Source organism: Vigna umbellata, chromosome 2 (assembly GCF_029865625.1).
Source record: "Vigna umbellata cultivar VRB3 chromosome 2, Vumbellata_1.0, whole genome shotgun sequence".
NCBI lineage: Eukaryota > Viridiplantae > Streptophyta > Magnoliopsida > Fabales > Fabaceae > Vigna > Vigna umbellata.
In genome coordinates, this window is record NC_142166.1 from 8,690,234 (window position 1) to 8,826,373 (window position 136,140).

The 136,140-nt window shown below is 32.6% G+C and overlaps 12 protein-coding genes and 2 non-coding genes across 15 annotated transcripts; 6 read left to right on the plus strand and 8 right to left on the minus strand.

The window, feature by feature from the left end:
* Positions 1-30,716: 30,716 nt before the first annotated feature.
* Positions 30,717-34,868, minus strand: LOC124831671 (ATPase 8, plasma membrane-type-like). Its single transcript, XM_047305745.2, has 12 exons — positions 34,629-34,868; positions 34,313-34,531; positions 34,036-34,173; positions 33,636-33,950; positions 33,187-33,513; positions 32,875-32,994; positions 32,659-32,781; positions 32,457-32,561; positions 31,984-32,293; positions 31,376-31,890; positions 31,107-31,280; positions 30,717-31,018 (listed from the first exon to the last, which is right to left on the minus strand). Exons 1-12 carry the CDS (start codon positions 34,674-34,676, stop codon positions 30,830-30,832), a joined length of 2,583 nt encoding a protein of 860 aa, XP_047161701.1. The 5' UTR covers positions 34,677-34,868; the 3' UTR covers positions 30,717-30,829.
* Positions 34,869-38,667: 3,799 nt separating this feature from the next.
* On the minus strand, positions 38,668-39,330 carry LOC124831672 (large ribosomal subunit protein eL39). The gene is made up of 3 exons (XM_047305746.2): positions 39,173-39,330; positions 38,988-39,091; positions 38,668-38,903 (listed from the first exon to the last, which is right to left on the minus strand). Exons 1-3 carry the CDS (start codon positions 39,173-39,175, stop codon positions 38,855-38,857), a joined length of 156 nt encoding a protein of 51 aa, XP_047161702.1. The 5' UTR covers positions 39,176-39,330; the 3' UTR covers positions 38,668-38,854.
* An 882-nt stretch (positions 39,331-40,212) lies between these two features.
* On the minus strand, positions 40,213-41,824 carry LOC124831673 (NAD(P)H-dependent 6'-deoxychalcone synthase-like). Its single transcript, XM_047305747.2, has 4 exons — positions 41,463-41,824; positions 40,983-41,226; positions 40,718-40,897; positions 40,213-40,634 (listed from the first exon to the last, which is right to left on the minus strand). The coding sequence occupies exons 1-4, from the start codon at positions 41,780-41,782 to the stop codon at positions 40,431-40,433; spliced, it is 948 nt and encodes a 315-aa protein (XP_047161703.1). The 5' UTR covers positions 41,783-41,824; the 3' UTR covers positions 40,213-40,430.
* Positions 41,825-47,365: 5,541 nt separating this feature from the next.
* LOC124831675 (NAD(P)H-dependent 6'-deoxychalcone synthase-like) lies at positions 47,366-49,593 on the minus strand. The gene is made up of 4 exons (XM_047305750.2): positions 49,210-49,593; positions 48,759-49,002; positions 48,209-48,388; positions 47,366-47,867 (listed from the first exon to the last, which is right to left on the minus strand). The coding sequence occupies exons 1-4, from the start codon at positions 49,524-49,526 to the stop codon at positions 47,679-47,681; spliced, it is 930 nt and encodes a 309-aa protein (XP_047161706.1). The 5' UTR covers positions 49,527-49,593; the 3' UTR covers positions 47,366-47,678.
* Positions 49,594-51,776: 2,183 nt separating this feature from the next.
* Positions 51,777-54,267, minus strand: LOC124831674 (NAD(P)H-dependent 6'-deoxychalcone synthase-like). The gene is made up of 4 exons (XM_047305749.2): positions 53,934-54,267; positions 53,022-53,265; positions 52,330-52,509; positions 51,777-52,106 (listed from the first exon to the last, which is right to left on the minus strand). The coding sequence occupies exons 1-4, from the start codon at positions 54,251-54,253 to the stop codon at positions 51,918-51,920; spliced, it is 933 nt and encodes a 310-aa protein (XP_047161705.1). The 5' UTR covers positions 54,254-54,267; the 3' UTR covers positions 51,777-51,917.
* Positions 54,268-57,437: 3,170 nt separating this feature from the next.
* Positions 57,438-63,357, plus strand: LOC148203343 (uncharacterized). The gene is given in 3 exon segments (XM_088107585.1): positions 57,438-57,796; positions 61,399-63,257; positions 63,260-63,357. Coding segments are annotated over 3 exon segments (2,316 nt in total).
* Positions 63,358-69,678: 6,321 nt separating this feature from the next.
* On the minus strand, positions 69,679-71,868 carry LOC124819885 (NAD(P)H-dependent 6'-deoxychalcone synthase-like). The gene is made up of 4 exons (XM_047291492.2): positions 71,529-71,868; positions 71,093-71,336; positions 70,393-70,569; positions 69,679-70,011 (listed from the first exon to the last, which is right to left on the minus strand). The coding sequence occupies exons 1-4, from the start codon at positions 71,846-71,848 to the stop codon at positions 69,820-69,822; spliced, it is 933 nt and encodes a 310-aa protein (XP_047147448.1). The 5' UTR covers positions 71,849-71,868; the 3' UTR covers positions 69,679-69,819.
* A 3,084-nt stretch (positions 71,869-74,952) lies between these two features.
* Positions 74,953-80,653, minus strand: LOC124819882 (eukaryotic translation initiation factor-like). The gene is made up of 9 exons (XM_088106000.1): positions 80,321-80,653; positions 79,627-79,698; positions 79,046-79,144; positions 78,577-78,765; positions 77,633-77,730; positions 77,104-77,191; positions 76,687-77,022; positions 76,350-76,595; positions 74,953-76,272 (listed from the first exon to the last, which is right to left on the minus strand). The coding sequence occupies exons 1-9, from the start codon at positions 80,474-80,476 to the stop codon at positions 75,238-75,240; spliced, it is 2,319 nt and encodes a 772-aa protein (XP_087962126.1). The 5' UTR covers positions 80,477-80,653; the 3' UTR covers positions 74,953-75,237.
* LOC124819886 (small nucleolar RNA snoR103) lies at positions 80,028-80,131 on the minus strand. The gene has a single exon (XR_007027293.1). It is a non-coding gene; the product is annotated as a small nucleolar RNA snoR103 (small nucleolar RNA).
* Positions 80,654-83,785: 3,132 nt separating the features above from the next.
* On the plus strand, positions 83,786-89,669 carry LOC124819884 (tetraspanin-7-like). The gene is made up of 2 exons (XM_047291490.2): positions 83,786-84,524; positions 89,195-89,669. Exons 1-2 carry the CDS (start codon positions 84,018-84,020, stop codon positions 89,486-89,488), a joined length of 801 nt encoding a protein of 266 aa, XP_047147446.1. The 5' UTR covers positions 83,786-84,017; the 3' UTR covers positions 89,489-89,669.
* Positions 89,670-103,359: 13,690 nt separating this feature from the next.
* LOC124819883 (EIN3-binding F-box protein 1-like) lies at positions 103,360-106,284 on the plus strand. The gene is made up of 2 exons (XM_047291489.2): positions 103,360-103,876; positions 104,032-106,284. The coding sequence occupies exons 1-2, from the start codon at positions 103,852-103,854 to the stop codon at positions 105,960-105,962; spliced, it is 1,956 nt and encodes a 651-aa protein (XP_047147445.1). The 5' UTR covers positions 103,360-103,851; the 3' UTR covers positions 105,963-106,284.
* A 1,466-nt stretch (positions 106,285-107,750) lies between these two features.
* On the plus strand, positions 107,751-119,070 carry LOC124834911 (nucleoporin-like protein). 2 transcript variants are annotated; one of them, XM_088106001.1, is made up of 8 exons: positions 107,751-108,117; positions 111,141-111,196; positions 112,066-112,232; positions 112,988-113,183; positions 114,308-114,610; positions 114,700-114,777; positions 116,775-117,386; positions 118,389-119,070. In XM_088106001.1, exons 1-8 carry the CDS (start codon positions 107,856-107,858, stop codon positions 118,830-118,832), a joined length of 2,118 nt encoding a protein of 705 aa, XP_087962127.1. In that variant the 5' UTR covers positions 107,751-107,855; the 3' UTR covers positions 118,833-119,070. The 2 variants fall into 2 exon arrangements, with proteins under 2 accessions (XP_087962127.1, XP_087962128.1); XM_088106002.1 differs by lacking the exon at positions 111,141-111,196 and having other exon boundaries at positions 107,977-108,117.
* Positions 119,071-120,025: 955 nt separating this feature from the next.
* On the plus strand, positions 120,026-120,099 carry TRNAT-AGU (transfer RNA threonine (anticodon AGU)). The gene has a single exon. It is a non-coding gene; the product is annotated as a tRNA-Thr (tRNA).
* Positions 120,100-127,089: 6,990 nt separating this feature from the next.
* Positions 127,090-130,840, plus strand: LOC124834912 (bHLH transcription factor RHL1-like). Its single transcript, XM_047309742.2, has 7 exons — positions 127,090-127,793; positions 127,881-127,982; positions 128,078-128,233; positions 128,597-128,662; positions 129,252-129,317; positions 129,515-129,583; positions 130,063-130,840. Exons 1-7 carry the CDS (start codon positions 127,242-127,244, stop codon positions 130,507-130,509), a joined length of 1,458 nt encoding a protein of 485 aa, XP_047165698.1. The 5' UTR covers positions 127,090-127,241; the 3' UTR covers positions 130,510-130,840.
* Positions 130,841-136,140: the final 5,300 nt, after the last annotated feature.

The window sequence follows — 136,140 nt, forward strand, 5'->3', positions numbered from 1 at the left end:
GATTCTCATAATTAAAGACTGTCCGGACTGTATGATCCATGTATCTACAGGCGTTCCTGCACCCGGGTGATGTAGTAACTGGGATACCCTCAACAGCTGCCACCCGAGGTTAACCCTTATCAGCCCAAAGTACTATGTAGGACTAGGGCCTCCTGCCATTCCCACGCATGAACTACTCTCCTCTACATGAGGATGAGCAATCACGGAATATCAGGATGAACAGCCATCAGTAGCTTATCCATGGTCATACTACACTACTTCTCATATTCACATCATAGAGACGTTCCTCCTTGGAACGCTCATTCACAATTCATTCAAATCAAATTCATTCAAAACGTCATTCGCACATTATTATCCATTCCTCTTATTCAGATTTTCATTCTGTGTTCCACTCTCTTATTTTAAACAAAAGTTTATCATTTAATAGATCTAGATGATTGTATTACAGTACACTGCTATCACGTTTCTGAACAAAAGAAACGCACCATTATTTATTCACGGACGTTGGTACAATTAACTAATTTAATTGAGATTGAGTCTAAAAGATCCAAATAATACTTAGGAAAATTCTAAGTATAAAGACTTGAGGTTAAATGAAAAGGATCATCACAGTTTAAATGAATTCAAATAAATAATCAGAGCATTAGTAAATTCGGAAACGAACACTGCCAGTCAAAGACCGAACGTTAATTAATAAATTGAACGAACGCTGTGAAGTTCGTTTACAAGCAATGATAAGGACGAGTGTTCAGTAGAAACTGAACACTGCTTAGGACGAACGCCAGGTCAATGACCGAGCACCAAATAGAACGAACGCGCATTTGAAAGAACGTTCGGTATCAGACCGAACGCTAACTAGGACGAACGCTCAATCTAAGACCAAGAGTTCATTTGGACGAACGCTCAGTATAATACTAAGCGCCACTTATGACGAACGCTGGTAAACAAAACCGATCGTCCTAACTATACTTCACTTTATTTTCAATAATTGGACACGCTAGGCTAAGCCGAACGCTCACACCTAACTCTTGACACTAATAACGCTCGTTCTTAATCAGAGTCCTTTCCAAATGAAAGAATCCTCATGCTAAGTGATGTTCCAGGGAAACCGAACGGTATAAGACCGTTCGATAACGAGCGTACAAGATCAATCAGAGAAGATAAGAATTTCAAGATTTTTCAAACAGATAATTTCACAGTTTTCATATGATTAGAACTTTAAAATTTCATCTTTACCATAAATCTCATACATTACAGAATTCATATTGTCATCTCATAAATCCAGACTCCAATCATATTCCAAATCATATATTACACATTCTGCATAAAATCCAACAATATTCATCATCTCATCAACCCGAATTATCCATTTTCAAGTGCAGACATATCAGCATCAACATACAGTTTCACACATTATCATTCATATACAACCAGTGCCACAGGCTCTTTCATACATACTCAAACATCAAATATTTCATGCATTTCAGACATCCAGTACACTTCATTACTGTCATGAACATCAAACCAGTATTAAATTAAATTACTAAAGCTTCCCTTACCTGGTCTAGCAGTGTACTTCCAATTGCTTAAGATTTTCTCTCGATCAATAACAGCTTTCTACCCAATGAATCACTCCACGATTTTCACTAAATCTAAGATACCAAAAATGACATAAGATTCAAACCTATAACCCATGCATGCAACCAGGATTTGGTTCGCATGACCTAAAACAGACAAGTGCAGGGACGAGAACTTACCAGTCCAGATTTTTGGTTTTTGTTCGGTTCAAAACAATGCTCACAGTGCAGGGAAGGTTTCTACGGTGTCTGAAATGATATTGGAAGAGATGATGGTGAGTTATTTCGAAGAGGAGATGAAAGAGTGCAGAGAAAATGCAGAGAAGATGGAAGATCAGAATTCGAGAGGAAGATGATGATTGCATGTAAGGAAGAGAAGTGTTTTTCAGAGAAATCATTTTCTCTCCCTCGTCAAACGGTTGAGCAGTTACACACTGCCACCTGGTTTCCACTACAGCTTTTAGAAGCTTCCAAGATGACATATGGCATTCAGTGCATTCTGAGAGTAAGTGAGTGGATTTTGACGTGGCAAGGTGCAGTAAAAATGTGATCAGAGAATGGATTAGTGTGCATTAGTTTATCAGGTTCTCACATTCTCCCTAACCACAAAAATTTTCGTCCTCGAAAATTCTAAGGCTTACCAGGGAATAAATGCGGATACAATTCTCTCACAGTCTCTTCAACCTCCCATGTTGAGTCACCAGTCTTTGCATTCCACACCACTTTCACGAGACGAACATCCTTTCCTTTGTAGAGTCTGGTGCGGCTGTCTTCCACACAAACAGGTTGCATCTCCAGTGTTCGATCTGGACGAAGTTGGATGTCTTCTAATTCCAGTATGTAACACCCGAATAGTTTAAAGGGTATTACTGATAGTAGAGACTAAATTAATTTGATATCTCATATAAACAATCAAACTTTATTTCAATTACTCCAAAGTACAATACCAAACTTACAAACTTTAAACAATATAGTCTTCACCATTGAAATTTCAACTTATAAATTTTACACAACATAATCTTCCCAATACAAATTTATTCTTTTTACAAAAATCCCTGAAAGTTTTTCCCCGCATCTCTCTCATCTCTAAGCTTTTTCAACCGCATCTGCAACATTATCTAATCACATATAACATGAGTTATATGATCATAGTACAAACAAATAAGGGTAAGCCAACCATATCATAAAATCATTAAACTTGTAACAAAAATATTAAAATCAGGTATTTCTGCAATTGATAAAATATCATTATTCCGATGTCATTAATTCATCATTATCAAAATCATCTTTCTCATTTCCATAAATCTTACAAGTGTACCATGCTTACTCATGAAGCCTTATGGTCAGACCGCTCTCTGCCTGCTTCCTTAAGCCTCACTTACATACTATGTCTTACTTTCTGAAGCCTTATGGTCAGACCCCTCTCTGCCTGCTTCCATAAATCTCAGGTGTTACTTTGCTCATACCAAACTCTCATGGTATAACTCGAACATACTACTCCCGGTAGTAAACATCATTTCATAAGTAATGATTTCTCATATCCACTCCAACATTTCATAAAAACCAACAATTCATACCCTCTTATCCACCTAACTCAATCATGTTCATTCTTTAATCATGAATTCATAATAACCCGTTTTGGTATCGATAAATTAAACACATTGACAGATATCATGCTTCATATTATAAACTCATTTTGCCCATAACGAGTATAACTCAACATATTTTCACCAAACAAAGATCATGGATCAACCAAAATACATCAACATATCTTAGGAACTACATATTAAAGTCTGGGCTCAATGTAATGATAAATAAAATATATATGAAATTTTTACCATGATAATATTATGCATCTACAATCAACTTGTTTTATTTTATTTTCATCCTAGTAGAGATTTTTCTTTACCCCAATTGGTCACCGGAGAGGACCCAGATGTCTGAACGCATCAAACTCACCTTCGACGCCAGCACATATGACTAGTCACAACTGACTGGACCAGGCCAGGGCTGCTCTATGATCAGGGATGTGCCAACTCAGGTTTTTAAGGTTCCTCTATCCTACCAACAAAGGGAGGCCTTCAATAATTAACAATTTATTTATTTAATTTATCTACCTTGTTTTCTTATGCTCTAAATCTTAAAATGCCTAATTTTACTTCCTCTCACAACAACCTCAAACACTGTATATATATTTAATACCCATATACAAGCTATTATAGAACCCTTATTCCAAACCTTCCAACAAGATTAATTTCAGCCAACAAACTCATTCAATAAAATCATCACAATAAACATCCATAATAGAATTCATACAAGATAATTATAAACAATTAACAATAATAAAACATTACTATAAATGGTCATAGAAGAATACAATATTTGACAATCATAAAAATAATCTTAATATAAAAATTCATGGGGAAACAAGAAGTTGAATCTGGCAGAGCCGGTTAGACAACTTCTAATCCATCCATCAATACAATATAATTAAATAACAAGAACAATACATGTCTGGGGAAATAAGAAGTTGAATCTGGCAGAGCCGGTTAGACAACTTCTAATCCTTCCAAAAATGCAATAAAATAAATAAGTAAAGAAATAAATAGTTTGGGGAAAACAAGAAGTTGAATCTGGCAGAGCCGGTTAGACAACTTCTAATCCTTCCAAAAATGTAATAAAATAAATACGGAAGGAAATAAAAAAAAGTTTGGGGAATCAAGAAATTGAATCTGGCAGAGCCGGTTAGACAATTTCTAATCCTTCCAAAATACAATAAAAATAAATAAGGAAAACAATAAAATGTTTGGGGAGACAAGAAATTGAATCTGGCAGAGCCGGTTAGACAATTTCTAATCCTTCCAAAATAAAAATATAAACCACTAATAACATACAATTGACATAACATAATCAATATCACATTTTACAATTATCACACTTGGATATTAACACACAAAAAAACATATTCTCATTTAAAATTCAAAATCATACAGAAACAAAATACTCCATATTTAAGATTTAAAATCAGACAAAAGAAAAATATAGCATATTCAAGACTCAAGATAATACAAAAAGAAATACTCAAAGTTAGCTTCCCTTACCTCTATTCCAGACTTAGTTTCCTCTTCTCAAACCGTTCTCCGGAAACTTTCAGAATTTCCCCTCTTTAACTAGAATTTCCTCTAACTCTCTTCTCTCACAATTTCTCTAGAATTTTGGTGTAAATCTTCAGCCTCCCCCCCTTGGCTATTTATAGCCAAAAATTTTACTATTCATTTTTACTATTCATTTTTACTATTCACTTTTACTATTCATTTTTACTATTCAAAAATTATTTTTTATTCACCATTCTTATCTCTGAATGATTAATTCTACGTGGAGTGTTCTCTTCCATAATTTATTTTAATATTTTTTTTTTTAACTATTCACTATTCACTATTCACTATTTACTATTTACTATTCACTATTCACTATTCCCATTTCTAAAAAAATCTTAAATAAGTTATCAAAAATTTGAAGCTCTCCCTCCAAAATTACTATAACTTTATATCCAAAAATTTACATTTTTCTATCCATTAAAATTATTATTACTAATAAAATGTTAAAATTTACTATTATAAATATTTTTTTTTCATGGATCTTACATTTTAACATACAAATATTTTCAAGGATCTTACAATCTCCCCAACAACAATTATTTTCGCCCTCGAAAATTATTTATTTAAACAAAGACTATTTAACAAAAAAAAAATTACTTACAAAAGAGATATGGATATTCCTTTATCATAAATTCTTCCAATTCCCAAGTCATTTCCTGTGTGTCTTCATTCCAAAGTACCTTTACCGTGCGAATATCCTTCCCTCTTAACTTTTTCATTTGAACATCTAGTATACGCACTGGGCCAACTTCCATTGTTAAATTTTCCTTGACCTGAATTTCATCAACTTCTAACACATGCTTTGGATCTGGAATATACTTCCGCAGTTGGGATACATGAAAAACGTTATGCAAATATGTCAATCGAGGTGGTAGTGCTATCTCATAAGCCACTGGCCCAATCTTTTTGAGAATTTGATACGGTCCGAGAAATTTTGGTGTCAGTTTCCTCATCTTGATAGCTCTCCCGACTCCTGTAGTTGGCGTTACTCGTAAAAATACATGATCTCCTTCTTCAAATTCTAACGGTCTTCTTCTTTTGTCGGCATATGACTTTTGTCTACTTTGAGTTGCTTTCATCCGATCTTGGACTAATTTTATTTTTTCTGTGGTTTGTTGTAATAGCTCGGGTCCCACTGTCAGTGCTTCCCCATCTTGAAACCAACACAACGGTGTTCTACATCTTCTTCCATATAAAGCTTCATATGGTGGCATACCAATACTGGAATGATAACTGTTGTTGTAAGTAAATTCTACTAATGGTAGTATCTCATTCCAACTTCCAAGATGATCTAATACACAAGTTCTCAGCAAATCCTCCAAAGATTGAATAGTCCTTTCTGTTTGACCATCAGTCTGAGGGTGATAAGCCGAAGTCATCTTCAACTGTGTTCCCAGAGCCTTCTGTAGCGTCTGCCAAAACCTTGAAGTAAACCTTGGATCTCTGTCTGACACAATGCTTGTAGGTATGCCATGCAACCTCACTACTTCCCCGATGTATAACTCCGTCAGCTTTTCTAGTGACATACGTTGATTAATAGGCAAAAAGTGAGCGCTCTTGGTTAGTCTATCAACGATAACCCAGATAGAATCGTGACCTTTTGATGATTTTGGTAAATGTGTTACAAAGTCCATCGAGATACTGTCCCACTTCCATTGAGGAATGTCTAACTGTCGTAACATCCCTCCCGGTTTTTGATGCTCCACTTTTGCTTTTGACACACCAAGCAGGCTGCTACAAACTCGGCCACATCCCTCTTCATTCCATTCCACCAAAATGACTCTTTCAGGTCCTTATACATCTTAGTCATACCTGGATGTATGCTAAGACGACTTTTATGGCCTTCGTCTAAAATTAAATGTTTTAATTCACTCTTTGCAGGGATACACACTCTGTTTTTAAATCGAAGTATGCCATCTTTACTTAGAACGAACTCCTTAGCTTGATCGGTGTCCAACAACCTGATCTTTTGCTGCAACTCTTGATCCATCGACTGCTCAACCTTCACTTGTTCTAAGAAGTCACTAGTGATTACTAAATGACTACACCATATGTGATCTGGGTTTAACTGCAACCCCAAGTTCATATCACGTAACTTTTCTAACAGTTCTAATTCCTTCACCATCATCGTTGTTATCTGAGCTTGTCTCCTACTCAATGCATCTGCCACCACATTGGCTTTTCCTGGGTGATATAAAAGCTCGAAGTCATAGTCCTTCATATATTCCATCCATCTTCTTTGTCGCATGTTCAATTCCTTTTGATCGAACAAATACTTTAGACTCTTATGGTCACTAAAAACTTGGAAACTTGCCCCATAGAGGTAGTGTCTCCATGTCTTTAATGCAAATACTACTGCTGCAAGTTCGATGTCATGCGTTGGGTAGTTTTTCTCATGCGCTTTTAACTGCCTAGATGCATAAGCTACAGGTCTCCTTCCTTGCATTAGAACGCACCCCAATCCTTGATATGACGCATCGCAGTACACCTCAAAAGATTTGCTAGAGTCTGGAATGATTAATACTGGTGCTGATGTTAGTCGTTGCTTCATATTTTCAAAACTGGCTTCGCACTTGTCAGTCCACAGAAATGGTTGATCTTTACGAGTTAACTGAGTTAGAGGACCTACAATCTTGGAAAACCCTTCGACAAAACGTCGGTAATAACCGGCTAATCCTACAAAACTTCGTACTTCAGTTACAGTTTTCGGCCGCTCCCACTTTAGCACAGCTTCCACTTTTGCTGGATCCACTGAGATTCCTTGAGCAGAAATCACATGACCCAAAAATTGTACTTTCTCTATCCAGAACTCACACTTTGATAGTTTCCCATACAGTTGATGTTTTCTTAAAATTTCCAACGCCACCCTCAAGTGTTCTGCATGCTTTTCCTTATTCTCTGAATAGATAAGAATATCGTCGATAAATACTACCACGAACTTATCTAAACATGACCGAAATATTCTGTTCATGTAGTCCATAAAAATCGCTGGGGCATTCGTCACACCAAACGGCATTACCACGTACTCAAAGTGTCCATAGCGAGATCTGAAAGCCGTCTTTTGTACATCTTCCGTCTTGACAAGAATCTGATGGTAACCAGATCTGAGATCAATTTTTGAAAACACCTCTGCTCCTCTCAACTGATCTAATAGATCATCGATTCTTGGCAAAGGATATTTGTTCTTTATTGTAACCTTGTTCAACTGTCGATAATCCACGCACAACCTTGAACTTCCATCCTTCTTCTTCACCAGCAATACAGGAGCTCCCCATGGAGACACACTTGGACGGATAAACTTCTTCTCCAACAGATCTTCGATTTGCTTTTTCAACTCTGCTAGTTCGGCAGGAGCCATTCTGTATGGAGCCATAGAAACCGGGCCAGCTCCGGGCACTAGATCTATTGTGAAATCGATCTCTCGACTAGGTGGTAAACCTGGCACTTCTTCTGGAAAAACATCAACATATTCTTCTACCACAGGTATTCCGATGATTTGTTCTTCAGTATTCTCTCTTTTCTCCTGAGCTAACACCACATAGCAGGTAGCTCCATCTTTGATATCCTTCGCAGCGACTCGAGTTGAGCTTAGTTCTAAATTGTTCAAATTTAGAAACTCTATCTTTTGTTTCCCACAATCAATAAGAACGTGATTGGCAGTCAACCAATCCATTCCTAAAATAATGTCTAGATTTTGAAGGGGTAAGCAGATCAAGTTCACTTTGAACTTGCGTCCTGCAATTTGGATCGGGCATCCTGACACAGACTGAACTGGTCGTAACTGGTCCCGATGCTGGTGTAGAAACTACTAATTCACACCCTAGATCAAGCATCGGTAATCCGAGTCTTTCTAAACATGCTAGAGATATAAAGGAGTGTGTGGCTCCAGAGTCAAACAAAACATATACGCATTCTCCTAACAGCATACAGGTGTGTAAGATTAATGTACCTGGCTTAGTAGCCTCTTCTGCAGACATTGCGAATACTCTTCCTGTTGCCCGGGGCTTTACTTCAGCAGAATCTTGTTGTTGTGGTTCTCCCACCTTCTTTTTCTTTGGACAGACATTAGCAAAGTGTCCTGGATCATTGCAGATGAAACATCTCTTCCCTTCAACTCTTTCCCCAGTAAGTTTAGGGCAGTCACGTCTGAAATGTGCCCCTCCACACTCAAAACACTTCACTGTTCCTCGATATGATAATTGTGGTTTTTCATAAGGTTTCTTGTTGAATTTCATTGAAGATTCTCCCTTTGCAAGTCTGGAAACTCTACTTGGATCAAACTCCAACAATTCTATCATTCTGGCTTTCTCTACCAATGCTGGAAACTCTTGTATTTCCAATGGCATAAGTACCTTCTTCAGTTCATGCCTTAGTCCTCCCTCGAATTTTCGACATCTCCATTCTTCTGTGATATTCTGAGTATAAAACCTCGAGAGATAATTAAATTTTACTACGTACTCTTGTACTGATAACCTTCTTTGTTGTAAGGTCAGAAACTCCGCCTCCCTTGCAAATTTTGCACTGTTTGGAAAATATTTTTCCAAGAACCTTATCTTAAAGTTCTCCCAATTCACAGTCTCACCACGAACCGTCATCAACTGTTGCATACTTTCCCACCAATATTCAGCCTCACCCACCAAAAGAAATGATGCATAAGTTAATTTTTGTTCTTCTGAGCAAGTTATTACCCGAAAAATCTTCTCGTTCTGCCTTAGCCAAGAGTCAGCCTCATCAGGAGTAGCCTCCCCATTAAATTTAGTTGGATCATGCCTTAAGAAGTCATTCAAGCTAGAATGATTTTGAGGTACTTGATCAACTTGTTGTTGCTGCATCTTTGTCGAGTTTAAATGATTTCTTCAAAAAGATAACAATACAATTTAGCATATGATATCAATTTCCTCCAAATAGTCATTTTCATCATAACCATTAATAGTTTTACTAAGAATAATAATTTCACTCCCCATAGTCCCAAAATACTTTCGAAAACCATTGCTCTGATACCATAATGTAACACCCGAATAGTTTAAAGGGTATTACTGATAGTAGAGACTAAATTAATTTGATATCTCATATAAACAATCAAACTTTATTTCAATTACTCCAAAGTACAATACCAAACTTACAAACTTTAAACAATATAGTCTTCACCATTGAAATTTCAACTTATAAATTTTACACAACATAATCTTCCCAATACAAATTTATTCTTTTTACAAAAATCCCTGAAAGTTTTTCCCCGCATCTCTCTCATCTCTAAGCTTTTTCAACCGCATCTGCAACATTATCTAATCACATATAACATGAGTTATATGATCATAGTACAAACAAATAAGGGTAAGCCAACCATATCATAAAATCATTAAACTTGTAACAAAAATATTAAAATCAGGTATTTCTGCAATTGATAAAATATCATTATTCCGATGTCATTAATTCATCATTATCAAAATCATCTTTCTCATTTCCATAAATCTTACAAGTGTACCATGCTTACTCATGAAGCCTTATGGTCAGACCGCTCTCTGCCTGCTTCCTTAAGCCTCACTTACATACTATGTCTTACTTTCTGAAGCCTTATGGTCAGACCCCTCTCTGCCTGCTTCCATAAATCTCAGGTGTTACTTTGCTCATACCAAACTCTCATGGTATAACTCGAACATACTACTCCCGGTAGTAAACATCATTTCATAAGTAATGATTTCTCATATCCACTCCAACATTTCATAAAAACCAACAATTCATACCCTCTTATCCACCTAACTCAATCATGTTCATTCTTTAATCATGAATTCATAATAACCCGTTTTGGTATCGATAAATTAAACACATTGACAGATATCATGCTTCATATTATAAACTCATTTTGCCCATAACGAGTATAACTCAACATATTTTCACCAAACAAAGATCATGGATCAACCAAAATACATCAACATATCTTAGGAACTACATATTAAAGTCTGGGCTCAATGTAATGATAAATAAAATATATATGAAATTTTTACCATGATAATATTATGCATCTACAATCAACTTGTTTTATTTTATTTTCATCCTAGTAGAGATTTTTCTTTACCCCAATTGGTCACCGGAGAGGACCCAGATGTCTGAACGCATCAAACTCACCTTCGACGCCAGCACATATGACTAGTCACAACTGACTGGACCAGGCCAGGGCTGCTCTATGATCAGGGATGTGCCAACTCAGGTTTTTAAGGTTCCTCTATCCTACCAACAAAGGGAGGCCTTCAATAATTAACAATTTATTTATTTAATTTATCTACCTTGTTTTCTTATGCTCTAAATCTTAAAATGCCTAATTTTACTTCCTCTCACAACAACCTCAAACACTGTATATATATTTAATACCCATATACAAGCTATTATAGAACCCTTATTCCAAACCTTCCAACAAGATTAATTTCAGCCAACAAACTCATTCAATAAAATCATCACAATAAACATCCATAATAGAATTCATACAAGATAATTATAAACAATTAACAATAATAAAACATTACTATAAATGGTCATAGAAGAATACAATATTTGACAATCATAAAAATAATCTTAATATAAAAATTCATGGGGAAACAAGAAGTTGAATCTGGCAGAGCCGGTTAGACAACTTCTAATCCATCCATCAATACAATATAATTAAATAACAAGAACAATACATGTCTGGGGAAATAAGAAGTTGAATCTGGCAGAGCCGGTTAGACAACTTCTAATCCTTCCAAAAATGCAATAAAATAAATAAGTAAAGAAATAAATAGTTTGGGGAAAACAAGAAGTTGAATCTGGCAGAGCCGGTTAGACAACTTCTAATCCTTCCAAAAATGTAATAAAATAAATACGGAAGGAAATAAAAAAAAGTTTGGGGAATCAAGAAATTGAATCTGGCAGAGCCGGTTAGACAATTTCTAATCCTTCCAAAATACAATAAAAATAAATAAGGAAAACAATAAAATGTTTGGGGAGACAAGAAATTGAATCTGGCAGAGCCGGTTAGACAATTTCTAATCCTTCCAAAATAAAAATATAAACCACTAATAACATACAATTGACATAACATAATCAATATCACATTTTACAATTATCACACTTGGATATTAACACACAAAAAAAACATATTCTCATTTAAAATTCAAAATCATACAGAAACAAAATACTCCATATTTAAGATTTAAAATCAGACAAAAGAAAAATATAGCATATTCAAGACTCAAGATAATACAAAAAGAAATACTCAAAGTTAGCTTCCCTTACCTCTATTCCAGACTTAGTTTCCTCTTCTCAAACCGTTCTCCGGAAACTTCAGAATTTCCCCTCTTTAACTAGAATTTCCTCTAACTCTCTTCTCTCACAATTTCTCTAGAATTTTGGTGTAAATCTTCAGCCTCCCCCCCTTGGCTATTTATAGCCAAAAATTTTACTATTCATTTTTACTATTCATTTTTACTATTCACTTTTACTATTCATTTTTACTATTCAAAAATTATTTTTTATTCACCATTCTTATCTCTGAATGATTAATTCTACGTGGAGTGTTCTCTTCCATAATTTATTTTAATATTTTTTTTTTAACTATTCACTATTCACTATTCACTATTTACTATTTACTATTCACTATTCACTATTCACATTTCTAAAAAAATCCTAAATAAGTTATCAAAAATTTGAAGCTCTCCCTCCAAAATTACTATAACTTTATATCCAAAAATTTACATTTTTCTATCCATTAAAATTATTATTACTAATAAAATGTTAAAATTTACTATTATAAATATTTTTTTTTTCATGGATCTTACATTTTAACATACAAATATTTTCAAGGATCTTACAATCTCCCCAACAACAATTATTTTCGCCCTCGAAAATTATTTATTTAAACAAAGACTATTTAACAAAAAAAAAATTACTTACAAAAGAGATATGGATATTCCTTTATCATAAATTCTTCCAATTCCCAAGTCATTTCCTGTGTGTCTTCATTCCAAAGTACCTTTACCGTGCGAATATCCTTCCCTCTTAACTTTTTCATTTGAACATCTAGTATACGCACTGGGCCAACTTCCATTGTTAAATTTTCCTTGACCTGAATTTCATCAACTTCTAACACATGCTTTGGATCTGGAATATACTTCCGCAGTTGGGATACATGAAAAACGTTATGCAAATATGTCAATCGAGGTGGTAGTGCTATCTCATAAGCCACTGGCCCAATCTTTTGAGAATTTGATACGGTCCGAGAAATTTTGGTGTCAGTTTCCTCATCTTGATAGCTCTCCCGACTCCTGTAGTTGGCGTTACTCGTAAAAATACATGATCTCCTTCTTCAAATTCTAACGGTCTTCTTCTTTTGTCGGCATATGACTTTTGTCTACTTTGAGTTGCTTTCATCCGATCTTGGACTAATTTTATTTTTTCTGTGGTTTGTTGTAATAGCTCGGGTCCCACTGTCAGTGCTTCCCCATCTTGAAACCAACACAACGGTGTTCTACATCTTCTTCCATATAAAGCTTCATATGGTGGCATACCAATACTGGAATGATAACTGTTGTTGTAAGTAAATTCTACTAATGGTAGTATCTCATTCCAACTTCCAAGATGATCTAATACACAAGTTCTCAGCAAATCCTCCAAAGATTGAATAGTCCTTTCTGTTTGACCATCAGTCTGAGGGTGATAAGCCGAAGTCATCTTCAACTGTGTTCCCAGAGCCTTCTGTAGCGTCTGCCAAAACCTTGAAGTAAACCTTGGATCTCTGTCTGACACAATGCTTGTAGGTATGCCATGCAACCTCACTACTTCCCCGATGTATAACTCCGTCAGCTTTTCTAGTGACATACGTTGATTAATAGGCAAAAAGTGAGCGCTCTTGGTTAGTCTATCAACGATAACCCAGATAGAATCGTGACCTTTTGATGATTTTGGTAAATGTGTTACAAAGTCCATCGAGATACTGTCCCACTTCCATTGAGGAATGTCTAACTGTCGTAACATCCCTCCCGGTTTTTGATGCTCCACTTTTGCTTTTTGACACACCAAGCAGGCTGCTACAAACTCGGCCACATCCCTCTTCATTCCATTCCACCAAAATGACTCTTTCAGGTCCTTATACATCTTAGTCATACCTGGATGTATGCTAAGACGACTTTTATGGCCTTCGTCTAAAATTAAATGTTTTAATTCACTCTTTGCAGGGATACACACTCTGTTTTTAAATCGAAGTATGCCATCTTTACTTAGAACGAACTCCTTAGCTTGATCGGTGTCCAACAACCTGATCTTTTGCTGCAACTCTTGATCCATCGACTGCTCAACCTTCACTTGTTCTAAGAAGTCACTAGTGATTACTAAATGACTACACCATATGTGATCTGGGTTTAACTGCAACCCCAAGTTCATATCACGTAACTTTTCTAACAGTTCTAATTCCTTCACCATCATCGTTGTTATCTGAGCTTGTCTCCTACTCAATGCATCTGCCACCACATTGGCTTTTCCTGGGTGATATAAAAGCTCGAAGTCATAGTCCTTCATATATTCCATCCATCTTCTTTGTCGCATGTTCAATTCCTTTTGATCGAACAAATACTTTAGACTCTTATGGTCACTAAAAACTTGGAAACTTGCCCCATAGAGGTAGTGTCTCCATGTCTTTAATGCAAATACTACTGCTGCAAGTTCGATGTCATGCGTTGGGTAGTTTTTCTCATGCGCTTTTAACTGCCTAGATGCATAAGCTACAGGTCTCCTTCCTTGCATTAGAACGCACCCCAATCCTTGATATGACGCATCGCAGTACACCTCAAAAGATTTGCTAGAGTCTGGAATGATTAATACTGGTGCTGATCTGATGTTAGTCGTTGCTTCATATTTTCAAAACTGGCTTCGCACTTGTCAGTCCACAGAAATGGTTGATCTTTACGAGTTAACTGAGTTAGAGGACCTACAATCTTGGAAAACCCTTCGACAAAACGTCGGTAATAACCGGCTAATCCTACAAAACTTCGTACTTCAGTTACAGTTTTCGGCCGCTCCCACTTTAGCACAGCTTCCACTTTTGCTGGATCCACTGAGATTCCTTGAGCAGAAATCACATGACCCAAAAATTGTACTTTCTCTATCCAGAACTCACACTTTGATAGTTTCCCATACAGTTGATGTTTTCTTAAAATTTCCAACGCCACCCTCAAGTGTTCTGCATGCTTTTCCTTATTCTCTGAATAGATAAGAATATCGTCGATAAATACTACCACGAACTTATCTAAACATGACCGAAATATTCTGTTCATGTAGTCCATAAAAATCGCTGGGGCATTCGTCACACCAAACGGCATTACCACGTACTCAAAGTGTCCATAGCGAGATCTGAAAGCCGTCTTTTGTACATCTTCCGTCTTGACAAGAATCTGATGGTAACCAGATCTGAGATCAATTTTTGAAAACACCTCTGCTCCTCTCAACTGATCTAATAGATCATCGATTCTTGGCAAAGGATATTTGTTCTTTATTGTAACCTTGTTCAACTGTCGATAATCCACGCACAACCTTGAACTTCCATCCTTCTTCTTCACCAGCAATACAGGAGCTCCCCATGGAGACACACTTGGACGGATAAACTTCTTCTCCAACAGATCTTCGATTTGCTTTTTCAACTCTGCTAGTTCGGCAGGAGCCATTCTGTATGGAGCCATAGAAACCGGGCCAGCTCCGGGCACTAGATCTATTGTGAAATCGATCTCTCGACTAGGTGGTAAACCTGGCACTTCTTCTGGAAAAACATCAACATATTCTTCTACCACAGGTATTCCGATGATTTGTTCTTCAGTATTCTCTCTTTTCTCCTGAGCTAACACCACATAGCAGGTAGCTCCATCTTTGATATCCTTCGCAGCGACTCGAGTTGAGCTTAGTTCTAAATTGTTCAAATTTAGAAACTCTATCTTTTGTTTCCCACAATCAATAAGAACGTGATTGGCAGTCAACCAATCCATTCCTAAAATAATGTCTAGATTTTGAAGGGGTAAGCAGATCAAGTTCACTTTGAACTTGCGTCCTGCAATTTGGATCGGGCATCTGACACAGACTGAACTGGTCGTAACTGGTCCCGATGCTGGTGTAGAAACTACTAATTCACACCCTAGATCAAGCATCGGTAATCCGAGTCTTTCTAAACATGCTAGAGATATAAAGGAGTGTGTGGCTCCAGAGTCAAACAAAACATATACGCATTCTCCTAACAGCATACAGGTGTGTAAGATTAATGTACCTGGCTTAGTAGCCTCTTCTGCAGACATTGCGAATACTCTTCCTGTTGCCCGGGGCTTTACTTCAGCAGAATCTTGTTGTTGTGGTTCTCCCACCTTCTTTTTCTTTGGACAGACATTAGCAAAGTGTCCTGGATCATTGCAGATGAAACATCTCTTCCCTTCAACTCTTTCCCCAGTAAGTTTAGGGCAGTCACGTCTGAAATGTGCCCCTCCACACTCAAAACACTTCACTGTTCCTCGATATGATAATTGTGGTTTTTCATAAGGTTTCTTGTTGAATTTCATTAAAGATTCTCCCTTTGCAAGTCTGGAAACTCTACTTGGATCAAACTCCAACAATTCTATCATTCTGGCTTTCTCTACCAATGCTGGAAACTCTTGTATTTCCAATGGCATAAGTACCTTCTTCAGTTCATGCCTTAGTCCTCCCTCGAATTTTCGACATCTCCATTCTTCTGTGATATTCTGAGTATAAAACCTCGAGAGATAATTAAATTTTACTACGTACTCTTGTACTGATAACCTTCTTTGTTGTAAGGTCAGAAACTCCGCCTCCCTTGCAAATTTTGCACTGTTTGGAAAATATTTTTCCAAGAACCTTATCTTAAAGTTCTCCCAATTCACAGTCTCACCACGAACCGTCATCAACTGTTGCATACTTTCCCACCAATATTCAGCCTCACCCACCAAAAGAAATGATGCATAAGTTAATTTTTGTTCTTCTGAGCAAGTTATTACCCGAAAAATCTTCTCGTTCTGCCTTAGCCAAGAGTCAGCCTCATCAGGAGTAGCCTCCCCATTAAATTTAGTTGGATCATGCCTTAAGAAGTCATTCAAGCTAGAATGATTTTGAGGTACTTGATCAACTTGTTGTTGCTGCATCTTTGTCGAGTTTAAATGATTTCTTCAAAAAGATAACAATACAATTTAGCATATGATATCAATTTCCTCCAAATAGTCATTTTCATCATAACCATTAATAGTTTTACTAAGAATAATAATTTCACTCCCCATAGTCCCAAAATACTTTCGAAAACCATTGCTCTGATACCATAATGTAACACCCGAATAGTTTAAAGGGTATTACTGATAGTAGAGACTAAATTAATTTGATATCTCATATAAACAATCAAACTTTATTTCAATTACTCCAAAGTACAATACCAAACTTACAAACTTTAAACAATATAGTCTTCACCATTGAAATTTCAACTTATAAATTTTACACAACATAATCTTCCCAATACAAATTTATTCTTTTTACAAAAATCCCTGAAAGTTTTTCCCCGCATCTCTCTCATCTCTAAGCTTTTTCAACCGCATCTGCAACATTATCTAATCACATATAACATGAGTTATATGATCATAGTACAAACAAATAAGGGTAAGCCAACCATATCATAAAATCATTAAACTTGTAACAAAAATATTAAAATCAGGTATTTCTGCAATTGATAAAATATCATTATTCCGATGTCATTAATTCATCATTATCAAAATCATCTTTCTCATTTCCATAAATCTTACAAGTGTACCATGCTTACTCATGAAGCCTTATGGTCAGACCGCTCTCTGCCTGCTTCCTTAAGCCTCACTTACATACTATGTCTTACTTTCTGAAGCCTTATGGTCAGACCCCTCTCTGCCTGCTTCCATAAATCTCAGGTGTTACTTTGCTCATACCAAACTCTCATGGTATAACTCGAACATACTACTCCCGGTAGTAAACATCATTTCATAAGTAATGATTTCTCATATCCACTCCAACATTTCATAAAAACCAACAATTCATACCCTCTTATCCACCTAACTCAATCATGTTCATTCTTTAATCATGAATTCATAATAACCCGTTTTGGTATCGATAAATTAAACACATTGACAGATATCATGCTTCATATTATAAACTCATTTTGCCCATAACGAGTATAACTCAACATATTTTCACCAAACAAAGATCATGGATCAACCAAAATACATCAACATATCTTAGGAACTACATATTAAAGTCTGGGCTCAATGTAATGATAAATAAAATATATATGAAATTTTTACCATGATAATATTATGCATCTACAATCAACTTGTTTTATTTTATTTTCATCCTAGTAGAGATTTTTCTTTACCCCAATTGGTCACCGGAGAGGACCCAGATGTCTGAACGCATCAAACTCACCTTCGACGCCAGCACATATGACTAGTCACAACTGACTGGACCAGGCCAGGGCTGCTCTATGATCAGGGATGTGCCAACTCAGGTTTTTAAGGTTCCTCTATCCTACCAACAAAGGGAGGCCTTCAATAATTAACAATTTATTTATTTAATTTATCTACCTTGTTTTCTTATGCTCTAAATCTTAAAATGCCTAATTTTACTTCCTCTCACAACAACCTCAAACACTGTATATATATTTAATACCCATATACAAGCTATTATAGAACCCTTATTCCAAACCTTCCAACAAGATTAATTTCAGCCAACAAACTCATTCAATAAAATCATCACAATAAACATCCATAATAGAATTCATACAAGATAATTATAAACAATTAACAATAATAAAACATTACTATAAATGGTCATAGAAGAATACAATATTTGACAATCATAAAAATAATCTTAATATAAAAATTCATGGGGAAACAAGAAGTTGAATCTGGCAGAGCCGGTTAGACAACTTCTAATCCATCCATCAATACAATATAATTAAATAACAAGAACAATACATGTCTGGGGAAATAAGAAGTTGAATCTGGCAGAGCCGGTTAGACAACTTCTAATCCTTCCAAAAATGCAATAAAATAAATAAGTAAAGAAATAAATAGTTTGGGGAAAACAAGAAGTTGAATCTGGCAGAGCCGGTTAGACAACTTCTAATCCTTCCAAAAATGTAATAAAATAAATACGGAAGGAAATAAAAAAAAGTTTGGGGAATCAAGAAATTGAATCTGGCAGAGCCGGTTAGACAATTTCTAATCCTTCCAAAATACAATAAAAATAAATAAGGAAAACAATAAAATGTTTGGGGAGACAAGAAATTGAATCTGGCAGAGCCGGTTAGACAATTTCTAATCCTTCCAAAATAAAAATATAAACCACTAATAACATACAATTGACATAACATAATCAATATCACATTTTACAATTATCACACTTGGATATTAACACACAAAAAAACATATTCTCATTTAAAATTCAAAATCATACAGAAACAAAATACTCCATATTTAAGATTTAAAATCAGACAAAAGAAAAATATAGCATATTCAAGACTCAAGATAATACAAAAAGAAATACTCAAAGTTAGCTTCCCTTACCTCTATTCCAGACTTAGTTTCCTCTTCTCAAACCGTTCTCCGGAAACTTTCAGAATTTCCCCTCTTTAACTAGAATTTCCTCTAACTCTCTTCTCTCACAATTTCTCTAGAATTTTGGTGTAAATCTTCAGCCTCCCCCCCTTGGCTATTTATAGCCAAAAATTTTACTATTCATTTTTACTATTCATTTTTACTATTCACTTTTACTATTCATTTTTACTATTCAAAAATTATTTTTTATTCACCATTCTTATCTCTGAATGATTAATTCTACGTGGAGTGTTCTCTTCCATAATTTATTTTAATATTTTTTTTTTAACTATTCACTATTCACTATTCACTATTTACTATTTACTATTCACTATTCACTATTCCCATTTCTAAAAAAATCTTAAATAAGTTATCAAAAATTTGAAGCTCTCCCTCCAAAATTACTATAACTTTATATCCAAAAATTTACATTTTTCTATCCATTAAAATTATTATTTCTAATAAAATGTTAAAATTTACTATTATAAATATTTTTTTTTTTCATGGATCTTACATTTTAACATACAAATATTTTCAAGGATCTTACACAGTACGTGTGATGGATCAGCTATATATTTACGGAGTTGAGAAACATGAAAGACTGGATGAAGGTTGGACAGTTGAGGTGGTAAAGCCAATTCATACGCCACTGCTCCAATCTTCTTTAAAATTTGATAAGGTCCAACGTACTTGGGTGATAGTTTCTTTGGACGAAGAATTCTTCCCACACCAGTGATTGGATTCAACCTCAGAAATACGTGATCTCCAGCAGCGAATTCTAAGGGTCTTCTTCTCCTATCTGCATACGATTTCTGCCTGCTTTGAGAAGTCTTCAAACGTTCTTGAATCAGTTTCACCTTCTCAGTTGTTTGCTGGATTAATTCAGGTCCAGTTACTGCAGTTTCACCTTCTTGGAACCAACACAAAGGAGTTCTACACTTTCTTCCATAAAGAGCTTCAAACGGTGCCATTCCTATGCTTGCTTGAAAGCTATTGTTGTACGTGAATTCAACAAGCGGCAGAACCTCATCCCATACTCCCATATGGTCTATAACACAGGTCCTCAACAAGTCTTCAAGAGTCTGGATGGTTCGTTCAGATTGACCATCAGTCTGAGGGTGATAAGCAGAACTCATTTGCAGTTTGCTTCCCAATTCTCCTTGCAATGACTGCCAAAAACGAGATGTGAATCTCGTGTCTCGATCTGATATAATGCTTGAAGGAACTCCATGCAATCTAACAATCTCCTTAACGTATAATTTGGCCAAGTTTGTCATGGACATCTTCAAGTTAACAGCTAGGAAGTGAGCGCTCTTAGTTAATCTATCCACAATCACCCAAATTGAATCATGGTTTCGGACTGTACGTGGCAGATGAGTCACGAAATCCATGGAGATGCTATCCCACTTCCATTCTGGAATTTCCAATGGCTGCAGCAATCCTCCTGGTCTTTGGTGTTCAGCCTTTGCACGTTGACAAGTTAAACAAGAAGACACAAAACGTGCAATGTCACTCTTCATTCCAGGCCACCAGAATGATAAACGAAGGTCCTGATACATCTTAGTCATGCCAGGATGCATGCTAAGACGGCTGTGATGTCCCTCCTCCATTATAATCCTCTTTAGCTCATCATCGTTTGGAATGCACGTTCTTCCCATATAACGCAGCAGACCGTCCGTTCCAGTACTGAATTCCTTAGCCTGATTTGTGCCGAGCGTCATTAATATCTTGGCTAATTCTTCATCCTCACGCTGCTTCACTCGGATCCGGTCAAACACATTACTGGAGAGTCTAAGATTACAGCATCTGATAACGTCCGTTCCCAAGTCGAACTGCAACCTTAGATCTCTAAAGCTTTCCACCAAATTCAGCTCCTTCACCATCATTGCAGAGACCCTCACGGCCTTCCTACTCAAGGCATCAGCTACCACATTAGCTTTTCCAGGATGATACAACAGTTCAAATTCATAATCCTTCAAGAATTCAAGCCACCTCCTTTGTCTCATATTCAACTCCTTTTGATCAAAGAGGTACTTGAGACTCTTGTGATCACTAAACACCTGAAACGTTGCTCCATACAGGTAGTGCCTCCATATTTTCAATGCAAACACGACTGCTGCTAGCTCCAAGTCATGTGTGGGATAATTCTTCTCATGAATTTTCAACTGTCTCGAAGCATAAGCCACTGCCCTCCTTTCCTGCATCAGCACACAGCCCAAACCTTGATATGATGCATCACAATACACTTCAAAAGGTTTGGCCGTATCTGGAATGACCAACACAGGAGCGCTTGTTAATTTCCTCTTCAATTCCTGGAAGCTCTCCTCACATCTATCTGTCCAAGCAAACGGCTGATCCTTCCTGGTGAGGTAAGTCAGAGGGGCTACTATCTTAGAAAATCCCTCAATGAACCGCCTATAGTAGCCCGCAAGTCCCACAAAGCTTCTAACTTCCGTGACAGAACGTGGACTCTCCCAATCTAGCACTGCCTTCACCTTGGCTGGATCCACTGCAATACCACCAGCTGAAACAACGTGCCCCAAAAATTGGATCTCCTTCATCCAGAATTCACACTTTGAACGCTTGGCATACAGCTCTTTCTCCCTCAATACGCTCAAGACAATCCTCAAGTGGTCTTCATGTTCTTCAAAGTTCTTGGAATATATGAGGATGTCATCAATAAACACCACAACAAACTTATCAAGGTACGGCCTGAAGATTCTGTTCATATAGTCCATGAAGATTGCAGGTGCGTTTGTCACTCCAAAGGGCATCACCACATACTCATAATGGCCATAACGAGACCGAAATGCAGTCTTCTGAATGTCCTCTTCTTTCACTCTAATTTGATGATAGCCCGAACGTAAATCAATTTTAGAAAATACACACGCACCATGCAACTGGTCCAGCAGGTCATCAATTCTTGGAAGAGGATACTTGTTCTTGATGGTCAGCTTATTAAGTTGTCTATAATCAATGCATAGCCGTGAGCTGCCATCCTTCTTCTTGACCAACAATACAGGCGCTCCCCATGGTGAAGCACTTGGCCTGATGAACTTCTTATCCATTAACTCTTCAATTTGCTTCTTAAGCTCCACCAACTCAGCTGGTGCCATTCTGTAAGGTTGAACCGAGATGGGTGCAGCAGTGGTTACCAAATCAATTGTGAATTCTACCTCACGGATGGGAGGTAGACCAGGTACTTCATCCGGAAAAACATCTGGAAATTCATCCACTACTGTTCGTTCTCCACTGTTATCAACATTGGATGAACGCTCCATCTCACTGCTTTCATACGTCATGATAAGAAAACAGCTTGCCCCCTCCATGATATCCTCCTTAAACTGCCCAAGAGTGATTGACAGTTCTTCCTCTTCTTCATCTGGAAAGACTAACTCCTTCTTCCCACAGTCAATGAGGATCCGATTGGTAGCCAACCAATCCATCCCCAAAATTACTTCTAAGTCTTGAAGGGGTAAACAAATGAGATTAACCTTATATCTACGCCCCTCAACTTCTATAGGACATCTTACACAAACTGTAGACGTCTTGATCCCGCCAGCCGCTGGGGTTGACACCACCAAGTCGAACTGTAATTCACTCTCTACTAATCCCAGTTTCTCAACGCACGCCTTCGAGATGAAGGAATGAGTTGCACACGAATCATACAACACACCACATGGCTTTCCAAACAGTAAACAAGTACTGGTGATAAGTGTACCTGAGCGAGCAGCTTCCGCACCAGTAATAGCATACACTCTTCCTGTTGCTTGTGCACGACCACCTCTCCCTTGTTGAGTTCTTCCAGCATTTGGTGGTCTCATTACTGCTCGTCCTCCCACATTGCACTCCTGATCCAAGTGTCCGTTCCTCCCACACTTGTTGCAATGTTTTACTCCAGAAAGTTGAGGACAAGCCCATCTCAAATGTGGTCCTCCACACTGATAGCACGTCAAACTCCTTGGCTGTCCAGTTTGGCCAACAGTGACCAAGGCCTGTGATCCACCAGATGATTGAGTTGGACGAACGTATGGGGACCTTCTTACGTTCGTAGTGTTTCTGGATGCAACCTGCCCCCTATTCAATTGCTGCTTCTTCTGTTGCTCGGCCTCAGCAACATTCTTCTCCAGTACCTTTGCTCTTTCAACCATGGCAGGAAAGGATCTAATGCACAAGCAGGATATTAACACTTTCAGATCACTCCTCAGTCCGTTCTCAAACTTCCTGCATTGCCATTCTTCACTTGTTGCCATGGTATTAAAACGGACCAGATGTTTGAATTTGTTGGTGTATTCCGAGACAGACATACTGCCTTGCACCAATTGAAGGAACTCCACTTCCTTAGCAAACCGCACACTGTCAGGGAAGTACTCTTCATAAAATTTAGTTCTGAAAACTTCCCAAGAAATTGGACTTTGGGATTCTGTCAACAACATCTTCACACTGGACCACCAATGGCTAGCTTCACCCGTCAACAAATACTCTGTGAATGCCAAACGGTTTTCATTTGGACACCTCTTGGCATCATAGATCCTTTCCATATCTCTTAGCCACTGATCCGCTTCATCAGGAAGTCCCTTTCCATTGAATTTGGCAGGATGGTGCTGCAGGAAGCTTTCCAAACTCCATTCTGCATGAGGTGCAGCGTTAGAAGAAGAGGCTCCTGGGGTGCCTCTAGTAGAGGTCAGCAGGTCCATCAACTGTCTCTGAGTTGCTTCAGAGCTGATACGTGAGGCCTCCAAACTATTCAGTGCTTCCTGGTTTTGCCTCATTAAGGCAGCATTTTGCTCAATTAAGGTTGTGTTCTGTTGTTGCAGCCTATCAATGACTGTCTCCAACATTCTGGTGTTGCTAGAAGTGTCAGCCTCGTTTGGCTGAGGTGGGGGAGGAAGTCTAGGCGCCATTCGTTTTCTGGACCAGAGAAAACGTACGTTAGCTATGTTCAAGAGTTAAAAATAATAACTCATTAACACACAATAAGCACACAACGAAAGTATAGTGTACTCATAACCCTACATGTCCTTAAAAGAACAAAACTGCTCTGATACCAATAAATGTAACATCCCAATAAATAGTAATTACCATTAATCAGAACTAATCACATTTACAGAAAATACAGTGCAGTCTTAATATTTACAACAGCTGCTCCAAAAGAAAACAGCACGCACAGCAATTTTTACAGTGTTCAGAATTTTTCTAAGATACCAAACCAGTTCTAGATGAACAATTCTGCAGTACTAAATACAGAACTTCCAAAATACAGCACAGAAAAGCTAACATCTACTACGGAACTAGCCCCTACTGCTCAGATTTAACTTCAACTTCTACCAAGTTGGCGTCCTCCAAATTTTCTTCTTCTAGCATTGATTCAAGGGGTGCCTCTCCATCTGCTCACATCCACAACGGATGATCATTGCATTGACAAGACGGACATACAAAACAGTAGACAACACAAGGAAATTTCAAGGGTAAGCTTAGGTAATTTAATTCAATACAATCAACATATTTTAACATAGCAAATCAATCATACATTTCATACAACATTAGACATATATCCACGCATACAGTAACTCATTCAGATTCTCATAATTAAAGACTGTCCGGACTGTATGATCCATGTATCTACAGGCGTTCCTGCACCCGGGTGATGTAGTAACTGGGATACCCTCAACAGCTGCCACCCGAGGTTAACTCTTATCAGCCCAAAGTACTATGTAGGACTAGGGCCTCCTGCCATTCCCACGCATGAACTACTCTCCTCTACATGAGGATGAGCAATCACGGAATATCAGGATGAACAGCCATCAGTAGCTTATCCATGGTCATACTACACTACTTCTCATATTCACATCATAGAGACGTTCCTCCTTGGAACGCTCATTCACAATTCATTCAAATCAAATTCATTCAAAACGTCATTCGCACATTATTATCCATTCCTCTTATTCAGATTTTCATTCTGTGTTCCACTCTCTTATTTTAAACAAAAGTTTATCATTTAATAGATCTAGATGATTGTATTACAGTACACTGCTATCACGTTTCTGAACAAAAGAAACGCACCATTATTTATTCACGGACGTTGGTACAATTAACTAATTTAATTGAGATTGAGTCTAAAAGATCCAAATAATACTTAGGAAAATTCTAAGTATAAAGACTTGAGGTTAAATGAAAAGGATCATCACAGTTTAAATGAATTCAAATAAATAATCAGAGCATTAGTAAATTCGGAAACGAACACTGCCAGTCAAAGACCGAACGTTAATTAATAAATTGAACGAACGCTGTGAAGTTCGCTTACAAGCAATGATAAGGACGAGCGTTCAGTAGAAACTGAACACTGCTTAGGACGAACGCCAGGTCAATGACCGAGCACCAAATAGAACGAACGCGCATTTGAAAGAACGTTCGGTATCAGACCGAACGCTAACTAGGACGAACGCTCAATCTAAGACCAAGAGTTCATTTGGACGAACGCTCAGTATAATACTAAGCGCCACTTATGACGAACGCTGGTAAACAAAACCGATCGTCCTAACTATACTTCACTTTATTTTCAATAATTGGACACGCTAGGCTAAGCCGAACGCTCACACCTAACTCTTGACACTAATAACGCTCGTTCTTAATCAGAGTCCTTTCCAAATGAAAGAATCCTCATGCTAAGTGATGTTCCAGGGAAACCGAACGGTATAAGACCGTTCGATAACGAGCGTACAAGATCAATCAGAGAAGATAAGAATTTCAAGATTTTTCAAACAGATAATTTCACAGTTTTCATATGATTAGAACTTTAAAATTTCATCTTTACCATAAATCTCATACATTACAGAATTCATATTGTCATCTCATAAATCCAGACTCCAATCATATTCCAAATCATATATTACACATTCTGCATAAAATCCAACAATATTCATCATCTCATCAACCCGAATTATCCATTTTCAAGTGCAGACATATCAGCATCAACATACAGTTTCACACATTATCATTCATATACAACCAGTGCCACAGGCTCTTTCATACATACTCAAACATCAAATATTTCATGCATTTCAGACATCCAGTACACTTCATTACTGTCATGAACATCAAACCAGTATTAAATTAAATTACTAAAGCTTCCCTTACCTGGTCTAGCAGTGTACTTCCAATTGCTTAAGATTTTCTCTCGATCAATAACAGCTTTCTACCCAATGAATCACTCCACGATTTTCACTAAATCTAAGATACCAAAAATGACATAAGATTCAAACCTATAACCCATGCATGCAACCAGGATTTGGTTCGCATGACCTAAAACAGACAAGTGCAGGGACGAGAACTTACCAGTCCAGATTTTTGGTTTTTGTTCGGTTCAAAACAATGCTCACAGTGCAGGGAAGGTTTCTACGGTGTCTGAAATGATATTGGAAGAGATGATGGTGAGTTATTTCGAAGAGGAGATGAAAGAGTGCAGAGAAAATGCAGAGAAGATGGAAGATCAGAATTCGAGAGGAAGATGATGATTGCATGTAAGGAAGAGAAGTGTTTTTCAGAGAAATCATTTTATCTCCCTCGTCAAACGGTTGAGCAGTTACACACTGCCACCTGGTTTCCACTACAGCTTTTAGAAGCTTCCAAGATGACATATGGCATTCAGTGCATTCTGAGAGTAAGTGAGTGGATTTTGACGTGGCAAGGTGCAGTAAAAATGTGATCAGAGAATGGATTAGTGTGCATTAGTTTATCAGGTTCTCACAATAACATATATCTAATTAGAAGTCAATAGACAAATAAATAATTTTTCTAAAAATAACTCATTAAAATTTATGTTTTCTTTCTAATATTCATTTTAATTACTTAATATTTGAAAGAAATAACACACAAATAAAACCATCCATAAATACCATAATGACACTATTAGTAAAATTAGATCAAAATATCATCATCATCATCAATAATTTCATCTGATATTGTATTAAGCTTTATGTTATCTATTTTTAATTTTAAAAAACCTAAAATAGAAAAATTAATTCATGTACCATAACCAATTATTTTAATGAATATAAATATGAACTGAAATGTTTATTTAATCCTAATATTTACCAATGTTCATATGTATTGTAAGAATATATATATTTTATAATAAAATATCATGTATAGAAAATGTATCATATAAGGAACTAAAAACATGTATTAAGCTCCAATCAGCATGGTCCGCTTCCTAGCATGGGTGAAAGATGTTACAATTATGAAACACAGTTCAGTATCAAGTCATGAACATAGCTTGGCCTTGCTCAGTGTCAAGCAAGAGAAGGATGTCAAACTTCTATGTAATTAAGAATCCAGATGATGCAATTAGCACTAACGATAATCATAAACAAATTAAATCTATCTGAATCAAGATTTCAATCAGCTAACAAAGAATTATAGAAAGAAATTTTTAGCCATAAAAAATAATTAAAATTAAATTAATATAAGCTGACAAAAATGCCACTAATATCGGCAAACTAAGAATACAACAAAGAATGTGACTGATATGCACAAAGAAGAATTCTGATTGAATAGGATTTACAATAAATACATGACAACAGTTATGCCAGCCTACAAAAGATGTTTAAGTTAAGTTAATGGAAACTCTTAAGCAGAATGATTATATTCAACCGAAGTAAAGAACTTCAATAATTTCAAAGCTCTTCCTAAAACTCTATAGTCTTTCCAGTTCCATGGTTATAAACTCTATATTATTTTTGTCCTTGTACCTCAATATCCTTTCTTTCAATTTAGCCATTACTTTTCCAACCTATGGCTAATCTTCAAATTGATGCATTCAGAATCGAATGGAAATCTTCATACTTTAACATAATTAAGGTGACAAAAATACAGCAGATATCAGCTTGGAGAGTAATATACCAAACAATTGTACAATAGCATATATCAACTAAGGGGGTATATATAGTCAACAATAGAACCACATTATCATCATTGTATCATAGAGATCAATTGAATACTAGCTAATTCAAAAATCCATACAAAAATAATAAAGAAGAGTGTCCTGAATGCTTTTAAGCACTGTTCTATCCACTAAGGTTTGAATAATAGTAAGATGATAAACATTTGCATTTATTTCACACAAATAATAAGTGTAAAATGATCATAAAAAAATGAACTTTATAGTATTATGCTGATTGATCTTTGATTTAGACGAGACAAAATTCATTAGTAATTATGTATTTTCGCTTGAGGTAGTGTAAGAGATCAGTCAAATAAACCATTATTATTGTTGTTGCTGCTTTTGAAATGGCAGGATGTTGAGTGGTTGAAAACATTCCACTAGGATACTAAAAACAAAAACTAAAATGGAAAGAAGAAACATATATAATTGAGACATAATCTAGTGAAACCGCAATTAGAGAGTGAAACAATTTTTATTGATTATGTGAAGTTAGAACGAAGTTTAGCAAATCCTTTGACAAAAATCTTAAGAAGTGATGTGATTTTAGAAACATTAAAGGGAATAGATTCAAGCCATTTGGAAACGAACAAGTAACGATAACCCAACTTTTTTTTATTAGAGATTCTATGAATAAGGTTTGTGTGGATAAAAATAAATCCTTTGTTAGTTTCGATAACACTACATTAATTTTAAATTAGTTATTTCCATTTTTATGATATGGCTAAAAGTGTTAGTTATTTTAATGTTCTGATTCCAAGTTCGTCAAATAACATTGTCACAGTTATGCCTTAGTGGATAGAAGGAGGAAGAAATATTTGAATTACCGTAAACTTTGACTCAAACTATATGAAACTATTAAACATGATAAGAATAACAATGAATATACACGTCAAGAAATTTATTTTATTATGTTGAGGTCAATTTTTCCAACAGGAAGATGGATTATAGGAGAAAAAGAAGGCTAAAGTAGGTTAGAGATGAGTGAAAATTCATCTTTTTTTTAAACTATATGATTACACCTTCACTAATGCCCTAAGTTTGCTTATCTTTTGAACAAAATATGAATCGCCTGATTTTTCGTCCATAGAAATATTTTTACGCTGTGTAGTATTGTTGGATGGTATCAATGTCAACACCTTTCAACTTCTCAACCGATCCCATTTCTTCCTGCTAGCTCTCTAAATCTGCAAAATTTTATAACATCAAATCAACATTACACACAGTTTTGTAACCAACAGCCGAAGCATCACCACCAAATGTTAATTAACAGTAGAAAAAAAATCAAACTTTGACCCTATTTCAAACAAAAAATTTGGCTACCCATTTTAATAATATAATAGTATATATTTATGTTTTGGGTTTTCAAAGTGTGTGTATTTCTTTTGGGTGTTAATTCATCATTCTATTCAAGTTAAGTTTATAAAACTTGACCTTGCTGCCTCGGCAGGTTTTTGGGCCTGGTAAGCAATTCCAGGGACTTGAAGACCGTGCATTATGCTTTGGGCCACCGCCCATTGGGCTTTCCTTTTCGCCCATACCGTAATTCTTCTTGTTTGTGATTCCGATCGATGCACATTGATCGATGGTTCAGCAGTAAGCGAACAAAGTTTACTCTATACAACAATTTTCAAAATCTAGTTTTTAGAGAATGAGAATAGGAAAAAAAAAGTGAACGTGTAAGAGAGAATACGAGGAATAGAAAATTGAAAGTTGAAAATCAAAATTAGATAGAGATGTTCTACATTTTGTTTAAAAATGAGAGGTCTTATAATGTTTTTGTTGTTATTATCAGGATGATTTTTTTTTAATTTCATTTCAATATTTTAAATATTTTTAATTTGGTATTATTTTCTTGAGAAGTTAGTTAATATAGCCTTCTTCTATCAAATTGATATTAATAATGATAACATGTGAATGACGAATAATATATTTTCGATCAAAGTTGATTTCATAATAGAATAATACATAGTATGAATGCCAAATTCATTCATAAATTTATTGAAAGATTACATTGACTATCTTTAAAAATAAAATAAAATTAATAACATTTAAAAAAATGAAACAAAATTTTAAAAAAATATAGACAAAGAAAATTATTGAACCAAAATTACAAAAACAAAAAAAGATTGAAAAGTCTTTTAAAACAATATATTAACAAATCAACAAAAAAGAAAAATAATAGGCAGTTTGCATATTGTTTTATATCAAGTTTCCAAACTAAATAGTGATACTTCTTTAATCAACTTTAAAGAAAACAGGAAAATCATACTGGTGAAGAGGAGATGAAAGCAAAAGATAGAGAAAAAAAGATAAATGTGGTAAGTAGCATAGGTAAAAAGCAAACAACACACATATGTTTTTTCTGAAACGTAAAATAATGTTTATTAAGACGTTGTTCTGGGTAAGATGAGGTTGACATGTTACCATAGAACTGGAGAACCTGTACATTTCAGGTTTTTCTCCGAAAAAATGCCATAAATGAAAAAAAAAAATAGAGAATGAGGTAATGATTCAATACTTGTTCTAAGGGTTGTTTGGGAGCGTGGTGTCGCAAGCACCGCTTGTTAGCCCCATGCGAATGAGAAATTTGAGGATATCAAGAGGAATGTAGGTGATGATACTGTAGACCCAGATTGCTCCTGCCCATTCCCACCCAACTCCATGGATTTTCGCAAAGTCCCAATGTGCATACACAGCAATCACAGAGGCCACCTAATTCAGTTCAACTCTTTCCAGTTAAAACCACTTCCATGGAAACTCAAACACGCACAAAAGAAAAGCTTTTCAGAAAGAAACTAACCAGTTGGGCACAAAGGAAGGCAACAATGAGCATCACGCCAGGTCGTTCGAGATATGACCAGCCCCTTGATCTCGTGACAAAGATGAGTGCCTGACTAATGATACTCACTTGAAGGTACAGAGCAGAGTTAAGTTGCTCCTCGCTTTCTGCAATTGAACGTATTCCAAACACATCCTGAAATAAGACAAAACACACTTTTGTTAGATGATTATGTTTATGGACATTTGTTATATTTATAATATGTAATTGAAAGTGGGGCTGTTGCTTACAGAAAAGAAATGAGTGTCATGAACGAGGTAGAAGAAGACTGCGGTCATGATGGCCATGTATGCTCCAAGAACGATTCCGGTGGCAAAGATTTCGTTAAGTTTCCATGAATCAGGCAAAGGAGACGGTTTCACTCTGTCTTTTGATATGGTCATGATGGTTCCGTCGTTCAAGATGGCTATGATGAGAACCATGAAGGGAGAGAAGTCGAACTTCCATATTAAAGCAACAAGCAAGAACCCGAACACAACGCGGATTGTGATGGAAACAGCGTAGATTGTGTAGTTCTTCATCCTCTGGAAAATCGCCCTGCTTGTCAACACAGCACTCACAATCACACTGAGTCCAGGTTGTGTCAGAACAATATCAGAGGCACTCCTTGCTGCGTCAGTTGCATCATCCACTGCAATGCCGATGTCTGCCTTCTTCAGTGCTGGTGCATCGTTCACACCATCTCCTGTCATGCCACAAATGTGCTTTCTGTCCTGCAACCTCTTTACAATCTCGTACTTGTGCTCTGCACATACGAATGTAAACATGTACAACTGTTTGAAAAAAAAGCCACTGCATAACCATAATTTAGAAGCTCAGTACAACGTTAAGTCCTTACCAGGGAAGACTCCGGCAAATCCATCAGCCTTCTCAATGAGTTCATCGACTGAGATTGAAGAAAGGGCTGCATCCGAGGAATCGCCAAGGAGGGAGGATGAAGGGTACATGTTGGTGCCCATTCCAAGTCTACGACCGGTTTCTTTGCCAATGGCAAGTTGGTCACCGGTGATCATTTTAACATTGACTCCAAGTTCAATAGCACGACGAATGGTCTCCGCACTATCATGCCTTGGAGGATCAAAGAGAGGTAGCAGACCCAAAAACTCCCATGGATCTCCAGCACTCTCCTTCGTCTTTTCTGGAACACTCTGCCAACAAATATAGTGCACTTCATTTGTTACGCTTTCTCATTTTTATTTCTATTAATCAATGAATTCATGGCCTCTTACATCAAATTCGGTTACGTGTCTTGTGAAGATTGATGGAAAATGTGTAATAATTTATCTTTTCATGTTTACACCCTTTACTCACCTGGCGAGCAACACCCAAGGAACGCAGACCGCGGTCAGCATATTCATCAATAACCTTGTGTGTCCTTTTCAGGACCTCTCCTTTAAGGCCACAGAGTTCAATGATCTGATATACAGAAATGGGTAATCAGATAACATTGTTTATTTTAAGAATAAATATTTTACTGTAATTCACATTGTCGTGCTTATATACAGAGTCTCACTTGCTCAGGAGCACCTTTGCTGCTTCTGTGCCAGTCACCATTGTTGTCAATGAAGGTAATAGCAGTGCGCTTGTCCACAGGATTAAAAGGCAAGAAATGCACCTCGGTGATTCCTGCTCTTGCCTGAGATGTCAAAATAGAATCCAATTACATTGCTAAACCGCTTAGTTTGCTTTCATTTCATGTTAATGTATTAAAGAGTGTGAATCATAATACCTCCTTAGGGTCACTTAACATTCCCACAATTGATGAATCAATGGCATCCTGGTTTTCAGTCCTTGAAGCTCTAGCTGCATATAGGACAAGAGTGTCCTTGTCCATACCCCTGGGGAAGACCTATAATGCAAGGAGTCCATTATTAATATCGTTATGTAACCACAAGATACCTCTGGTCTTAAACCATTGAGCATAGGAATAAGAAAAGAAAAGCATGCATCTTAGAAAATATGAGCATAAAACTCGGCAATGAATAGTATTATCTTGTTATAATATTTTGGGAATGTAAAGGCATTTACTTTAGTCACTAACCTCAATCAAGTTCTTATCCACAGTAAGCTTATTAAGGGTGAGAGTTCCAGTTTTGTCACTGCAGAGAACATCCATCCCTGCCATTTCTTCAATGGCTGTCATTCTCTTGGTGATGGCTCCTTGTTCGGACAAACGGTGAGACCCAATTGCCATGGTCACAGACAAGACAGTAGGCATGGCAATTGGAATACCACCAATGAGAAGCACCAATAAGTTATCAATGCCATCTCTATAAGACCTATGCTGGATGGGGTACATGACAATGATCTCTATCACCATGCCCACAGCAATTGAGCAGATACAAAAGTTGCCAATAGACGTCAACACCTAATTGAAGCAGTAAAAGAAAATCCTAAAAATTAGTCTAAATTTGGATCAACTTCAAATAAGAACTCATTCTCTAGATCTTGGGTCTAAAGTGCGTGATCAAAAGCTTAAAGATATGATACCTGTTGAAAGTGACCGACATTGTTGGTGCTGTCTACAAGATGAGCAGCCTTGCCAAAGAAGGTGTTGACACCAGTGGCAATGACAACAGCTTCAATTTCTCCTTGTTTGCAGGTGGAACCAGAGAATACTTCATCACCAGGGTTCCTTGTGACTGGCAAGGATTCACCAGTGAGAGCAGCTTGGTCAATTTTGAGAGGATCTCCCTCCAAGAGACGGGCATCGGCAGGGACGATATCTCCCAACTTGATGCTAATCATATCTCCAGGTACCAAAATTGATGCATCTTCTTCACCCCATTTTCCATCCCTCAACACCTACACGACGTTGTCAAGTTTAGACGAGTTCTCCATCCAACAATTAACATGAAAAATTGAAGTGACTGAACAAATGTAATGTTACCTTGGTTTTGGGTGCAAGACCAGCCATCAAAGCAGCTGCAGCATTGCCTGCATTGTTTTCCTCAATGAAACTGATGGTTGAGTTTACTATAAGCAACACTACAATACCAGTGAAATCTTGCCAATCCGGCGGCTTGCCCTGTCAAATTTAACAGTTTTTGTTGGAGAATAGAAAGCACAGACACATAAATGCATAGTTTTGGTATGACATAATGACGATTGTTTTCATTTTTCAAATTGACTACAGAAGAGAATAAACTCTAGAGAATTGTAATTACCCCTCCATTGGCCAATACAATGGCCATGATAGCTGCACACTCCATGACCCATGATAGAGGATTCCACATAAAACCCAAAAACTTAAGGACCTTGCACTCCTTTTTCTCTTCTAATTTATTGTAGCCAAAAATCTGGAGCCTCTTCTCTCCTTCTGCAGATGTTAGACCCTGTCTGGTACATTTCAGCTGCACAAAGACCTCTTCAACTGGAATCTTTTCCTACAGTGACATGGAAAAGGAAGTGCAATTAATACAAACTGTAAAATATGAATCAAAGAAAGTGTGATGTGTCTGTTATCGAAGCTATTATACTGACAAGATCAACATTCTTCTTGAGATCCTCAAACGAGATATCAGAGGCCATGATGAAAGAAAGAAAGCCTTAAAAAATATGGCTTCTTTCTTTCTTATTTAATTTTTTTTGAAATTTTTTTATCTGTCTTCTTTAGCCGCTCTCAGTCCCCTATCTAGCTAGCCATAGGCAGGTAGAAAGAAACTGTGAACGAAGAAGCCAGACAGAACAAAAGAGAGATGCTTTAAATATATACGTAAGCTACCCCAAGGTGAGACAGCAACCGTTGCCATGGTTTCCCTATGGTTTTATAGTGTAATGTCCAAGACACAACAGAGGGGTACCTGTGATTCTCCGTGTAATGCTACATTTGTTGACCACTTGCATGCACCTGTTACTCTGCTTCTTGTGGCTTACCAATATTCTCGCTATTCTTAGGCTCTTCAAAATTTCCACATGGCTCTCATCTTCACCCATAATTTTGGAACAAACGCCATATTTCTTACACGTGTAATTCCGACACGCCTTTCATCTCACCGTTGACTAAAATCTTTCTTTCATTCATCTTTTATTCTTAAAACTTTTTGTTTCATGCATATTCATTCACCTTTTATTCTTCAAATTTTGTTGGAATCAACCAAAAAAAGTTATATATATATATATATATATATATATAATTTTATAGTAAAAGTATTACAACTCAAAAAAAAACACAGTCTCTAGTTACATCATGTTTTACTTGAGCAAATGTAACCATAAACTCTTAGAAAGTCATGTTTGCTGCCCCCAAAAAATAGATGTTAGAATGAGCTTTCTCCCAATCACTGAAACTCAATCATATAAATAATTACTGTATACTCATGTGTTCATTTTGGAATAAAATGTAAAATTCAATGCAACAACTTAATAAAAAATAGGAATCATATTATAATTTCGTATAAATGGATATGCATAATTAAGATAAAATTAATATTATAAATATCAAATAATAAGAACAATATTGTTTTTAGATAAAAGTTTCACAAACTCTTAATTATCATGTGTAAATTTTAATCAAATATATCATTAACTTCTTGGTCAATTTTAGAATTTTTAATTATAATTAGATTGACAAATCATTATACCTCCTCTTAGAATATAAAGGTTGGAATGTAAAAATAGGGTGATAAAATAAGTTGTACTTGTAGGCCAATTCGGCATTGTTTAGGTAAAGCATATTAGTATTTTGAACTCAGCATTGGCTTGGTTTGCTTAATTCACCAACTTGTTCGATTATATGCATGACGAGGTTAAACAAGCTAGTCTGCCAACCCGTCAAATTAATTGTTGTGTGTAAAGGTCAACTTCAAAAGTGTTGAACATAATAAGAAAAGTGACAAGTTTATAACATTTTATTGTTAAAAATTTTAAATCTATATGTGTAAAGATGGAAAAGAGAAGGTAAGTGTAATTATTATAACAAAACATGCATAATTATGGTAAAAAAAATGAGACTTTTCATCTCAAGTGTCATATTGAAATATGTAATAATAGCAAATATAAAGATGATTGGTAAAATGATTTTATAGATGCAAGGAAAGTTGAAGTGAAAAAAATAAATGAAATGGTGTCATGATAGTTGTGTGCTAATTTAATTATCTAACATGGTTTTCCATTTAAATTTGTTAAGTATCAAGACTTGAATAAAATATTTAAATTCCGATGTAGCTTTAATTTCTAGGAATACTATTACGAGTAATATATTGAGAATATTTATGATAGAAAAAACAATCAAGAAAGAGTTGAATGCCATTATTAGTGTGATTTTCATAACTTCTTATTTATGCACATCTTACCCTAAGAGTTATATAAGTTTGACAACACGTTACATTAATTCAAATTAGAAGTAAACTAGCAAGATTATTAACTTTTGTGATACCTCACATTGGATTTAAGTTAATCTAAAAATATAAATGCATTTTGCGCGATTTATGAATTTAGAAAAAGAAAGTTATATTATTTTGGATAATGCTTCTAGCAATGTTGCAAAAGATTTTAAAAATTAAGCTTATTTTATAAATTTTGTTGACTTGTGATGGTGAGTTTTTTAATGTCTATATTGATGTGAACACAATTTAAAAGTGACTACTTTAGAAGAATTAATGGTACATTACAATTTAAAAATGATTGTTTAAGAAGGATTAATGGTGTTTGATGATGCTTTAGATCAAATTAAGAAGAATGTCATATATGTTATATGGGTTTTGAGAATAGAATGACTAAATCTAAATAATGTCTTCAAGAAAAATTAGAGACATTGTTGTGTGAAGTGGATTGTGTGCAACTATACTTATTTGATATTTCAAATTCTTATTAAATATTAATGAATTTATTTACATGTAATTGATGAAGTTACAAGTATATTTTTTTTGAGGAAAAAAATAAAAGAGAGTAAAAAACATTAGTGTTTTCCTATAAATCCATAATCACTATGAATTCAACTATTTATATTCTTGATCAAATATATTTAAAAATCTATTAAAAATACTTGAAGAATTATCATGAATCTTGAAGATGTAAAGTGTTCTTGTATAGTGTCTAATGCATAGAATGATGATTATATATAAGTTTTATACAAGTTAACTTGATCTTGTATTTAGGAAACTCTCTTGTATTACAAAGAATTTTTCTTAATAATAAAAATCATTCTCACTAAAATGTGTTTTTAATCAAGTAAAAGATTCTTGGTAAGACTTCAAGAAACACTTTAATTAATTAAAATATTAAATTAATAAATAAAAATTACTTCAAAAAAAACTTTAAGCGATTATGATCTTCATGTATCAATAGATTAAAATCATTTAGTGTCAAATTTATGCTTTGATCTTCGTATTTTAATTGTTTAAATAAAGTTTTTAATCAATTAAAAAATTATTTAATGTCTTGTTTGACCTTTTTTGAATTCTTCTATTTTAATTTGTTAAAATGAAAAATTAATAAATTAAAATAACTCGTGGTTTTAACAAATTAAAATGAAAATTTAATCTATTAAAACTTTGAATAATTCTTTTGGGACTCTTCAAAACTACACTAATCAATTAACATCTTTTAATAATTTTCTTTAAGCAAAACATCATCGATATTCTTATGGAAGAAGTTTAAGCATCTTACTAGTAATGCTCTACGGTAGCTGAGATAGAATTTATAAGTTGACATGAAGTACAAGGTCCGGCATAAACTCTTTAGGATTTAATACTTTAATTAGAAGTTTAATTTTTATCATTAATTTATTGTGAATAAATAATTAAAAGAAATAATAAATAAATAAAATTAATAAACTTAAATTTTAATATCAACTAAAATATTTTATTTCATATATTATTCTTTTAAAAAGTAACCTTTTTCATATAAAAAATGATAATAATTATTTATTTTCATTTTAATTTATAAATTTGAAAATTTATATTTTACATTTGATTATTATTAAACTATTATTTTATAAATTGTTTTTAAATACATTAATGTATAACCAACTTTTTTTCAATCACTCCTGATAAAACTTTCCCCTCCCTTTATTTCAATTAAAAGAATCTTATTTTCATTCTAATGACAATCGTATATGGAGCATACAATAAGAATCTTCAACAACTTTAGATAAAAACAAAATGCTAAAACATTGCCCGAAACATGTATAACTTTTTAAATAAACTTCTGCATATCTTTCTTTCCTTGTTCATCTGGAAGTATCTATCCAAAGGTTTACCCACACAGAGCATACATCTATTATAAAAATATGTAAAAAATAAGAGAGCACAGCAGAAGATTTCTAAGTCTTTCCCCAGTTCATGACAACTCCAATATAAAGCAAAAATCCTCACATGATCAATAAGAATCTTTACAACTTTTAGAATAATGTAGAAGTTATGCAAAACTACAATAGTCATGTATGTATTGCAGTTATTAAGTTCAGTTACATTGAAAATTTATTCATGGTTAAACCTTCGAAGTATAAATTCCATCAAGCACCATTCAAGAATTCCACAAAATTAAGATTCGAAATATGAAAGAAAAAGAGACAAAAATATCGAAAGCAAAAAACAAAAAAACTAAAAGTTTCACATTAACAGCAAGAAATATAAAAAAGAATACAAAACTAGGGTTGTGGAAACACTGTACAATGACCAGTTGACCAAAGCTACATCATTCCGACATCCCTTGTAACATTCTAGAAAACAAAAATATGAATCTCGAGTCGAAGGTTTACATCGTGCTTAAAATCCAAGTTTAGTGCGGCGCCAGTGCCTGCGCTTAGCATTGTACCTGACCAGACACAGAATCAAAAAAACTGGGTGAGAGTGAGTCACAAAACTTCTAGAACAAGTTAATGATTGAAATTGTTGAAACCTGATGGTGTTATCGGTCCTCATGCGGATCCAGTAAGGGATGGGTCTGTTCTGCCTCATCTTCTTCGCGAGCTTCTTCTTGATCCTGAAAGTTTTGTGAGAAGGCTACAAAAAATTCCGGCACATGTCAGAATGAAGAATGGTTCCAATTAGCATAAACAGTAAACGAATGAGATTCTCCCTCACCATTTTCGCTGCGGATTGTCGACCACGCTACGCAGCAAAACCAGGTTCCACAGCTTCTGAGCCAAACCCTGGTTCTTGAAGCAACTAAAGCACAGATTGGACCGGGTTCTGTGATTTTGTTGCTCGAAACCTACTAATTGGGCTAAAATAAGCCCTTTATTGACATCCGGAACTTAATAAAGGCTTGGCAAGACAATTGCTTCATGTAATTTTTTATTTTGCATATACACCTCCCTCTCTATGTCAGTGACGTAGTTGTTACGTTACTCAACTATATTATCTCGTTATATATTATTATTTTATTTTTCATAATTTTACGGTTTTATAGTTTTGTCATATTATCATTTTATGATTTTATGTAATTTTATGGTTTTAATCGTTTTAATTGTCTTTAAATAATTTTAAACAACACTTTTACAAATGTGATTTATTTGTTAAAATTAAATCTTAGATAATTCTTATAACAATTAGACTATACTTATAACATTTCATTTCAAGAAAGGTTCTCAAACCATTAAACCTCTATATATTCTTTTTATAATTGAAGATAACATGAATGAAACTAGAAATGTAATTAGAACTACTATAATATATATATATATATATATATATATATATATATATATATATATATATATATATATATATATATTATATATATTATTTCATTATCTATTTTAAAGTAAATACTTGATATGTTATTATAAATAATGATCAAAAGATAACTTTTTTGTTACAATTTTTTAACAAAAAAAACTAAACGAAAATAAGAATATAAAATATGTAGTTTTTTTTTTCCTAGCAAATCTACCCGTATTTAGAATATATTTGTCAGGTGTTATTTTGTATATATATATTTAAATATGACAGTTATTTAAATTGTTTAAGGTTAGGTGAAAAACTTTGCTTGGAGATGATTTTTAACGGGTAAAAATTATAATGTTAAACGTCACCAATATCATATTTCTTTTAGTTACATAGTAAGAGTTCAAGAGCAAAATGAAATCTTTGATACAGTATTTGGAACCAAGAGCTATGAAGAAAGAAGAAGAACGAAGGAAGAAACTGATTCTCATTGATTACCACTTTCACACAAAGAGGTATTCGTACAGAAAGATTTGTTACCATGCCTATGAACTTCATGGTCTGCTCTTCATATAATTTTTATCAGAGCTATAGTTTATGATATCCAGAGTAAATTTTAGCAGCGAAAGAGACATAGTGCTGTAAATTAGTAACATTCATGTATAGTATGACATTAATTTTCTCCATCATAAAGGTTCTCAATGAATTTTGTTGGTCCATTTTTGCACAACTGATGTTGTTTGACTTGTGCAATCTTATCATAGTCATCTTTTGAGAGCGCCCAATCAAATATTTCAATATTTTGCTTCATTCTTTCTATATTATAGCTCTTAACCACAATAGTGACTCCTATCTCATACAACCATCTGAGAGATACCTATCATCGTAGAAAACCTCATTAAGGTTAGCTAACCACGTATACAAACATGTGTTCATGAAGTTGAAGTATGAAATCTTTACCTGAGCAAACGATTTGCCATGAGCTTTTGCAATTTGCTTGACCAATTCATTATCGACAACATAGTTGGAGCCCCACAAGGTCCCTGGTGCCCCCAAAGGAGAGTATGCAGTTATGATTATTCCTTTGGCTTGACAATATTCTCGCAGTTTTTTTTGTTGCCAAGTAGGATTCATCTCAACCTGTTTGATCATATAAAAATAACCAAAAGAGGGGTTATCGTTTCAAAAATAGAAAAATATCTCTTGATAGAACTTATGGACTTACTTGATTGACAGAAGGAGGAATAGTAGCAAAAGAGAGGAGATTTTCAAGTTTATGACAACTGAAATTGCTCACTCCAATTAATTTTGTAAGGCCTTGCTTTTGACACTCCTCCATTGCTTGCCACACACCCTTTAAGTCAAATGATGTTAGGGCCTCTTCAGGAAAAGGAAAATCCCAATTTCCAGGTTTCACAGATATGGGCCAGTGAATTAAATAAAGATCCACATATTCCAACTTCAAAGACCTGCATTAGTTTTCGGCTCCACATAGCCCAATTGTGTGACTTTAATATTCAAAATTACACTCTATCATTTTATCTATTATTAATTAAAATTTATTAAAATTATGAAATCAAGAGAGAGAAAATTATTAATACTATGTTTGATAATAATATTAGTCGGTAATATATTACTATTCTAACCAAAATTATTCTCAAATAGGATAATTTATGTAAAAGCAATTGACGAATTTTGTACTTACTGAAGTGTTTTGTGGATAGCGGGAAGAACAAGATGAGAAAAGTTATCAGTGCACCAAAGTTTGGAAGTGATGAAGAGTTCGTCTCTGGAGGCTATGAGACCAAGTTGAAGTGCTTCAGCTATGGCTTCTCCAAGAGGTTGCTCAGAACCATATATTGAAGCAGTATCAAAGTGTCTGTATCCTATTTTGATAGCTTCTAACACTGCTTCTTTGGTATCAATGGTGGAAGATGTTGAAGCAGTGCCAAATCCAACCACAGGCATTTTGTGATAGTTGAAAGAAGATTGAATCACTATATGAGGAATGTTTGATGAAGACATGTCACAATACAAGATGAATTCATATTCTGTAGAGGAGAAGAAACCTTGCATCTCCTTTTATAGACACAAGGAACCTTGCATTTCCTTTTATAGACACAGACTTAATTTCCATAATTGAAAACTACACATTTTCTTAGATTGTGTAATGAGTAATATTTGGTTATTTTACATGTTATATACAAAGGGCATATAAGATTTTATGTATGTAAGGATTATACGTATATGCCATAAAATTTAACCCTTCTAAATAGTGTCGTGTACGTAATTTACATTACGTAGCTATATCAGTATAAAATGACTAAAGATATTTTGTCATAGTCAGCATTAAAAACCTTTCAAATTGGCTTTTCTTCAAAACAAAGATCATGACAGATATGTAGCAAGAAATGATAAATATCAGCAGAGTTTATGGTTTTAATAGGAAAAAGAGTAATTTGATTCCATTTTATTGTTTGGTTTTATCATAATAAACAAAGTTAGTTTGTTAGGAGTGAGTCTTATAGTCCAAGTTAGCCCATTATTAGATTCAAATTTAACTGTAGAAGTTGACCTAATCCACTCTAAACCTGCCGATAAAAAATAATTAAATCCACCCTAACCTCTAATAAATATGTTAATTTGATTTTAATAACTATTCTATTAGTTTAAACTAATTAACGGTGTTAATATGTTAATTTTAATAACGTCACATATTAACATCCACGTAAGTATATATTATTAAAAATACTGGGGAATAAAATGAATATATTTATTGAATATTAGAGATAAAAAAAAAAAACTCGCAATATTTTGGAGATGTCAATTTAAATATATAGGATAACTTTAGAATTACTGAAAATTCATTTAACCATGTAAATAGAAGTTATAGCAGTAAAAAGAAATTACCCTAATAAGCTTTGAATATTTTTCTTGTTTAAAAGTCAACTTCATCTAATTTTCTATGAGTGTGAACTTCATCTTAAAGTATTAGGCGATGGAAACCAATGAAAAAAAAACTCGCATCTTGGAAATGAATTTTGTGATGAAGTTGAAGTAGTCCTATCAAGTTTACTATTATATTTCTTGTCGTTTTCAAAAGGAAGTCACAAAAATGTTGATAGAACTCAAAAATCCTTCTTATCGGTTAGTAGTGGAAATGCTAACATGTTTGGGTCAGTTGGGAACAAATTTGTCAGCCAAATGTAGTGGAGGATTAGGCTAAAATTTAAAACTTTTACTTATTTATTAAACTTATATAATAAAATATGATAATTGAGTATTTTATTTCATTGATTTGTTTAGGTTCTCTTTGCATAATCTACAATCTATATTGACTAACGATGAGATAAGATAGGTTGGTCTACATAACTTGAATTGACTTAAATTTTTAAAATTGAGTAACACCAACATAGCACATGTACGTTTCTTATAAGTATGGTCACTCATTCACGTTCCTTCTCTTCTCCATTCTAAAGCAGTTTCTTACTTTACTTTTCTTCTCTTGACCAATAATTTTGGAAGGGTCAAAATAATATAATCAAAATATATATATTTAATCATTGTTACTAATACAATAAAAATAAGTACATATCACATATGATTAAATGATGTCTTTGGTTCAATCAAATTATTGAACTCATTAATATGAATCAAAACTTAAATTTTTCAGTTATTTCTTTGTCAATATTGATTACCATATCATCATTCATTTTATTTTGCAAATCTTGTTTTATAATCTTCATTGCAAAATATGATCTTTACTATAGTCATAATAGATTAAAATAAATACAAATTAAGCAAGAAACCAAGTAGAATGTTTTGAACTTTCCTGTTCTTGTCAAAGATTGACATAATTCAAACATAGTTGATTAATTCTTCAATTTTGATGGTTAGGAGCATCAACAATAAAATGTTAAAGGCAAAATTTTAAAGTAATGTTCTCTAAAATCTAGAAGATAAGATTTGTTCTTATTTATCCTTTATGTTAAAAACCTTTTAAGCATCTGACTGTGAAAAAGCTCTGTAAGCATCCTTAAGATTTAAAGATAAACTATCAAATTTAAAAATGGATCATGAAAAAACACATCAATTAATTTTTCCTCTTAACCTCATAAAAAAAATTATGTGTAAAAGACTCGTGAGATAAAAATGTTATGGTATGAAAGAAACACAAATGGACTCTAATTTGAGAAAAAGATAGGACAATAACAGCGAGAGAAATGAAGACGCTAATGTGAGTAATAAAGATGACCATTAAAAATGAGCAGGTGAACTTTTCAATCTTAGATGGAGAAAATGATAGAAGCCATCAAGAAAGAAATGCTAAGGAATGAAAAAATATTTTCAAAATTATATTTTTTTAATAATTTTTTATTTAAAATCCGTATATATAAATTTCATATAAAAGGTATGTTTATATTTACATATGGATTTTATATTAAAAAGAGAGAAAAAAAACTAGTTTGTTGTTAAACAAAAATTATGTAATGATATTTTATATGTAAAAAATCTATGTATAAAATTCATATATAAAACTTAATTAATTTACATATTTTAATCTGTAGATAATTTTGATTTTTCTTAGTGTTACTTTTTAGCTATATAGTAATATTTCATAACGTAGTTCATATTATGATTTCTTGAAATATTGTTGTTTCAATTTATGTAAAAATGTGGTTTCAATTGTTTTATCTTCTTTTCATTTATCTGAAAATCATTAGGATTAGTTTTTCACCTTTTGAATTTCTTTTATTTTTCATTTTTATGTGATTAATCAATATGTACTTGGAAGTTATATTTCTCATTTTAACATGTTCAACAATTTCAAATTATTATGATGAATCCTAACAAGTTTAATTATCCTTTCAACAATATTTAGTATCACAATATCAATAATACGTGTATTGTCATAAATATTGCTATTCCTTTGTTTTGAACAACCATCTTTAATGGAGTTTGTGAGGCAATTGATTATAAATTGACATGAAATTTGAACATAATAGAGAGACTAGTCAATTTAATGTATAAAATTGTTCATCCTTCAATGAAAGTATCATGTCAATTGGTACAAATAAAAATTTGGAGACGTTGCAATCATACTCAAGACTTATTATTGATTAAAAGAAGAAATAAAATATTAGGATTTCTTCTAAAATGTACCTCAAACTCAGTTTTCAAACCTAATAGACATTATACTTCTTGTTTTGGGTGTAGGGTTAGATATTACACTTAAATACCTCTTTACATCAAGTCAGTATTTTAGTTGATCTGTTGTCACACAATAAAGTCTTAAATTCACAGTAACTGAAATCATTCACCTGCTTACCTCATACTTGTATTGATAAATATCGAGATGTGTTTATAATTAATAGTACTATAATTACGGCTCAATACTTAATAAGTAAAACTTAGTTGTAAGTTTGATTAGTAATTGTGCTTAAAGTTTCTTAGGATTTGTGACCGCTTGATTATGACGTTTTCTTAACCGACCGGTCATAACTTGATCGTATGATGAATTGTATACTCTTTATAACGAGATAAATCACATCTAAATTTGTTTTAGCTTAAGCAGTTTCTTTTTAAAAAAACTTGAGTTTTAAGTAAAGTTTCATCTTGCTTGTGTTACTAGTTTTTAATACATTTTTAGATATAGCATTTAAATTTATTGAAGTAATATAATATATATATATATATATATATATATATTATTTATACAAAATCATTTAAAAATTATATTTTTTTTTTCAGAAATAATCAATAAAAGCTATTCAAAGATAAGGTTCCTTGGGTGGCCTTATGTAGCAGCGTGACCCAGTGGCCCTTTAGCACCCTTCGTTCTGCACAACAATACTGATAAGATTCCAGAAATACCAAAAGGGAGACACCACACTGATGCGTTTCATCTCTATAAAATTCACTTTTTATAAATTAAAATTAATTTATAAAATGTATCTCCTATAACTTTTCAAAAGATTTGTTTAAAAATATAAAGAAGGTCATTTTAATTTACTTGAAGATTTTCTTAAAAAGAATGTGTCAAAGTTTTATAGAGAAATTGAGCCCCACACACATCACTTCAAACCGTCACCATGGAAGCCCACTCAACCACCATTATTTTCTGTTGAGTAAGCAAAGCCTATACTTTTTCTTTTAAGTGGTTTTTAGGTTAGAATGTATGATTGGAAAGGTTATAAATTATAATCAAGTTTGATGAACCTTCTAGAAAATAACAAATATAATAGAGTATTGACTAAGGAGGGAGTACTTTCCTGTAAAATTTTGGTTTAATTACTCTTTAGATTTTAGTTTTCATCTAAAAATATTAAATCGATTTTTTATTTCTTTTAATCTCAATTTAGATTTGGTTTATGAAAAAGTGATGCTATTAGGTTTTTTTCATCAGTATTATACAAATGGAATTAAGAGAGTGTTACATATCAATTTGTTATTTTTTTATTTTTTTTTAAGAATTTTTTTGTCATGTGTTACTTCATGATTGTGTAAGAGAGTCTCAATTTAGTTCTATTCAATTTTTTTCTATATTCTTAAATTGAAAAAAAAAATTATAGAAATCTTAAAGTTAAAAATTGAACTAAATTAAATAAAAAATAAATATAGAGATTGAATTAATAATTTTCCATATGTTAGGATACACTAATAATATCACGTATATCAAAATATAAAGTGACGCATGGGAAAAAAATTTCAAAAAGAAAACAAATTAAAAAATTGAATAAAAAAATAAAAGTTTACACCTGACATTTCTAACACTGTTTGTATTGTATTAATAGAAAAAAAAACTTAATTGCATCAATATTTCATAAACTTACTTGGATCAAATTGAGACTAGAGAATCAACTTGACATTATTATTAGACGAAAGTTGTCATCAAAAGATTATATAAATGAATATAAATTTTACTTTACAAATCAGTTTTATAAGATTAAATTAAATTTGAAGTTGAATTGTTAAAAACATTCACTTATAATTCATTTACATTAAAATTTATATTGTTTAAAAAAACCTCATTGATTGACTAGGGACCTAATAGCAAATACTAAAAAAAATTAGTTAAGAACTAAACTACAATTATTAAAAAGTATTCAGGAACTAAGTTACGCATAATAAAAATTAGTTAAAGACTAGTTTGAAATTAGTGTAAAATATTTAGAAACAAAATTATAATTTAAGAACCATTAGAGACTTATATGCAATTATGTTATTAAGAGACGTATATGCAATTATGAAAATTATTAAGGAGGTAATTGAAATAGAAAGACTTAAGATAAGAAATCCTAAATTTCTTATAAGAGTAAAAAGTTAGTTAATATATAATTTCACATTTTCAAACAATTAATACATTTTCCATATTTCTATTTTAACATTTAATGTAAATAGTTATATTCAAAATAGAGTGTGTAACAATAAATCAGTGAAAGCTTGACGTGGACTCAAGTTTGTAATGTCTGGCAATATAAATTATTGTAGGAGCTCTAGGTAAATATTTAGTGTGGTCCTTAAAAGACAGCAAAAATGAATATTAATTTACTTAATGAGAACAAAAGAAACATCCTCATACTTATTAGAAGCTTCGCAATTTGAAGATTGTATGGTACTCAAACTTTTATTTAATTAAATATGAAGACAGAAAATTATTCACTTGATATATTGCTATCTTTTGGAAAGTATTCTAGAAAGACTCTTATAATATAGCTTCTTGGATCACGATTGAAAAGTTTATTACTTATTTTAAGGAATATGGTTATGAATATTAGTCACTAATGTGTATGGTTGAAAATGTTAAATGATTTTCTTGGAATGTATGAAAATCATATTTTATTTAACTTAAAACTTACGATGAAAGGAAAGTTGATAGCAAAGTAAATGAGGTGTTTGGAATAATATTCATAGCATTGCATTAATCTTCTTCCTCCGAAAGTTTTGGTCCAAGGTTGAAGGTCCTACTCTGCTTGATTTCATCAATTTTTTCATAGTCCTCTTTTGTTAATGACCAATCAAATATTTCCAGGTTTTGCTTCATTCTCTCCTTGTTGTAGCTCTTAACCACGATACTTACCCCTAACTCATACAACCATCTAAGGGATACCTAATAAATTAAAAAGAATTAATTAGGTCAGTTTTTTTTAATTAAATAAGTGTGAGTTTAAGTCTAATATTATATAAAAATAAAAAAATTTAAATATCATATGAAAAAATTATAAATTTAATATTTATTTTAGATTAAAAGTGGTTTGAATCATTTATATAAATTGGAATCAAATTATATTTATATAATCTCTTCATAATCTGTTCGGAAGTATTGAAACCAAAATGCTCATTTACATGATATTGTTTTGTTTTTATGTTTGATTGAAATACGAAGTATAAAGTTGTTTGGGCATTTTGACATCTATGTTTGAGAAAGGAAGTTGAATTTAAAATTATTACCTGAGCAACAGATTTGCCATGAGCTTCTCCAATTTGGTTGAGCAATTCATTGTCCATTACTTTATTAGAACCCCAGAAGCTTCCTACGGATCCCAAAGGACTACACGCAGTTACAACTATACCCTCTTTTTGGCATAATTCTCTCAACTTCTTTTGTTGCCAAGTAGGATTCAACTCAACCTGTTTCACACTATTCAAGTCACCATCCAATTCATTTTTATCTAAGATTAAAAGTCAGGAAATGGTATTGAAAATTTTAATATTTCTAATTAATTTTATATCGTTTAACTTTTTATTAATTAGGGGATTTGTGTGATATATTGTCCTTATATTACTTCCTTTTTCTTTACCTGTTAAAAATGAGGATTAACTATTATAATACCTAAGTTAACAAGTAAAAGGCTGGAAAATGGTATAATAAAAATTGAATAATTTTTTCTAATCATTTTTTCTTTTTTAGTATTGTAAAAGTTTATCTTTTTAACAATCATATTACATTTATAAAAACAATGTATTATTGTAAAAACATGATTACAAATTATGGGCTTACTTGATTGACAGAAGGAGGAATAGTAGCAAAAGAAAGGAGGTTTTCAAGTTTATGACAATTGAAATTGCTGACTCCAATGAATTTTGTAAGGCCTTGCTTTTGGCACTCCTCCATTGCTTGCCACACACCCTTTAAGTCAAATGATGTTATTGCCTCTTCAGGAAAAGGGTAATCCCAATCTCCATGAATCATTGCAACGGGCCATTGAACCAAATAAAGATCCAAATATTTCAAGTTCAAAGACCTGCATTAGTTTTAGGCCCCACATAGCCCAGTTTTTAATATTCAAAATTACACTCTACCATTAATTAAAATTTATTAAAATTATAAAATCAGCAGAGGAAAAGACATTAATAAGTAATATTAGTTGGTAATATATTATTATTGTAATCATAATTATTCTCATATAATATAAGGTAATATAGATGCAATTGACGAATTTTATACTTACTGAAGTGTTTTATAGATAGCAGGAAAAACAAGATGAGGAAAATTATCAGTGCACCAAAGTTTGGAAGTGATGAAGAGATCGTCTCTAGAGGCTATGAGGCCAAGTTGAAATGCTTCAGCTATAGCTTCTCCAAGGGGTTTTTCAGAGCCATATATTGTTGCAGTGTCAAAGTGTCTGTAACCTACTTTGATAGCTTCTAACAATGCTTCTTTGGTGCCAGCGATGAAAGGTGAAGCAGTGCCAAATCCAATCACAGGCATTTTGTGATGATTCGAAGAAGATTGAAGCACCACATGAGGGATGTTTGATGAAGACATGTTTCTTTTCGTCACAATGTAATTCGTCAAAATGTGTTTAGATGAATTGATATCCCATGAAAAAAAATGAAACTATGACTATTTTTATAGGTGTATATTGTTATGAATTTATTTATTTTTAATTAAATTTATTTATTAATATATTATCAAAATTTATCTAGATAAGATTTGTTGAAACCGATCATCCATAAATATTTAGGTCTTATATCAATTAAAAATAAAATTAACTTAAAATATATAAGTAATCACAATATTGTATTAATTTCTATGGTAATTTGACTCTATCTCTTATTTTTTATAATTATCATGTCAGTTTATAGAGATGTATCATGGTCCACTGAGTGTCTTTATAAATATATTTATTAATAATTAATGATATATTTACTGTCAAAATTACTATTAATGAGACTAACGTGACATATAGTTAATATTACTATTTATTGTATTTAACTTTTAAATTTAATGTCATTAATGTATAAAGTGAAGGCTATATTAATGTGCATGAAATGCTAATATGTATTATATTTATTAGATATGACTTGTAATTATTATACATGAGATTCCTTTTTGGTATAATAATTGTTTTCTAAATTTATCCTTTAAATTAAAATAAATAAATAAATTCTTCTATTTATTTTCTACATTTGTTTTCCAAATTTATTCTTTAAATAAAATTTTATTTTAAATCAAAATAATTATATTACTAATTTGTTTTATTTAACTTATCCTTTTTATAATTCGACTTTTTTAAAACTTAACAATTTTTTAATTATAAAACTGTTTCTAAAATAAATAAAATTGTAAAAACGTATAAAATAGAGTATTGAAGTTGATATGTATTTTAAAATAATGAGACCAAGTGTTTTAAAGTTAAAATAATTCAATAAAATAAATATAATTTATTAAACTCGTCTCGTTACTTGAAACCCAAAACATCTTTCTAAAATTTTTTCTCTTAATTTCCTCTCGTTTCTTTCTAAAATTTCTAACTCCTCGATCATATGTTTGATGATCAAGAAGTTCATAGGAGATCACAGTTGAGTAATTTCCAGTTCTATCCTATCCATTTTTAGTATAAAGCAAGTAAGTTTCGACTCTTTTTTCTCTTTCGTTCTTAGTTTGAGATCATGCATAAGGATCCTTCCACGCATGTGTTTTAAGATTTCTTCTCCTAATTCTTTGGTACTCTATGTAATCTTTCTTTCATTTGATACAAATGCATGTTAATTAATTATTTTATGTATGATTTTAGTTTGTTTTGACCGATTATTTTTGTGTTCTTGTCCTTTATAGGTGGATTCTATTTTCTCTCTCATTGGTGACGACACTTTATTCCGACAAATCCACCTTTTGAAGGTTAGTTTTTGTTTTCGTTTTGAAGAACTTATTTGTTAAACTTGTTTGTTGTTTTTTTTATTGAACTTGTTTGTTGTTGTTTGGTTGAACTTGTTCGTTGTTGTTGTTTGGTTGAACTTGTTTGTTGTTGTTTGATTGAACTTGTTTGTTGTTGGTTATTGTTGTTTGTTGTTGATACTATCCTACACGTTCATAGTCTATGCTTTATAAAATACCAAAAACTGAAATTTGTTTTTTCTGCTTTTCAGGTTTAGTAGAATTGTAAAAAAAGATCACAATTAATTAAAAAATAATAATTAACGTCGTATATTGACAAAATTCAATGTTAATTAATTTAACGTTGTATATTCACAAAATTCGACGTTAATTTAACGTCAATTTAACGTCTCTCGATATGATGTCGGTCTCGAATTCGACATGAAAGATCCAAAATATTCAACGTTGTACGTTGTTTTTGTACTAGTGATACACTAATTTATATTTTAATCAACACTAATTTATATTTTGAACGAGTAAACTGTACATATTTCTGTATATCTTTTATACGGTTAAAGAGTCTACCTTATTTTTGCACATATTTTATTTTTTTATATTTTTATAAAGTCTACTATTTATATTTTTATAAATATATTAACTTTTAAAGTTATAAATTATTTTAAAATTGATTTTATTCAAAATTTAAATATACACTTAAAAATATTTATTGGTTTTTTTCTCTATCTCTAATTCATTTTTAATAATACACAAATCAATATCAATCCGTGTGTAAGCACGAGTTTAAATCTAGGTTAAAAAAGTTATCATCGAGTTCACTCCAATGGACTTTTAAAGCAACTTATTGTGATTTTAAAAATTGTAAAACAAAGCAAGACACTGAAACTAATAATCTTTATTAGATTCATGTAGAAAATGATAGAACATATGATTTTCTTGGAATGTATGAAAATCATATTTTATTTAACTTAAAACTTAAGATGAAAGGAAAGTTGATAGCAAAGTAAATGAGGTGTTTCGAATAATATTCATAGCATTGCATTAATCTTCTTCATCCCAAAGATTTGGCCCAAGGTTGAAGGTCCTACTCTGTTTGATTTCATCAATTTTTTCATAGTCCTCTTTTGTTAATGACCAATCAAATATTTCCAAATTTTGTTTCATCCTCTCCTTGTTGTAGCTTTTAACCACGGTAATTACCCCTACCTCGTACAACCATCTAAGAGATACCTAATAAACCACAAAAAACTGTTAGTATTGACACAAATAAACACACACATCTATATAATAATATAAAGCCATTATTTTAAGGTTTTATATTGAAAGTATTATTAAATAAACTCAAAATCACATTTATATAATTTTCCTATAATGAATAATCTTTTATAAGGAACTCCCTTCAGCCCCACATTGGATAAATATTGGAATCAAAATGCTTAATTCATATTATTACCTGAGCAACAGATTTGCCATGAGCTTTTCCAATTTGCTTGAGCAATTCGTTGTCCATGACTTTATTGGAACCCCAAAAGCTTCCTACCGATCCCAAAGGACTGTACGCAGTTACAATTATACCCTTTTTTTGGCAGAATTCTCTCAACTTCTTTTGTTGCCAAGCAGGATTCAACTCAACCTGTGTTTCAAGGTATTAAAGTTAGCATTTAATTCATTTTTATGTAAATTACAATATTAAAGACCGGAAATGGTTTAATAAAAAATATTTTATTTAAATTTTAAGTTCCTTATAAATTTTAATATTTTCTATTAAATTTTTATTAAAATAAATATCTATTGGTATGCAAAATTTTAATATTTTTTAGTTTAAGTTTATATTGGTTAACTTTTTATTAATTAGGATATTTGTCTGTTATATTATTCACATTCAATGTTATTTTAATTATTATAAAATAATATTAAAACAATAAAAAAACATAAAAAAAAACATTTATCGTCTTTTATTAACTGTTAAACTATGTAAATTAAAAGGTAAACAGATAGAAAGGGTACTATAAAAAGTTAATAATTTTATCCCATCATTTGACAGATTTTTCCTTTTTTAGAATTACAAAAAAATAAATAGCAATCATATTACCTTTAAAAACAAGGTATAATTGTGAGAACATAATTACAAATTTATGGGCTTACTTGATTGACAGAAGGAGGAATAGTAGCAAAAGAGAGAAGATTTTCAAGCTTATGACAACTGAAATTGCTGACTCCAATGAATTTGGTAAGGCCTTGCTTTTGGCACTCCTCCATTGCTTGCCACACGCCCTTTAAGTCAAATGATGCTAGGGCCTCTTCCGGGAAAGGAAAATCCAAAGTTCCAGGATTCACAGAAATGGGCCAGTGAATTAAGTAAAGATCCAGATATTCCAACTTCAGACACCTGCATTAGTTTTGGGTTCCACACAAAAATGTTGCTTCAGTATGGGAAATAGACGATGTAATAATACATTTTTCAAACACTCTTTTTAATACTTAAAAGGTAAAATTATGGTAAACTTTAAATCTAACAACTAATTTATAAAATAAGTTTTAGCCTCAATTGTATATTTTGAAATTGTCTTATATCAAGTTTATATGAAATTTCGTGTTATCTCATGTCTATATGAGATCTCCCACACATCTTTCTCATGTCAAAGCATATATATCTCATACATAAGACTAAACATTAATAAATGGTCTCATTAATGGATGGTCCAACTACCAAATAACATGTGAAACAATACACCCAACAAATAACAAATCTTGTTAGGATAAATTTTAACTCATGACTCTAATATCATATTAAGAAGTAAATTTTAAGCCTAATTATCCGTATAAAACCAGTTTATAAATGTGAGGTTTGGTTTCACTTATATATTATAAAATCACATTATCTCTAATGAACGTAAGATCTTTAATATATTCATGAAAATATGGGATCTTTAATAAATTTTAATTTTTGTTCAATCAATACATACTTACACAAAATCTTAAAACATATTCAAGTGAGTGAGTGTACAATGGTATGCAAATGCATGTACACATGTAATTGAAGAGTTATGCACTTACTGAAGCATTTTGTGGATGGCCGGAATAATAAGATGAGGAAAGTTATCAGTGCACCAGAGTTTGGATGTGATAAAGAGTTCGTCTCTGGAAGCTATGAGGTCAAGTTGGAGTGCTTCAGCTATGGCTTCTCCAAGGAATTTTTCAGAGCCATATATTGAAGCAGTATCAAAGTGTCTGTAACCTAATTTGATAGCTTCTAACACTGCCTCTTTGGTGTCAATAGGGGAAGATGTTGAAGCAGTGCCAAATCCAATCACAGGCATCTTGTGATGGTTCAAAGAAGATTGAAACACCACATGAGGGATGTTTGATGAAGACATATTTTTTTGTTACAATGCAATTAGTCAAAATGTGTTTAGATGAATTGCATATTCAATGGAAGGAAACTATACCTCTGTTTTTATAGGAACATAATGCATAATGAAAAAGAATTAAATTCAATTAAATTATAAATTTTTTATAAACATTTTTTATAGCAAATGTTAGATGTTAATTAGTTTTACTAACGAGAAGATAATATAAGAAAGTTGAATCCAACTTTATATTGATGGGAAAACTGAATCCACAACCATTTTTACCTTTCCTTCTAGACAAATGCTAGTTGTTAGTTTTGTCAAAAATAAAAAAATTATTCAATTAAGTCGTTAAATTGATATTAAATTTTTGTTAATATGAGTACATATATTATTGATTGATATATAGCTATTATCTAATCTACCAAAATATTGAAAAAAGAGAGTATATGACTATGTGAACATTATGATAAAAATTATATTATCTTAAAAAAAAGTTTGAATTTAATATATCTATTTATTTAATTTTACTATCTAAATTAAAATTTATTTATTCTATTATTATTAGAGTGGTTTATATTTTCATCATTTTATAAAGATGTTCTATAGATTCCGAGCAAATGATGATATGAAGTCAATTTAGATTTTATAAATGGAAAAAAGTTTTATCAAATCGATTTTGTGGTAATGAGTTAAGTTTAGGCTCATGTTCTTAATATGATATTAGAATTTATCTTAATAGGATTTGTTAGTTTTATCATGTCACTTATTATTAAAACATGAACTACTAATAAATATTTACTCTCATACATCACATGTTCATGTCTATGTCTATGTGTGAGGGATATTGTAGATCATATATTAATAGATTATACAATTAATTTAAAATATATAAGTAAGAAAAATTTAATATCATGTTGATCATATAAAACTCTTGGTCTTAATAATTATTATTTCAAGTTATTGAGATGTATCACCATCAAATTATATTTATAAATACATTTATTAATAATTAATATTATATTTATTATCAAAATTATTTGTTTAATATATAATTAATGCTACTATTTATTGTATCTATTGTTTAAATTTAATGTTATTAATAAGCATGTGAAAAAATAAATAATTTTAATTGAAATATTTAATGTCTAAGTTTAAGACTACATTAGTATGCATGAAATACTACAAAATTATAAACTAATTTATAAAATCAATTATAAAATATTTTGTTTAAAAATATTTATTTATATTTTTTTTCGCTAACAATATAATCTTTTTAGGGATGGCAAATAAACTTGTCTCTACATTAATATGACCCAAATTCATTTTCATTTTAACGAAAAATTCTCACATTGATTGAATTTTTGTAATTAAGTATGGGTATGAATAACACCTAACTTTTTCAATTAAATATGAGAATGTGAATATATATATATATATATATATTATTCTTACTCTTTAGTTTTATACTATTTCTTTTAGCTAGATACTTTTTAATTATTTGACTTATTTTCAAATCAATTCACGTCTATGTGATATTTTCTCTTATCTTAATCTTTGTGGAGATGTTCCAAAAATTTATGTTAATAAAATATATTTTATCTTTTATATATGAATATTTCTACCTTTTTAATATATTTTACTTTTTTACATTAGAATCTTTGTCTTTCAATCTAAATGTTCAATGACAAACTTTTAATTTACTAGGCAATATAAACAATTTGTTTTCTTCATTATCTTACTGTTAATTTTTGTTTCATTTGAATAACTATTTTTATTTTGCTAAAATAATTTTCATTATCTCTCAACAGCTTGAATAGTTTGATATTTGAAAAGATTCCTTACATTTATAAGGTATTTTTCATATTATCATACTTTTAATTATATTTTTTTTTCTTTCTAGGATTTCATTGGTGCATCAAATTGTTTTCATTACGAAACATATTTGATTAATTTTACTTTTTTTAATATTTTTATTTGTTGCTTAGTTTTATCATATAAAATACTATTTTTATATTTTTTATTTGATTATTTTATTTTCTAAGTCATTAGCATAAAAGTAAATCTATCACTACAATTACAATTGTATAAAAAAAGTATTTACTATCATATAATAATTTAATGTTACTGTCATAAATTTTATTTATTACCATTCAACATATATTGAAAATTAAAGAATGAAAAATTTATGATAATTTTAATTATTATTAATTTAATATTTGTTCTTTTTATGATTTTATTCAAGTGATGAATTATAATTATTATTAATGTATAAAGAAAAAGATATCATTAGAATTTAAAGAGTGGGATAAAAAGACATTTAAATATTTTTAAATTTGAATATTTGATTTTTTTCTAATTTTTTGAAGATATTTTTAAATTTTATCAACTTTGTCTCATTTGATAATATTAGGTTTCTTTTGCAAGATTTTTTTTATATATAAAAATTAATGGATTGATATTAGGGATGACAAAAAACTTGTGCTTGTGGATATCATGGATAAAATGAAAGATGGATAGTTGATACTCACATATATTTATTATTGGTGAGAAATGAGGAGCGATATTTTAATACTCCGTTATAAACACGTCAGGTGCAAATATCATACTATCTATACATGTAGGTATCTATTACCCGCAAAAACTTAAATACAAAAATTTAATATATATTTTATTAAATTAAAATTAAAATTAAAATTAATATATTTTAATAAGTTAAATTTAATTAAAATTAAATGTTAATTTATATTATATTTTATTATATTTTTTGTAATTTTATTTGGATTTTATTTTAAAGGTTTAATACCTCTTTTGGTCCCTAGAAAGGGGGCCAATGTTCAATGTCGTCCCACCTTTTTTTAGAAGTTCAATGTGATCCCATCTTTTGTAAAAAGTGTGCAATCAAGTCCTTTTTGGAAACGGCGTTAAGTTTTTAACGGAGCAGCTGACATGGTGGACTGAAGTTAGCTACGTGGCTTTGTGTGGGTAATACGTGGCAAAGAGAGGGTGATACGTGGCTGTGAGAGGGTAAATCAGAAATTAGGGTTTGAGTTGCAGAAAAATTGGGATTTATTGTCGCCTTCTTCATTCGTCGAACGCAGCCTGGAGAAAAGCCGAAAGAAGAGCACCACCAACAAAGGAGAACTTCACGCCGATTTCAAAGATGGCTAAGAATTTCTAAAAAGGCGTTACAACAGAAATGTGGTCGATAATGTTGCTGGACACCCTGAAATCAAGTCCACCAGAGAACAGAGTGATGAAGAGAGCTAGTTTGATTGGGATAATGACGACAACATTATTTTATGTACTGTGTGGGTGCTTAGGATATGCTGCATTTGGAAATGATGCACCAGGAAATTTCCTCACAGGGTTCGGCTTCTACGAGCCCTTTTGGCTAATAGACTTGGCCAATATCTGCATTGCAGTGCATTTAGTTGGGGCATACCACTTTTTCTTCATCAAGTCCTTTTCACTGCTCTACACACTTCGATTCTCTCCATTTCCAATTGCTACCATGGCAGCAGAACTTGTTGGTGGTGCTCTTCTTTCGGCTTTTCTCCAGGCTGCAAGGCGACAATAAATCCCAATTTCTCTGCAACTCAAACCCTAATTTCTGATTTACCCTCTCACAGCCACGTATCACCCTCTCTCTGCCACGTATTACCCACACAAAGCCACGTAGCTAACTTCAGTCCACCCTGTCAGCTGCTCCGTTAAAAACTTCACGCCGTTTCCAAAAAGGACTTGATTGCACACTTTTTACAAAAGATGGGATCACATTGAACTTCTAAAAAAAGGTGGGACCACATTGAACATTGGCCCCCTTTCTAGGGACCAAAAGAGGTATTAAACCTATTTTAAAATACCCTCGAGTATTTCTTAAACGGGTATTTGACAGGTAGCGAGACGAGTAACATGTGAGTTTTTTTTAGTTGTGGGTCAGGATGTGGGTAAGCGTTATCTATGGTTAACCCGATCCTTTGTCATCCTTAATTTAAATCTAAACCGTAAGAAAGAGGTACGGGTACCTAATAGGAATGAGGATGATACAAAAATTTCATACACGTTAAATTTAGGTATGAGAATTGTAAGATCCTTGAAAATATTTGTATGTTAAAATGTAAGATCCATGAAAAAAAAATATATTTATAATAGTAAATTTTAACATTTTATTAGTAATAATAATTTTAATGGATAGAAAAATGTAAATTTTTGGATATAAAGTTATAGTAATTTTAGAGGGAGAGCTTCAAATTTTTGATAACTTATTTAGGATTTTTTTTTTTTTTTTTTTTTAGAAATGTGAATAGTGAATAGTAAATAGTAAATAGTAAATAGTGAATAGTGAATAGTGAATAGTTAAAAAAAAATATTAAAATAAATTATGAAAGAGAACACTCCACGTAGAAGTAATCATTTAGAGATAAGAATGGTGAATAAAAAATAATTTTTGAATAGTAAAAATGAATAGTAAAAGTGAATAGTAAAAATGAATAGTAAAAATGAATAGTAAAATTTTTGGCTATAAATAGCCAAGGGGGGGAGGCTGAAGATTTACACCAAAATTCTAGAGAAATTGTGAGAGAAGAGAGTTAGAGGAAATTCTAGTTAAAGAGGGGAAATTCTGGAAGTTTCCGGAGAACGGTTTGAGAAGAGGAAACTAAGTCTGGAATAGAGGTAAGGGAAGCTAACTTTGAGTATTTCTTTTTGTATTATCTTGAGTCTTGAATATGCTATATTTTTCTTTTGTCTGATTTTAAATCTTAAATATGGAGTATTTTGTTTCTGTATGATTTTGAATTTTAAATGAGAATATGTTTTTTTGTGTGTTAATATCCAAGTGTGAAAATTTTAAAATGTGATATTGATTATGTTATGTTAATTGTATGTTATTAGTGGTTTATTTTTTTTTTTGGAAGGATTAGAAATTGTCTAACCGGCTCTGCCAGATTTAATTTCTTGTTTCCCCAAACATTTTATTGTTTTCCTTATTTATTTTTATTGTATTTTGGAAGGATTAGAAATTGTCTAACCGGCTCTGCCAGATTCAATTTCTTGATTCCCCAAATTTTTTTTATTTCCTTCCGTATTTATTTTATTACATTTTTGGAAGGATTAGAAGTTGTCTAACCGGCTCTGCCAGATTCAACTTCTTGTTTCCCCAAACTATTTATTTCTTTACTTATTTATTTTATTGCATTTTTGGAAGGATTAGAAGTTGTCTAACCGGCTCTGCCAGATTCAACTTCTTATTTCCCCAGACATGTATTGTTCTTGTTATTTAATTATATTATATTGATGGATGGATTAGAAGTTGTCTAACCGGCTCTGCCAGATTCAACTTCTTGTTTCCCCATGAATTTTTATATTAAGATTATTGTTATGATTGTCAAATATTGTATTCTTCTATGACCATTTATAGTAATGTTTTATTATTGTTAATTGTTTATAATTATCTTGTATGAATTCTATTATGGATGTTTATTGTAATGATTTTATTGAATGAGTTTGTTGGCTGAAATTAATCTTGTTGGAAGGTTTGGAATAAGGGTTCTGTAATAGCTTGTATATTGGTATTAAATATATATACAGTGTTTGAGGTTGTTGTGAGAGGAAGTAAAATTAGGCATTTTAAGATTTAGAGCATAAGAAAACAAGGTAGATAAATTAAATAAATAAATTGTTAATTATTGAAGGCCTCCCTTTGTTGGTAGGATAGAGGAACCTTAAAAACCTGAGTTGGCACATCCCTGATCATAGAGCAGCCCTGGCCTGGTCCAGTCAGTTGTGACTAGTCATATGTGCTGGCGTCGAAGGTGAGTTTGATGCGTTCAGACATCTGGGTCCTCTCCGGTGACCAATTGGGGTAAAGAAAAATCTCTACTAGGATGAAAATAAAATAAAACAAGTTGATTGTAGATGCATAATATTATCATGGTAAAAATTTCATATATATTTTATTTATCATTACATTGAGCCCAGACTTTAATATGTAGTTCCTAAGATATGTTGATGTATTTTGGTTGATCCATGATCTTTGTTCGGTGAAAATATGTTGAGTTATACTCGTTATGGGCAAAATGAGTTTATAATATGAAGCATGATATCTGGCAATGTGTTTAATTTATCGATACCAAAACGGGTTATTATGAATTCATGATTAAAGAATGAACATGATTGAGTTAGGTGGATAAGAGGGTATGAATTGTTGGTTTTTATGAAATGTTGGAGTGGATATGAGAAATCATTACTTATGAAATGATGTTTACTACCGGGAGTAGTATGTTCGAGTTATACCATGAGAGTTTGGTATGAGCAAAGTAACACCTGAGATTTTTGGAAGCAGGCAGAGAGGGGTCTGACCATAAGGCTTCAGAAAGTAAGACATAGTATGTAAGTGAGGCTTAAGGAAGCAGGCAAAGAGCGGTCTGACCATAAGGCTTCATGAGTAAGCATGGTACACTTGTAAGATTTATGGAAATGAGAAAGATGATTTTGATAATGATGAATTAATGACATCGGAATAATGATATTTTATCAATTGCAGAAATACCTGATTTTAATATTTTTGTTACAAGTTTAATGATTTTATGATATGGTTGGCTTACCCTTATTTGTTTGTACTATGATCATATAACTCATGTTATATGTGATTAGATAATGTTGCAGATGCGGTTGAAAAAGCTTAGAGATGAGAGAGATGCGGGGAAAAACTTTCAGGGATTTTTGTAAAAAGAATAAATTTGTATTGGGAAGATTATGTTGTGTAAAATTTATAAGTTGAAATTTCAATGGTGAAGACTATATTGTTTAAAGTTTGTAAGTTTGGTATTGTACTTTGAAGTAATTGAAATAAAGTTTGATTGTTTATATGAGATATCAAATTAATTTAGTCTCTACTATCAGTAATACCCTTTAAAATATTCGGGTGTTACATTATGGTATCAGAGCAATGGTTTTCGAAAGTATTTTGGGACTATGGGGAGTGAAATTATTATTCTTAGTAAAACTATTAATGGTTATGATGAAAATGACTATTTGGAGGAAATTGATATCATATGCTAAATTGTATTGTTATCTTTTTGAAGAAATCATTTAAACTCGACAAAGATGCAGCAACAACAAGTTGATCAAGTACCTCAAAATCATTCTAGCTTGAATGACTTCTTAAGGCATGATCCAACTAAATTTAATGGGGAGGCTACTCCTGATGAGGCTGACTCTTGGCTAAGGCAGAACGAGAAGATTTTTCGGGTAATAACTTGCTCAGAAGAACAAAAATTAACTTATGCATCATTTCTTTTGGTGGGTGAGGCTGAATATTGGTGGGAAAGTATGCAACAGTTGATGACGGTTCGTGGTGAGACTGTGAATTGGGAGAACTTTAAGATAAGGTTCTTGGAAAAATATTTTCCAAACAGTGCAAAATTTGCAAGGGAGGCGGAGTTTCTGACCTTACAACAAAGAAGGTTATCAGTACAAGAGTACGTAGTAAAATTTAATTATCTCTCGAGGTTTTATACTCAGAATATCACAGAAGAATGGAGATGTCGAAAATTCGAGGGAGGACTAAGGCATGAACTGAAGAAGGTACTTATGCCATTGGAAATACAAGAGTTTCCAGCATTGGTAGAGAAAGCCAGAATGATAGAATTGTTGGAGTTTGATCCAAGTAGAGTTTCCAGACTTGCAAAGGGAGAATCTTCAATGAAATTCAACAAGAAACCTTATGAAAAACCACAATTATCATATCGAGGAACAGTGAAGTGTTTTGAGTGTGGAGGGGCACATTTCAGACGTGACTGCCCTAAACTTACTGGGGAAAGAATTGAAGGGAAGAGATGTTTCATCTGCAATGATCCGGGACACTTTGCTAATGTCTGTCCAAAGAAAAAGAAGGTGGGAGAACCACAACAACAAGATTCTGCTGAAGTAAAGCCCCGGGCAACAGGAAGAGTATTCGCAATGTCTGCAGAAGAGGCTACTAAGCCAGGTACATTAATCTTACACACCTGTATGCTGTTAGGAGAATGCGTATATGTTTTGTTTGACTCTGGAGCCACACACTCCTTTATATCCCTAGCATGTCTAGAAAGACTCGGATTACCGATGCTTGATCTAGGGTGTGAATTAGTAGTTTCTACACCAGCATCGGGACCAGTTACGACCAGTTCAGTCTGTGTCGGATGCCCGATCCAAATTGCAGGACGCAAGTTCAAAGTGAACTTGATCTGCTTACCCCTTCAAAATCTAGACATTATTTTAGGAATGGATTGGTTGACTGCCAATCACGTTCTTATTGATTGTGGGAAACAAAAGATAGAGTTTCTAAATTTGAACAATTTAGAACTAAGCTCAACTCGAGTCGCTGCGAAGGATATCAAAGATGGAGCTACCTGCTATGTGGTGTTAGCTCAGGAGAAAAGAGAGAATACTGAAGAACAAATCATCGGAATACCTGTGGTAGAAGAATATGTTGATGTTTTTCCAGAAGAAGTGCCAGGTTTACCACCTAGTCGAGAGATCGATTTCACAATAGATCTAGTGCCCGGAGCTGGCCCGGTTTCTATGGCTCCATACAGAATGGCTCCTGCCGAACTAGCAGAGTTGAAAAAGCAAATCGAAGATCTGTTGGAGAAGAAGTTTATCCGTCCAAGTGTGTCTCCATGGGGAGCTCCTGTATTGCTGGTGAAGAAGAAGGATGGAAGTTCAAGGTTGTGCGTGGATTATCGACAGTTGAACAAGGTTACAATAAAGAACAAGTATCCTTTGCCAAGAATCGATGATCTATTAGATCAGTTGAGAGGAGCAGAGGTGTTTTCAAAAATTGATCTCAGATCTGGTTACCATCAGATTCTTGTCAAGACGGAAGATGTACAAAAGACGGCTTTCAGATCTCGCTATGGACACTTTGAGTACGTGGTAATGCCGTTTGGTGTGACGAATGCCCCAGCGATTTTTATGGACTACATGAACAGAATATTTCGGTCATGTTTAGATAAGTTCGTGGTAGTATTTATCGACGATATTCTTATCTATTCAGAGAATAAGGAAAAGCATGCAGAACACTTGAGGGTGGCGTTGGAAATTTTAAGAAAACATCAACTGTATGGGAAACTATCAAAGTGTGAGTTCTGGATAGAGAAAGTACAATTTTTGGGTCATGTGATTTCTGCTCAAGGAATCTCAGTGGATCCAGCAAAAGTGGAAGCTGTGCTAAAGTGGGAGCGGCCGAAAACTGTAACTGAAGTACGAAGTTTTGTAGGATTAGCCGGTTATTACCGACGTTTTGTCGAAGGGTTTTCCAAGATTGTAGGTCCTCTAACTCAGTTAACTCGTAAAGATCAACCATTTCTGTGGACTGACAAGTGCGAAGCCAGTTTTGAAAATATGAAGCAACGACTAACGTCAGCACCAGTATTAATCATTCCAGACTCTAGCAAATCTTTTGAGGTGTACTGCGATGCATCATATCAAGGATTGGGGTGCGTTCTAATGCAAGGAAGGAGACCTGTAGCTTATGCATCTAGGCAGTTAAAAGCGCATGAGAAGAACTACCCAACGCATGACATCGAACTTGCAGCAGTAGTATTTGCATTAAAGACATGGAGACACTACCTCTATGGGGCAAGTTTCCAAGTTTTTAGTGACCATAAGAGTCTAAAGTATTTGTTCGATCAAAAGGAATTGAACATGCGACAAAGAAGATGGATGGAATATATGAAGGACTATGACTTCGAGCTTTTATATCACCCAGGAAAAGCCAATGTGGTGGCAGATGCATTGAGTAGGAGACAAGCTCAGATAACAACGATGATGGTGAAGGAATTAGAACTGTTAGAAAAGTTACGTGATATGAACTTGGGGTTGCAGTTAAACCCAGATCACATATGGTGTAGTCATTTAGTAATCACTAGTGACTTCTTAGAACAAGTGAAGGTTGAGCAGTCGATGGATCAAGAGTTGCAGCAAAAGATCAGGTTGTTGGACACCGATCAAGCTAAGGAGTTCGTTCTAAGTAAAGATGGCATACTTCGATTTAAAAACAGAGTGTGTATCCCTGCAAAGAGTGAATTAAAACATTTAATTTTAGACGAAGGCCATAAAAGTCGTCTTAGCATACATCCAGGTATGACTAAGATGTATAAGGACCTGAAAGAGTCATTTTGGTGGAATGGAATGAAGAGGGATGTGGCCGAGTTTGTAGCAGCCTGCTTGGTGTGTCAAAAAGCAAAAGTGGAGCATCAAAAACCGGGAGGGATGTTACGACAGTTAGACATTCCTCAATGGAAGTGGGACAGTATCTCGATGGACTTTGTAACACATTTACCAAAATCATCAAAAGGTCACGATTCTATCTGGGTTATCGTTGATAGACTAACCAAGAGCGCTCACTTTTTGCCTATTAATCAACGTATGTCACTAGAAAAGCTGACGGAGTTATACATCGGGGAAGTAGTGAGGTTGCATGGCATACCTACAAGCATTGTGTCAGACAGAGATCCAAGGTTTACTTCAAGGTTTTGGCAGACGCTACAGAAGGCTCTGGGAACACAGTTGAAGATGAGTTCGGCTTATCACCCTCAGACTGATGGTCAAACAGAAAGGACTATTCAATCTTTGGAGGATTTGCTGAGAACTTGTGTATTAGATCATCTTGGAAGTTGGAATAAGATACTACCATTAGTAGAATTTACTTACAACAACAGTTATCATTCCAGTATTGGTATGCCACCATATGAAGCTTTATATGGAAGAAGATGTAGAACACCGTTGTGTTGGTTTCAAGATGGGGAAGCACTGACAGTGGGACCCGAGCTATTACAACAAACCACAGAAAAAATAAAATTAGTCCAAGATCGGATGAAAGCAACTCAAAGTAGACAAAAGTCATATGCCGACAAAAGAAGAAGACCGTTAGAATTTGAAGAAGGAGATCATGTATTCTTACGAGTAACGCCAACTACAGGAGTCGGGAGAGCTATCAAGATGAGGAAACTGACACCAAAATTTCTCGGACCGTATCAAATTCTCAAAAAGATTGGGCCAGTGGCTTATGAGATAGCACTACCACCTCGATTGACATATTTGCATAACGTTTTTCATGTATCCCAACTGAGGAAGTATATTCCAGATCCAAAGCATGTGTTAGAAGTTGATGAAATTCAGGTCAAGGAAAATTTAACAATGGAAGTTGGCCCAGTGCGTATACTAGATGTTCAAATGAAAAAGTTAAGAGGGAAGGATATTCGCACGGTAAAGGTACTTTGGAATGAAGACACACAGGAAATGACTTGGGAATTGGAAGAATTTATGATAAAGGAATATCCATATCTCTTTTGTAAGTAATTTTTTTTTTGTTAAATAGTCTTTGTTTAAATAAATAATTTTCGAGGGCGAAAATAATTGTTGTTGGGGAGATTGTAAGATCCTTGAAAATATTTGTATGTTAAAATGTAAGATCCATGAAAAAAAAATATTTATAATAGTAAATTTTAACATTTTATTAGTAATAATAATTTTAATGGATAGAAAAATGTAAATTTTTGGATATAAAGTTATAGTAATTTTAGAGGGAGAGCTTCAAATTTTTGATAACATATTTAGGATTTTTTTTTTTTTTTTTTTTTTTAGAAATGTGAATAGTGAATAGTAAATAGTAAATAGTAAATAGTAAATAGTGAATAGTGAATAGTGAATAGTTAAAAAAAAAATATTAAAATAAATTATGGAAGAGAACACTCCACGTAGAAGTAATCATTTAGAGATAAGAATGGTGAATAAAAAATAATTTTTGAATAGTAAAAATGAATAGTAAAAGTGAATAGTAAAAATGAATAGTAAAAATGAATAGTAAAATTTTTGGCTATAAATAGCCAAGGGGGGAGGCTGAAGATTTACACCAAAATTCTAGAGAAATTGTGAGAGAAGAGAGTTAGAGGAAATTCTAGTTAAAGAGGGGAAATTCTGGAAGTTTCCGGAGAACGGTTTGAGAAGAGGAAACTAAGTCTGGAATAGAGGTAAGGGAAGCTAACTTTGAGTATTTCTTTTTGTATTATCTTGAGTCTTGAATATGCTATATTTTTCTTTTGTCTGATTTTAAATCTTAAATATGGAGTATTTTGTTTCTGTATGATTTTGAATTTTAAATGAGAATATGTTTTTTTGTGTGTTAATATCCAAGTGTGAAAATTTTAAAATGTGATATTGATTATGTTATGTCAATTGTATGTTATTAGTGGTTTATTTTTTTTTTTGGAAGGATTAGAAATTGTCTAACCGGCTCTGCCAGATTTAATTTCTTGTTTCCCCAAACATTTTATTGTTTTCCTTATTTATTTTTATTGTATTTTGGAAGGATTAGAAATTGTCTAACCGGCTCTGCCAGATTCAATTTCTTGATTCCCCAAATTTTTTTTATTTCCTTCCGTATTTATTTTATTACATTTTTGGAAGGATTAGAAGTTGTCTAACCGGCTCTGCCAGATTCAACTTCTTGTTTCCCCAAACTATTTATTTCTTTACTTATTTATTTTATTGCATTTTTGGAAGGATTAGAAGTTGTCTAACCGGCTCTGCCAGATTCAACTTCTTATTTCCCCAGACATGTATTGTTCTTGTTATTTAATTATATTATATTGATGGATGGATTAGAAGTTGTCTAACCGGCTCTGCCAGATTCAACTTCTTGTTTCCCCATGAATTTTTATATTAAGATTATTGTTATGATTGTCAAATATTGTATTCTTCTATGACCATTTATAGTAATGTTTTATTATTGTTAATTGTTTATAATTATCTTGTATGAATTCTATTATGGATGTTTATTGTAATGATTTTATTGAATGAGTTTGTTGGCTGAAATTAATCTTGTTGGAAGGTTTGGAATAAGGGTTCTGTAATAGCTTGTATATTGGTATTAAATATATATACAGTGTTTGAGGTTGTTGTGAGAGGAAGTAAAATTAGGCATTTTAAGATTTAGAGCATAAGAAAACAAGGTAGATAAATTAAATAAATAAATTGTTAATTATTGAAGGCCTCCCTTTGTTGGTAGGATAGAGGAACCTTAAAAACCTGAGTTGGCACATCCCTGATCATAGAGCAGCCCTGGCCTGGTCCAGTCAGTTGTGACTAGTCATATGTGCTGGCGTCGAAGGTGAGTTTGATGCGTTCAGACATCTGGGTCCTCTCCGGTGACCAATTGGGGTAAAGAAAAATCTCTACTAGGATGAAAATAAAATAAAACAAGTTGATTGTAGATGCATAATATTATCATGGTAAAAATTTCATATATATTTTATTTATCATTACATTGAGCCCAGACTTTAATATGTAGTTCCTAAGATATGTTGATGTATTTTGGTTGATCCATGATCTTTGTTCGGTGAAAATATGTTGAGTTATACTCGTTATGGGCAAAATGAGTTTATAATATGAAGCATGATATCTGGCAATGTGTTTAATTTATCGATACCAAAACGGGTTATTATGAATTCATGATTAAAGAATGAACATGATTGAGTTAGGTGGATAAGAGGGTATGAATTGTTGGTTTTTATGAAATGTTGGAGTGGATATGAGAAATCATTACTTATGAAATGATGTTTACTACCGGGAGTAGTATGTTCGAGTTATACCATGAGAGTTTGGTATGAGCAAAGTAACACCTGAGATTTTTGGAAGCAGGCAGAGAGGGGTCTGACCATAAGGCTTCAGAAAGTAAGACATAGTATGTAAGTGAGGCTTAAGGAAGCAGGCAAAGAGCGGTCTGACCATAAGGCTTCATGAGTAAGCATGGTACACTTGTAAGATTTATGGAAATGAGAAAGATGATTTTGATAATGATGAATTAATGACATCGGAATAATGATATTTTATCAATTGCAGAAATACCTGATTTTAATATTTTTGTTACAAGTTTAATGATTTTATGATATGGTTGGCTTACCCTTATTTGTTTGTACTATGATCATATAACTCATGTTATATGTGATTAGATAATGTTGCAGATGCGGTTGAAAAAGCTTAGAGATGAGAGAGATGCGGGGAAAAACTTTCAGGGATTTTTGTAAAAAGAATAAATTTGTATTGGGAAGATTATGTTGTGTAAAATTTATAAGTTGAAATTTCAATGGTGAAGACTATATTGTTTAAAGTTTGTAAGTTTGGTATTGTACTTTGAAGTAATTGAAATAAAGTTTGATTGTTTATATGAGATATCAAATTAATTTAGTCTCTACTATCAGTAATACCCTTTAAAATATTCGGGTGTTACAAGAATGAGGATACTTTTTTTTCTTTAAAATGAGTATGAGATAACAAAACTTGTTCATTCCCTGCCTCGTTTTGGTCTCTTTCCATCATTCCTTAAAATATTTTTAAATTTACTTTTTATCATTATTTTTTATTTAATCATAAAAACCTATCCTTTTCATTATATGATTATGTTTATTAAAGTAACAAAAATAACTTAATGCATATTGTTGATTTTTTAACACTTTAGTGTGACATATTTTAAGTCATCTAAAACATGAACAATAAAATCACATAATTGTATACAAATGCTTAGACTTCAATTGTGTGTGAATTACAATGGCTCGTTTACATTCTTCATTATTTGTGCATCAATCCCTTCCAACATGTCATCATCTATTGTGATAATAATTCTGCCATCCAAGTTGTATTAAGCTAGGTCTTTCATGAGTGCAACAAATATATAGATATAGACTAACACATCGTTCGAGAACATCTCAATAACGTTCTTCTCAAACTCCTCCCTATATCTTCATCCTCTCAAGTTTTCACAAAACATCTCCCTCTTATCTCTTTTGAAAAGTTTCATTCAAAGCTAGGAATGATTAACAGGGGCTAATACTATAGTTGTATTTTTTAGTGTTTAACCTTTTCTGTTTGAGGACCTTTTGTTGGACAGTGTACATAGTAGTTTCTTTTTTTATAATTTGTCTGTTTTCTTTCTTTTTCTCTCCACCTTGTACAATTCTATATCTTTGATGACAGACCTAGATAATCCCATTATATTCTATTAAAAATAAGTTTGAACATCACATTTCATATAATATGAATAATACTATTTGATGTATATTCATGTTGAATTTCAAAAAATAAAAACAACCGTGATTTTATTGTTGTTATATAAAATATACTAAATTATTTAATGTCTTAGATTAATATAAAATGCATGTAAAGGATGACTGAAAGTCCTATAATTACTAATTAATTAATATTCATTATGTTATAATATATATATATTAGCTATCTACAATTAAATTGACTTGCCATAGTGATCCGATTTAATAACTTTATCGGGCAGTAAATAAAATATAAAGATAACGAACATAAATTAGTTTAACTTATTATAAAGAGATTATGAGAATTCTAACTTTTAAAGCTACTTCTTGTCATGTTTAAAATAAAACAAAGCAAGACAGTAAAGCGAATAGTTTTGATTAGATTCATGTAGAACATATGATTTTATGAAAATCATATTTTATTAAATCTAAAATTTATGATGAAAGGAAAGTTGATAAGAAAGTAAACTAGGTGTTTCAAATAACATTCATAGCATTGCATTATTTTTCGTCATCCCAAATTTCTTCTGGTCCAAGGTTGCACATCCTACTTTGCTTGATTTCATCAATTTTTGCATAGTCATCTTTTGTCAATGCCCAATCAAATATTTCCAGGTTTTGCTTCATTCTCTCCTTGTTGTAGCTCTTAACCACGATAGTTACTCCTAACTCATACAACCATCTAAGAGATACCTAATAAACCACAGAAAAATAGGTTAGTGTTGCCATATATATATATATATACTTGTCATATATGATATGTATTCATATTTATGATTTTATTTCTTAATTAAACAAATATAAGTATAAGATTCATACCATGTAAAAATAAAAAAATTTAGTATTATAAGAAAAAAAAATTATAAACATTTTGAATTAAAAATGTTGTGAATAGTTTATATGAGTTGGACTCCGATTATATTTATACCATTTCTTTCTAATGAATTATCCTTAAAAATACACTCTTCAATCCCCACATTAAATAAATATTGAAATCAAAATTCTTAATTAATCACATTATTTTGTTTTTATGTTCCATTTGTTGAAAAAGGAAGATGAAGTAAAAATTGTTACCTGAGCAATAGACTTGTCATGAGCTTCTCCAATTTGTTTGAGCAATTCATTGTCCATTACATTATTCAAACCCCAGAAGTTTCCTGCTCCCAAAGGACTGTATGCAGTTACAATTATATTCTTCTCTTCACAAAATTCTCTCAACTTTTTTTGCTGCCAGGTAGGATTCAACTCAACCTGTTTCATGGTATAATAAAAAATACTTTATTTAAATTAAAATATTAAAAACCAGGAAATGGTATAATAAAAAAAATACTTTATTTAAAATCTTAATTTTTTTATAAATTTAAATATATTTCATTGATTTTTTATTAAAAATAATTATTTATTGCGTATTGAAAATTTTAGTATTTTTAATTAAGTTTATAACGTTTAATTTTTTTTATTAACTAGGGGATTTGTCTGATATATTTTTTCGTGTATTACTTCCTTTTTCTTTGCATATTATAAATGAAAAATAAAAACAATTAATGAAACATAATATTAAATGAATAAAAGGCACTTATATTAACCGTTATAATTTCTAAATTAACCGGTACAAGGCTAGAAAATGGTATAATGAAAATGTAATAATTTTATCAATCATTTATGGACACGTTCGTTTTTAGAATTAAAAAGTTTATTTTTTGAACAATCTTATATTATCTTTATAAAAAGAAGGTATAGTTATGAAAACATGATTACAAATTTATGGACTTACTTGATTGACAGAAGGAGGAATAGTAGCAAAAGAGAGGAGATTTTCAAGTTTATGACAACTGAAATTGCTCACTCCAATTAATTTTGTAAGGCCTTGCTTTTGACACTCCTCCATTGCTTGCCACACACCCTTTAAGTCAAATGATGTTAGGGCCTCTTCAGGAAAAGGAAAATCCCAATTTCCAGGTTTCACAGAAATGGGCCAGTGAATTAAATAAAGATCCACATATTCCAACTTCAAAGACCTGCATTAGTTTTCGGCTCCACGCAAGAACGTTGCTTCAGTATCGGAAAGAGATTATGTAATAATACATTTTTCAAGCCCACTTTTTAATATTTAATTTTAAAAAAAAATCAAGAATTATAAGAAGTAATGGTTTTTATCAAGGGTTTACACAGATACATACACACATTTAATAGAAGAATTTTGCACTTACTCAAGCGTTTTGTGGATAGCTGGAAGAACAAGAGGAGGAAAGTTATCAGTACACCAGAGTTTGGAAGTGATGAAGAGTTCGTCTCTGGAAGCTATGAGGCCAAGTTGAAGTGCTTCGGCTATAGCTTCTCCAAGGGATTTTTCAGAGTCATATTTTGAAGCAGTATCAAAGTGTCTGTAACCTAATTTGATAGCTTCTAACATTGCCTCTTTGGTGTCAATAGGAGAAGATGTTGACGCAGTGCCAAATCCGATCACAGGCATCTTGTGATGATTCGAAGAAGATTGAAGCACCACATGAGGGATGTTTGATGAAGACATGTTTTTTTCTCACAAGAAAACTATGTCTCTGTTTTGTTTTTATAGGTGCATAATGCATAATGAAAACAAATTAAATTTAATTAAATTATAAAATTTTATAAATATTTTTTATAGCAAATATTAGGTTTTAGTTTTGTTAACCAGAAGATGATCTAGGAGAGTTCAATCCAACTTTATGTTGGTGGGGACACTGGAACTTCTTTTACCTTTTCTTCTATACAAAATTGTGATAAAAAGTATATTACCTTAAAAAGTAGTTTGAATGTTTAATATGAAAGAATTTAATATTTTTATGTATTTAATTTAACTATCTAAATTAAAATTTATTATTCTATTATTATTGTTGTTATGGTTTATCTTTTGATTTTTTATATGATAAAAATGTTTTACAAATTCTAAACAAATGATGATATAATGTCAATTTAGATTATATAAATCGAAACAAATTTTATCAAATTAATTTTTTCTAATGAGTTAAATTTAAGTTCATATTCTTGAGAATTTATTTTAACAAAATTTGTTAAGTTTATCATTTGGATATTTAGTTTCATTTAGTTTCATGCATTATATGTTCATGTTTATGTGTGAAGAATATCAAATGTTCATGTTTACTATGATATAATTAACTTAAAATATATAAATAAATATAATATCATGTTTATCATCTAAAACTTTTGGTCTTAATAATTATTATTTCAAATCAAATTATTGACATGTATCATCATTGTCCATCAAATTATAATTATAAATACATTTATTAATAATTAATAATATATTAATTATCAAAATTACCACACATCCTAACCGTGACGTATGCATGTATTTAGTGATACTAACATAATATATAATTAATGCTATTATTTATTGTATTTAATATTTAAATTTAATGTCATTAATAATCATGTGAAAAAAAATAATTTTAGTTGAAATATTTAATGTATAAATTTAAGAATACATTAGTTTGCATGAAATACTATAAAATTATCTACTACTTTATAAAATCAATTATAAAACTTTTTATTTAAGTCTGTAAAAAATATTTATTTATATTTTTTTTCTCTAATAGTATAGTCTCTGTAGGAATAGCAAATAAACTCATTCTTGTGGATATTGTCCAAATTCGTTTTCATTTAGATGAAAAATTCTTACATTAACTAGGTTTTTTCAATTAGGTATGAGTATAGATAATATTTAATTTTTCAATATGAAATGTAAATGAATTTATATATATTTACTGTGTCTACCTTCATCTCTGTCTCTATTTAAATTACTAAAAATATTAATAGCTTATTAGGTACACAAATATATATATATATATATATATATATATATATATATATATATATATATATATATATATAACTTTTCATTAGCATTTACAAATGTAATTCTCAAAAATTTATATGGTACTTTAATTTGAGATGTATACAATTATATTTTTTTTATAAATATTTGATATTTAAAAAACGAGAATATATTCTTTTTATAATATTATGTTTTCTTTTTCAAGAATTTTTTATTAGTTTATAAAAAGAATTGATTGATATTAGGGATGACAAAAATATCTATGTTCATGGATATTTATAGATAAAATTCACAACATATAGTTGATAACCACAAATATTTATTATCTGCGGATAATAAGTGTTTTAATATTCGCTTATGAACAAATAGAATAAGTGTATCATATCATCCATGCATTTAAGTATTCATTAACTGTCAATATGAGTGTATACCTATTACCTAAAAGGGATGGAGATGAGACAAAAATTTCAAATTGATTATATTTGAGTATGGGGATGAAAATGATTTCTTTTCTTTGAGAATGAGTATAAAATAGCAAAACTTGTCCATTTTCCGTTTCATTAACCTCCTTAGTCTCTTTTAATCATTCCTTAAAATATTTTCAAATTTATTTTTTATTATTATTATTTATTTAATCATAACAATCTATCTTTTTCATATATGATTATGTATATTAAAGTAACAAAAATGACTTAATGCATATTACTAATTTTTTAATACTTTAGTGTGACATTTTAAATCATCTTAAACGTGAACAATAAAATCAACTAATTGTATACAAAGTCTTAGCTTCAATTATGTGTTAATTACAATGGTTCATCTACATGTTTTATGATTTGTGCCTTACTCTCTCTCAACATGTCATTGTCTATTTTGATGACAATTTTGTCATTCAAATTGCATCAAACTAGGTCTTTCATGAATGCAACAAATGTACAGATATAGATTGACATATAGTTTGAGAACATCTCAATAAGGGTCTTCTTAAACTCTTCCATATACCTTCATCCTCTCAAGTTTTCATCAAACCTCTTCGTCCTACCTCCTTTGAAAAGTTACATTCAAAATTGGTTGGGAATGATTAACATCTACACTGAGCTTCAGGAGCTAATAGCATACGGCATCTCTTTTAACCTTTTTTGTTTAAGGTCCTTTTGTTAGCTAGTATATATAGTAGGTTTTTTCTCTTTTTTGTTTCGATTTGATTTGTGAGGTGGAAGTCAACAATTCTCCTCACTTTTTTCATCCAACTCCTAACTCATGTTACCTTTCATCCGTTACTTCACTTTTGTCGTTCGGTCAAATTTAAAAGTTACCTACCGAAAACACTATGATGCCAAAACCAATATAAATTCAACAATCTACTAATAAATGCATAAACCTATATTTAATGATTTTGAAATAAACTTCAAATTAACACCAATCTAATTGCAGCTCAACATCGACTTATAATGATCATGTTTTGATATGATATAAGCAACCTTAATTTAAACCATGTTTAAAGTCTAGAGACGGCTCGATTCACGTTTCCTAACTAACCGGGTTCCTGTGAAACCGTCCAATTCTAACAAAACGAACAGTTATACAATACACAAACTTTCCAAATCCGAAATGTGCAGAAAGGTTTATAGTTCAAGTTTTAGAAGGCCAAACATCATTCCAGACAAGAGTAACAAGCAGCAGCATGAGAGAGATTGAGCGCAAGATCAAGCTAAACTATCTAGCAACATAAATCTTCTAATATAAATAATGATTTATGCACTGACAAATTAAAAACTCACTATGTCAACAAAATTAAGTACTACTGAAATAAAATTAAATTAAATTTAACCCTGAATGGAACACTTTCCAGAGAAACTTGGTACCTGATTAGCTACCCGGAAAATAATATCCGTAGCTTTATAGTTTGACTTTTCCCTCAATAAACATAAAAAATCTCAATCAAAAATTAAATTTTACAGCTTGAGAAAAATGCCTGACAAGTCTCCACTTCATAACATAAATACAAAAATCTTTTACTCAAAGTGAGGATGTAGGGTAATTAAGTAGCAGAGGAAGACACCCAGTTACAGAATCTTTTTGACTCACTTGAGCAGACTCTGACAGGCCTCAATATCAGATGTTTGTAAATCCAACACTGATTGCCCGGATGCAGCAGATTTAATGGTCCCTACCGCACTGTCAAATATTGCTCTCTGGTACATGTCATCTTCCACCTTCTTGAGAATCTCTCTCGCCACCTTAAAATCTAATCCCCCAACCAAAATTAGTTTCCCAATTATCACACCAAAATTACTAGGTGCTTTAGGTAAATCTATGCCAATATCATCCAGCAGAGAACCGAATAACAAACAGCCTGCCTCAATATCTATAACAGTAAGAATCTTCTTAATGTATAGATACTCCATGAGATTGACTACAGGTTCAACACATGGTGGACTTTTATCAAGTGCAAGATAAATGGCTTCCTTAACAACCTCAGGGTGATAAGAAGGAGATTTTAATTCCTGCACACATTGTAATGCCTCTTCCAAAATTCGAACACTGAAATATTCTTCTAGAAGAGAGATAGTTCTGCGGCGAAGATCATTAGTATTCAATCCACTGGCAGGTGCTTGTGGCTTCTCAGAGGATACAAGAACAGGAGCAACAGTTCTATCATGTGAAGAGAGCTGAGGTGCTGTCTCATGGCCTAAACTGAAGTTTGCTGGTCGAGTAGAAGATGTAGCAGCTCCATGCACTAAGGCACTATTTCTTCCACTTATAATACCACTACTCCCTTGAGGTAGCAATTTTGAATTAAGGATTGTGGACTTGGAAAGTAAAGGGCTGCTGGATCCAGCAGCTTGAACACCCGAGAAGTCTCCTCTTGGCATAGATCTAGTCTTAGGCATCTCCCAGTTGTTATTATCAAATCCAGGCCTCCCAGGCATCTTCCTGGTCCCTGGCGTTCCAGGCATCAAACCCCCTGTACCAGGTCGAGAAATAGGGAAGCCCCCGGGGCTGAAATTTCCTTGAACACCACCACGGGTGTTTCTCATACTTGCAGTGGCACCTGGTCGCAAACCAAGATTCTTTTCTGCTTCTGAATGAATTTCAGTAATGGTTTTGGCTTTGATCTACACAAGTCAGCATTAAAACTTAATAACAAGGCACTAAACTTAAGGATATTGTGTCACAGAATATAAAAAGTTACCTCTTCCCGTCTAGGCACCCAGTTATTAGCACGTAACTCTAGAACATCCCGAATCATGAACCTAATCCGGGGTACAAGTTGTAGATTTGAGCTCAATTCTTTCAATCGACTAAAGTAAATATCATTTATACGGCGCGATTTAGGACCCTCATCAAGCTGCTTGCCAATAGTGTTGAAAAACTGACATATGGCTTCAACATTTTCCTCGGCAGGACAAGACTTGCTGTCTGGGGGTCCTAAAAGCTCCTACTCAAAGCAAAAAGCATACTAGTAAGTGAATATTACTAAACTGACGCAGACATTTTATATGACAGTAGACATCTTAAGTCCTTCAAACCTGAACAATGTGATGGACAATCTTTTCAGGGACCATCTTCTGCTTCAATAGCTCACCAATTAAACGGATATTTCCTAGAGTCCGAAGCTTGAGCAGTCTTTCCTTGTCCGTACGGTCCATCTCCTGCTCAGGGGCAGCCATCCTTTTTAGTTCTACACCTTCAAATGCCTCCTGGCAATTATTCAATAATACTCGCCTAAAGGTGATTTCCTTCCCACCAGGTTCCCCAGATGGGAATGGAGGCAGTTTTTCATTCAGATCAGAACACAGCTGAGCATACATTGGGCAAAATGTTGGTTCTAGAACAGCCTTGTCAAAAATAAGTGAAATGACATCCTGCACTCACAAAGCAAAGCGAGTAAATTTAGAACAAGGGGAACAGAAATAGATAGACAAGAGCAATTTAATATTGACAACCTTCAAGATGTCAGCAGAGGTAATGCCAGAATCAATTAACTGACCCTTCAGGACATCAAATTTCTCAGGAGTTAACTTATTCAGAATTCTGCATAAAATAAGACAACAGCATATAAATATCAGGAACCATCCAATTAAAAATTAGTATAAATAGATGGTGCTATACTATTATTGTATATGAAAAGCAGAAGCCATGCAGGTCCAAAGACCCTTAACAGAGTAATATGTGAAAAAGGCTTAAAAGAGCTTCAGAAGTAGCTCATCAAATTATACGGGAAAGGTAGAATCCTTTGTAAAAAAGACTGACAAGTTTATTACTTTTCACTTTCATATTTAATAGTCAACAGCCTCCAACTGTGCAAGGCTGAAGCCATTTTACAACCTGCCAGCATCAAGGGAAATTACTGCACATGATACAAGTACTACAGAAGCTGAGATTCAAGCATACATGGCAACCCAGAATCCTTTCACATAGCATGGCTAATAGGACCCGCATCTAACTGTAATGTACTAATACAAAAACTATTACCCTTTCACAGTCTTTAAGACACGATCCTTATCAGATAGACTTCCCCTTCTGCCTGACCAAGGAACCTCCGCCTTGGCTAGTGTAGGAGTAGGTCCTCCCTGAATAAATAGACAGTAGATTAAAAATAATGCATATTCATCATGTCAATCTAATAGGTAAACAGTAAAACAACAATGATATGAAGCAAAAACTCCTAGTAAGGGCATGTGACAAATACTCTTAATCTATTAACCAAGAAATTATGATAAGGCCTGCAGCAGAACTCACTCATCATGAATAACTAGTCTAAGGGGAACAGGTCATACTTCAAATTAATAACATACAAAAAACATTCAATACTAAATAAAACTAATTCCAATTCTTTAATTGCAGTTCAGCACAATATCTTCTGATAATTGTAATTTTTACAAAACAACCCAACTAATGTTCATTTCGATCCATACTATCACATGCTTCTTCAACTGACTTGCATGATCTGCAGCCAACTAAAAGAAACATACTACAACTACAAAATTAAAGTTGCCATTTACACTCGGATGAAAGCGAATGAATATACATTGTAACCAACAAATTAAGAATAGAAAAGAAAAACCAGAAAAATTATTTACTAAGACAACAGCCTATCATGTGAGTTAGCTGCTTAGTGGTGATGATTGCATCACATATCCAATTCGATCAAGATGCATAGCATTACAGGTTGGCATAGATAAAAACTAGAAAACAAAAATAAAAGCATGCAAATATTGGTCAAAGCTCATCAGGGAATATGCAGAAAATTTTTTGTGATAAAATATATATCAGGTAAAAATAAATGTAAGTATAGCAATCTCTCCTTTTGAAAAAATCTCGTCTCATTTATATCTTTTACTGTGAGGGATAGAAAAATAGTTAAGGCAGTTGAGTAGCATTCTCCATTAAACTGATTTATTTCTTCCAATGCTTACCCCTTGGGTAGAAGATATCTGTGTCCTTGCAAACTGGGAATTAATATGGTCTTGGCGATTAGTCTGACTACTGTTATCTCTGAGGTTTTCCCAAGACCTCTCATCTGGACTAGCAGGAAGTTGTCCAGAACGACCTCGCCAATCACGATTGTCTAACTCAGAATACTGGTTTGGAAGTTGATGAGGAAGCTGCACAATATTACATAACATAAATTGCAAAAAAATGAATACAGACATAAAACAGATGATAATTAATTGCAACAGTCAAAAGAAAAATGTATCAGTAGTACAAGTATCAGTATGACATTCTAATTACAGAAGTCTTGTCACCATATGATACAGACAAGTACGTTTTCCACTAAAAATAATCAACACAAATCTTTATTGATCAATTTAACAAATAGGATGGAACATGACATATGGTTCTAAGCACAACTATCAATATAATTAAGGCAGAGAAGATAGTTACATTGCTGTCAGCTTGGCCACCCCAACTTTGATTTTCACCAAAAAGTTCAGCTCCTATATCTTGCTTAATTTTCAGAATATCAGCAAGGACTTCAACAGCCTATGAATGAAAATTTCAACAGATAGATAACAGTTAAAACATAAGTATTACTTTAGATGCTTACACAAGTAACAAAAATAATACTGAACTATGACCTTCAGAAGCAGATTCCTCTAGTATGGAGGGGAAAAGGGGAGAAAGACAACGAAAAGAAAAATTTGGAGGCACGGGTAATAATCTAAATTGCCTTTTAATGGACCAAAACACAATCCCCCCCCCCAAAAAAAAATAGACTGCCATAGTTTATAAATGAGGACTCACAAGGAAAAATCTATACAAAAAAAAAGAAACAATTAGCCATGACAGAGTGCCGATCCACACCAGATTTTATCAGAAGATAGATGTGATCAATATAAAGCTTAAAATTAACAAAGAAAAGGGCAGCAGAAGGAAGAACTGTGTAATAAAATAAAAATTCTGCATATTCAGAAACAGATTTATAGAATTAAAACTAAAGCTAAATTACAGGGGCAAACAATTACCTTGCCAAGCTCTAAAAGCTGATCTCTGGTATATTGCACACGCTCACGAACCTCAAAACGTGAATCTCCGGTCTATAAAACAAAAACTAGTAAGATACAGATCTCTATGCAAAGTCCACACACTGGAACCATGTCCTTACAACCAACAAATACCTCAAAAGGGCAAGAAAAATGAAAGACGTATATGATAGTATGCAACAATAAATATCAAATCATCACAATTAGTTTCCATTCGAGTCCTTAACAAAACTACGGTGAAGAAAATGGTTATACATGAACCAGCAAACACAAACTCAATGATGAACCAACGGCATTGCCTATTGGATAGAACCCCATTAGTGTTGAGATTCGCTAAACAACAGCCATAAAACCAAACCCTAGTTCCAAAGACAAACGAGCAGGAATGTGTGTGGGTCCTTTATGGGCAATCCAAAACTGAAGAAAGCCCACCTAAAGCCCACACTTTGTTTTATGTCCATATTTACAGCAAGAACCCATAACTGAGTGCTCCCACCAAGAATCAGGACATTCCAACTTCACCTTCTCCCTAATACTCTAAACTTCAATTCTGTAACCCTAAATATAAAATGATAGTAATACTAACAACGACAACAGTTGGGCATTATAGCGAGATCCAAACAAAAGGTGCGTGAGAAATCGGAAAAGTGAGTGAAAAACAAGAGAAGGGTCTGACCTTGAGAGAGAAGAACGCATGGGGGCGCGAGAGAGGGAGATCGACGGAGGGAGGGTAAGGGGAGGAGGATGAGGAGGAGAGAGCAAAAAGCCTGCTTCCGCCGCCACGACCACCGCCAGGCCTCAAGCTTAGAACCGTTGGATCACCCTGCTGCATATCACTACTCACTGCAACAGATAAGAGAGTGTTGATCGGTGGTTTGTTGTTTCTTCCCTCTCTCTCTCTCTTCTTCTGCGCAGCGCCAAGGAGAAGAGAAAGAAAAAAGGTGCTGGCGACAAGAAACAAATAAAACCCTTAAACCACACTACTATGGCAGCGGGCGGGTACTGCTCGTCTATTTGAGCAAAGTTATCAGGTTTAATTACTCCATTGTAGGTTTAAATAAAAAATAGTTTTTGAAATACAGACAGTAAAATCTATTCTTTTTTCCATTAAATAAAAATATATAACTAAAATCATAAGTAATATAAGTTCGAATAAGAGAAAAATAATATCGAAAATTAAAAATACTAAAGATCTCTGTCTACAATTCCAACAATATCAAATGGTTGACAATCTATAACTCTAACAATTACATTACAATTTAGAAAATTGTAATTTGAAATAAATGCAACAAATTTTACTTGCACTAATATTTCTTCACTGATTAGTGATTTTCAATTGTTACTAAGTAGCGTGCAATGGTATTGTTTCTAACTTTATTTAATAATTAATAATAAAAATAAATTTTATAAAATTTATTAATTTTATATGTTATTTTTTAAATTAAATAATAATAATTAAAGTAATAAATAATGAAAACACTATTAACAAAAACATTATTCTTATTCCTTCTAGTATTTTCTTGTGTTTCAAATAAATAATTATTCGGTAGGTAGACTATTATCGTTTGATCTTATAATAATAATTATAGATTACTATCGTTGGTCTTAGAATGATAATTATGATTATTGTCGTGACGTGTCTAACATTTTAGATCGTCCAATTTAATGTTGATCAACTGATCATATAATATAGTATTATATTCTAATAGTCTTATATTCTTACAATCTTATATTTTTATAATCTTATAATTTAACAATCTTATATTTTAATAAGCTTATAATATAATGATTTAAATTGATTTTATAGCCTAATAATTTTATAATAAGCTTATAATCTAATAGTTTTTATAAAAATCACCATTAGAAAAGCTTTAATTTTTTTTTGGTATTTTGAATTTTAAATTCAAAATTTGCAATGACATCTTTACATTTCGTTTTCAATTTCAAATTTTAAATTGAAATTGGGTTACCATATATTTAATGTCAATCTTAATTAGAAAAAGGTTGAAATTAAAATTATTACTTATTTTTGTATAATGTAAATTTGCAATTGAATAAGATTTTTTTAAAATCATTATGAAAATATAACTTGAATTTTTTCTATTTGTTTTACATCACCTGATTCTATTTATTGATTATGTACCGTATATGTCACCCAATCAGCGTATTACCAAAAACGATCCGTCGGTCAAAACTCTAGAACTTCCAAAAATATGGTAGATCAGTCAACAATCTCATTGGCGATCAGTCGGTTGTAAGGATGGCAACGGGTCGGGTCGGGTACGGGTAGTGCCTACCTGCAACCCGACCCGCCGGATAAAATCGTACCCGCTACCCGCCGAGTACCCGTTTAAAAAATACCCGCGGGTATTTTAAAACCCGCGGATACCCGCAAAAAAAAATTATTTAATACATTTTAAAAGTAAAATTTAAATAAAAATACAAATATATATATATATATATAATATAAATTAAATTAAATGTAAATTAAAATCTAATTTTAATTAAATTTAAACTAATAAAATATTATTTTATTTTATTTTTAATTAAATTTAATTAAAAATATATATAAATTATTATTTTTTTAATTTTTTGCGGGTAACGGGTACCCACGGAGCTGGTAGTATACTACCCGTACCCGACCCGTTTAGAAGCGGGTATTAAAATACCCGCTACCCATTACTCGCGGATAGTTACTACCCGCCGCGAATTTTACCCGCAGGTACCCGTGCCCGCGGGTAAAATTGCCATCCCTAGTCGGTTGTCAACCTCATTGAAGACCGAATGGTCACACTTCATATTAAGGATATCATAAATCCAGTACGATTAATAAGACAAAACATATTTATGAGATATTAGGTCGTAATTGGGTCAACCGTAATTAAATGTCTATTCGGAAATCTATAAATATAAATGTAAAGTAAAGAAGTAGATAATAACATTTATTAGACATTTAATGCTTAATTGAGTGTAGAAGTATCTTTTGACAAGTACCTACCCGTTTGATTTGGACTTTAAGGAAGAGAAAACAATAAGTTACAGTGATAAAATGTGAAAAGAGTAGTTATCGACCATACCATCCAAAACAAATTGTTTGATTATTATTTTTCATACTAAACTTTAGGTACTCATATGCAAGACCGAAGAGAATAAATTGAATAAAACATGTGAAAACACTTATAAATATGCATACAATAAACAATAAATGTGTTACAATAATTATTTAAATTTAACGTATTACAATTTTGAAAGGGTCTATTGAAAGGACTTATTTTTTTACAATCTTTTTTTTATTTAGAATTTCAAATTTAAACTTTGATGCAATATCTTTATAATGTTTTGTAATTTTGAATTTCAATTCCATAATTTGTTACCACATATTTATAATTTTAAATTTGACAATATGAATCTTAATTTTATAAAAATATTGAAATTGAACACGTTAGTTATTTTTGTATATTTAAATTTTTTTAAAACTTATAATTTTCATTTTTTTTAACAATACACTCTATGTTATTGAAATTATTATTTAAATTTCACATAAAGGCATTATAATTTTAAATTTCACAAAAGAAAACTCCTAATTTTCTCGAGTCATTAAAAGGTTGAAAAGATTATGAAAATGGTTTGGAGAATGAGAGGAGAGCAACTCTACTCCTTTTTATCTATCTTTCTCGCATTTTGAGAAAAGTGAAGAAGAAAGAGACAAGAGAACAGAGGGACAGTGTACATTTATAAAACACTTAAGATCTTAAGTGTCTTTGATGTTTGTGTCTTTTTGGACTTAAAAATTTTAGTTGACTTGAGTAAGAGTTCACCAACTATTTTAATTTTCTTTATTTATCTTAAAGTATTGTATATAAAATTTGTTAAATTACATTTCTTTGTGATTATTTGAATTAATTATTGTTATGCTATTAATGAGACAACTTACAGTCAACTATAAAAAATTTACATAGAATTTATATTAATCAGAGTTAACTAGAAAGTTGTAAATTTTAGAGCATTACAAGTTTCATTACTACCAACCTCTATTCTTCACCACTGTGGAGATTTTATACCGTGTAATTATCGTAGTATGCTCTGGCTAAAACACAATAATTTCCCAAGAGAATTAGCCAGAACATAACCAATCAAACATGTTAAAACTCGGTGGCAATGCACAATTACAATAATGGAAGCTGATTCCGGAAACGGAAGCACGTTTTTAAAGTGCTCACAATTGAATATTCCAGGAGAAAGATGCTGTGAAACGGGAACAAAAACAAACAATAATAAAAGAAAGTAACATAAGGAAGTACTGTGAATACTAATTGTTGAAGTGAGCTCAGAGAAGGAAAAGTATTTTCTTGGCTACAGATCAATCACAGAAGATGTTCAGGGTGAGCAACAATCTGGTTGGGGTGCTGAATCTGCTGGCTTTCCTTCTCTCGATTCCCATTTTGGTGACGGGCGTGTGGCTGAGCAAGCAAGCGAACGCGGAGTGCGAATGGTGGCTGCAAAGAATCTTCATTGTGTTGGGCGTTTTCCTTCTGGTGGTGTCTCTGGCAGGCCTTGTCGGCGCATGTTGTCGTGTCTCATGTCTCCTCTGGCTCTACCTCTTCGTCATGTTCCTTCTCATACTCCTTGTTCTTTCCTTCACCATCTTCGCCTTCGTCATCACCAACAAGGGTGCCGGTCAAGTCCTTTCCAACCGAGGCTACAAGGAGTACAGGCTCGGGGACTACTCCAACTGGTTTCAGAACAGAGTCAACAACGCTCACAACTGGAACCGAATTCGGAGCTGTCTTCGATCTTCCAAAATCTGCTCCCAATTTCAAACCCAATTCGCCAACGACAATCTGCAAAAGTTCTACGCTGAGAACTTGTCTTCGCTTCAGGTATTCTATTCCGCATTTCCTTTTTTCTTTTTCGAATTTCTCCATTTCCATTTCCTCAATGCAAATTTAACTCAAATAATATCCTTTTAATTTAGTATAAAGCCTCTTCAGCTGTTGTTGTCCAGTGTGTATTACTGTTTTTGCCTTTCCCCCATGACCCACCACCGTGTGGTTTTCATTTCTACTTCTGGAGAAAATGTTTCTTCGTATGCTCTGGCCTGTGAGCAGGAGAGATGTTTGTGTAATTTTATGTCATAAGTCGGTTTCTTTCGAAGGAGTTGTTTTTCTTCTGTTCTTTTGTTATCCTCTTTAGTGTTCTTTGACCAAATTTTAAAGGCTGCATGATGGATGTTTGTGCTGTTACAGTAAAAGGTAAGTTGCTTTTTATTTCTCTTGAGCTGCACTTGTGTTGCAATCAGAAATCTTCAGTTCCTTGCAGCATTTAGACGAGGCTTTTCTTTTTTTTTTCCATTTATGATTTATTTAGTTTTCATAAAAGCTTTTGAACTTTCTGAACTACCTCTACCCTTCTTTCACCTAATCTTTCTCTTTCAGTCTCTTTTCCATAAGAAATTTAACTTTCTTCCTGGCATGACATAGAAAACTTTGTTGGAAAAACTGATATAATCACGAACAAAATTTCCTGAGGCGTGTAGAGTCACTGTCCTTAAGGACTTATCCGCGGTGTATTGCGCAAGTCCCCCAGGATACAACAGGAACTTCTCAGAATATCTGAGGATCTCAGAACTAGCAAGAAACTCTAAAGAGAGTATAAGGATAAACCCAGAATAATTTTAGAAGAGGAAAAGAAGAAAGGAAAAGGAGAGAAGACTGACTTGGGATCATTTTGGAATGGGAGAAAAACTCTCTATTTATAGAGTTAGGAAAGAATAAAATCAATAAAAGCCATTAAATATTTTGCCGTTGGAGCACTTAATAAAATTAATACGAACGTTGTTGGCAATTAAAGTTTTGACCGTTATAATCCAACGTTTTCTTTTGCAATAATCTAACATTATTACAACAATCCCCCACTTATTGCAAAAGAAAGAAAAAAACAAGAAACTTTTATTCTGGGTCTCATAGGATGTAATGCATCAGACCTGGTATAGCAAGCTATATGAACCAGTCTTAGATTGAAATACTTAACACACAGTGTAGTTGGTATAGCAAGCTATATGAACCAAAGACACTTGACGTGTGTTAGAGGTTTATCAATCACAATACACCCCCACAATCCTTGCTGTTATCGCTGTGTTGCGCTAACTAGGCCATGCGCGTGCCCGGTATTCATGAGTGCTCTAGAGATCATGCCAAGATCTCATGCAAGCGGCCCCACTCGACACTCATATAGGTGATTTCATCAAGTGTATGCTGCAAATCATACACCACCCGTAAGGGATATGAAAAATCATTAAAAACTTTGTTTAAGACAAAATTCTATCACCGTATAGAATTTTAATGACAAAGTTTAACCTCTCAATATTGCAGTCTCTAGCACTTTCACACACACCATAGGAAGGGACATAATTGATTAAAATCAATTTAGTGCTATCAGAACTAACAAGTGACTTGTTTTTACCCATATGAACCTTATTCATGGGATCTCCAATCACAAAGGTTGGGTTACCATCACTTGTTTGTTTGCAAGTGGCTTAAGTCTCATTCCCCTCGATGTTTCTAATATCATTTGTCTTCCCAGGGTTTTGTCAGAGGATCTGCTAGATCCCGTTCTGACTTCACATAGTCAATGGAAATAGTTCCACTCTTTAGCAGCTGCTTCACCAAATTGTGTCTCTATTCTTTCCATTATAATTCTTGTTTTTAGCTATAGCTATTGCCGATTGACAATCACAGTGTATTGACACAGATGGGGTTGGTTTCATTCCTAGTGGAATGTTTGCTAAGAAGTTTTTCAACCACTCAGCCTCACTACCAACCATCTCAAGAGCGACAAACTCAGATTCCATTATTGATCTTGCAATAATTGTTTGTCTGGCTGATCTCCATGTAATCGTACCACCCCCAAGAGTGAATACATAACCACTAGTGGATTTTGTCTCATCTGAATCAGAGATCCAGTTAGCATCACTATACCCTTCTAGTACAGCGGGAAATCCACTATATTCAATGGCATAATCCATTGAACCTCTTAAGTATCTCATAAGCCTAGCAAGTGCATCCCAATGTTCTGATTTCGACATTGAGTGTACCTACTCAGTCTACCTACTGCATAAGAAATATCAAGTCTAGAAAAGTTCATCAAGTGCAGTAAGCTCCCAATTATCTGGGCATACTGAGGCTGAGATAATGATTCTCCTTTATTTTTTTCATTAACTTAGCATTAGCATCATAAGGGGTACTCACTGGTGAGGTCATAAAACCTAAACTTCTTAAGAAGTTTCTCAATATATTATTCTTGGGATAGTAATATACTATCTTCATTCCTTATGATTCTAATACCTAAAAACACATTGGCTTCACCCATGTCTTTCATTTCAAAGTTTATTTAGTTCTAACAAGAATCATTCTCATTCTCTATCATTCTCTATCTAACATTATTCATTCACCGTTATCTCATTCAAAAATATAACATCATGAATAGATTATACTCAAACAATAATGAGAAAATATAAATAAATATAATTCAATATTAATTCAAAATAATAAATCATTTATTACTTTAATTAATCATCTCATTACTTTCCTTTAAACTCTTATTCCTTCCCTTTTAAACCAAATTAATTTGTAGTTCCAATTCGATACTGGACCTTTAAGTCCGATAGGTGTAACCTATAGCAACCCAAAGTCCTCACGTTGCCAGTGGCCATCATGGACTCTCACCGCCGTAAGGAAAGGAAGACCCTCTGCTAATCAACGCAGACCCCAAAACACGCTAGGAATCAACAGGAAAGAATTTACCCCCAATCGCGAATCAAAATACACAAAGTTACGAAACCCCCAAAACGATCAAGAACACGAGATTCCCAGAAACTGAGATTCACGTCGTTGCCGCCACACTGACGCACTCAACCCGTCGTCAGTTCTGGACCAAGGGGTTTCCGCGATTCCCACCGTTACAAGAGCGTCCTCAAACCCGCGGAGGGCCGCCATTGCGGCGCACACTGCTACGGAGAGAACGTCGCACCTGTGCCACCAAACCTGGTCTTTCCTCCATGAAAAATTCCAAGAAGGAAACCCCAAGATCAGAGAACGAAAATGAACCCAAAACTCGACGTCGCCGCTGCTTTCGCCTATCAGGGGGCCGCTGCCGTCGCCATCTTCATGCATTCAAAAACATGAGCTCTTCACACAGGAATCGAAACCCCCAAGATCAGAATCGAACATGAAAACAGAGAAAACCCAAAATCCACAATGAAACCCGAAATGTAACCACAAATCGAAAACCTAAGCTTGCAAGAGGAACACGCAATTCGCTCGACACGCCACGATCACCATCGTGATTTTCTCTGAAGAAGCATGCCTCCACGATCCCGATGCTGTGGCGGTCACACCTACCGCCACGAAGAGACGCCGCGTTACCATAGGAGAGGAGAAAGTTCTCCTTGCGCGAGACTTGTACGATACCAGAAAAAGAAAATGACCCCTCATAGCTAGGTCTGACTCCCCCAAAGCCGGGTCCATCGTGAGAGAAGCAAAGAAACCAAGTGGAAAAAGGAAAAAAAATTTCCACATTTCAAACCCAATCTGAAGCCCCAAAAAGAAGATAACCTAAGGTTATCTTAAAACGCTGCAACCTCTTTCAAACGTAATTCTCTTTTTCTTTTCCTTTTTCTAATTTGAACAAAACCCTAACTTTATTATATCCTAAATAAAGAAGTCTCAATTTACAAAATTCTGCTGCAGAGTTCAATTACGTGAATTCAATCACGTGAATTCAACTATGGAATTCAATTACGAGAATTTAATTATGTGAATTTAATTGTAGAATTCATTATAGAATTCAATCATCCAAAATGATATTAACATATTAATACGCAATAATCAATTCCATTTATTTTTGATTAGAAGTATCATTCAAAAATTCAAACATCATCATACAATAAACAAAAGTAAACTTTCATACCTTTTTTACTTTTGACAGTAGCTTGTATATATGAAAGTGGTTTCTCAAATACCTTTCAGTTTAGAAGCAAAGTTTTGAACCTCCAAGATTGAATTGTTGATGTCAGCCATAAGTCCTTAAGATTGTTGGAAAAACTGATATAATCACGAACAAAATTTCCTGAGGCGTGTAGAGTCACTGTCCTTAAGGACTTATCCGCGGTGTATTGCGCAAGTCCCCCAGGATACAACAGGAACTTCTCAGAATATCTGAGGATCTCAGAACTAGCAAGAAACTCTAAAGAGAGTATAAGGATAAACCCAGAATAATTTTAGAAGAGGAAAAGAAGAAAGGAAAAGGAGAGAAGACTGACTTGGGATCATTTTGGAATGGGAGAAAAACTCTCTATTTATAGAGTTAGGAAAGAATAAAATCAATAAAAGCCATTAAATATTTTGCCGTTGGAGCACTTAATAAAATTAATACGAACGTTGTTGGCAATTAAAGTTTTGACCGTTATAATCCAACGTTTTCTTTTGCAATAATCTAACATTATTACAACAAACTTTAGGTCTCATGGTTTTGCACTTGTTTTGTGGTTCAGTCCGGGTGTTGCAAGCCATCAGACAGCTGCAACTTTGAGTACCAGGGTCCATCTGTCTGGAAAAAGACTGAAAGTGCAAATTATTCCAACCCTGATTGTAATGCTTGGGACAATGATCCCAATGTTCTGTGCTTCAATTGCCAAACTTGCAAGGCTGGGTTCCTGCAGAGCCTTAAGACTGACTGGAAGAAGGTGACAATTGTGAATGTCATATTTCTCATCTTCCTCATCATTGTGTACTCTGTTGGTTGCTGTGCATTCCGGAATAACTTGAGAGATAATTGGAAGCGCTAGATGCAGCCATGTACGTTAGAAGCATTTCATTTTTCTTCATCTAAGCTCTCACCTTCTGTTGTTCTTTCCTAGTATGTACCTTGGACCTCGGCTATGGTTTGTTTACTATCTACAACATTTTGTCTACTATGTTATTAGTGTTATAAAGATATATAAGAAAGTGTGGTTGCTTTTTCTTTGAGTAAGATGATTCATGATTTCTTGCTAAGGTGTACAGATAAGGATATTTGTTTTGAGAACGTGTCGAGAACGAGTGCAATGGGTGTGCCACTCGTTTTATGTCCTTTTCCTGGTTTATCATTACTCATCAAAATGTGGAGGCATGTTAAGATAGAGATAGATTGTTTTGACACGGGATCACGGGTATGTCATCTTAGCCTTTTTCACAACGTGGAATCGAAAAGAAACAAATGCTTTTAGGGTCTGTCGTCAATCCTTCCCTCTGTCACCATTATTCTTGTCGCCACTCAGCTACCTCTTTCTGTGCTAGAATATGATTTCGTAAAAATTTGAACTTTTTAAACAGTGAAATCAGATGCTTCTTTACTTTCTGGATTTCAGATTATTGGAATGGATATTTTCTGTTTATACTTTTTGTAATGATATAGAAAAAATGAAAAGCAATACCATGTACTCTTACCTTACGGATTGGTGAACATCATGAAATATTACATCACGACACAAAAAGAGAAAGTTGAACATCATCAAACATTACATTCATGTTTCATATCAACAAATTTTCCTTCGTTGTGTTCTTTCATATTCACCTTCCTAAAATAGGCATTATATGCTATAAATGTTTCACAAGATACAATTTTTTTTCTTAAAATTAAAGTTACCCCATATGGTTTTTCTTTCCAAACAATGCAAAGTGGGTAACATCTATCCTAGTTTTGTCAGAACTAGACCGGATTAATCGGTTCTAGTCAAGTTTAATTAGAAATTAAGTCAGTGTGTAATCTAAACTTTCTAAAAGTTTGATTTCATTCGAACCGAGATAGACCCGGTCAAGCTGTCCAAGACCGGAGAAAACTAACGCGTTCAAAGGTTCAACAGGTTAGCTCAACAAACATGCTCCTTTTCTTTGTGATTGATTTTGTTAAGAGATTTAGAATTGCTAATATCTTGTTTGTTATTGTTCAACTTAAATATCATGTGTTGGATTTTTTTTTCTTTCGTATATGATTTGCTTTTCTTATATGTTACGATACTTTTAAGTGAAGTTCAAATTTTAATTTTGTAAATTTATTTATATCATACTTTTTTTATTAACCGTGTGCTTCGTATAATGTATTATATTAAAAAAAGAAAACAGAAAAACAGTATTTGATTTGTTAAAAAAACAGAATAACAGTATTTGATTTGTTGATTTAACCCTTGAAATCTGAACCATGCTTTTACGTTGATATAATAGTACAGGGGGAGATTGCAGGTTGGATTAAATAGGATTCGGGTAAACACATTATTTAACTCACTTGAAATATATTGATTCAGTTGGATTAAGTTTCTTTACTTTTTTTTTTTGTCACCGGTTTATTGTCACTTAGACATTGGATCCTCGAATATTCAACATAAAAAAATAATTATTTAGACGTCGGCTATGAGGGGTCAGACGTCTAAATACTTATATAGGTCGATTTCTCCGAATGGACGTCAAAACTAAACGAAAAAGTAAAAAAAAAAATTATTCTATTTAGACGTCGATTATAGGGGCTAGACGTCTAAATACTCCGCCCAGAATCTGAAAAGTCACTTTTTTACTTCATTTAGATGTCCGATCCACCACTCTAACGTTTATAGTCATTTAAACGTCGGCCACCCCCAACCTAGACGTCTAAAGTGTGCGCCAAAAATAAATTTTTAAATCCTTTAAACGTCAGCTAGGCAGGGGAGTTAACGTCTAATGGTCTGCTATTACCAAACCTGCGTGCGAGGTAGCAGATACGCGCACTCACTATTCATTATCTTTCTCGCGTTTTCTCTCCGCGGGCTACGATTTTAAACTTCGATTTCTCACTTTTGCCCCGTTTAAACTGATTACAATACTCTTTGATGAATTATCTTTCATTTAAAAAGATTAAAATGTTTTTTCGTTGCGTTTTGGTGCAGTTTTGCTCGTGTGCTTGATCTTGGTGACTACTTTGGCCCTACACAAAAAAACACTCAATCCATGAGTCAGGAGACATTGAGGAAGATGGATCATCAGTGGGAGGAAAGGTTGAACCAAAGCATGAGATCAATGGAGCAACGATTCATGGAGCAACTACAAGAACAAAAGGAAATACAAAGAGCACTTGAAGGGAAGCTGCATTCCATGGCGCAGGTTGCCCACTGAAGCTCCCACAGTAGACGTTTGACTTGTGTAGTCCGACATCTATATAGACGTCTGACCTGTGTAGTCTGACGTTTATATAGACGTCGAATCGGGATAAGATGTAAAAAGCCCAAAATAACATGCGTTAAAAGTCTTTTCTGCAGTAGTGTGTTAACTCGATCCAACTCAAAGAGTTGAGTAAAAAATTAAAAGAAGTTTTTTTTTTGTGTGTTAAAAATTATAATTTTTAAATACTATCCTAATTTTAGAAAATAACACAATGTTTACAAAAATTCATTTAATGTTTCATGACAAGTTTTTCAAAATTAATTCAAGAAATGACAAAAAAAAACACAATACAACACAATTTGTCTAAACTGACAAGTCATGAACATCAACATAGAATAAATATAATATAAAGTTTAAATAAAAGTCACATTATTATGAGATATACAGTCAAAATGTCAAACATTGTAAAATAAAAATAAAAATCAATTTTTAGTAAGATCAATTTTAGGAATGAAATGTACAAATTTTAAAAACAAAATAAATTATAGGTTTAATCCTTTCGAACATCCCTATTTCTGTAGGATCGTTTCAAGTAGGTCATCGTATTGTAAATGTTCTCGATTAGGTCTCTTATTATGAAAAATTGAATCAATTTAGGCCTTACCGTTAGTTCCATACTAACACCGTTAAAGGGGGTGACACGTGTCAGTTCGTGATTTTTTTGAATTTTTTAATTATATTTTTATTTTTATTTTTTATTTTTTTAAAAGTAAAATTTAAAAATGCCACGTGTCAAACTGAGAGTGTGCCACGTGGCAATGGCAGTGTGACATGGCACTGACAGTGCCACATGTCATTGTCAGGCCACGTGTCATTGCATTAGTCTCAATTTGGTCTCTGTATTTTTATTATGTCACAATTTGATCCCTGTATTTTTATTTTGTCTCAATTTAGTCTTAATTTTAAAAATTAAACAATTTTTTTCCTCCTCAAATTCAAACAAAATTTAAATTGTATATAAATCTTAACAAATATTTTTATTAAAATTAATATTTTTAATAAATATTTTTAACAAGATTAAGTTTAATTATATTTATATTTACTTAATCATATAAATGTTAATTATGTTATTTAAATATATCTATAAGGGTTTAAAAAAAAGAGTGACATAACATGTTGGTGTTATGTTATTCAAATATATACTGTTTCTGCTAAATGGGACCGGAGAAAACTCCTGCTACCTCCGCCCAGAAACACTCCTCCTCAGCCGATCGGTCCTTCGCCTTCCTTCTGCTCGTTCTCTGCTCGTTCTTAGTATAAGTGGGGTGACCTGCAAGAAACACTCCGACGCTCAAGTCAGAATTGGTCTTTACAAGTCTATGTAATTATCAAAAAACAGAGAGTTTACCTTCTCCTTCGATTGTTATTTATATGATTTCAGAGAATATTACCCATTAATTTACCTCTTAATGGCTTTCAATGCTAATCTTAAATACTCGACAACGACCGTTACCTCATTAATTACACATTCATGAGCATTCAACCGCTGTCTCCAGCAAACAGTTTTAGAAGCTTGCCCGATCGGTCATATTAGACTTAAGAAACCCGATCGAACACGTTTGAGCATGCCCGGTCGGGTACTCCGCCCTCGGTAGTAACATATACAATTTAAACTTTGTTTGAATTTGAGGAGAGAAAAATTGTTTAATTTTTAAAATTAAGACTAAATTTAGACAAAATAAAAATACAGGGATCAAATTGCAACATAATAAAAATACAGGGACCAAATTGAGACTAATACAATGACACGTGGCCTGACAATGACATGTGGCACTGTCAGTGCCATGTCACACTGCCATTGCCACGTGACACACTATCAGTTTGACACGTGGCATTTTTAAATTTTACTTTTAAAAAAATAAAAAATAAAATAAAAATAAAAATAATAAAAATATAATTAAAAAATTCAAAAAAACCACGAACTGACACGTGTCACCCCCTTTAACGGTGTTACTATGGAACTAACGGTAAGGCCTAAATTGATTCAATTTTTCATAATAAGGGACCTAATCGAGAACATTTACAATTCGAGGACCTACTTGAGACGATCCTACAGAAATAGGGATGTTCGAAAGGATTAAACATAAATTATACACATAATACTAAATTTTAATATATCTAGGTTACAAAGAATACATGAATCACCTTATCATAAACCTTTTTAATCTCTCATGAGATTAATAACTCTCGAGAATAGAAGAAAAAAAACAATATCACATAGCACAATTTAAGCTCATTTAAAAAAAGTTTCACATCGATAAATTTACAAAGTTTTCTCATAATCTAAAGAAGAATACGGTGTATATGAGCAAAATCTAGAAAGATGTATTAGAGATACATCTTCAATTTTTAACTTGGTCTCTTTATATAACTTGGCCTTCTTATATAATTTCTAAAAACTTAGTTGTTATTTCTATATAAGGTAGGCTTGAATCTTGCAATGTCTTTGTATCAAGATCACAAGTGGTATCTTTCATCTTTATGATAGAAAAACATTTCTTTACAAAAGTTTGATCTAATATTCTAAATGTTCATATTTTTTAATTTGTTAAAGAAAACAATTTATACAAACATATCAATTAAGCATAATAATTCATAGTTAAACATAAGTGTAAGATTATTTGTTTCCAAAAGAGTGGTTCATAGGGACATTAAATTTATAAAATCAATTTAATCATGGATAAACTAGTTGTTTGAGATTAAGTTTAACTTATAAGGCATTTATCACTACAACTTGATTGAATTTATTATAATAGCATTTGATCTATTAGAGGTTGTCAAATAAAGTGTAGACGAGGTTCCTAAAGTTGTATGATCTAATATAAAAACATACTTGTCTAAAGGTACTTTAGTTGCAATAATATACGTGTTAGAAAGATCATATGAAATATTAATTCATATTATTTGTCATGTTTGTTATCTTCAAAATCATTAGGTGGTTTTATACAAATTAGACTCTCTGGTAAAATTATTAGATTGCTTGATCTTAACAAATATATCTCTAATCATGAAAGAAATAATATAATGTTAGATTCTACCATGCGGAAAGGGCAAATTAAGATTTATCATCTTCAACACCATTATATCTATATAACTCATACCTTTGTCAATTTCCTTGTTTTTTTTCTTTATTTTCATTATAAATTGATCATCTTAATTTGGGTCATCATCACCATTATTTTTCATTATTCGACAGATCAGATATAATGTTTGAAGTCACAATCATACTTTCAATAAAAATAAGACATTTAATTGCATACTCAATGAACATTTTCTTGATGAAATATTTAAATTTTGTCATCTCTTTACTTTTATCAATGTTGTGCATTATTTTGTTGAAGTAAAATTGAAAATACTCAAACTTAAAACATGTATCAAGATACGTAGCCACAAACAAAAAATACTCATAATATTTTGTGTCATTGTGTCCTTGATATTTCTTCACTTGTTCAAGGATTTTAATATTAACCAACATCTTAAAGAAACTATTAATAGTAACATGCAACAAACTGGAAAACAAATTTTTTTTTACTTCATTGTTATAAATAGACTAATGTAGATCATTTTCTCTTTACTAAAATTGCTAACTCTAAAATTACCATCCTCTTAGTATATGTCGATGATTTTGTATTAGCTAATGATGACTTCATGAAAGAAACCATATAATCGCCCTTTTAGACCAAACTTTCAAGATGAAAAACATTGGGGATTTAACCTGTTTTATTGGTTTTGAGGTAGTGAGAAGTCGCAAAGGAATACGTTTATCACAACAAAAATATGCCATAACTCTTCTTCAAGAAACCAGGATGCTTGCTTTTGCTTTAGTTTCAACTCCTATGAATTTTTCCAAAAGAACCTCGGTCAACAATGGAAATGTCTTACTCGATCCTACATTAATCAAGATTCAAAAATAATATTTTTTTTTCGTTCCTTTCTCTTCTCTGTTCATTCCTCTTTATTTCATCATAATCACCCATGGATACCTTGTTAGTGGAAAGAGTGCACCAAACACCTTGTTGCAGATTATTGGAATCATAGTACAAGTTTGGTTTATGAATCATAGTACAATGAACTACTATAAACCACCCAAATATCCATTCACTTAGGTGGTACTCTCTTAGACTCCATTGTAGTCCTTGTCTTTCTTCCTACAATGTACAAAAATGAGACTTCCTAGACACATATACTTATGCACTAACATCATTTACTTTATTACAAGGAAACATACGACTACTTTTAAGTTGATATACTATTTAACCTTTTTAAAGATCGCATAGCATGATGACTTTTGAGAAACATCATGTTTGATTTAAGAAATAATTCATACTTATTATTGGAAAGTCTCACATTGATTAAATATAAGGTCAATTTAGGGTATATATGTAGATGCAAAACTCACTTTACAAGTTAGTTTTATGGGGTTTAGTTAAACTTAAAATTCACTTCTTAACATGGTATCAGAACCATGAGTTAGAGCCTATCTTAACAATATTTGTCAGGCTTATGATTTCACCTGTTATGTGTTGGAAGTCTCACATCGACTATAGATAAGATCAATTTAAGGTATATATGTGTGCAAACCTCACCCTACAAATACAAACTGTTTTGTTAGGGTTGAGTTATGCTTAAAGTTTCTTTTTTAACACTCATAATCTAATCAAATATAAAAAAAAATACTTAAAAAGTTTTAAAAATAATTGGGCATGTACTTTTCATTTATCAAAATTTATTGAATTAAAAATATTTTAATTTTACTTTTTGTTATATATATTTCTTTAGATTATAAAAAGATGATATCTAAAATAATAAAAAATAAATAAAATAAAAATTGAAGCAAGAATTTTAAATAAATAATTTTATATAAATATTTTTATCACAGGAAAATAAATAAAATAACAAAAGTATAAATGAATGGAAAAGAAAATAATAATAATAATAATAATAATGTGTCATTAATTAATAATAAGAACATGAAATCTGAAAGTAAAATAAATAATAAATATGTAAATGAATAAAAAGAGAAATACAAAACTAAAAAGGAAATAAACAGAAATATAAATTAAAACATTGGTAAATCATATAAAACATATATAATTTAATAAAGAGAACTAATACATAACTAAATAAATAAATAAATAACAAGTATTGATGGGATTTATCAGTGGTATGCCAAAATTGAAACCAGATCAGCCTAACTAAGTGGGCTAAGCTGACTAAGCTGGCTAGTCCGTGTATCTAAGACAGTCGGTCCGTTGTGAGTAAATGAGTTTACTCAAAGAAGTTAAATGAACCGGAAGTTTTGACTTATGTGAACACGTCCTTTCTTTTAAATTATTTGATTTTATTTTAAATTTTATTTTTTATTTTAATATATATGATTTGAACGTACATTTAGTTACATAAATATTTTTTAGAATTTAAATTATTCAATTTATATTTCTAATTAAATAAATTAAAATAATTATTATATTTACAAATTAAATTATTACATTATAATTATTAATTAAAAGTTAATTTATAAGTATTAAACAATTTAAATTACGCTAACATTTCGTATTCACATTCTCTAAGTACTATAATACATAAAACTATCTTTTTAAAGTATTTTTATTTTATTTTTCAATTTACAAAAGCGGACTACCTAACTAGTGTATCCCATTGTATTATTTTGAATTGGTTTAGTCGGCTATTTATTTTATTACGCAGGGTTTTAATCGAGTCCAGAAAAGGCAGTGTTTTCGTGTAAAGAAAGAAAAAGGCAAAGGTGCAAGCTTGTTGAGTTGTATAATATTGCCTAACCTAAAAAGCGCAAAAACAAAAAGAGATGCATTGATTCTAGCCTAACTACTGTTTTCATTTTCCATTTTCCTTTATGGAAGAATCAACACACGGTTTTAATTCAGCTTTCGTAGGTATCCTTCATTTCTGGCCATGCAATGAACCCTAAACCTCAAAATCAAATTCATTGCACGTCTGAAAGCAACCCAGAAGTTCAAACTTTTCATGGGACCACACTTTGCAAACATTTATGACTATTCTTTGCTTTATTTTCTCCAGGGTCAACTCATTTCAATCAATTTGTCTCGTACTTCGCCTGCAGACCCATGAGAGATATAAATTCATTTACAATCCATTTTACATCATAATTTTAGCGCCATATAACTGATAAAATAAGAATTTCTCTGATTTTAACTTCCTGTAGCAAATGTAGTTCTTTACACCATAATTATGTAAATTTATATAATTTCGGTAAGTATAGTTCTCTAGAACACAATTATACAAATTTATATCATCTCAGTTATGTAAATTGAGCCAACAACAATCATAAATGTCCTAACATTTTATATAATATTCATTAACTTAATTCGCATCACTTATAATATCAATCAAACAAGATTTTTCAATTTCATTATAGAACATTCAAGTAATTCAACTAAAACTTAACTTTCATTTCAACTCTTCATATTCTATCACACATCTTAAATTTCAAGGCAAACTAACTCTATTATAAAATTTACCAATACAATCGTACAATCATATAATTAGCAATAACAATATATCTATAACAAAAAAAATATAATTAGCTCCTCAGACCAACAATTCATTGATCAATATAAACTCATATAAATGACTAAAAAGATATATAGAAAACAATTTATAAAATCAAGGAAAAATATTGAAACTCAACTTAAACAAACAAAGAAACTGATAAGTTCAAGTTGAAAAGCTTGTCACAATTATCAATTCTACTCTTTCATTTTCCAATTAGACTGTTTCATTTTCCAATTAGACCACAAGAAAAGAAAAAGTCAGAAAACTATAAAAAAACGTTTTATAAAGAGATTATATATTTTAAGATAATAAAGCTTGTTAATAACAAAACTAATTATATTAAAATCTTTTAATTATAATTGTGTGATGTTAAAATTGAATTAATGAAAATGTGTAAATTGTACTTTAGTATAATATTTAGGGTTAAATATGTTTTTAGTCCCTAAACTATTGGTCGTTTCTGGTTTTCGTCCCTCTTTCAAAGTAAGGTACAATTTGGTCCTCATTCTTTTCGAAACGTTCGTTTTAGTCCTCAGAATTTTGGTTTTAGTCCTCATTTGTTACTAAATGAGGACCAAATTTTTAAACAGTGTTTAGTTTTCGAGGACTAAAACGAACGTTTCGAAAAGAATGAGGACCAAATTGTACCTTACTTTGAAAGAGGGACGAAAACCAGAAACGACCAATAATTTAGGGACTAAAAACATATTTAACCATAATATTTAAATGGTCTTTAGGTATATTTTTAAAGTATAAATATCTTTTTGTTATAAATATAAGAAAAAGAATATTTTCTTAAAAAATATTATTTATTAACGGTCAATAATAATTATAAAAAGTTTTAAAAAATTCAACAAATAGAATTATTTTTAAAAAGTTGAATATGAGAGTAAATTGATAATTTCACAAAAAAAAAATCATACAAATTCATTCCTTTCTCCTCATCTCATACTTTATTTTCTTTTTTAAAACTGTAACATTCCAAAAATACAGTACAAAACTATATAATAGAATAATTACATTAATTAATAATTCAGATCAGTCTTTACTCTATGAAAACGCACGGTTGAGGCAGAATGACCTTACATAAGCTTTTCAGCTAAACTATACAAGATAAGAGAAAACTTGACCGAACGGTTTACAAAAGCCTAATACCGAACGGTCAGATAACAAGAAAAGAGAGGAGGTGACCGAACGATCACCTCATACTAAACTACTATCTACTAACCGAACATCCTACGGTTCGGCCTTCACTTTCACTTCCACTTCGACCAAGTTCTCTTCTTCCAGCGTCTCTTCCAACAGCGCGTCTCCTTCTGCTCACATCCACACGGATGATCATTGCAACGACAAGACAAACGCACAAGACGAGACGACACAAGGAAAACACAGGGTAAGCTTTTGTAATTTAATTCATACATACACATACATTTCAACCAATCCAACACCCAAGATAAAACTTCAACGTACGTAACATACAAAGCCTATCACTAGACTGACTGTCCGGACTGTATGAAATCTGTGTAGCTACAGGCGTTCGTGCACCCGAGTGATGTAGTAACTGTGATACACTCAATAGCTGCCACCCGAGGTTAACCCTATCTGTCCAAAGTACCCCTAAGGACTAGGACCTCCTGCCGTTCCCACACATGACCTACCCTCCTCTACGTGAAGATGGGTACTCACGGAACATCAGGATGAACGGCCAGCTTAGCATGCCCACCGTCATACTTTACCAAATCCAGTATTCATACATGAGTCGTTCCTCCCTGGAACGCTCGTTCATATTCCACATCATTTTATCCATCTCATATACTTTCCATCTCTTATTATACATCATTTTCATTTCATCTTTAACACCAATTCGACTAACGACAAAAACTGAACGTTCAGTCCTCACTCAGAATGAGAACGAACACTAAGAACGAGACTGAGAAGTCGCTCGTTCTGGAATGGAATAAGACTGAGAGATTACCTTTTTATTTAGGAATAAACCGAGTACAATTTTACCAAATGAGACGATCGTGACTTACAACATGAATCAGTTAAATGAACTGACTCTCGTTAACTCCAGCTAACATTCGAAGAACACCTCAGGTACGAGGACTCTAGGTTGGATACAACTAATATAGATGTACAAAGACTTTAAAGAATCATACGTAGAATAGTTCATATATAGAAGCCTAATGCCGGTCAATGACCGAACACGGTAAAGGGGATTCTACTAATTTTGGACGAACGCTGTTTCATCGATAATGATTAATTATAAACGAGTTCCAGTGCTTAGTATAAGACCGAGCACCATTCATTATGAGAATCTGATATGAGGCTGAGCACTACTAAAATTTTAACATAAAAGATTGATAAATAAGATTTTAAAGAAATTGTGTTTAAGAATAATTACCATATACAAATACATATATACATATACAAGATTTATGTTTATCTCCGAATATTCAGATGCACTACGCTTGGCCGAATGCTCAAGCACAATATTATCGCAAGAAGACGCTCGTCCTCAACTAGGGTTCTTTTCAAATGAAAGAATCAAATTTCAACCAAGACTACTAGAAACACCGAACGGTCAAGAACCGTTCAATGACGAACGTACATTATTATAGGAAAATTCATATTCAGAACGTATTTATTTTCAATTCATTTCTCATTACATAATTTCATAACTTTATAAAACTCATATCATACTAATAAATCACATTCCACATAAACAATCATATCAACATTCATACAATCCAAACATTTCAACCATCGTGCATAATATTCATTCAGTCAAATAACGGACGTTCATACAGAACAACAACATACAAATTAAGTTGAATAAGCTTCCCTTACCTCTAGCGTGAACGAGCGTTCAAGATATAAGATTGTGGTTTGCCTGACTAAGATTCTCCTATCTTTAACGTTCAATCAACTCTTCAAAGCAAAACAACCAACCGACAAACTGTTTCAGAAGAGTAATACGAACTCATACAACCAGGAGTTGGTTTGTAGGAGTCAGAAAATGAACGACTAAGGAGAAAAGACTTACCAGATCAGAAACCAAAACTGTTCGGTTCAGAATGAAGCTTAGGACACCGGGAACGTTTCTACGGTGCCTGAACGTAGATCGGAGTAGAGAAAAGGTGAGATTTCTTAGAGAGAAGAAAGAGTTTCTAGTGAGAAGGAGGAGAATGAGAAATTCAGAGTTTTGGGAAGAAGGTCGCATGCAGAAGAGAGTGGGAAGGAGGTTTCAGAAAAATTATTTTTCTTCCCACGTCAAACGAGCGTCCGCTCTTCTGCTGACACATGCATCCCACTATCTGATTTCTAATCCTCGTTACTTGACACCTGACGTCCGTTCAGAGGGGTTTTAGGTGCGTTTTTAATGAGTCTGACGGAATGGGTTTTGGATGTGTTTTACGAGGTCTGACAAAAACATTCCTGAAAACCATCACATATCACTCAAATAAAATATACACCATTCTCACAAATCATTTAAAATCAATTATGACCAATAATAAATTATTTAAACAATGCATTATGTACATATTTTTTATTTCTAAAAGTTTGGCTCCAAAGTATTGACTATAACACTTAAAGTAATAGAATATAAGACCAAAACAACTTGTGATGGTTCTTGGATTTTATTTTAAATAAACTATTTTAGAAAAAACTAAAAATTTAATAAATTTTGAAGGGGAAATTGATTATCATGTGGAAACGTTTTTAGAAAAATGGGTTTAAGATAAAAAGTGATAAAGAAAAAGTATATATATATGTTCTCTATGGAAATATATATATATGTATATATATATATATATATATATATATATGTATGTATGTATAAGAATATTTTCTACATTTATTGTCAAATTATATTACGTAACGATATGATAATCGATCCATGGTATGAAGATGTCACATTAGCCTTAATAACTCCCTTAAAACACGTATACAAAATTTTGAAATGTTTTTATTAAATATAATAGATAATTAAATTCAAGAATAAAGAACTATAAAATACTGTTAGCACATTTTCAATATTTAAAAAATATTGTATTATATGTATAGTTTTTGGAAGCTATAAAATCTATAGTTTATTTTTAATATAAGAATACAATATTTTAATATAATTTTTATTTTATTTTTCAAACCTTTAAAATTATCAAGATCCCATTAAAAACTGATTTACGAATATTGTAACTGCAAAATCCAAAGCAATATTATACTAAGGACTTTAAAGAAAGCCATAGCTAGAGAGAACGAAACATTTTGTGCGTTGAAAGTCGAGAAAAAAAAATAATGATTGAGCAAACACATTGTATAATTTACACACACAAAAAAAAAAGTAGTAATGTTAACAATCCAAGTCCGTAATTTGATTAAATTAAAATAATTTTTTTTCTTATTTTATGTGCGCGAAAATATGTTAATATATTATTTACAAATTTCATTATATGTATAAATATTTTTGTGCACATAATGCATATATATCATTAAGAAAAAATGAGAAAAATTTGTAGAAGGTTATAGAAAAAAAAATGAAAATATAGTTTTAAATAAACAAAACTCTTATAAACCGTTAAAATCGTGTTTATATTTTTTATCCTTTAAAATTTACTACATTAAAAAAAGTTATATTGAAAATAATTTTATCTAAACAAAATATATTGTTTCTATATTCTAAAATGCCATGTTTTAAAAAACTTAAATAAAGTTTTATAAGGGCTTTTATTTATTTTTCATTAGAATCAGAATTTCATTCTAATAATCTATATGAACTTTGGTAGCAGCCTTTATTATGTTGCTGGAAAAACAAAATTTTAATTATAATCATTTGCATCTAATTTGTAAGTAAAAGAAAAAAATATAAAAACAATAAAAAAAAAAACAGTTGATGACATCAAAGAAGATAGAGAAGAAAGTGGCTGGAAAACACGTGCCTAGTATTGTGTTTGAATAAGTAAGGCACATGCTTAGGTGGTTGGTTTGGACTAGTATTAGAATGAGAGGGTGTATGTGGATGTACGGAGAATGTCCGGTTTCAGGGAATGATTCATTGCACTACACCAATTTCTGCCAATATTAAACTTCTTTGCACCTTCTTTTCTTTTCTACAATCTCCTCCACACCTATCTTTCTTCTTTTTCCATTATAAATCCATTTCTTCACAACACGTATATATTAGATTGCACCCATTCCTCTCACAACACAAACACCATTCCCTGCATTGGATTCTCCCAAACATTCTTCCTTCTTCATCAGTTCATCGTTTTTGCCCTGCGCTGTGGGGTTGCTGCTCTCAAATGCTCTTGATCCTTCTCTTGCTCACTGTTCTTGTCGCTGTTTCTCTTCTTCTTTCTGGGTCTTCGGATTTTCAGCTGCTCCCATTCCTATTCCTGTCCCTGTGGATTTGCTGTCCCTACTCATCATGCCTACCCTTGTCAATTATAGTGGTAAGTGTTGCAAATTGCAATATGTCTACTCTTTGATCGTTTTGCTACTGTTTTGCAAGGCTTAAATTTCTTACATGTAAGATAAATAATGTTTCTTTGGCTCTTGGAAGTAGTGTTTTTGATGGGTTGTTTTCATGTGTTAATGTGTTTTACAGGTGATGATGAACTCTATTCTGGAGCTTCCTTTTATCAAAAAAATCTCATTGATTTGGGTCGCGTGTGTACTTTGGGTTCAAGTGTGGATGGGTACTACTGCAGTCCTAAGAAACGAGCTCGCATCAATGCCCCGGATGTTTTTGAAACTCCACGGCTCAGGAAAGATCAAAAGCCTACGATCGAAGTTCTTCCTAATGAATGTCTTTTTGAGATTTTCAGACGGCTCTCTAGTGGCAAAGAGAGGAGCTCTTGTTCCTGTGTATCTAAGCGGTGGCTCATGCTTATGAGCAGTATCTGCAGAGCTGAAATTTACAAGTCTGAGAATCTGACTGAGGGATCTGCTTCCTGTGATGATGAAATGGCATCGGTGGATGAGGATCTAGTAATCGAAGATGATGGGTATTTATCGCGGTGTTTGGAAGGGAAGAAGGCAACTGATGTGAGGCTTGCAGCAATTGCAGTTGGGACTAGTGCCCGTGGAGGACTGGGAAAACTGTCTATCAGAGGAAGCAATTCTGCTCGCGGTGTCACAGATGTTGGTCTCTCAGCAATTGCTCATGGCTGCCCTTCTCTTAGATCATTTTCTTTGTGGAATGTTTCTTCTATCGGGGATGAGGGTCTGTCCGAAATAGCAAAAGGGTGCCATATGTTGGAGAAGCTTGACATCTGCCAGGCTCCCTACATTAGCAACAAAAGTCTAATTGCAATAGCTAAGGGCTGCCCCAATTTGACCACCTTAAACATTGAATCGTGTCCTGAGGTTGGAAACGAGGGGTTGCAAGCTATAGCAAGGTCTTGCCCCAAGTTAAAGTGCATCTCTATCAAGGATTGTCCTCTTGTTGGGGATCATGGAGTATCAAGTCTATTATCATCAGCTGATAACCTTTCAAGGGTAAAGCTTCAGGATTTAAACATTACAGATTTCTCTCTGGCTGTCATTGGCCATTATGGAAAGGCAATTGTAAATCTAGTGCTCTCCAGTCTTCAAAATGTCAGTGAAAGGGGGTTTTGGGTCATGGGTGTTGCTCAAGGTCTGCAGAAGCTTATGTCACTTACAGTTTCCTCATGTCGAGGGATAACAGATGCAAGCATCGAAGCCATAGGTAAAGGTTGCATCCACCTGAAGCAGATGTTTCTGCGCAGGTGTTGTTTAGTGTCTGATAAAGGCTTGGTAGCATTTAGCAAAGCTGCAAGGTCTCTCGAGAGCCTGCAGTTGGAGGAGTGTAACAGCATCACCCAGTTTGGGATTATTGGTGCTCTTTCAAACATCAAAACAACATTGAAGTATCTCACCCTTCTTAAGTGTAAAGGAATTAAAGATATAGATGTGGAAGTATCAATGTTTTCTCCCTGTGAGTCTCTCCAACATTTATCCATTCGTAATTGCCCTGGTGTTGGAAATGCTAGCCTCACTATGGTTGGGAAATTGTGTCCCAAACTTCAGCGCGTTGATCTGACTGGACTTTATGGTGTTACTGATGCTGGCCTTCTTCCTCTTGTACAGAATTCTGAGGCTGGGTTGGTAAAGGTGAACCTTGCTGGCTGCGGCAATTTGTCAGACAACATAGTTTCAGAACTGACCAGGCTACACGGTGGAACACTTGAATTGCTAAATCTTGATGGATGCAGGAAGATTACCGATTCAAGCTTGGTTGCAATTGCAGATAACTGCCTTCTGCTTAAGGATCTAGACATGTCAAAGTGTGCAATCACTGATGCTGGAATAGCTGTTCTTTCTAATGCCAATCGGCTTACTCTGCAAGTGCTTTCTTTGTCAAACTGTTCTGGTGTAACTTGCAAGAGTGGACCTTCCCTAACAAATTTAGGCCAGACCTTGGTTGGATTGAATCTTCAGAATTGCAATTCAATTGGCTGCAACACAGTTGAGTTGCTAGTGGAGAAGTTGTGGAGATGTGACATTCTGGCTTAATCATGGCCTGAACCAATTCAATTGTCATAGTTGTTTTCCAGGGAACTTTGGCGGACCCTTTCTTCAGCCCTTTTTTCAAGCATTTTCCGTGCAGAAATGCTTGTTACAACCCTTTTGGCCTTGCTACTAGAGGCCACTTCCTTTGTGCTATGGTCCCCTGAGTTTACTATGTCCTGGTTGGTTGATGGCTGCCACTGGAAATAGATAGTGTACATTGTATATGTTAAACTCTCTTTTTGTCTTGCTGGTTGTTTTGTACTAAGATGTTTTAGTTAGATATATTCATACTACTAATACAATAACCAAAATTTGATTTCGTACAGTTTTTGTTTGAGTTTTAATCACACCTTAATTGTCAATTATAGTTTACTAAACATTTAACTATCTTCTGGCGAGTTTGATATTAAGGTTAATAGTTATTTTTGTAATTGCACTACTTTTTACCTCACAGTTAATGTCCAAATCAATGTATATCGATATTTTTCGACTTTTAATGTTCAATACAAAAATAAACATTTTATTACGAGACATTAAATTTACAAAAATAAACATTTTATCAAGAGACATTAAATTCACGTTAAATTAAATTAACGTCGATTTTAAGTCTATCATGGTCGCTGAACTACAAAATTTTGTTTATGAAATATCTTCTCGAGGGGTAACACTGCAAGTAAATTAAGGTCGGTGATGGTATAGGCTGACATTAATATACGTATTTTAACGTTGTGTAGCGTAGTTTTTATAATAATAATACTAATAATAATAATAATAATTATTATTATTATTTATAATAAGCATGTAGCTATGGCAATACAGTTAAAAGTATTTCACCACATAGTTAAAATTCAAATAAAAGTAAACGTGTTGAATTAAAAGTGGAAATTTATGTAAAATGATCTATTCTGAACTGTTATTTTTTCCTCTAATCTCTTTCACCCATACGAAATTTTACCATTCTTCAAATTTATATTCGCAAATTAAGGCAAATCACTAGAAACAAATACCTAAAATATTGAGTCCCGTTGTAATGATATATTCATGGAAGCAAACACACCATAATTGATTCGATGAAATTTAGTAATTCGCTGAACACATACTTAAAATGCTCACCCAATTTCTGTAAAGAAAATCAAATTAGATAAATCTATAAAATATAATAGGAATAATCTATAAAGAAAATTAGCCACAAGTCCATACACATCCAAAGAATAGGCATATTGTACATAACACACCAAATACACGCTTCAACCACCAAATATACGTAGAAAATGTGGTAAACAAAATTTAAAAACATTAAATATTGATATCTTCTAGTTAATTCATATTATATTAAATGATAACTTAATAATAAAATATTATATCGTATTTACAGTAACTTTTTTATAAATTTAATTTATATTAAATAATCATTTGAAAATATTTTTATCACGTTGAATAGTTTCATATTATTTAAGTATCGAACTAAAATAATTTAATATTTTTTTTTCATCCTCTAAAATATCTTAACAAAACAGTGATGAATGAGTTTAAAAATTTGTTTATATAATTTATTTATATTAAGTAATAACTTGATATTTAATACCAATTTAAATATATTTACACTCCATTGATTTGAATTTAAATCAAATTATATTTTTATACATAAATACATTTAATAAAGGTGGCTTTTCTTTCTTTTTATTATAATAGATTGTAGATTTGGAACTGAGGTGGAAAACAAAAGACACATGTGGACGAGTCTTCAAGACTTTATTAGTATACATACGTACGCGGCTACCTGGTAGACCCAAGTAAAGTGAGCGCAGTGTTGGAAATACGTTTCGGCTACAGTATTTGCCTTTACCTTGGCTTTTCGTTTTTAACTTTTCCGCAGTTGCCGATTCAGCCACTCTCATGGCCCCTGAACAAATCACGCCGTCGGTGCCTGAGGAGAGAGGCGCCGGTGGCAAGCTCCGAAAACCAGCGCCGAGAAAGCCGCTTCCTAGCCCTTACGCACGTCCGCCGGAGGCCACGCGCCAGCGTTGGATTTCGAAGCTCGTCGATCCTGCCTTGCGCCTAATCGCCGGCGGAGCCACTCGTCTTCTCCCTTCCATCTTCTCCGCCCCGACTCCTCCCTCTCCTATCCTTTGCCCTACCTCTGCCGCTGATGATCAAGGTTACATTCCTTTTTGTTTTTTCTCTCTGTATTTCTCTCGTTTAATCTTTTGCTCTGTTTTGTTTTTTGTTTTAAATTTTTGATTTTTTTTCTTTCTGTTATCTGTATTAGCAAATTAACGTTTGGCTTGTGGCAACATCCGCAACTGTTAGAATATATGATTATGTTTCTTTGCCAATAGTTTAAAATTAATCAACGAGTAATCATTATTGCAAGCATGGGCATTCGCTCTGTAGTGATTAGAAAGAAAATAAAATGCGAGTGCTTATAGTCGATTTAAATGGCAGATTTGGTTTGCTCCAGAGTTGATGCGTATATATGTTACGGTTACTAGGAGCTGTTAATTCTGCTATTCTTTTCCTCGACAGATATACGTTGTTTGATGTCGAATGATAGAGTTTGAATTTAGAATTGTTAATTTGTTAGCCGTATTATAGTTCTTTCTCTCCATTGTTCAACCCTTAAAACTATATCAGTTTTATTTTAATTTTAGTGGCAAAAAGGGTACGAAGCACACTTAACTCACTTAAAAAGCTATGGTAGTTAATAGACTCAAGGAGCAGTCGCCCCAAAATAGTTATAGCGGAATGCTAAAAAATAAAGAAATATTCCTATTATTAAAAGCATATTCATTATGAAAAACAAACAGAGAAGAAAGAGAGACGGGTTTTTGAACTCACTGAAGATTGGTTGGGAAACTCACTGGAAACTGGTGGATTAGCACCAGGGAATGAAGAACCAACTTGTGGATATCTGAAAACTCACTGGAAAGTCGTCTGTGAGCAGCTGTAACAAGGCAAGAACAGAACAAACGAAGAAGTTGCAGGTGTTAGGGCAAAGAAAACAGAGAGGAACGAGAAGCGAGCAAGAATGAACACTAAATGCGTTAGATTTATTAGGCTGAGAGTTCTACAAGTTTGCACCGTAAAAACCTCCTGACTGATCATACTGGTTTTAGGTACAAACTTAACTTCCAGCGTTTTCTTGCTGTAGTTGCTCTGATTTTGGCTGCAGTGTGTGCTGCATCACAGCCGTCAACTGCCCTTGGAGGAGTGGTTGGGTGTCTCTCCTATGAACTCTGACACTGCACAGCTATAGTTCTCAGATGATAACCATGCTTAAAGCAAAGTTTAAGATCGTTGAATTAATAACAGAATTGAATATTTAATGTTTATCTCTATTGTTTTCACCAAAAGGATTGTTGAGTTAAACTATAGGGACTGTTTGGTTCGGTTCATAGGAGGGAGGTCGTAGGGGTTTTAACTATTGATATACTTTTTTATACTTATAACATGGTTATCAAACTCTCGAATTAACTCGTAAACTCGCACGAGTTTATGTTCCCATACATGACTTCTGAGTTAACTCGGAAGTAAACTCTTTTCTGCGTAAACTCGGTAAAATCGACTGTGAAATCGGTAGGATCGTGTAGAATCGCGAATTTGGAACGATTTTGCGAGCTTGAAAGGGGGAAAATTAAAAAAAAACGAGGTCTTTTGGGGTTTAGGGTTTCATGACCTGATTGTCACTATCTCTCGCGTCCCTCTATCTCTCTCCATGGTCATGCCATCGCCTCACCTCCTTAATGAAATGCATCAAAATTAATGACAATAATCCAAGTATTTATGTTTTACAATATTTATTTTTATGAAAAATATATCTATAAATTTTATTTATTTAGTTATATAATTTTGTAGACTTATTTGAATTAAGATATTATTTATATAATATTTTTTCATTTGAAGTAAACTCTTACGAGTTTACGAGTTGAGTTTCACGAGTTTAAGTAAACTCTCAAGTTTGATAACCTTATAACTTATAACTTTAAAATCCAAAGCATTGATAGTTATATTTTAGTCATTATTGTTGACTTGTTTCAAATACCCTTCCCCTCTCCTCCAAATCCTTCAATATTCGAGGAGAGCAGAAATTAGACCGGGAGGAATTTTCCTAATTTCTGCTCTCTTCCTAAAAATTAAACCATACAACTGTCCTGCCTTCCATTTCCCTTCAACCAATTACTATGTAAGTGTCGATATCTGTGAAACTACTAAGCTACTTAAAGTATACTTTCTCATTTCGTCCAAATATATATATTTTTATTGGAGTGACATTTATTGAAGCTCAATATTATTATTGGAAGTACATTGTTATTATTCCTAATCCCGGTTACTTCATGTTTAGTAAATGTTTAAAGTTCTGGAGATTGGTGAGTGGGTATCTATTATCTCATTCAGCTGTTCGACGTGTTAATGACAAAGTAAAATCTGGTATTTGTATTTTAGCAACAGGAAGGGCTTTGTTTGAGCATTTAAAATGCTTGGTAAAGAACCTAATGGATTAAGGTTGTCAAAGAGGACATGGGTTGCATATTTCTTTCCAGGTGGCCTTTGGATGATTCAAGATTGTGAGGAGTTAGGAGCATGATAAGACTTACGTTTTTTAATCTTAAGATTGTGGATTCTGTGTTCCTTTTTTATTTTACTAGAGTTTTAGATATGCAGAAAATTATCACCATTTCGAACTACAGTTAATTTTATTTTAGTATTTTTTGTAGTTCCCTGTATAGCTGTAAAGGCTTTCTCCTTATTGTAAAATCAGAGAAGATTGACTAATGGTCACAAATTTTTCCTCTCATGTATTCTATACTTTTCTCTTTTCTCCCTGTCATAACTTGCTATTTGAGCTTTGACAATTGAGTAATAATATCTTGAATGAAATTATTCTCTAGTTCCCCTGAACCTTCTAAATTCTCAATTTCCCAAGTATATTATCCTTCATTCTGTCTATATTTAGGTTCTATCTTCTATGTGTTCACTGTAAATCATCTTATGCTTGACAAATGTTGAATATTTATTTGCTGTCGCTTGTGCTTTCAGCTTGTGGACGCAATGAGCCCTTTTAATGGGAATTAATTCTGCTGCCTATTCTTCTTATTTGTTTCATATATAATATAATTTTCTGATTAATGTAGAATATGGTGATTCACTTAACTTTCGGATAAAATTTTTCACTGTCAATAGATGTATGGAAAACTGGTGACAGTCATGAAGATGGTTCGCACAGAAGTAATCTACATGTAAGAAACGTTTACACTTCTCTGAAACTAGAAAAAATGCTTCTAATTTTTAGCAGATTTACCCAGTCTGTCTAGAAATTTTTATGAAGTTCAGCCACAAAAATTTACCAACCAAAACTATATACTTTGTTTGCTTGGACATTTTCTAAATCCTAAAACTATATAAAGCTAAAGAAGTTGAAATTATTACATGAAAAGTTGTAAAATCCTATAACCTTTGGTCTCTGTAAATAAGCAAAAGGAACTGAAACCAAATTCTAATTCAAAAACTCATTACCAGTTTTTTAATCTGTGTTCATTTTAATTAGTCTCTTGCTTTTTGCATTCTGCTTGTTTGAGGAAAAATTGAGAGGAATAAATGAAAGGAGAGAAAGAATATAAATAAAGATACATTTTCTCTTATTTCGTTGATGTGGAAAAGAAGAGACAAGTTGACTTGAAGAAGCAAGCCTCAATTTTCTTTCCAACCTTTTCAATTCAATTTAACTTTCAAAATCTTTTATACCTTAATTTTTTTCTCCATTCAGGCAGATGGTCTCTTTCATCATTCCAAATCTGTACACCCTTCTATTCATTCCTGTCATGTGATTAATTGTTGCTTATCTGAATTTTACCTTATATATAGGTAATCATTTTTCTTTTTCTCTACATCATAAACCTTAGATTTCTTTATATGAATCTCTTTTCAATTAAAATGATTAAACAATTTTGTTCGTCTCACTCAGCTATTTCTGTACTGAGTGTCACTGCTCATAATGTGGGTTTTGTATCTTAAATATCCATTTTGTAGTGTAGTAGGATGTTACTGCATTTTATTCCTTTTTATCACCTCCATATTTTTATTGTTGATTATGGTTATTATTTTGAAGCTTTTGGCGTCCAAATCATCTGAAATTGCCAGTTCTAATGACATCAGTGGTAAACTGAAAAGCAGTTTAGATTTGGCTGTTTCCAGACAACATGAAAAAGTAGAGAAATCTGATAAAGACGGGTTTTCTGATATTGAGCAGTTGGTCAAAGGGAAGAAATTCTCTAGGTACATTAGTTTAATTTTTAAAAATTAAATTTCTTTTTCCTTGCTTGAATTACTCACTCCTTATTTCACTGTGAAAGTTATTCATGTTGTACTTCAAATTATTTGTCCCAATATTCTGGACCTTTATTTTCATCCTTCGTCAACAGTAATAAGTGTTTTTCTTTGGCTGTTGAAGTAAAAAATTTTCATCGTTACCATTTTTTAGTTGATTAATTAATTTATATTTCTCTTTACATTTGATATGGGAATGTCAGAGAGAACCAAAACATGCCACATTTGGATACTGTTAGGATGCATTGGTATGTTATTAGCAAACGTGTTTCCTATTTGGTGAAGCTAGGGATTATTAAGCATTTTGGGCCGATGAGTTAGGATTAAATTTGTTACAAAAATTCTCTCATATTATATATATATATATATATATATATATATATATATATATATTATTTTTCACTTCTTGGTTCCTAGTAGAAGTGGAGGTTTAATTTTTTACTTTTTAATTGAGTAGAGACTGTAGAATATTGTAAAATGTTTATAAATAGTAATAAACATTAATTAGAAGGTTACATGGTAATCTTTCATTCTATCCCATTTTAGTTTTTTTTAAACAAAAGAATATTTAATTAAAAAAGTGGAAATTTATTCTCGCAGTCTTTCCCTTCCAAGCTTTCCCTTAGTGAAGGAAGTATTTTTTTTTTGGTATTCCATGGACTATGGATGTACCATGCCTAACAATCTTTAATCTCCTCATGTAGAGATGAATTTGATCGTTTAGTGGCAGTGATAAATTCAAGGGTAATGGACCTTTGTAATGTTGAACAAGGTAAGGAAAATACAAGTTTGACTTCTAGCAAAGATGCTGAGCACGGACCTCCGAATGTTTCAAATGAACAAAGGAATGAAGAGTCAGCTGGAGCTATATGGGGAACCTCAACACCTCTTGTGTCAAAAGTGAGTAGTGCAACTTGTTTAAATCATTCACTTTTACTTCTAGATTATGATCAATCTCTTTGCCTAGACTTGAAATCTTTTTAGCAATGAATTGTGTCTTGAAAATCCAGACAAGGTTCTATATATTAAAATCAACATTAACCACAAATAAGATATAGTCCTAATCAAGATGAATGCTCCTATTGGGTCCTATTACAAAAAAGGTTTGTGCATGCAGATTTCCATGGATAAAATTTGGAATGAATACAAAATGGATTCCTTTAATAGATACCCATGGGTAATGCTTATTTTATTTACCCTCTTGTTAACTGCTATCTATACCTATGTATACGTCGCCTGTTAATATTTTAAAGGCTTAAATATGTTTAGTCCTCTAAATTGGAGACACCAACTTTTTTGTTATGCAGTTAAAATTTCAAATTTTAGCCCTTCGATATTGCAACATTCTAATTTTAGTCTTTGGGATTAGATGACGTTAGTGATGTTGATGATGTAGCAAATTGTGGTCTACTCAGCATTTGCTATGTAGATTTAATTGAGTGACATAGTTTTTTGAAAATTTAGACTTAAATATGGTTTTAGTTTTCCAAATTAGGGACACAGTTTCTTTTGGTCTTCCAAATAAAGATTTTCATTTTTATGTCCTCTGATTTTCTGAAATGCTATTTTTAGTTCTTGAGGCTAGACGACATTAATGATGTTCCCTTTTTGCCATCATTATTCAAATTCTCAGTCAATCTATGCAAACACCTTACAACATTATACTTACAACCTATTCAGCTAATGTATGAATGCTTATTTTATGAGGGTTACACTTTCCATATATTCTTCATCTCCATCGCTGTTGTATCTTTCTACTGGTCTAGGGATGGAGGAAATATCAATAGCAAAACTTCTATTTCATTTCTCTAATTCTGATCCAGTCCCACTATGGAATTTGTTTGAGACGAATTAAATTCTTTTCCTAAACATTTGCATGCATAGTTCTTTAAATTTCTGTTTCAAAAGTGAATATGGAGTTTTACTGTTACCTAAATATTGAATCATCTTAGGATGTAGAACACGCCTTTTTGGGTCAGGCATAATTTTACTTTTCTAAGATAGTCAAGTTAACAATTGTCCAGGTTCAGGATGAAATTGGTGCTTCACCAATAGAGATTGCTAGAGCTTACATGAATTCTCGTGTATCAGAGGCAGGTCCAAGTTCTAAGAACACGATTCATGTTGTTGAAAACACGGTGTTGCATGGTGTTGAAGGTGCAATAAAACCATATGATCCAGCACCATCAAAGAAGTCGTCAACATGTTGGCCAGGTTCTGTGGTGCAGGATGCTTACATAACACCGCAAAGTCAGAGAAGATATGGACTTCATAATTTCCCCCGTACTCCTTATTCTAGAACTCTTTTGACAAAGTCCAAATCAAAGGTACTTTTGTTTTTTGTTTTCTTATATTTCAATCCTTCTAGTTGAATCCCTACTTGTAATATTTTTTTTTCTCTGTTTTTCTTCACCAGTTCATTCACATGCAAGGAGAAAACAACCACATTTCATCAACTCCCATCCTTCAATCAAAGACTGCTATGTATCTACAGGTACCTTTCACTATAATGATCCTTTCATGATTGCATATCACTTGTAATTTGTAGTGTGTCAATTCTCTTTACAGTCTGCAAATCACTGAAAATGTAAATCACTCTCTTGATGCCTTTGTGTCCTGTGATATTTTTTTATGCTCTGCTGTATCTTTGTACCTGTTCTTGTTCAGTACTTTAAGATATTATGGATATAAACATGCATACATTTAAATAATGATATTTGTTGAAAATATTAGTGATAATAATACAAGTCACGGAGGACGGTATTGCTATGTTGCTGTGTTGAGAAGAAAGAGATTTAGAAGAAATAAGATTAATTCTGTGTATTGTGTACAAACGAGTATTCTTATTTAAATGAAGAAGAGACCAATAATACAAAACAAAATCAATATATAATATTGAGAAATATTTGGCAAGATATTTCCCTATTAAATCATACCATGTCCCTCTATTTAATGTGATCAAATCATATCTCTAACATAATCAAATTATATCTTCAACACTACCCTCAAGTTGGAGCATATTTATCATACATGTTAAGCTTGTTCCAAATGTCATCAGCACAAGATCCCTCGAGAGACTTTGTAAACATATGAGCCAATTGGTTGTTGAAGTTGACAAAGTAAATAATTACAAAGCTACTAAATATTTTCTGGACATGACTTTCTAAATGTTAAAGTAACAGTCAATCTCTAATTTGCTTCTTTCTTTCAAATCATATATTCAACATAATTGTTAAACTATAGGAAATAGAGTCATTGGGCTGAAACCACGTGTTTTTGGAGATAACATTTATTTATAGGGAGAAGACAAAGTCAATCTAATCAATAGATGATATATGTTCTAATAATAAAGATGTGATACAGGAATAAATAAAAACAATCCTAGATATTCCTGATTCTAAAAGATTATGAAGAATATATTCTTGATTATGAAAGATTTGTCTTATTTCTATAATTATAACACTCTCCCTTAAGCCAGAGCATGCAAGTCAACTGTTCAGCTTGCTGCAAACATTATCGATCCTTGGTCCTCTTGGAGTCTTGGTGGTGAATATGTCTGCCAATTGTTCACTAGAGTTGAACTCTAGACTTTAGCTTTTCTCTTTAGAAATGACAATTTACCTCAATATGTTTCGTACTATTTTGAAAGACAAGATTGGAGGCAATGTGTAGTGCTTTTTGGTTTTCCCATATGGGGTGCATTTGGGATTTTAGTTTTTAAGTTTAGGGTCTTAGAGGAGTCATTTTAGCCATATGAGCTCCCAAGTGACTAATGCCAGTGCCTTGTATTTTGTTTCTATACTTGGTAATGCACCAACATTTTGTTTTTTACTTTTCCATGATATTAAGTTATCTCCAACTAGAACAAAGTACCTTGAAGTGGAGCCTCTATCGCTTGGTGACCCTGCCCAATCAATGTCATAATACTGAAACAATTTGAGTATCTCCATTATCTTCATAAATAAGGCCTTTGCCAAGAACATTTTTGACATACTTTAAGTTCCGTACAATTGCGTCCTTGTGGTCTTCACAAGAGTTTTAGAATTGAATTACTATGCTTCATGGCAATGGTAGCACGAGTCACATAAGTCATATTTATCAATGTGGAATTTCTAACAATAATCAAATAATATCTTTAACAATTTTACAATAATTTATTTATTTCTTTTTTCACATTTTACTATCGATTTGTAACAATTTTTTTTTATTATACTAGCCAAATTTCCAAATCTTTGCTTTTGTAACTTCTATTTTTCTAATTTAGAATTCAGAATGGCCATAGAAGTAATGCATTATTCTTATGCATTCTATTTTACCCTGTTTTATAAAGGTTGTTTGACACTAAATTCTTAATCTGTGGTTGAGCTTATTTTTTTTTTTAATTTTCTGTCATTTGAATTTTATTTCTGAAATTTATTTCTTTGGATTGTTTTTTAAACTAGGATTTTTTTTTCTTTCTTTTGGCTCCTGCTTTAATTATGTTAAACTCAGGATAAATCTAAAGCTGGAGGATCAGAAAGTGGATATGGATCTGTTGGACCTATTCGTCGGACTAGGCATAGGGTTGGTGCACAATCTTCTTCAAGAAAACCAGTTTATTCATCTCTGAATGGTCCTTCACACAGGGAAAGTTCTGGTGTTGATAGTTTCACTCCTGTTGCAAAGAGCATAGAAACTGTTGGGACAGGCTCCACTCATAAGCCACTGGTCTTTCCAGTGGGTGTTCCAACAGTACACATGCATTCCAGTTTGATGGCTAAGAAAATATTAGACCATATTGATAGAAACATTCCCACACCTAAAGAGAAATTTGCTGAGCTGAAGCAGGCACCAAAATGGAGGAACTCTGAATCTTCTACTGAGTTCAGTACTATCTTTTCAAATGAAGATAATGTCTTGCATAAATTAAATGATTTTAGCCCTCAAAAATCTGATGGGCTTGAAGGAAAGAAATCTACTTTATTGAATGAAAGCCAGGGAAACTACCACGCTCGTACTCAACTGAAGGATAGTTCTGATAAATCTATGGAAGTTAGAAAAGAAGAAACTTTGGTGCCTGATGTGAATGCTTATAATAGCAGCAACTCCAGACTTGGAAATGATGTAAGCACTACACAATTTTTCTTCTCTAATTATATATTGGCTGTAAAAGGTTTTCCTGTCTAACTATCCAAATTTGTGTTGATAATCTTATTGAAAAATGTGAGAGAGGGTAGGAGGGTCCAATGCTGAGGTGGGTTCGAAATGTGAGAGAATGATGCATGCGTATGATTTGTTAGTGGAGTGATGTGACGGTAGGGTGGAATTGGCTTGGACATTTGAGAAAAACTAGGCACGGTTTACTGCATAGGATATTTTGTCTTACATTTTTTATCATCTTCAGTCTTCTATATTCAGGCACTGTATTATCCTAATGAGTCAGATTTCAGCACTAATATACTGAATTTACTCTGAATTTCTTTCTTTTCTATTATATTTTGGTATCTATAATCTGGTATAGTGGTATCAGAACTCCTGATTTTGGGAGCTTTGGATGGTCAATGCGCTAGCTGGAATTGTGTCATGGGTAGAAACCTTGGAGAATTGTTGCCACGAATACAGGAACATAAACTAAATGTGGTAGGGTGTGATAGGGTGACTGCTGAAAAGGAATCTTTGGAGATGCACCACAGAAGGGTTTTGGGTGCCATGGTTGAGGGGATGACAGTTGAGTGGGTTAGAAATGAATTTTGGTTTCTTGTTCTTGGATTCACGAGTCTCCCACCTCCTTGTTAAAAGGTATAGAGTTGGAGATACTGCTCTTCGCCAGGGACCACATCTAAGGATGGATCAATAGGGAGACCCTCAAAATCCGTGGGACTTTCTTTATCTCCAGCTTTAAATGTGATTAAGGATTTCTCTTTTGTAAGTAGTTAGACTTAGTCGCTTCTTTCTCTGTTTTAACACAAGTTCCTACCACATAGGCGATGATGCGAGAAGCCGAATTTCGAGTAGTCAATTTATTGATTGTTTTAAACCCTGTAATTTTTTTTATACTCATCATGCTACATTAATTATTGGTTGCTAATAATGAGAACTAAATGTACTGAGGTGCTAACTTTGCAGGATGCTACGAAACTGAATCTCCCAAGGGGAGGCCATCCTTATGGTGTAAATCAAGAAAAGCAGGCTCCCACTAACCCTGCCACCATTAAGCCAGTTTTACCTCCTATTGCTATTAAGAAGCCCGAATCAAGATGGACAGTAGCATCCGATAACGGCTCTGGATTTACCTTTCCTGTTTCAACTTCCTCTTCTGTATTCTCTGAGCCACCAACTCCATCCATCATGCCTTTGTTTTCTGCTGGGGATCAGCACCAATTAAAAGAAGGATCTACTGAGCTGTCCTATAGTTTTGGTTTGAAAAAGTGTCCGGCCATAGTTTTTTGCTTCCCTTCCACAAGCAATACTACTGTTCAGAATGAAGCTGGTGACCCGAAGTTTAACTTTGGTTCAACAAAGAAGACAAATTTATCATTCAGCTTTAAAAACAACGCTGTCAGCTGCTAAATCTAACGGCAAAACTTCCAAAACTGTCCGAAATATATCTGTACTTCAGAGTACGTTTTCTTTTCTTTTGTTCTTTATGAGAAAATGAGTAAAATGAAAGCCGTTTTGAAACGGAATTGTGTGGTTTATGCGGTCCTTTCCTCAGTCTCGTGTACCTTTTTTTTTTTGTCCTTATTTCACTGTCACAACTTAATGGAATACTAGGAAATTTTGGCTATTTGATATCTCTATAATTTTAGAGGCTTGTGTTCACAGATCATACAAATCTGGACCTGCACACAATTGTTATCAACAGTCTTGAATTTTCTCTAGGAAGCTAAAGCCATAAATGGCGTTCCCGAATCTTGGGTTAGAAGTTAACTTCAGTGATAGGTAGATTAATATGAATGTCATATTATAACAATACTGCTTTTGTAAGTGAAATATAGAATTTTCGTTGTGCCGGATATATGTAGGAGTAGTAGTAAACATGATTAATTAATTTTTGGTTCACAATTAAAAGGAATTTGGTAGCTATATGTATCTCAATAGTTATTTAAGAAGTAGGATGTATGTTTCCAGAAAAAAATGAAAAACAAACAAAAATAGTTTACTATTCTATCTTCCAACACTACAAATGTGGTATAATGTAATTCAACTAGATAGAGATGCCTTTGTGGTCTCGTCATGCGCATCTCTAGAAGATAATGTAAAGGTGATTCTGGTTCTTATTACTAATCCCATATTCATAATACAATTGAATAGACAAGCAATTAACACAACTCATAATCACATAATCATATTTTTTTAGTAACGAAGTATTTACCATAACATGCTTGATAAACAAAAGAAGAAGATTTCTGGTTGTGGTATACAAAGACTGAACACACACGTGCTTAAGTTAAGTAAATTGATTTCTAAAGGCTTTGAAAAACTGAGAATATGTGAAATTTGTTAAAAGGAAAAGCAAATAAACGATCTTTATGATATGAGAAAAAATGTTTTTCCTTCAAGATCTTTAGAATTTTGACATATAGACTTGTTTGAACCTTTAAGTGGTGAAAATTATATGCTTTAGTTCTGTATTTGTTCCTACCACAGTTTTCAATTCTTATGTCCTTAACTATTCGTGTATGAATGACACAATGTCAGCAGTTTTCTTATCATCCATAAATAACATTATAAATATATAATATTTACGTTATTCAACAAGTGCTTTCATAGCTCAGTTGGTTAGAGCACCCGTTTAGTAAGCGGGAGGTCTTGAGTTCGACTCTCAATGAAAGCAGCTTTACTTTTTGATGTTTTTCGTTTGGCATTTATTTTATGCAGCATTTTCAAATTACGAAATGGCCACTATTAGATTCGCTCACCTTTAGTATGGGCTTAGCCCAATCAAGAACAAATTAGAGGTGCAGAGTGAAACTGCCCAAATTAATATTTTAACTTGAATTATAAAACGTTAATATATTTATGTGTTAATCATACCATTAAATCATGATTTTGTATGCTCATGGTTACTTATGTTCAAATTAAAATTTGAACAAGAATAATACCATTATCAAATAAATTTATATTTTAAAAAAACATACTAAAGAGATGTTAGATTTAAAAAGGAATATTTTGAATAAAATTAAAAAACATTTCAAATTTTTTGTTGCAATTACTCTTATTATAATAGGGTCCAGTATTATAGATGAAATATTTTATGATAGTCCTACGAGAATTTTTCGATTTGATCTACAACACATAATTTAAGTTTAAACTTTTTATATTAGTTAAAAATTCTTCATAATAAGTTTAACTTAGTCTATTAATTTATATAAAATATCATAGAATGTAAAAAATTAATATAAAAATTAATTTTTACGACAGTTTTAATTTATATAGTTTTACTCATTTTTTACGGATTTAGTTATATCTATTATAGTATTTTCAGCATATGTAAATATTAATATTTTAGATATAATTTATAATAGGTATTTTTATAATCATATAAAAAATACGATCTATTATAATAGGTATTTTCATGGAAGGAGTTTGAGAAAGTGAAAGATAAGTTGAGCAGCTGAAAGCAGAAGTAATCTTAGAGTTTGGTTGTTAGTTAAAATATAATAATGTTTTCCAAAGATGATAATCTGTACAACTTCTTCAGCTTGTACAAGTAATCAATATTAGAAAAGCAGAAAAGTAGCTTTATCCAACAATAATAGTTGCATTTTGAAACAAGTGGATGACAAAAAGTAAAAGTAGCAAGAATCTAACTTAAACCATCTAACGTTATTCTATTATTATTTTTATTTAACTTAATGTAATATTATTCTCATAGAAAAGGTTTATACATAAACTAAAGATAAGGGATAAGAACTCTTATGATTTTAATGTTTATTTAGAAGTTCTGTCGAAACGCGTGTAACTTGTATGGATTCGTGTTTTGAAGTTGATGAAATATGAAGAATAGGTAGCTAATAGACTATTTAGTAATACGGAATCATAGCTTATACCCACTTCATCAACAACAACTCACGTAATCTTATGTTAACTAACATGGAAACATGCTGTTGCTATCATTTTCTTACTAATGCTGTCCTTCATTACTTTTCCACTTAATTCAAATTTATTATTTATTTAATATATTATTTTATTTATTATTTATTATCGAATCCTTTATTAACCAATTATTATTAACGTGTAATTTCATATTACACCGTGTTGTCCTTAGGGACAGGTAAGAATGATAGTGACCCCATTTGATATTTATTTGATGAGAGTGCTGATAAATAAATAATGAGGTCTTATTATTATTATTATTATCATTTGTAATACACAAATTAAGAATATTATCTATCTTTAATATAAGATCAGAACAGGAAAAAAAAAGTTATAGCTTCTAAAATATATTAATCGGTTGGGTGTTGATTGTTTGAGTTATGAAGTATTAATTACACGTTGAGAAAGGAACCTGAAAATTCTGACCACAAAAACAGAATTCAATGCATACAGCTACTTCGTTATTGCATACTTTATATGCATATATACTCACAACTCAACTGAATCATATATTTAATACTAGTTTGCGCCTTGTGTTTATAAAATAATTTAATTAGTAATTTATTTTTTTATTTGTTTTAATTTTTATATTTATTTTCATTTATTATTTTTAAACATTTATTAAATAAATTTAATATATATTTTTTATTAGAATAATCTTAACATCGTATGGAAGGTGAATTTGAGTTTAATAAAAGTTTAATTAGTAATTTTGTTTTAGAGTGATGATTTATTTAGTTTCTATAATTTTTTTTATTTTAGAGTTTTTATATTAATTGTTTAAGAAGAGACAATGCAGTTTATTTTGTGAAATTAATGTTAATATAATTAGAAAATTATTACATGTTAGTTTAAATTCTCTTTTTCTTTTTAACTTTTTTTTCTCAGATGATGTAATCCCATTAAAATTGTATTTTTTATATTCAAGATTATAGAATTAAGATTTTCGTTTTTCTCTACTTTAGCACATAGATTTACATATAGGTTTTTGATTTATTCTCGTGAATGATAATTGTTTTGATTTATGGGTCAAAATTAAGTTTTCTTACGTAATAATCTTCAAACTCTAAACTTAGGTTAACATTTTAATCTTCAATTCTCTTTCTTGTTCGGTGTGATTGGATGTGCCAATACTATTTGTAAAAAATACTTCGATGCTAAAGTCAGTGTTCGTTCGAATACTGTGATAATAAATGTTTAGTAAAAGTAATCAATCGTCTGGATATCAAACTTGTATTTATAAATTTTAGGATGAACTTTTGATTAGTGTCAACGGTTCAATTACAACCCAATTTGATAATGATCCAGATTAGAGTTAACATGATTATTTTTTTTGTTAATCTTGTCTGTGGTTCAATCGTTCGACAGACCAAACGTTTCACAATAGATTAAGGTGTGTTGACCGCTCGATCCATGACTGATTAGATAGTCATACTATACAATAATGTTAATAGAAACTCGATTGAGTTATAAAAAACATATATAGAAACTAAATTATTGATTAAATTTTTTGTCTGGTAAAAAAGAAATATTAAAGCTAAAAAGAAAATTAAATGTTATAAGTGTTATAAAATAAAATGTGAAATAAAATTGCAGACATAGTTTGCGAACTCCGTCAAACTCCAATCGAATGACAGTGAATAGTTTAAGGGTTCTTGGTAGTTTCTGGAGGACAAGAATAATAATGAGATACAGTGATGGAGAAGAGAATATATTATTCATTTTATAACCCAAACTTCTGATACAGAATAAACCAAATTCTTTTAAAATTTTAACACGACTTTTTGTAGGATTCCATGTTATGTGAAATGTCATCTAAATATTTTGATTCAAAGAACTTGGCGATACGATGGGTTAATGCTTTTCGTATCATCTCTTCTTTAATCTTGTCCCACTTTCAAACAACAAAACATCAAACACATTTATTAAAAATAAAATCTCACTATTAAATGTAATACTATCATATGTTACCATTTGGGGTCATCGTAATACATCATCGTGCTATCAAAACCAACTCAAATCTTTTCCACATGTTCTTTTTCTTTCCTTTCCTTTTTTCTTATATATATATATTGTGATCTGTTTTAATGACACTGTTGTATGGCTAACCCATGAATGATGGTGATACCAATTAATTTTTAAATTCAAGCTGTACTTTTAGTTGGAAAGACAATTTTCTCAACATTTGAATTAAGACATTTGGAAATAAATCTAATTGCATTATTGTTTGGAATGAACTTGTCGGAGTTCCATAATGTTACGGCTGGAAATTAAACACTCTTAGTACATTATACTTATACTGGCATAGGCATTAAGTTATCTACGAATTTCAAAATATATTTTCGTAAGATAAATTACTTACAAACATATATATTCTAACTAACTTACCAATGGACGTATTCATATATAAGATTGCATTGAAAATTGTACATTCATATACAAATAATGATTCTTTGTATATTTCTTGGTTTTCATTCGTAGTGAATACATATATTATTATTTTCTTTTACAAAACCTCTATATTCTCTGTTTTTCATCCAATCTAATTCTGCACATAAAAAATATAAAATCATGTAAAACAAGTTAAAAAACACAGTCAATTAAAATAAAATAGTAATAATTAGAAGTTAAAAATCTCATAAACTATACAAAATTAATAATGTAAATAGAAAAATCCAACATAAATAGTCCTTAATAAATAAAAAATTCAAGAGAAACCAATATTTATCCATCAAACAAATCATGCTATTCTTAATAGGCTGTTATTTATTTATTATCTTGCTTATTATGTCCATTTTCTTGTTGGAGAGTATTTTACTGAAAATATTTTGTGAAGTAGTTCTTGCGAGAGCCAGTACGTACTAAGATAAATATTTGTTTGGATTTAATATCGAAACTCATTTAACAATATATTTCTCACTAGTATCTAAATTTTGCATATGTTAGTTAAACTTCATAAATCAATTGATTGATTGATTTATTAAAATATGGTTGAGTCTCTTCTATATAGTGATCATAAAAATCAATACGTCCAATTTTTTTTAATATAATATATATATATATATATATATATATATCTATATATATATATATATATATATCTATATATATATATATTATATATATATATTATTATGAGTTTGTACTTATGTAACCTCTTAAAGTGTATCAAATTTTAGTTGACAAAAATACTTTCATATATTATGGATTCTAAGTTTAAGATTAAAAATATTTGAATAATTTCTGATTTTTTATTTTAAATTAAAATTATTAAAATACATTGTTTTAAAATATGTCTTTTTTTTTTCTAATAGAGATTTTTTTGTCAACTAAAATTTAATACCCTTTAAGTTACATAAGTTAGCAAACTTCTAAAATCCCACATTTTAACAAGTTTTACATTAATTACATGAATGCTATTATTAAAAAATTAATAATAAAAAGTCTTATTTATATATTCATAAAAATTTATAATTAAAAATATTCCTAAAGTCATGGATTAAATAACTACCTTTTATTTTTTATTTTAAAAAACACTAATAAAGTCATGGATCATATTTAATGTGAGATTTTCAATTCTTTAAATATTTAATTAAATCAAATATATTTTTTAAATAAACATTTTGATTCAATACTATGATGATTTTTTCAATTTTGTTTTCTGAATTTGAATATTATTATTTTAGTCTTACTCTTTTTCATCAAATTGACAGAAAAGACAATACAATAATTAGTGGAAATATATGTATTGTCGTAAATATTTATATTTTAATATATGTTAATAATATTTGTAAATTGATTAAGTAATATGTAAACTAAATTTATATTTATTAATAAAGTTAAATATATATTTATAAATGTGATGAAAAAAGAAAAAAAAAACAGTTTTATTCAACCAATTTCGAAATAACAGTTATTCTTGAAAATACGGTTAATAATTATATTATAAAGGATAAAATATAAATATAAAATATGTACGTGAAAGAGAATTTTTTTTTTATATATGAATATAAATGACACAATTGAAAAATAATCCGTCATTAGTTCAAATTGACTTGATTACGAAAAATAACTTGACGTAAATATGAGCAACAAATGCCACTTGATATTGAAATAACGTTGTCATAATGAATTTGTCGAAATGAATTATGTCAGCTTATTTTAAAGAAAAATATAATAAAATTAAAAGTATTTAAAATAGTTAAACAAAATTAAAAGAATTATATTAAACTTTTAAGTCTAACCATGTCTACCATAAGATTGTGTTGTATATAATGTCATTTGTTATTAAACACTCGTCTATTCCTAAATTCAATATGTTCAATATTTAATATTAAGTATGTTAAAGATAATCAACAAAAAATATAATAAAATTATAATATACAGAAATATACAAATCTTTTCTTTCAAATCAATTTTTAATTTTAAAGGTACTTTTTAACACAAAATTTAAAATTATAGTATAAACTCTGCTTTATAAACCACTTTTGCAAAAGTCAAGCTTATATAATACTTTATAAAAAGAAGACGTCTAACTTTTTATTTACTTTTTAGTTTTTCAAATGAAGAAACTAATTTGTTTTCTACTTGTGTTAATCCACCTAAATACCATATTTGATCCAATATGGAACACTCTGATTGAAAATGATTTACACCCTATGCTTTTAGTGTAAATTATAGGCAACAAAATACGAAGCAAATAGGTAACTTTAATTATATTATAAACTTTTAACATATTGGTTTTTCATTTTCTAAAACACTACTCTTTTATTTATTATATATATATTATTTGTTTGTTTTTCTTAAAGCTATAAGCCTTCAGTTTGTATTGTTGTGTACGAACAAATGTTTAAATTGTTATCATCTATTCTCACTTCCAAGTACTTCACATAATATCCCTAATTTAATGATCACCTTTGAAGGATTATACGTTTCGAAATTCAATAATTAAATTTTGTACACTGTTATTTTTAAAAAATGTTTTTGAATTAAGAAAAGACAGTGTAAGTAAACTATTCTTAAGTGAAGAAGTAAACTCTTTCAACACGAGAATAAGTCTCTGTTAAGAAAAAAATAGAAATTACAGAAAAATTTCTTTTTTATTCCCAAATATAATCACAAAGTATATTAACGTAATACACTAGGGTCAAACTCTATAGATGGTTGGCTTTAAAATTTTGTACTTAAAAAGCATTTTCTTAATAGATTAATTGAAAGAAAAGTGCTTATAAACTCCAGTAACTATTAGGTTGTATAATTGCTAGCTGTATTGAGTAGATTTGAAGAGGAATCTTGACTTTGTAGTAGAATCTTTTATTATAATTTTTCTAGTTGAAGTTGATAGTATATCGATTGTAATCATTATTTTTATTTTTATTCCATGACATTGTAAATGGATTAGTACCTTTATATTACACACACAAATGTATATATATAACTACTACCTTGAACTTTGAAGAGATTTAGAACTTTTGAGATACTCGAATAAACCCGGCAGAATCGAAAACTAGAAAGGTAGAAGTGATATTTATTTATTTATTTTTTGAACTAAACAGCATATCGACGTGGTGTTTGAGGTGAAGAAGTTAGTTACTAATAATTTGGATAAAGAAAAAACGAAGTGAGAGAATAAATAAAGAAATAAAAGCCTTAATTTGGTTTGATTAGTTAATTAATTAATTTGTTAGGAGACGGCTCTTCTTCTCCTATTTAAAAAAATGGAGTGGAAAGTAAAGAGAAAGATGGATAGACAGTAGACAGAAACGTAACTGGCTTCCGATTCTGAAGGGCGAAACCGAAAACCCCGCAAACACAATGTTCTTTCCATTCCCACTCTATCTCTCACATTAAACCATTCTATCATCACACTCTCTGGTAACTATGCAGCCCTGTAGCAGAGAAATGCAAGGGATAAACTCCCTCTTCAACTCTTCTTCCCAAATCTCCCTCCAGGACCTCCACACCACCACCACCACCACCACCACCACCGCCACCAACCAGATCCAAAATTCACACATCAACCACCACCACCACCAACCACTCCAACACCATCACCAACTCCCTCACTTCGACCCAACCTCTCAGGATGACTTTCTCGACCAAATGTTCTCCTCCTGCTCCTGGCCCGACCTCAACCCAAACAAGTCCTTGTGGGACCCCAATACCCTCTCCGACCAAACCACTCCCTCCGACAACGACAATACCAATAATACTGACCATAATAATGTCGCTTTCCCCTACGACGAACCCTCCACCTTGGCCTCCAAGTTCCGCAACCACCAGATCAGCGCTTCCTCTACAAAAAACGCCGCCGCAGCTCTCATGCTCCAGCATCAACTCCTCATGTCCAGAGACTCTCCGCTCCTTCACATGCCGCTTTCCTTACCTCAAAACGACGTCGTTGACGCCTCCTCCTTCAAATCCCCCAATCCCGTACATCACTCTCACCGCTGCAACCGTAAACTTCCCGTTTCTTTCTTCTAAACTGCATTTATCCCTGATTTATTTTTATTTCCGTAGGGCGGCGAGACTTCGGTCCAGGCTCTCTACAACGGCTTTGCCGGATCTCTGCATGGCGCCGGTCAAGCCTCCAACCAGACTCAGCATTTTCAACATCCTCAGGTCTGCGTTTGTCTTTTTAATTTTAAACAAAAAATAATTACTATTGCGTGAATCGTTGACGGTATTTTTTTTTGTTTTTTATGTTTCAATTAAAGGGAAGTTCTAATCCGATGCAAGGGCAAAATTTTGGTGCGCCGGTTACTGGGGGCGCAACGAACCAAGCTCCGGCGAGTGGCGCAGCTGCTCAGCCGAGGCAGAGGGTTCGTGCCAGGAGAGGTCAAGCCACGGACCCTCACAGCATCGCTGAAAGGGTACTCACTGTTTTTGTTTCTGGCTTTAATTCTTGGCTTCATTAAATATCATGTTTAGGTAATGGAGCCCAATAGTTTCAGGTCGTCGCTTTAGGTAGACAATATCCTAATTCATTATTATTCAGTAGAACTGGTAGTGATAAGTGACAGACTGAATAATAAACTCAGTATTTTAATTCTTATACATCGAGCATGTCATGTTTACAATAATGATAAACTGCTACATAGTTAGGGTTTATAAACTATGAATTAAGTGAGGAAAATAAAGAAACAGAGAGATGTTTTTTCTGCTTGTTCCCGGGCAGTTAGTAAGGACATTAGCGTTTTGGTTACTGAGCTGGTTGGATACGTTGTTTGTGACAGTTGAGAAGGGAGAGAATCGCAGAGAGAATGAAAGCCCTACAGGAACTGGTTCCCAATGCCAACAAGGTAAATGCTCGTCCTTAGTTTTGTTTATTATAATATGGATCTAATTTCAGTTAATTAAAAGAAATTGAAACGGAAGCCACAGTAATCTGGCACGCGATGAGCAGTTTTTTGCAACACGGTAACTGTAGTTTTGCTGTGTAATGGGACAACTGGGTCATATCGATAGAATATATGAGTTGTTAGTTGTTTTGATGTTGCTGTCGTGTATATCGACGTTAATGTAACAAGGAAACTGGAAAGAAAAGAATGGATAGTAATGTCGCGCTCCGGAGGTGCTGTGAGCGTTTGTCTTGCCTGATCATCATACGATTCCGTGCGTACTTAACATACTAAGCTGGATAGCAGAGGGGTTAGGCCCCACATAGCTCACCGATCACTGCTCACGGTAGGGACCATGAAGTGTGGCTATTCTGACTTCTGAGTCATATAGAGGGGTAGTCCAGGCATAACATAACATATGAAAGAACAATGTTTGGTTTAATTATTATCATTATGCGAAACTGTTACTGTTATTATTGTGATTATTATATGGGAAAAATAAACTGGTCAATCCCTAATTGAAATATTTGTTTGGTTTGTGGAATGACAGACAGACAAGGCATCCATGCTAGATGAGATCATCGATTACGTGAAGTTCCTGCAGCTCCAAGTCAAGGTGCTCTTCCCGGGTTTTACTCTTGTGCTAATATTTCTTAATTTGATTTTATTCTTCATCAGCATCAAGTATTGGCATATTTTAATGATGGACTTCATTATTTAATTACAGGTTTTAAGTATGGTGTTATGGTTATTAAATTCCACTCTCCTGTGTCGTGAATAAATAAATAAATGGTGTCATTGTTTGGGTTACAGGTTCTGAGCATGAGCAGATTGGGCGGTGCAGCTGCTGTCGCACCCCTTGTTGCTGATATGTCTTCTGAGGTTATTACTTTTCCATTTTCATTGTCACAGCAGAGAACTTCAAATCTCATCACACTCTAATTTCTGAGAGAATTTCGAAATTATTTAGAAAATTGAACAAGTGTTAGGTGTCCGTAGTACCATAATAGATCAAACTGTGAGAGGATAAAATAGAAGGAAAACATGAGAGGGTTGCTATAAGAAGAAAAAATAAAAAATAGTAATGAAGAAAATGTGGAACAGACTGCGCACCATGAATGAAAATGTCGGAGAGAGGAGTCTTTCCCACAACCCCACCAACCCACCCAACATTTCACTTGGCTTTGGCTTATTTCAATACTCAAATTCTCAATCACCACAAAACGACAATCCAAAAGCAGCACGCGTATCCACTTTCTCAGATTCCCCTCTGTCTCTCTCTTTCACGCACGCGCACACGCGCCTTTCTATTTTCACTTTCCGTTAAAACCCCATGGTCACGTGACTGTTTGTGTTTGCAGGGTGGCGGTGACTGCATCCAAGCGAACGGCAACGCTAACCGCGGCGGTTCCCTCGCGCCAAATTCCAACAGCAACAACAACCAAACCACAGCGTCAACCTCGAACGACAGCTTGACCATGACGGAGCACCAGGTAGCGAAACTGATGGAGGAGGACATGGGTTCCGCCATGCAGTACCTTCAAGGCAAGGGCCTTTGCCTCATGCCCATTTCTCTTGCCACTGCCATCTCCACTGCCACGTGTCACACCAGGAACCCCTTGATCAACGCTGCCTCCGGTAGCACCCAGATTCCGACCAACGCCGCCCCCGGCACTCTCGTCAACCCCGCCGTGGCGTCCAACGGCGAAGGCCCGTCCTCTCCGAGCATGTCCGTGCTGACGGTGCAGTCGGCCGTGGTGGGCAACGAGGGCGCCGTGAAGGACGCTGCCTCCGTTTCGAAGCCGTGATGACGGCGTTTGGGTGACTTTGGTGTGAAATAGAAAAGAACATAAAGTGCCAAAGGACAGAAAATGACGTGTGTTTTTCTATGAAGAGCCGTTAAAGTCTACGAAAATAAGGCGTCAGGGATACGGAGGGGTCGACTCGACGACGCCGTATTTACCTAGACTTTGTTTGGCTGAGGCTAACTTTCAACCTCCGTCTTCTTTTTCTTTATTATTATCTGTCGCTTTGGCTTTCTTTTGTTCATTGTTTTTAAATTATTAGTGTACTTCCTTCTCTTTTTCCTTTTCGCATTTCCGTCTAAATAATAAGTTGCTCTGCCTTTTCATTTTTTAATGCGTTCCAATTAATTATAGCTTTTTATTACGAAGCCTTAAATTATGGTATTGCATTAAGACTATATTTTGGCAAGTTTTAGGTTTGAGATGAAATTTGTCTAATCACGTAACATAAAAGTGTAAACGTCTTAATGCTCGTTTCGTCACATCAGAATATTTGTAATATTGTCTTAAAAAGATGGTATCTCACAAATTGAGGATATGTTAAAGCGGCGAAGAATTTTGTACCTTTGACGCAGTCGCACATTAAACTGTTCTAACGGACTCCGTGACTGGTTCATCATGACTTAGCCATTAAGTGAATTAACTAAACCCTATTAGTGAGTTAAAAAAATAGGAGTTTTATCTGTTTCTTCACTTAATTAAAAAATATATTTTTTTTCTTCAATTTAATATTTTTTAATACATAATCGAAATTTAAAAATTCAAATCTATTTTAAAAATTTATTTTTTCTCATTTTAGACAATAAATAAACTATTATTCAAAAATTAATCATAATTCTAAATAAAATTTAAATAATTCCAAAATCTAAAAAAATCAATTTTTTTTAATTTTTTTTCATTTTAAACAATAAATAAATTATTCATTCAAAAATTAATCATAATTTTAAATAAAATTTAAATAATTTATATATATATATATATATATATATATATATATGTATGTGTGTGGATGAGTCAAATTTTTAATAAATCAGATTAATTTTTTGTCGAGTCACAGGATTTAACAAGATTTATCAATAGTTTTGCATTTTTTTACTATTTCACCACTAATGGTAGAGTTATTTTAATTTCTTTTAATTTGTGTTTTATTAATAAATATAGTTTTAGTCAAAATTTGAATTTAATTAAAGATTTATTAAACTCTAATTAGACATTTAAGTAATAGTCAAGAATGAGAATATAACTAAAAGAAACAATAACAATTATAAATGATTATAATTAGAGGTGGTAAAATGGGTAATTGACTTGTCATAAAAAAAAGTCAGAAATTATAATCAGTCTTATCTTTTTTTTTTAATTTTTAATTTTTAATTTATATATATATATATATATATATATATATATATATATATAAATAATAAAAACATAATCATATAAATATTTTACATTCTTTTAATTGATTAATTATTTTTTTAATTAAATAAATTAAAATAATTATTACATTTATATTTTAAATTACTCTATTATAATTAGTAATTAAAACTTAATTTATAAATGTTAATGATTTAAACTACAATATTATTGCATATTTACATTTTTAGAAATATAAAAAAATCAAATTTTTAAATTTTTAAAATTTTATTTTTTATTTTAAAATGATCAATGAGTTGACATATTTTAACCTGCCAATTTGCCGAGTTAAGCCAAAATGGACTTATAGTTGAAAATTTTAATCTGGCGTATCTCATTTTAGTGGGTAGAGTTACGAGGCATAACCCATTTTGCCATTCCTATTTATTACAATAACATCTAAAGACTTATACAATATATCATTCAAGGAACTTGTTAGTGTCCTTAAGGTACATAGGCTAGACATTTGATAAGATGAATTATTCAAGAAAGAATAATCTTTAGCATTAAAACATAACAAAATCAATATTCCCACCAAGGTTCTAAAGGTTGAAAAACCATCAAATCTGGAATAATTGTGAGAAAAATGAATAATCCTTCATTTTCAAGAAGATTTATAAGATGTGGAGAATGAAAAACGACATTTCACCGTAACTAATTAAGGATTGAAAAGATAAAAAAAATCTATGTTGTATGCTACAAATCCAAGAAATCAAGTTGTTTGCTACAAATATGGTTAGAATGCCTTAAGAAAGAAAAGAAGAGTCATAACAAACAACAAAGTTTATTGAAGTCATAATAGCGATTCTTATGTCATCAAGGAAAAACATTAATGATACAAAGTCTAAAGTCTTAAAAGTATAGATTGAGTTGAAGATGATGGTGAATTAAACTATGACAAATTTTCACTAAATCAAGTTTATCATGGTTATAAAATAAGTTTTTTAAAGTTTTGAAATACAATATTATAGGTTGTGTAAACTTCAAGAAAACCAAATTGTAGTGACCAATATATCAATAGAAAAATAAATATGAGAAAAGAGAGAAACATAAAGATTTGTAGTGGTTTCTTTATCACAATAGCTCCATTTAGTCACCTAATCATCCTTAGTATTAGACCAATTCACTATATTTTCAAAATTTACAAGAACCACTAAAAAAAAGCATGAAAATACAATACATGTAACAACATTTTCAACCCTACAAGATATTTTACTACCACTTGTGAAATCTTATCACGAACAACACCTTTAACAACTCTAGTAAAGTACACTAAAAAAATTGCAAAACAAGAATGATTAAATATATTTTATGTCTCCAAACTTGGATGCAAAATTAGAATTTGTCACTATCACACACTTTGAAATTGTTTGTTCCTCAAACTTTAAAAAATGAATAGAAATAATCTTTTTAACCCAACTACATAATTTTTTTTTGCCGTGTTATACAATGTTTTCGGCTGATGTTTGATTCATTTAAATCATTTGACACGTTTCAGCATAAGTGTCAGCTAAAACATCATTTAACACGAATTTCAATATCACATCAAAATTTAGAAACTAAAAACATATTTAATTGGAAAAAAATCATTTGGACAAGTTTAACACATAAGAAAAACAAAAGTTATAATGATGATCACATTGTTATTTACACAATTATGATTTGCTCAATTGATAATCCTGAAATCATTAATTAAATAAAGTGACTTCTAACTTGTAAAGCTTAATATCAATGTTTAGATGTTTAGAAATAATTTATAAGTTTCTTGAAAATAATTTTATTAGCTAAAGATTGATTGAGATAATATAAGTAATCAATTAAAATTTATTTTAATCACTTAAAACAAAAATATATGTCTTGTTGTATATGTTTAATCCACTAAAATAAGTTTTTATGCACTAAAATCAAGTTTTAGTTATTTAATAAATTCAATTACAAGATGGATTAAAACAATAAAATCATTAAACTATGAAATGTTTAATTAATTTTAATAAATGACTTTATAATTTTATTCGATTAAAATATTGTTCCATGTAAATCCAAAAAATCTAAGAATGGTTTTAATAGATTATATAATTAAAATAAAACTTAACATTTCAAACAAACCTAAAACACTTCCAAATGAAATAATTACTTAACCAAAGATAAAAGAAAATATAACACTTACAACACATTTAAACCATAAATCACAATCCAAATAAAAAAATAAGATCAACATTTTCAACACATCGTCATCCTCAAAATAGCAAACATATTATGGTTGGAAGCATCAAGTTTTTAAACTTTGATGAAATATGTAAACTCCAAGCATTTATATCGATGGAGAAAAAGCCTATAAAGTTGCAAATATCTACACTATCATCTTATCCCTCATTAGACGACTCCAATGAACAAGTAAATTGCTCTAACCATCATTATATTATTGAATCATTCCATGAGTATCTATTTCCCCATTCATAGACTAATATTAATTCTAAAATAATAGTAAAAACTTAGTTATTGTACCAGAGAGTGTCGGGCGCCGCACGAAGGACGCCCGAAATACCGGGCGCCGTACGAAGGGCGCCGAAGTACCAGGCGCCGTACGAGGGGCGCCGAAGTGCCAGGCGCCGTACGAAAGACGCCCGAAATACCGGGCGCCGTACGGAAGGACCGTCCGGTTGTCCAATACGGAAGGACCGTCCGGTTGTCTAATGATCGCCTACCCAAAGATATACCGGAGTCCACTCCGGAGGCTACGACGACTTACGACAATGCCTGTACGCAATCGTAGAAGGCACACCGGAGGCTCATGCGTTGAAGAGCCGGCCAAAGATTGAACCTAGACCCGGTATAAACTCTCCTAACCCTCTTGTAGCAGGGAGGAACACCTACCAACCGGGCCGAACCTCTTTATAAGAAAAACTTTGAAGAACTCACAAGGAATCCTACCATCACAGAGCAGCCCGGCACGACAGCCACTGCATCAAATCTTGTCTGTTAGGTGACCCAAAGTCCCACGTTCACTACGAGCACTAGGACTTGGGGGGCTTGTGTATCTACAAGGGCCGGACGCCGTACGAGCGGACGCCCAAGCTAATTGGGCGGATCTCCATACGGACAAGGCGGACGCCCATATCACATGGGCGGATACGACGAGCAAAACCGGACGCCGCACGGAAGAGCTCACATGGGCGGATCCCACGACCACGTGGGCGGATCCCACATGGGCGGATCCCGCGTGGGCGGATCCCCGCGGACACGGCCAGCAAAACCGGATGCCGTACCAAAGAGCCCACATGGGCGGACCCCACATGGGCGGATCTCTGTGCGCGCGAGGCTGACGCCCATTTCACATGGGCGGACGACCACGCCCGCCGAAACACTAATCAACATAATTTAAGGGAAAGTAATCTGGTTTAAAGGTAAGTAGAAATTAGAAGCTATCGGGCCGTTTTGGGCCGTGATTAACTTTTCACTAATCCCAGGCCCATAGCGAAAACTATAAATACAGGTCCACGGTGAGTGGTAGATAGGTTACATTGAATGCACATTTATTACTACTACTGAAAATAGCCACTGCTCTGAAACTGACTTTGGCATCGGAGAATCTTTTGTAGGTCTCCACCCCTCCGGATCAAGAGGAGAGCCAGAGCGCCAGGAGAAGATCCGCCACGGAAACAAGATTACGGGAGGATTTGGAAGACTTGGAACCCCACAGCCCCACACATCCGAAACAGTTATAATAAATCGAATCCTTCAAAAACAACCCTAAATTTGTATATGATCTTTATCTAAAAAAATGTTGAACTATTCAATGCTTATAAAAAGTTGAACAAAGAGCATCAAAACTTTAAACTAAAAAGAAATTGGAAAAAGACATGAATAAAGATTAAAATATTTTCATAAGCTTTGGTAGTTAGACGATCTAGGAATGATTTTCTAATGGTTGAAAATTGTTTAAAAAAAGCTTTCGTAAAACTCTTCTAAAAAGATAGCTAAAGGTTATTACATGAGCAATAGATAATCCAATGACATAAATATCTTTATATAAGTTCATCCTTTATGTCTAATTCTTCTTTATAACTTGTAAATGTTCCATTACTAATAAATTATTATAGGTAGTTATCCTTGGTTTGAGTTGCAGTTGGCTTGACCTGGAATCAGTCTAATCTAAGCTCAACCCGACTTGACCTACTCAACTCGGGTTCGATCTTATCCTATCAATATTAGTTTGAGAACAAC

Excerpts from the sequence above, each read along its gene's own strand:
- LOC124831671 (XM_047305745.2), bottom strand. The coding sequence starts at position 34,676 with ATGGCCTCTGATATCTCGTTTGAGGATCTCAAGAAGAATGTTGATCTT. Across the intron at positions 32,782-32,874 it reads TGTTAAGTGACCCTAAGGAG|GCAAGAGCAGGAATCACCGA; the intron begins GTATTATGATTC and ends TTGACATCTCAG. Across the intron at positions 31,891-31,983 it reads ATTTGCCGGAGTCTTCCCTG|AGCACAAGTACGAGATTGTA; the intron begins GTAAGGACTTAA and ends TCGTATGTGCAG.
- LOC124831675 (XM_047305750.2), bottom strand. The coding sequence starts at position 49,526 with ATGTCTTCATCAAACATCCCTCATGTGGTGCTTCAATCTTCTTCGAAT. Across the intron at positions 49,003-49,209 it reads GCTATCTATAAAACACTTCA|GTCTTTGAACTTGAAATATT; the intron begins GTAAGTATAAAA and ends AAACTAATGCAG. Across the intron at positions 48,389-48,758 it reads TTCCTCCTTCTGTCAATCAA|GTTGAGTTGAATCCTACTTG; the intron begins GTAAGCCCATAA and ends AGTGTGAAACAG.
- LOC124819882 (XM_088106000.1), bottom strand. The coding sequence starts at position 80,476 with ATGCAGCAGGGTGATCCAACGGTTCTAAGCTTGAGGCCTGGCGGTGGT. Across the intron at positions 78,766-79,045 it reads GTGGCCAAGCTGACAGCAAT|CTTCCTCATCAACTTCCAAA; the intron begins GTAACTATCTTC and ends AATATTGTGCAG. Across the intron at positions 76,273-76,349 it reads GGGTGCCTAGACGGGAAGAG|ATCAAAGCCAAAACCATTAC; the intron begins GTAACTTTTTAT and ends TGACTTGTGTAG.
- LOC124819885 (XM_047291492.2), bottom strand. The coding sequence starts at position 71,848 with ATGTCTTCATCAAACATCCCTCATGTGGTGCTTCAATCTTCTTCGAAT. Across the intron at positions 70,570-71,092 it reads TTCCTCCTTCTGTCAATCAA|GTTGAGTTGAATCCTACCTG; the intron begins GTAAGTCCATAA and ends ACCATGAAACAG. Across the intron at positions 70,012-70,392 it reads ATGACAAGTCTATTGCTCAG|GTATCTCTTAGATGGTTGTA; the intron begins GTAACAATTTTT and ends GTGGTTTATTAG.
- LOC124831674 (XM_047305749.2), bottom strand. The coding sequence starts at position 54,253 with ATGTCTTCATCAAACATCCCTCATGTGGTGTTTCAATCTTCTTTGAAC. Across the intron at positions 53,266-53,933 it reads GCCATCCACAAAATGCTTCA|GTGTCTGAAGTTGGAATATC; the intron begins GTAAGTGCATAA and ends AAACTAATGCAG. Across the intron at positions 52,510-53,021 it reads TTCCTCCTTCTGTCAATCAA|GTTGAGTTGAATCCTGCTTG; the intron begins GTAAGCCCATAA and ends CTTGAAACACAG.
- LOC124819884 (XM_047291490.2), top strand. The coding sequence starts at position 84,018 with ATGTTCAGGGTGAGCAACAATCTGGTTGGGGTGCTGAATCTGCTGGCT. Across the intron at positions 84,525-89,194 it reads AGAACTTGTCTTCGCTTCAG|TCCGGGTGTTGCAAGCCATC; the intron begins GTATTCTATTCC and ends TTTGTGGTTCAG.
- LOC124831672 (XM_047305746.2), bottom strand. Across the intron at positions 38,904-38,987 it reads AGGACCGATAACACCATCAG|GTACAATGCTAAGCGCAGGC; the intron begins GTTTCAACAATT and ends GTGTCTGGTCAG.
- LOC124819883 (XM_047291489.2), top strand. The coding sequence starts at position 103,852 with ATGCCTACCCTTGTCAATTATAGTG. Across the intron at positions 103,877-104,031 it reads TACCCTTGTCAATTATAGTG|GTGATGATGAACTCTATTCT; the intron begins GTAAGTGTTGCA and ends TGTGTTTTACAG.
- LOC124834912 (XM_047309742.2), top strand. The coding sequence starts at position 127,242 with ATGCAGCCCTGTAGCAGAGAAATGCAAGGGATAAACTCCCTCTTCAAC. Across the intron at positions 128,234-128,596 it reads CTCACAGCATCGCTGAAAGG|TTGAGAAGGGAGAGAATCGC; the intron begins GTACTCACTGTT and ends TGTTTGTGACAG. Across the intron at positions 129,318-129,514 it reads TCCTGCAGCTCCAAGTCAAG|GTTCTGAGCATGAGCAGATT; the intron begins GTGCTCTTCCCG and ends TTTGGGTTACAG.
- LOC124831673 (XM_047305747.2), bottom strand. The coding sequence starts at position 41,782 with ATGTCTTCATCAAACATTCCTCATATAGTGATTCAATCTTCTTTCAAC. Across the intron at positions 41,227-41,462 it reads GCTATCCACAAAACACTTCA|GTCTTTGAAGTTGGAATATG; the intron begins GTAAGTACAAAA and ends AAACTAATGCAG. Across the intron at positions 40,635-40,717 it reads ATGGCAAATCGTTTGCTCAG|GTATCTCTCAGATGGTTGTA; the intron begins GTAAAGATTTCA and ends CTACGATGATAG.
- LOC124834911 (XM_088106001.1), top strand. The coding sequence starts at position 107,856 with ATGGCCCCTGAACAAATCACGCCGTCGGTGCCTGAGGAGAGAGGCGCC. Across the intron at positions 114,611-114,699 it reads TGACAAAGTCCAAATCAAAG|TTCATTCACATGCAAGGAGA; the intron begins GTACTTTTGTTT and ends TTTCTTCACCAG. Across the intron at positions 117,387-118,388 it reads ACTCCAGACTTGGAAATGAT|GATGCTACGAAACTGAATCT; the intron begins GTAAGCACTACA and ends CTAACTTTGCAG.